General features: G+C 38.6%; 9 protein-coding genes and 1 long non-coding RNA gene across 11 annotated transcripts in view; 4 read left to right on the top strand and 6 right to left on the bottom strand.

Annotated features, from left to right (window-relative positions):
* Positions 1–22055, top strand: part of LOC119782365 (trichohyalin-like) — a 25828-nt gene extending 3773 nt beyond the window's left edge. Inside the window, exons 5-6 of the mRNA XM_038283314.1 lie at positions 19186–19804; positions 19926–22055. Coding sequence (XP_038139242.1) covers positions 19186–19804; positions 19926–21982 — 2676 coding nt within the window. The 3' untranslated portion in view covers positions 21983–22055. The remainder of the gene's footprint in view (positions 1–19185; positions 19805–19925) is intronic.
* Positions 22056–30942: 8887 nt separating this feature from the next.
* On the top strand, positions 30943–32839 carry LOC119782366. The gene is made up of 3 exons (XR_005280659.1): positions 30943–30997; positions 32442–32624; positions 32798–32839. It is a non-coding gene; the product is annotated as an uncharacterized LOC119782366 (long non-coding RNA).
* A 7362-nt stretch (positions 32840–40201) lies between these two features.
* LOC119782357 (actin, cytoplasmic) lies at positions 40202–43469 on the bottom strand. The gene is made up of 9 exons (XM_038283303.1): positions 43313–43469; positions 42666–42790; positions 42465–42593; positions 42119–42229; positions 41946–42030; positions 41708–41869; positions 41426–41617; positions 40956–41137; positions 40202–40649 (listed from the first exon to the last, which is right to left on the bottom strand). Exons 2-9 carry the CDS (start codon positions 42786–42788, stop codon positions 40506–40508), a joined length of 1128 nt encoding a protein of 375 aa, XP_038139231.1. The 5' UTR covers positions 42789–42790; positions 43313–43469; the 3' UTR covers positions 40202–40505.
* Positions 43470–64894: 21425 nt separating this feature from the next.
* Positions 64895–70557, bottom strand: LOC119782358 (actin, cytoplasmic-like). The gene is made up of 9 exons (XM_038283304.1): positions 70402–70557; positions 68890–69014; positions 68682–68810; positions 68462–68572; positions 66219–66303; positions 65936–66097; positions 65653–65844; positions 65297–65478; positions 64895–65213 (listed from the first exon to the last, which is right to left on the bottom strand). Exons 2-9 carry the CDS (start codon positions 69010–69012, stop codon positions 65070–65072), a joined length of 1128 nt encoding a protein of 375 aa, XP_038139232.1. The 5' UTR covers positions 69013–69014; positions 70402–70557; the 3' UTR covers positions 64895–65069.
* A 2504-nt stretch (positions 70558–73061) lies between these two features.
* LOC119782359 (actin-like) lies at positions 73062–77515 on the top strand. The gene is made up of 9 exons (XM_038283305.1): positions 73062–73162; positions 74229–74353; positions 74425–74553; positions 74706–74816; positions 74913–74997; positions 75082–75243; positions 75323–75511; positions 75699–75880; positions 76756–77515. The coding sequence occupies exons 2-9, from the start codon at positions 74231–74233 to the stop codon at positions 76897–76899; spliced, it is 1125 nt and encodes a 374-aa protein (XP_038139233.1). The 5' UTR covers positions 73062–73162; positions 74229–74230; the 3' UTR covers positions 76900–77515.
* Positions 77516–78503: 988 nt separating this feature from the next.
* Positions 78504–85516, bottom strand: LOC119782399 (GTPase IMAP family member 8-like). The gene is made up of 2 exons (XM_038283348.1): positions 83972–85516; positions 78504–79343 (listed from the first exon to the last, which is right to left on the bottom strand). The coding sequence occupies exons 1-2, from the start codon at positions 85419–85421 to the stop codon at positions 78712–78714; spliced, it is 2082 nt and encodes a 693-aa protein (XP_038139276.1). The 5' UTR covers positions 85422–85516; the 3' UTR covers positions 78504–78711.
* A 13-nt stretch (positions 85517–85529) lies between these two features.
* On the bottom strand, positions 85530–89125 carry LOC119782398 (GTPase IMAP family member 8-like; the record flags this gene model as incomplete). Its single annotated transcript, XM_038283347.1, has 2 exons — positions 88113–89125; positions 85530–85726 (listed from the first exon to the last, which is right to left on the bottom strand). Coding segments are annotated over exons 1-2 (795 nt in total), but the record flags the coding sequence as incomplete, so codon positions are not given.
* A 7412-nt stretch (positions 89126–96537) lies between these two features.
* Positions 96538–101663, top strand: LOC119782396 (actin, cytoskeletal 3-like). Its single transcript, XM_038283346.1, has 8 exons — positions 96538–96660; positions 96740–96748; positions 97493–97594; positions 98002–98035; positions 98135–98296; positions 98427–98618; positions 98805–98986; positions 101346–101663. The coding sequence occupies exons 1-8, from the start codon at positions 96538–96540 to the stop codon at positions 101487–101489; spliced, it is 948 nt and encodes a 315-aa protein (XP_038139274.1). The 3' UTR covers positions 101490–101663.
* Positions 101664–104852: 3189 nt separating this feature from the next.
* On the bottom strand, positions 104853–122974 carry LOC119782355 (GTPase IMAP family member 8-like). 2 transcript variants are annotated; one of them, XM_038283300.1, is made up of 4 exons: positions 122952–122974; positions 115946–115999; positions 106482–107174; positions 104853–106386 (listed from the first exon to the last, which is right to left on the bottom strand). In XM_038283300.1, the coding sequence occupies exons 2-4, from the start codon at positions 115983–115985 to the stop codon at positions 105074–105076; spliced, it is 2046 nt and encodes a 681-aa protein (XP_038139228.1). In that variant the 5' UTR covers positions 115986–115999; positions 122952–122974; the 3' UTR covers positions 104853–105073. The 2 variants fall into 2 exon arrangements, with proteins under 2 accessions (XP_038139228.1, XP_038139227.1); XM_038283299.1 differs by lacking the exon at positions 122952–122974 and adding an exon at positions 119601–119634.
* Positions 122975–132138: 9164 nt separating this feature from the next.
* Positions 132139–136815, bottom strand: LOC119782395 (carbohydrate sulfotransferase 3-like). The gene is made up of 3 exons (XM_038283345.1): positions 136472–136815; positions 134285–134308; positions 132139–132826 (listed from the first exon to the last, which is right to left on the bottom strand). The coding sequence occupies exons 1-3, from the start codon at positions 136813–136815 to the stop codon at positions 132139–132141; spliced, it is 1056 nt and encodes a 351-aa protein (XP_038139273.1).
* Between the last annotated feature and the right edge of the window lie 7364 nt (positions 136816–144179).

Below are 144179 nucleotides of genomic sequence, written 5' to 3'. Positions count from 1 at the left end.
AGTGGAAAGAGTGGCAGCAAAAATTTGGTGCTTTACAAAAACAAGTAAGTTTTGAACGAGAACAAAAAGAGGCGACTGAGAAAAGGCTGGAGCAGTGCAGACGAGAGAGGGTCAGGGAGAGGGAAGCTTTTGAGAAAGAAAAGGACAAAATCTGGGAACGAATGCATGAGGAGCTGAAACAGAACCTGCAGGAGGAGAGGATGAGTCACCGAAAACTTCTGGAAGAGTACTATCGGAAAAGAAGGAAATGGACTTATGTGTGGTTTGCTTCACTGGTACTTTTTCTTGTACTACTATATTTGTATCAAAGCCGTTAAGTTATTGATCCTGTAAACTTTTTCAGAGTTTTCCGTTTCACAAATATAGATTCCTCATCCTCGTTTTAAGTCACCGTAGTAACATTCTCTCCAGAGCTAGCCTGGTCGGGAGCAGGCTTTGTTCAGTAAACTCAGAACGTCCTCTGTCACCGCTCTTCTTACAGCCAATCACGCTGTTTTATTACCTGATTTAGTCGGATTTTTGTTGTAGTTTCATGCATAAAAAAGTGAAAAATCCTTCACTCAGTCCGTTACACAACTTATCTTTGAAAACCGTTTGATGAGGATCTTATCAAAGACTTATCAGCATTTTTTTTTTTTTTTTTTTTTTTACAGAGAATTAAATATTTTTAGGACATAAGATTAATTTGTATTTAGTTTTTATAATATCAGTGTTTTGTTTTTGTTTTTTGTTTTTTTTACAATACATAAAAAACTGCTGAAATAATTTTCAGTTTACACATAAAAAGATTAATTAATTCCACCGGGAAAAGAAAGGAATTACCTCAGGGTCAGGATTCATTCAGTGATAACAACCTACTGAGCCTACTGGCACAATCTATGGGACTGATAACCGCTAATAACTGCCATTTATTGGGATGATAACATCTGAAATGGCTGCCAACAGCCACATAGTATTTACTGTGTAAGGAAAGACAGAATCAAACTGAGGATGAACTCCATGAGACGATGAACAGGTTCCATCTATTATAACAATGTTTTTAGACTTCATCCTCACCTGCTACCAGATCATTTCACCTAGATACATTGATCCACTTACATTCAAGAAATAAACACGTAATGTTATCATGGTCACAAAAGGCTGTGGCAATAAATGTTGGTATCTATCAGTTTTCTGAACAAGTATTCATGATTTCTGAAAAAGAATTGTTTCCTTGTCAAAATGACCATTTCAAACAAAATTGCATCCTTGGCATCTAGAATAAACATTCTTAATGTCTAGAAATTAATTTCAGACCTACATAGTCTTATTGATCATCATTGCCTGACAAGCGGCAAAGGACCACAGGCCGGATTGAACCCAGGTTCAAATCCACAGGCCGGATTTGAGCCCAGGTTTGCCACGTTGAGGACCAACACCTAAATACCAAATCATCCGTAACCACTCCGCCCCAATCCATTCCAGACCACCCGGCAAAGCAAACCTTACAGCCTCTGTGGTTTCTCCCGTCTTGGTTCGCTCCGACTACCCTGGAGCTCATATGTAATTCATAGGAGCAAAACGTGGTAATGAATGCTTGATATGGCATCATTAAAAATCACCATCAGCATCAATCACATGTTTCTGCCCAAACATTTTCTTTTCCTTGTGGGTCTTTGTAATAAGAATAATTAGTATCATACAAAGTTGGTTTGTTCTCTACTTCCAAACACTGCATTTCTTCATCCATGCCTGCGATAAGAAGAATCTTTAGAAGTTGTGAGACGCGCTCTTGGAAGTTGTTGTAACTGAATTGTTGAAAGCCTCTCATAAAATAAATATTTTGATCAAGTTAAGAAATTTGCTTCCTGGTGTGTTGAAGTACCAATAGTTTGCATTCAGTAATTTAATTAAGTGGTCTTAGTTTTGGGGACTTATGCTTGTGAAGATTCTCTGTCAAACAGGTCATAGTCCTTCCAAAAAAGTTAAAAATCAATCCACTGGACTTTGTTTCCAAGTTTGAACACATTTTGCTTCCCATCCAGGAAGCTTTTTCAATTCAAAATGTCAGAATTAGCATTGAGTTCGAAGCTTTATCCAGAAAACTTGTTTTGCCTTGAAGCAGAAGAACAGGTGCGCCCCTTAGGCTGGGGAGCAGTTTCGGTTCTTCGTTAGCCTGCAATATCCGATACTAGTCTATGCCTCTGAAAGGGGGGTCGTTAGGGGTAATTGTTGCCCTCGCTGCCCAGGCGAAATGTTTTGTCTCCTGCATGGGGGTGGGGGTTGAAGGAATAAACTCTATCACAGCATTGTAGGTTTTTGAGAGTTAAAACCTGAGTCCACCCCCCTCTGTTTAAGAAAGATTTTCCTTTCCTAACATAAGTGGCTTCCTTCACACCCCTTTCAAACAACCTGTCTTATTTGTCCAAAATAAGAGTCCCTTGTCCTTAAGGTGCAAATGGACAGCAAGGTCTTGTCCCATATTTTTGTGATTGTGATCACAAACTGGTTTTCCAGATGACCGGCTGCTCAGTCAGCTCAAACTTTCAATATTTGTGACTCATAAAACCTTTTCATGCCTATGCAATTTTTTATACTCTAAATAACAGCATAATAGAACCAAATACTAAAAGTACTATAAACACTATGATGAGGCTAAGAATCCCAAAACTAAGATCAACAAAAAAAAAAAAAAATGCAATGGAAAAACTGCAAAAGAAAAAAAAACTGCAGTAGAAAAATCGTAATTTAATCTGTTTCTATGACCTTATATCTATTTAATGTTGGTTGCTGTTTGGTGATAGAGAGGCACTGAGGACAGCGCTTGCCAACTTGAACCATGCCATTAGATCAGCTAAGCAGTAGCACATCCTTAAGATCCAGAATCTCTTCCACAATGCCAGCAACACCTGGAGGATGTGTCAAGGCATACGGGGAATCACAGACTGAAACATACCCTCACCCCCCCATGAATGCAGTTGATGATGACTTCCTAAGTGGACTAAACTTCTTTGGGAGGTTTGAGGCCCTTAATACTGGGTTTGTGACTCAAAGCCGTTCCGCATCAGGGAGAGGAGGCACTCTGTCTTGACACATGTAATGTTTAGAAGACTCTGAGTAGAGTCAACCAAAGAAAGGCCCCAGGCCCTGATAACATACCTGGCGGGTGTTCAGGGAGTGTGCAGGTCAGCTGGCTGGTGTCCTCACGGACATTTTTAACATCTTGCTTGTCCCAGAATGCTTTTAGTCATTCCGTTCCCAAAGAAGCCTCAGGTCACCTCATTCAATGATTACTGGCCTGTCCCACTGACTCCTATCATGATGAAGTGCTTCAAAACGATGGTTAAAGAACGTCTCTAGTCTCCTTCCAACATTCAACCCGTCCCATTTCACCTATCGACGGAACCGCTCCACTGAGAACGCCATCTCCTCTGCTCTCCACCGGGTCTGGCACACCTGTAGGAGAAGAATACCCACATGCGGATGCTGTTCCTGGACTACAGTTGAGCTTTCAACACCATCATCCCACAGCTTCTGATGGGCAAACTGAAACAGCTGGGATTCAACACCCCTCTGCAAGACTTGGCTGCTAGACTTCCTCACCAAGAGACCTCAGTCAGTCTAGGTCGGACAGAACACCTCTGATGTCATCATCCTAAGCACAGGCTCCCCTGAGAGGATCATCTGGGCTCCTCATCCCTCCATGAAAGACATCTCAGCACTGTGTGTCCTATTCTCTATCGTCTTTGGGGGTGTTTCCCACTTTGACCTTGGGGTTTCCAGCTCATACCCTGCACAGATGTTCCTGTACACTATTCCTACCACTTGGTTATGGTGGTACATATAGGCTTTCCCTGCTAGCATCTTATACCGTGCAGTTATGTGCTGGATTGCCTCAGGGGCCTCTTTGCACGGTCTACAGTTGGGGTCTTGTCTGGTGTGGTAGATCTGGGCCTCTATTGCTGTGGTGCTGAGGAAATGTGTGTGTGTGTGTGTGTATATGTATGTATATAAATATATATATATATACATATACATACATACATATGTGTGTGTACATATACGTATATATTCGTAGAGTAGAGGACAGTACAGTGTGTTACAGTTATGCTTGACATGTCTTACAGCTGTAGGACCATGTTTAGGTGTGCTGTGGGTGTGAGAGAGTTTAATGTGAAAGTGGGGCTGCATCAGGGATTGGCTCTGAGCCACAGAGACAGAAACCTCCATGGATAATGATATTTGCAGAAGACATTGTGATCTGTAGGTAAAATCTAGAGAGAGGGTGGATTTCCTTGGAAAGGAGATGATCATGGTTTTGAAAAGACAGATTACATGTGTGTAATTGAGAGGGACCAAAGTAAAACAATGCAGTTACAGGGAGCAGATAAATTCTATATGAAAAATATCACAAGTGCAACTTTATTTGACGTTGGGTTTTTCCAAGCCAGGACTGCTAATCCACTGTTTATTTATTAATATAAAATATATGCAGGAGATCTGGGAAATTAATAGGGAGGAAGAGAAGATATTCATCAATGAGGTGATCAGAGAAACAAGAGAAGCACGGGAGTCAGAAACAAGAGAAAAGAGAAAGAAGAAACATAAGGTATTAAAAGCATAACAGAAACTAAACATGCATGGACCATTAACTAAAACAATATTGGCAAAGAACAGACCAACTGATTGGATTACAAACAAAGAAAAGATGTGTTTGATAAAGTCAAACTTTGTAGGAGAGAAAGAGCAAGAAGAAAGTGCAGAGAACACAGGATGAATTAACAGACTAGACAAACTAAACAGGAAGCCACAAACTAGAGGTTCTGAAACTAACGAGCAGGAAACTTTAAAAGAGACATTGCATGAGAACTGATCAACCTGAGCTTCAGCATTTTCTTACCAAATTGTATTGTTAGTGTGTATATTCCTCAGCAACAAGGCAAATCTTACCACCAGAAAATCAGATTTTTCACTTCTTAAATTAAAATCTTTTTTAACTAAAATTTTTAAAACAGTGTATTTGTAGGTCTAACCAATTTAACCATTGGAGTATGTTGTAAGTACACTCACAAACATATTGCACACAGGTTTTAAATCTTATTTCATTTTATTACATACCAAATTAACTATTTTTTATATTAATGTAGAACTATTAAGATATTCATACTCAAAAGCAATACTATTGAGTGTATTTTTTAAAAATACATTAAAGGAATGTCCCCCTTGAACTTTTCAACATTTTGTCACATTGCAGGCTTCAAACATAAAGATAATGTTAATTCTTTGTGAAGAATAAACAAGTTGGACACAGTCAAAAGTGTTTAATAAAATTATTTGGATATTTTAAACCTTTTTAAATAATCAAAAACGGAAAACGTGTGTGTGCAAAATTATTTAGCACCCTTGATTTACTACTTTGTATTGCCACCTTTTGCTGTGATTACAGCTGAAAGTAGGTTGGGGGTATGTCTCTACCAGTTTTGCACATCAAGAGATTGACATATTTGCCCATTATTGCTGCAAAAGTGCTGGAATCCCATAACTTCATTCTGGTCAACTTCTCGCCTTTCTCACCAACACTCCAGTTGGGCCACTGACTACAGTTCACTTGCTAGCCTGGTTAAGGCAGCAAATATAATAATAATATTTTAAAATGAAGCTCTAGCGGAAGTTCAATTGAAGAAACTCTGACTTACCTCCATCAATCAGAAGCTGATCCGTCTCTGAAGCGAGCCAATCAGCTTCGTACTACTCCACCACGAAGCCCAATCAGCGTCCTGCTTCCACTTTATAAACTCTTTCAAAATCCTCATCCCAGCCCGCTATCCTGCAATCGCCATGTCGGATTTTGATTCAGACGACATTCAATTCTCCCTGCTCACAGAGGCTCCCGTTTGGCTGCTCTCGCATCTCCTTCTTCCGCATTGCGCTCCGAGGGCGTGTTGCCGGGCTCCGGTGGACTCTGCTCGGCTGTCTCGGTTGGCCTCCCTCCTGCCTCCTCGTGGTTCATCTCCATCTCCCTCGCCCTCCGCTCTTCAATCTGCTCCGATACCTGGCCGCAAAGACATGCAAGTCCTCCGCTCCCCCGCCAGCGCAGAGGGCTCCAGATGCGCCCGCTCCTCTCATGGTATCGATGCGGGCTTTGGACCTTCTCCAGCTTCCCGATTTGTGGCGGCTCCCACGTCCGGTCCTCCAGCTGTTTGGCAGCTCCCGGCCTCCCTCCACTCCTCTGGACTCTCTAACTCAATCCGTTTCGACGCTGTCCGCACGCTCCGAACTTGGAAAATCCCCGCACTGCCACGTCATCCCTGCCGCTGCCTGCTGAGACGGACCTCCCCACCCCCCTCCTCCCCTCATTCAACATTAAGGAACGCCCGCGGGCCAGCCCTAGGTAAGATGTATCCAACCATGTTTTCTTCCATATCTTCTATCATTAGATTCGCTTCATGCCTTGTCTGCCCCTTATTTAGGCATACACTTATTCCATGCATGCTATATTTCACTAGCCTAGCTCTAATTATTCTAGGGAAACTTGTAATTTAGTCTCTCTTATTCTTCCCTCCCCTGAAGTCGCATCAGCAGGTGACGTCTCAGCTTTTCTTTATCATTGATCAGCCCGTCATCTTACTACCCCTTATTATTTTCTGATCATCGTCTTGTCTCCTCATCATCTGTCGTCTATAATTATAATAATTATTATAATAATAATAATAATCAATAATAATCATAATAATAATATAAAAATAATAAAATAATTAGATAATTAAAAATATTTTAAAAATAATAAATAATAACAAATAATAAGACGATATTATCAATCTCCTGCATGCTCCAATTTACGGGTGCTGGTTCATCCTTAGGTTTTGGGGGGTCTTCAGGTTAGGTTCGTGGTCCACGGCCTTTATTCTACACCCATCATCTGCCCTGGAGGCTACCCCGTTCCATAGCCTGCCGTCGAGGGGCCGTTGGGAAGATCGCATATCCGCCCACCACGATATTTGCAGTAGTAAACTTTATTAGGTCGCTTCTCCCGTTTCTTATGCCCTCACCAGAGCATCATCCGGCAGCAGTTCTAACATTTCATCATCTAGCACATCACGTTCAGGCATTCTAGCTCTCCATTACACCCGAGGGTTACCCCACGTCACTCGATGGTTCTTCATCACCTCAGGATACTTCAGATTCATGCGGCTTCCCTCAGGGTGTATCCTGGGCATCGTTCCGATTGGAGCAGCTATGTAGTCAGCTACTCACGGGGCTTTTGAGGCTTCCCTCAGTACTGAGCCGATGGTCTTAGCCTATACCTCATCTTCCGCCCAGATCTCATCAATTCTCGCAGCGCAGCACTCTCTGCCTCTAGGTAACTCTAACACAAATACTGGTGGTGGTTCAAACTCTTTCTCATCATTACCTGACCTAACCATGCCCATCCTCTAGCTCGTCTTCTCCTCCTCCTACTCATCAGTTATCAACATTCTTGCTTTGTGCAGCCTTCATGCTGTCTCCCTGCTATACTTATGCTGTCTTAATTCTGGCTTATACGTGCAATCTAACCTTTATGTCAGGCAGCATCATGCCTTCCCTTGTGTGTCTCGTCGTGTCTGGTCTACGTCTCGTCATGCTCTTTACGCCATTTTGATGCATTCCCTAATGCACCAATATGCACCATGTCTGCGTCTCGTCATGCGTCTGTATTTCGTCATGTCTTTTGTTCATATATGTCATCATCCGCAAGAATCATACGCAAGATCATTATCAAACTCATCCGCAAGATCATCATCATGGGTAAGTCATCATCATCATCATGGGTAAGTCATCATCATCATCATGGGTAAGTCATCATCATCATGATGGGTAAGTCATCATCATCATGATGGGTAAGTCATCATCATCATGATGGGTAAGTCATCATCATCATCATGGGTTCATCATCATCACGGGTAAATCATCATCATCATCATCATGGGTTCATCATCATCATGGGATCATCATCATCATCATGGGTTCATCATCATCATGGGTTCATCATCATCATGGGTTCATCATCATCACGGGTAAATCATCATCACGGGTAAATCATCATCATCATGGGTTCATCATCATCATGGGATCATCATCATCATCATGGGTTCATCATCATCATGGGTTCATCATCATCATGGGTTCATCATCATCACGGGTAAATCATCATCATCATGGGTTCATCATCATCATGGGATCATCATCATCATCATCATGGGTTCATCATCATCATCATGGGTTCATCATCATCATCATGGGTTCATCATCATCATCATGGGATCATCATCATCATCATCATGGGATCATCATCATCATGGGATCATCATCATGGGCTCATAATCATCATCATCATCATGGGCTCATAATCATCATCATCATCATGGGCTCATAATCATCATCATCATCATCATCATGGGCTCATAATCATCATCATCATCATGGGCTCATAATCATCATCATCATCATGGGCTCATAATCATCATCATCATCATGGGCTCATAATCATCATCATCATCATGGGCTCATAATCATCATCATCATCATCATCATGGGCTCATAATCATCATCATCATCATCATCATGGGCTCATAATCATCATCATCATCATCATCATCATCATCATGGGCTCATCATCATCATCATCATCATCATCATCATCATGGGCTCATCATCATCATCATCATCATGGGTAAATCATGGGTTCATCATCATCATCATCATGGGTAAATCATCATCATCATCATCATCATGGGTAAATCATGGGTTCATCATCATCATGGGTAAATCATGGGTTCATCATCATCATCATCATCATGGGTAAATCATGGGTTCATCATCATCATCATGGGTTCATCATCATCATGGGTTCATCATCATCATCATCGTCATCATCATCATCGTCATCATCATCATGGGTTCATCATCATCGTCATCATCATCGTTTTTCAGATTGAAATGAAGCTCTAGCGGAAGTTCAATTGAAGAAACTCTGACTTACCTCCATCAATCAGAAGCTGATCCGTCTCTGAAGCGAGCCAATCAGCTTCGTACTACTCCACCACGAAGCCCAATCAGCGTCCTGCTTCCACTTTATAAACTCTTTCAAAATCCTCATCCCAGCCCGCTATCCTGCAATCGCCATGTCGGATGATGGAAATGGTACAAAAACAGATATTAGGAATGGTAGGGAGTCAGCTATTGATTTAACCCTAATGTCAGACCCAATAGCTGCTGTATGTACATAGGAAGTTGAATACGAATCAATAGGAAGTGATCATTATGTTTTAGTGATAGAAGTATATGTTTGAATATGTAAGAGAGTGAAAGTGTGGGGTTAGATAAATGGAAGTTTAGTACTACTGATTGGGATACATTTTGAATGATTACTGAAATACAATTAAAGACAATTAATATGTATGAACATATAGAAGGGCTGAATCATTCAGTTTGTGAAGCCATCTTAGAAGCTCCTAAAGAAAGGAAAGGAGGGAAACATAAAAAGGAAGTTGTATCATGGTGATAGAAGCTGGTGAAAAAATGATTAAATCTTAAAATAAACCATTTAAGTTTTTAAAAAGAACTTAAAATACACAAAATCTTAGTAAATATAGAAGGCTGGAGAGAAAAACAATACAAAATGCAAAGAAGATATTTTGGAGAAAGTTTTGTGATTTTTTTTTAGGAAGAGAAACAAAAATAGATAAAATATGAGGAATAGTTAAAAGAATGAAGGGGATAAAGAAAAAGGAGTTTGGTTATCCAGATTTAATGGATAAAGGAATTATAGCAAAAAAGGATGACGAGAAAGCAGAAATGTTAGCTCAGACTTTTGTTAGTTTATTGATCAAACAAATTTCAGTGAAGAAGGGAGAAGAAGAAGAGAGGAGACTATAGCAGAGAATGTAGAAATATTAAGTCAAGATGAAGACAATACATTTATCAATGTGCAAAAGCAGAGCTACATTCTGATTTAGGGTTACAAAGAGGACAGCTCCTGGAAAAGAACAAATATGTTATATAATGATAAGTAAACTTGTTGAACCATCAAAGGAGATTTTGTTGGAATAATATAATAGAGTTTGGTCGGAGAGAAAGCTGCCAAAGGTTTGGAAGAAGCTGTGATCATACCAACAAGTAAACCAGGAAAATAAAATTATGGGCAAAATAATGGAGAAAATAATCTATGACAGGCTTTAATATTATTTGGAAAGGAATGAATATATATATATATATATATATATATATATATATATATATATATATATATATATATATATATATATATATATACATATAAGGAAAAACTTTGCAAAACTCACACCAAACTTGTCAATTGGTCTAAATGTTGCAAGTTTAAGGGTATTGTTCAACTTTGTTTTTCACTGTTTTCATATTTATGTTCTTGCTAATCTATGATTCTCAACTTAGCTGTGAAATACAGATGTCTGAAATATAATTTTCCCCCTGTTCAAGTATAATAAACTCTCTCACTGTGGACTTTTAGGACATAAGGCATGTTTCAGTTGATTGTTGACCTCTGAGAGAGAAGTCATGGCTGCTGCAGAACCTGGTAAGTTTGACAAGATCTTCCATATAACTTGCATAAAATGTTTCTTTTTTAAGAATTTGTTCATTTTACATTAAAACACAGGCGTTTAACAGAATGTTAAAGGGAAACTCATCTGGTTCTGATCTGCATTGGATGGCGCACATTACATAAGATGAATATTTATAAACCGAAGCCAAGACTAACGAGTAACGTTTGTTTTAAATTTGTAAGGAATAGAAAGTACAGATACTTGTGTGAAAATGTAATGAGTAGAAGTCAGAAGTAGGAAGAAAGATAAGTAATGGAGTAAAGTACAGATACCTAAAAAGTGTACTTAAAGGGGAACGCCATTTTATTTTAAATTGGGCCCTGTGTCTGTCTCATCTCCTGCTCATCCACTGTTCCTCCCCTACTTAGTCATCTGGGTTTTTGGCTCTTTACGTGGGGAGGATCAGTTTTTATTCCAATAAGCCTGGCTCCAAGGAGGGGACCAGTTTGAAGGTCCTGCTTAAGTTCTAATTCGCCGTCCGGTCTCGGCTACCCTCTTCCACTGAGCCTGCCCGTCTGCACCTGATCGTCTCTGCTCCTGTGTGTGTCCGCTTGGTCACGCTTCTGGACTCTGAACCTGCCTGGGAGCTCTAGGATGCCTGGAAGCCTGGATTCTGTCTGTTCCTGCCGGTTCTGAATCCCTGTCCAGAATCGGCTTCCTGCAAGTCCTCTGGAGCTGCAATACCGAGGACACTCTGGGTGACGTGCATCGCGTCAGCTGCCAGCCCAGCAGCTGGATCGCACCCCCTTAAAGGGTGATGGACTGAACTGTTAAACCAGGTAAGTGACTCACTGAAATCATCTTCTATCAGATGATCGTGGTCACTTACCTGTGTTTCTCCCACAGAGTGTCTATTTGTCAGTGCCCTGCCCCCCTCCTGCAGCATCCGCGAGCTGCAATTCCTAGCAGCCCTACTTTCATTTTGTTTATTTTCATTTAATAAACGCTTTGAACTTTCCTACTGGCCGTCTAACCTTGAATACTGGGTCCATCTGTCCCTTTTATGACAACAGTATTGGTCTTTTATTTTCAATTTTCAATACTTTCAGTCTTGTAGCCTTGAACATCTGTTGTGCTTTCATTTTTTCAAAGGACTTCAGCATACAGTGCACGTGCCACGGTGTCATCATTACTCACCATGGCCATTTCTAGATAGGGGCCAAAAGGGGCCAGTGCCCCTGTAGATCATGTCCTGGCCCCTGTTATGGCCCCTGTACGGAAGACATAATACTTAAAAGAAATTCTAATGATGATCTGTGTCCAGTGATGATGCTACGGGTTCAGGACACACATTACGTTGATGAAATGATAATTAGTAGAGGGAAGAGGAGCCCTGATGACCTTCTCTATTGTTCTCACAACTCTTCTCACCTTCTTCCAGTCTGAGGCTCTACAGCCTGCACACCACACAGTAAGACAGCTGGTCAGAACGCTCTCTATGGTGTATCCGTAGAAGGTGGTGAGCATGGGTCGGGGCAGGTGGGCTCTCCTTATCCTATAGGAAGTATATGCTTTTCTATGCCCTTTTGCCCATTGAGGTGGTGTTCTCAGTCTGGGATGATGGTATTAAAAGCTGTACTGTACTGAAGTCCAGGAACAGTATCCAAACGTGGGTGTTCTTCTGCAGGTTTGCCAGGCTCAGGTGGAGAGCAGCAGAGATGGTATCCTCAGTGGAGCGGTTCCGTCGGTAGGCGAACTGGAACTCTCCTCAGAGTTTTCCTCACTTTAGCTACGTCCAGGTTTAGTGTCTCCTCCCCCTGGTGTGGAACAGCTTTCACTGCTGGAGTGCTGTTTAGTGCCTCAAACCTTCCAAAGAAGTTGATTAGTTCATTTAGGAAGTCAGTGTTTGCTGCATCTACCCGGGGGAGGGTGAGTTGTAGTCTGTGATCATCCAAATGCCTTTCCACATCCTTCTGGTTTTGTTGTTGTTGTGGAAAAGGTCCTGGATCTTCTGTCTGTGGTTCTGCTTCTATGATCTGATAGCACGGTTTGGGATGGCAAATGCTGTTCTCAGTGCCTATTTATCACCAAACTTGAAAGCTGAGTTCTGTGCTTTTAGTGATTTCTGTACCTCTCTATTTATCCAGAGTGGTTGGTTGGCCCGGGTGGTGATGTTCTTTTTGATGCTGACATCCTCAATGCATTTGTTGATGTAGGCTGACACAGCCATGGCATACTCATCTTTATATACACTCACCGGCCACTTTATTAGGTACACCTGTCCAACTGCTCGTTAACACTTAATTTCTAAGCAGCCAATCACATGGCGGCAACTCAGTGCATTTAGGCATGTAGACATGGTTAAGACAATCTCCTGCAGTTCAAACCGAGCATCAGTATGGGGAAGAAAGGTGATTTGAGTGACTTTGAACGTGGCATGATTGTTGGTGCCAGAAGGGCTGGTCTGAGTATTTCAGAAACTGCTGATCTACTGGGATTTTCACGCACAACCATCTCTAGGGTTTACAGAGAATGGTCCGAAAAAGAAAAAACATCCAGTGAGCGGCAGTTCTGTGGGCGGAAATGCCTTGTTGATGCCAGAGGTCAGAGGAGAATGGCCAGACTGGTTGGAGCTGATAGAAGGGCAACAGTGACTCAAATAACCACCCGTTACAACCAAGGTGGGCAGAAGAGCATCTCTGTACGCACAGTACGTCGAACTTTGAGGCAGATGGGCTACAGCAGCAGAAGACCACACCGGGTGCCACTCCTTTCAGCTAAGAACAGGAAACTGAGGCTACAATTTGCACAAGCTCATCAAAATTGGACAATAGAAGAATGGAAAAACGTTGCCTGGTCTGATGAGTCTCGATTTCTGCTGCGACATTCGGATGGTAGGGTCAGAATTTGGCGTCTACAACATGAAAGCATGGATCCATCCTGCCTTGTATCAACGGTTCAGGCTGGTGGTGGTGGTGTCATGGTGTGGGGAATATTTTCTTGGCACTCTTTGGGCCCCTTGGTACCAATTGAGCATCGTTGCAACGCCACAGCCTACCTGAGTATTGTTGCTGACCATGTCCATCCCTTTATCACCACAATGTACCCAACTTCTGATGGCTACTTTCAGCAGGATAATGCACCATGTCATAAAGCTGGAATCATCTCAGACTGGTTTCTTGAACATGACAATGAGTTCACTGTACTCAAATGGCCTCCACAGTCACCAGATCTCAATCCAATAGAGCATCTTTGGGATGTGGTGGAATGGGAGATTCGCATCATGGATGTGCAGCCGACAAATCTGTGGCAACTGTGTGATGCCATCATGTCAATATGGACCAAACTCCCTGAGGAATGCTTCCAGCACCTTGTTGAATCTATGCCACGAAGAATTGAGGCAGTTCTGAAGGCAAAAGGGGGTCCAACCCGTTACTAGCATGGGGTACCTATTGCTGCAGCCTTGAAGATGTTCCAGTCAGAGCATTCAAAACAGTCTTGGAGTGTCTCCATGGCGCCCTCAGACCACACCACACTTGGTCCACACTTGGTTCAACCTGTCCGCTGAACTGCTGCTAGTTTTTCTCGCATGCCTGGAAGATGTCTAGTGCTACTACCACAGAGGATCTTGCTCTTGAAATGGAATTGAACAATTCAGATGAGCTAGAATGAATAGAAGGGGTAGGAGTGTAGCCGCCTGTGGCCCGGGCTTTCTGTCATCGTGGATGACGTCATACACACTCCACTTTGTTTTAAAAAATATACATATAAAAAATATAACCTTGGATGTCTGGGGGACAGTGAGTCGCCTACATGTTATGAATGCTGGCGTACCATAAAGAATAAATTATGAACAGTTCAGTTTGTGCCTTCAAGTCGTTGTCCATAGGAAGACGTTACTTGGATATCACCTTACGGAATATCTTCAGAACGGCTCCAGATGACACAAAAATAATATAGGTGAGTAGAACGTGACGTAATAACGTAAAATCAAGGGGCCAATTTAAATAAAAGAAACGGTGTTCCCCTTTAAAATGCAATGATAACACCCTCTGTGTGCAGATTGGAGCTCAGAGATAGCCTGGTATAGAGTCTTCATGGTCTCTTTAGTGTTAGCGCTAGGGGGCAAGTGAACAGCAAGGATGCTAACCACACTGAACTCTCTGGGCAGATAGAACGGCCTGCAGTTGACAGCCAGAAACTTGATGACTGGAGATCAGAAGCTGGCGACCGATCTTGCATTTTTACACCAGCTGTTGTTGATATAAACACAGAGCCCACCACCCCGAGTCTTACCGCTTAGTTCTTTGTTCCTATCGGCGTGGTATAGCGTTAGCCCCTCTAGTTTAATAGCATTGTCCGGTATTGCTGGATGCAGCCAAGACTCCGCCAGAATGATGGCGCAGCAGTTACAGTACTAATCTCCTTCTTTGAAGAGAGTTCCAGTCGAAGATGATCCATTTTGTTTTCCAGCGAGTGGACGTTGTAGAGCAGGATTGATGGAAGCGGAGGTCTGTTGGGATCTCTCTTTAGCTTCACAGTTAGCCCACCCTCTGCAGCCTTGCTTTCTTTGTGTCACGAATCTCTTCCTTCAGCAGTTATGTTCCGTTGTTGTGTTGTTGAGATCCGTCCATAGCACTCTGCATCTTTTTAAACTTTCAAAAATGTCAGTATTTAAAACATTTTGTGACCGTAGCTCCAGCAGGTGTTGGTGATCTTAGATGCAGGTTTGAAGTCTAGTTTGTACCATTTTAAGCGGCATATTCTGGGAAATTGTCAAAAGGAGCTGTTCTTGGCCGCTGCTTTGGAACGCCGCCATGGTAACCCTGGTAAAACTGTGACCTGACTCCATCTTGGAATCTCCTTCAGCACTTAACCGGATCTCTGACCTCCTGGATCTGACAACCCACTATGTCACCAACTCTGGCTTTGGCTTCACCCTCTGGATCATCCTGCCTTCATCTATCTGCCCGGTTCTGATCTCCTGCCTGTCCTTTGACCTCTGATACAAGAGTGTCTGGGGCTCTTTGTGTTGCGACACAAGTCATCATGTATCTCCATTCACTCAAAGTGAAACTGAAAACTCAAAAGAAAACTTAAACATAATCAAAACCAAAAAAAGGTTGTCGGCCAATGGTGTAATGTGTCCATAGTTTTTGTTTTTGGTAATATTTAAGCTTTTAACCTTATAAAAAACATGGTAATTAAATAAGCTTGACTTTTCTTGTTTTCACAGATGCACCTTTGAGGCGATCCAACAGTAATGAAAATCTACCTCCTCTCAGTAAGTTTGACTTAAATTTCTGTGTGTGTCTGTGCAGGGGGTGAGGGAAAATAAATTATTGACTCTAAAACGATCATCTTTTAGCAGTGAAAGCTTACCAAGCCAACATTTTAGAATATTAGCTCTTCCCCCCTTTAGATATTCTCAGTGGATTGTTTTTGTTAACATTTTTTAGAATGGCTATGACCTAGATGAATGAGAGTCTTCACCAGCATAATATTGTAGGACTTCTGTAATTTCAGGTGACATTCAAGCTTTTTGCAATTCAGGAGTTCTGAATGGAACATATTGACAGACATTTTTCAAAATCTTAAATGAAAAATGTTGATATATTTTTTTTTTATATTCTTGGTATAATTACTGCTCTAAGTGTGTTTCTCTGTCAGCTACAGACATGTTTTAGAGTCTATATTCCAGTTCATGATTAATCGATTACTAAATTAATTGACAATTATTTCAATAATTATTATTTACAAAGAATCCAATTGTTTCAGCCCTAAAAGAAACAAACTACAATCCCTCTTTTTCATTCATGTTTGCTTCTAAAACAGTCAACAGCCCAGTTTCACCCCAATGTACCTCCCAATTCATCATTGTCAATACTGCTTCTGACCTACGTCTGCACAGTGGTTCAGAACATAAATCTTTTACCTGAACTGCATTTTGTCGATGCCCTTCTTAGAATAGTGCTATCTTAAAGTAACAAATATTCAGACTAGTTTTTTTTATCATGAATTCTGTAAAGTATATATCCATTTATTTGTGCTATTCAAGAGGTGAAAGAAGGAATTTCTTGAAACCATTTTGAAATTGGTTGTCAACAACAAATCTTGATATTAAAATAAACACCAAGCATCTTACTCTCTAACCATAGGTCATTTTGATAACTTTCAATTGAAGGGAAATCGTATAGTCGAATGAAAATACAATATGTTTGAAATTCAGAAGGCCCTCATGAGGTGCATTGTCCATCTTCTTCTTCTTTGACTGTACTTCCAAATAGGTCAATCTGCTGCACCATCTCTCTATAGAGCTGAGTCTGATTTGTACATTTTGTTGGTACAGAGTAAGAAGGCAGATTACATCAAAACATTAGGCATACAGTGTTAGAACAGATATTGCTTTTTTTAAATATATATATATATATAATTTTACAACCTTAAAAATTTAAGCCATTCAGATGTACATGCTGTTTAAACATAACTGTAGTCAAACTAGTAAAATAGTTGATAAATAGATTTTGTTTAGTAAAGGTTTGATTGCAGCTGCCCTGAATGCCTGTGGTCCTATTTTTACAGTAAAAGAAAGAATCAAAGAGAGCACGTTGTTTTCATTTGTGTCACTGCAGAGTGCTAAGTATTCAGCCTGTAACATGCTGATTATGTTCTTCAAAAGTCAGAATAAAGAAACTGCTTCTGCAGCAGCTAGTCAAAGGAAGTAGGGCAGGGGTGGGCAATTCCAGTTCCTGGGGGCCGGTATCCTGCAACTTTTGGATGTGCATTTGGTCCAAAACACCTGAATCAAATGGCTGAGTTACCTCCTTAGTATGCAGTCGGTTCCTGCAGAGTCCTCCCAATTATTTGATTACTTGATTCAGGTGTGTTGAACCAAATGCACATCTAAAAGATGCAGAATACCGGCCCCCAGGAACTGGAATTGCCCACCCCTGAAGTAGGGGCTTTGTGTCTCCAGCCTAAAAGTAGAAGCTTAAAGGAATAGTACACCCAAAACATGATTAGCCTTCATTTTCTACTCACCCCCATGCTGAACAACACTCTGGAGTACTTTTTTGATATCTCAAATGCATCTGGAGATCTGGGAGGCTTCTTGCTGTCTGCTGACATTCAAATAATGGAGGTCTATGGCGCCCGAGGCAGAAAGGTCCATAAAAGTCCACAAAAAACGTGTCAATATTCCTCCATACTGCTCGTCCAATGTATTCCAAGTGTCCTGAGTGGGTAGCGTCCATAATTTACTCGAAACGAAGTCATTTAGAATGTTTTTAGAGCATAAACAGAAGTGTATAGGATTTCCTAAAAGCGCGCGCCTGCGAGTTCACGAGTCCGCGGCAGACCAAACCAGATGAAAGTGCGCATTCAGCATCTGCTCTGCCGATAATGCAAGCGTAGAAGAAGAAATGTGCTGTTTACCTGTGCAAAGAAAAAAACAAGGAAAGAAAAATGTCTGAGGACTTCAGTGTTGAGGAAGAGCATGAGTTCTTTGCCGAGCTGAATGCGCACTTTCGTCTGGTTCGGTCTGCCGCGGTTTCCGTAGACTCGTGAACGCGCTTTTAGGAAATCCTATACACTACTGTTCATGCTCTAAAAACATTCTAAATGACTTCGTTTCGAGTAAATTATGGACGCTACCCACTCAGGACACTTGGATTACATTGGACGAGCAGTATGGAGGAATATTGACACGTTTTTTGTGGACTTTTATGGACCTTTCTGCCTCGGGCGCCATAGACCTCCATTATTTGAATGTCAGCAGACAGCAAGAAGCCTCCCAGATCTCCAGATGCATTTGAGATATCAAAAAAGTACTCCAGAGTGTTGTTCAGCATGAGGGTGAGTAGAAAATGAAGGCTAATCATGTTTTGGGTGTACTATTCCTTTAAACAGTTTGTTTCCAGGATACATGGAGTTTGCAGAGATATTAGCTGCTTTTTTCCTGATCCTAGATGTGTGCAAATCCAGGATGAAGTGCTGGTAGTAGAAAGTACAGACTAAAGACAATTATGGCATATGCATTGTATTGATCTATCATATCAGGAATGTCATAATTGTGTTATAAAATCATGTTTTCTTTTGTGTTGCAGTGTCTGATTTGAGGATTGTGCTATTGGGAAAAAGTGAGGAAAAAATGACTAAACTTGGTAACTTGATCACTGGAGAGCAGGACTTTCATCATCAAAAAACTGTCCGAACCAAACACTGTGTGGCCTCCTGTGGAGAGTGGAATAAAAAACAAGTGACTGTAGTAAAAACTCCAGACATGTTAAGTTTGTCTGAGGAGGAAATCAAAAGACAAGTGAAGAACTGTGTGAGACTCTGTTATCCTGGACCAAATGTTTTGCTGCTGTTGGTGAAACCTTCAGAATTTACTGAAAAAGACAGAGAAACAGTGATGTTTATCCTGAATTTGTTTGGTCAAGATGCCTTCAAACATTCATTGGTCATCTTAACGAATGACAGTGAAAAAAATTCATCTATCAATGAGCTCCTCAGGCTGGTGGAACAAAGATGCTACAAGATGAATGATCATCACCGCAGTCTGTTAATGAAGAAGATTGAGAACATCATGCATGTAAACAAAGGGACATCTCTTACCTACAGAGAGGTCAAAACTTCATTAAACGTGGTTCTGTTTGGAAGGAGAGGACCAGTGAAGACCTCAGCAGCCAAGGCCATTCTAGGTCAGACAGATCTTCCTTCAGCGTCCAGCTCATCAGAGTGTGTTAGAAACCAGGGAGAGGTTTGTGGACGTTGGGTTTCTGTGGTGGAGCTGCCTGCCTTGTGTGGAAAAGCTCAGCATGAAGTGATGGAGGAATCATTCAGGTGTATCTCCCTCTGTGAACCTGAGGGTGTCCACGCCTTCATCCTGGTCCTACCTGTGGGTCCCCTCACTGATGAAGACAAGGGAGAGTTACAGACCATCCAGGACACATTCAGCTCTAGAGTCAATGACTTCCCCATGATCCTGTTCACTGTGGACTCAGATCCTACAGCTCCACAAGTGGTTAACTTTGTAAAGGAGAACAAGGACATCCAGGAGCTCCTTCAGAGATATGGAGGAAGACATGTTGTTCTCAACATCAAGGAAGAAAATGAGTTATCCAAACTTTTTGATCGTCTACAAGAAGTAGTTATGCAGAAAACACGGCTCTATTCAACTAAAACATTTATGCACGCCCAAAGTGAAAGGATCACTGAACTAGAGGCCAGGCTCAAAGACCTACAAGTAAAAGAGGTTTCCAGTGGTAAGTATTAAACTGTTTGTACATGCTTTTACTTTACTTTATTATTCATACAGTTTCGAATACATCAATGTCGTACATCAGATACCTGTAAGTCTGACTTAAAAAAATCATCCTTTTTTAGATCATGAAGAGAAACAAAGCTTGGACTGTCTCCGGATTGTTCTGATTGGAAAGACTGGAAGTGGAAAAAGCTCATCAGGAAACACCATCCTGGGAAGACCAGCGTTTAAAGATGATACAAGTCAAACATCAGTCACTACGCAATGTCAAAAAGCCAAGAGTGAGGTGAATGGTCAATATGTTGCCGTTGTTGACACTCCTGGATTGTTTGACACATCCATATCCAATGATGAGGTCAATGATGAGTTGTCAAAATGCATCAGTCTTCTGGCTCCAGGTCCACATGTCTTCCTGCTGGTGTTAAGCATTGGCAGATTCACAGCAGAGGAAAAGGAGACATTAACAATCATTAAGAGGGTTTTTGGGAAAACTTCAGAAAGGTTTGCCATCATTCTTTTTACCAGAGGAGATGATCTAGAACATGCTAACAAATCTATTGAAGATTTTATTGAAAATAACCCTGATCAATCATTGAGGAAACTGATCAGTGATTGTGGGGAAAGATACCATGTGTTTAACAACCGGAATAGTCAAAATAAAACACAAGTAAGTGAGTTGATAACAAAGATCAACAAAATGGTAAAGGAAAATGGAAGAAGCCACTACACCAATGAAAATCTACAGGAGGCGGAAGCAGCCATTCAGAAAGAAATGAACAGAATTCTTAAGGATAAGGATGATAAGATAGAGGAGCTTAAGAGAGAAATAAATGAAATTGAAAGACGAACCAGGGAGGAAAGACTGAAAATTGACGAGGAAAAGGACCAGAGAGAGAAAGAACTGAAAGACCTGCAGGAAAACATTAACAAAGAGCGTAAAAGGAGAGAGAAAGAACAAGAGGCCAGGGAAAAAGAAGACAAGATGAAGGAAGAACAGGAAGTGATGAAAAAGAAAGCACTGCAGCAAAAAATAATAGAACTGGAGAAAAAACTTCAGACAGAGTCAAACCTGAAAGAAACAATTCAAAAAGACTTGGATCGAATCAGAGAGGAGATGAAACATCTGCAAGAAACCTGGGAGAAGGAAAGAAAGGAATTAAGAGACAAACGGAAACGAGAAGATGAAAAGAACGAAGAGAATATTGAGAAGCTTCAGGTGCAATATGAACAGAAAAGGGAAATTTCTGAACATCAAGCAATAGAGGAGGATAGAATCAGAAGAGAGCAGGAAGAGGAGTGGAAGAACTCTGAGGAGAGGTATAAGAAAAAAATCCAGGAGCTGGAGTCAGAAATGGAGAAGTTGGTAGAGGAGGCGAGAGAAAAAGCCGAAGAATGGAATGAATTCAGACAAAGAAAGGACAGAGACTTTGCATCCATGATAGAAAAACACATGGAAGAAGTGAGGAATCTAAAGGAAGACCTGCAGCTGAAGCAGGAGGAATATAAACAATTAAAGGATCTGTCAGAACACAAAGAAACTAGTCTGAAGCAGAAAATGGATGAACTGCAGAACAAACACAAAACAGAAGTGGCTGATTTAGTCCTGGGGCTGCTGACTGAAAGGAAACAAAACAAAGAACAATTACTAAAGATGGATGAAAGGCAGAGAAAAGATGTAGAAAATCTCACCAACCGTCTTGCAAATGAAAATAGAAGACAAGAGTGGGAACAAATTGAAATCTTAAAGAAGAACCAGAAAAAGGAACTGAAGAACCTTGAGAATTTATTCCAAACTAAAGATTTAATGATGGAAAGGAAAAGGCTGTCCATCAAACACGACCAAGAAATCAATGAATTAAAACTCAAACTGCTGAATGACCATCAACAAAACCTAAATACTCAAGTAGAAAAGCTGCAGAGAGAACATGAGGAAAAACTGGAGCAATTCAAGCAACAGCTTCTGAAAGAAAACAAAGATAATGAAAAAACAGAAATGAATAAATTGCAAAAGAAACATGAAAAGGAAATGAATGAACTAAGACAACTTCTTCTGGATGAAGATGAAGTCGAGAAAAGGGAACAATTTGATGCTCTGCAGAAAAAACATGAGAGGGAAATGAATGAGCTGAAAGGAAGGATTCTGTCTCCAAAGGAGCAACAATCCTGCAGCATCTCATGAAAAATCGTTGGTCGTAAAGTGATAGCACCATGAATACTTAAATATCTAAGCAGAATTTAATATCTCTGACATTATTGAGTTCTCTAAGGTTGACCTCCCCTTTTTTTGCTAAACAAAAACAAATACGGTAAATCCAAATGTAAGTAGAAGTAACGGCTCATAATGGACAAAATATGTTCATACCTCTGCAGAAATACTGGCTTGGCTTCAATAAGACTTTTCAATGCAATGAAATTCAAAAGTACTTTATTAATCCCAAAGGGAAATAAAATGGATATTCTCTGTAATGAAATACCAAAAAACCAGAAAAAAAAGAATAAGCTTAAATGAGGAAGTTTTAGAGCAGCGGTTTTGAATTTTCTCCATTACCATTAACGATAGTGTTATCGTCCGTGTTATTTCACCTCTATGAGCAGCTTAAGCCTTGCTCTCTCCTGGGTGGGTCCTGAAAACCATTTGTTTCATTTCTTTGGAATCAGTAACATGTCTGGGTTGGTGTAACTGATTTAGGCCAATTTGTGTAAACCTACAGCCCTTTTTAGGTTCTCTGCATTCTCCCATCTTCAGAGTATTACTGTGAAAGGTAACAGTTTATTGTACTAAGAGATCCAACATTAATCTTTATCACCAACAGGAAATTAAAAGGCCTCAGCTTTGTCAGTTTAGTAGAAACAAGATTTAAAAAATTAAATCTATCCAAACCTCCAACCTTCATGTATGATTTAAACTGGTTGAACTGAGATCATATGATGTAGAATTATCTCAAAATGAACATGATATTCATGGTTTATCAGTACATTTGAATCCTTAAGTGGGTATAAAACATGTCCTTTTCAGGCCATGTATGTGTGTATGTATATGTTGTAGATAAAAAGGAGTTGGGTATTTGCTAGATCACATTGGTTACCTTTACCATCCATCATTGGATGCTGCTTTTCAAAATCCACACGCCTGTTAAAGCCGAATCTCATGTTGAGTTTGCAGATGCTAATTAGCATTAGCTGTTTCATTCATTAAGCTGCTTTGATTTTGAAATATTAAAGCTGGATCGCAGCTCTTTCATTGGAGACTGGAATGTCTTTTATTGATCTGCAGAAAATGGGATCAAATCTGTTGTTTCAGACGGCTTGTGTCTGAAAAGGTGTTTCTTCATTCTGTGGCGTTTTTATGAACAAAATCCATGTGAGATGGTTGTCAGCTCAGTTATAACTGAGGCATCATTATTTGTTTTTCATCTTTAATCTAGCAGAAAATATTTTTACTTTTCTTTTTTTTTTCTAACCACAATCTAAGAGGTGTCATATTTGTTTTGTTTTCTTAAACATGAAAATAAAATAAATTTTTTAACATTTTCTCACATCTGGAACTTTTTTTGTTGCTTTAAGTTTTCTCTCTCAGTATTTTAATGTCTGTGATCTACCAACATGATTGCCTTTATTTCTTCCCATATGATTTGACTTTTTAAACATGATAATCTGCATTAACCTTCAGGTTTCCTTAGTTTCAGTCGGCATCTCTCATGTTGATGCCATGTTCCGAACATCACACCTTTAACTAAAGACTCATGAGCTAATCTATTTCTAGTGCGATTCCATTCATTTCTACCTCTGCTTGAGTTAGAAAATGGTCTGTTACTGATTAACACCATTTTTTTTCACTACATTTATTTTAGTGTTTCCTAAAAACAGAAATTTGCCACTGAGATGACTTTAGTTTTGTGTATTTTTCAACAAAGTTAAACAACTACATGCACATCTTTTGAGACTGAGTCCATCCTTTTTGCCAGGTGTTACAATCTGCCCAAACTTGTTCGGTCTACTGTGACATGAGTACAAGAACATGTCTATTTGACGTGCTAAAGCATTTTATCTGGTCACTAGTAGAGAATGAGACCACAGATATAAAAGCATTTGTCCAGACAGTATATTAGCACAAAGACTAACACCAAAGGTGATGAACAGAACTGTTATTCTAACTAAAGCTGCAGATCTACAAAATAATGGCAGAAAATGCATCCAGATGTTGCAATGGTCTAGTCAAAGTCCAGACCTCATCCTGACTAAGATGGTGTGGTAGGACCTTCAGAGAGAGCTGCGCAGAGTGAATGACTGGAGACGGCAATGAACTGAAGCAATGTTTGAGGGAATAGATGACCTAAACACCTGGATGATGTCAGAGTTCACTGCTGAGGATCTTAGTCATCATGGTTTGATGACAGACTGCTTCTGCATGTTTCATTTAAATACATTTCATTAAATTTAATTTCAGCACCATTTGCTCTTGAGATTAAAATAATTACAGGGAACTCATTCTTTCTAAACATGCCTGATTTTCATGTTTGACAGCTACGCTTGGAAAGTTCAGTTTAGGCAACTGGACATGAAGTTTTCTACAAGACGTTTTGCTTCAGGGAAGCCTTAATAAGCAAAACGTCTTCTAGAAAGCTTCACATCCAGTTGCCTAAACTAAACTTTCCAAGCCTGACCATGACCTGGATGACTGAGAATCTTCACAGATATATTGACAGTTCCCTTTCCTTAGTGATGATTCATGAAGCCCAATGAAGCATTCTGACATACTGGAAAACTGTATTGATCCTGTCACTGAATACTGACACCTGCTGGACATTTAAAATCACTACAGGCAGAATCTGACAGACTAAGATGACATTAGTGGACCTATAATATCATTTAAAGGGTAACGCCGTTTTTTTTTTTTTTTTTTTTTTTTTTTTTTACATTGGGATCTTGATGTCACGTTATGACATCATGTTCTACTCACCCATATGAGTTTTTTGTAATTTGGAGCCCCAAAGATATTCCGTTAGGTTATATCAAAGTAACGTCTTCCTATGGGCAACAAGTTAAAGGCACAAACTAAACTGTTCATAATTTATTCTTTATGCTACGCCAGCATTCATAACATGTAGGCGAATCACGTAAAATCAAGGGCCCTATGTAAAAAAAAATGTTGTTCCCCTTTAAGCCATTGTTTGCTATTATGTATTATTTCTTATCTTCGGTTAAATTAAAATATTTGTGATATTTTTAGATTCGATCCATAAATTTGAAGATATAACGGGACAATTTAACGGAAGACGTGTTTCGTAAGGAATTTGGATTTTTTTTTTTTTTAAATAACTACAGAAAGAAGATCAAAATAAGAGTCAGTTTGGAATTCAGATAAAGTTGAGGGATAACTGAGAGGAACAGGATGACACAAGAAAATTAATGGTTCCAGCTTTTTATTTTTCAATCAAGCTTTTATTGTACAATAATAATTACATCCTGCACGTGGCGCTCATGCTGCAGAATATTTCCTGCACTGTAACAGTTGTTTACTGTCTGCTATTGCTGAAACTGTGTCTGCACATTAGAGTGGTTTTAATGATCCTTTTAATTCATCCATGTTTCACAACCATTAAGCAGAATGTAGGAGATGTTTTCCATGAAACAGCCACTGATGTCTTGATGTGTTGACATTATTCTTCATTAGTTCAGATATTTGGTTACTGAGTTAATTAACGGTAAGAGCAACAATCAAATATCAATTTACATTTAGAATAATGTATAAAAAAATCACAGCTTTCTTTAATTTCATTAAAATTTAAAATGATTTGAACAATTCAGTCATTTGGAGAATATTATTAAAAAGCAAATTTTGGAAGAACGTGAGGAGGGTGGTGAAAACAGCAGAGAAAATCATGGGCACTCATCTTCCCTCCATTAAAGACATTTCATCCCAGCGCTGCGTGTCCTGAAGATGAGCCCCTCAACCTCAACCCCCCGAGAGTTGTACTAAACAGAAATTCTTTTTGTATAAACTCTGTGTACAAAATGCCAGTAAAGTCTGTCTAAGTCTAAGGGCCGGATTTATCAAGATCCAATTTTGCGTGCAGTAATTTGCGCTCGCAAACTGGAATTTTGCGCGAGGGGCTGAACCATGGTTTGCGGGTGATTTAACAAGAGTGATTGCGTAACTGGTGGAAGGTGCAAAACTGTTGGAGACGCCCTATTTAAATGATGGTTTTGCGCGTTTTGTGGTTTGCGGCACAGTAGTTTGTAGTCTGTACAAACTAGTGCATTAAGAAATTTAAATCTTACAGTGACCCCCAACAAAAAAAATAAATAAATATGTTGCACCTGTGGAGCAACATGCCAAATGCTGCGGGGATCTCATCCACAGTCACAGGCCAATACAAAACACCAGTTTTTTTTTTTTGTTTTTTTTTTTTTTTTACTGCAGCACATACCACCTTAGGGAATAAAGGTTGCCAATTTATATATATATATATATATATATATATATATATATATATATATATATATATATATATATATATATATATATATATATATATATAAATTGGCAACCTTTATTCCCTAAGGTGGTATGTGCTGCAGTAAAAAAAAAAAAAAAAAACAGGTGTTTTGTACTGGCCTGTGACTGTGGATGAGATCCCCGCAGCATTTGGCACGTTGCTCCACAGGCGCAGGGGGAGAACCCCGACCCCGTCGCACAGCACTTCTGAAAAAAAGAGATAGGGAGATCCCAGCTCTCGCTGCAACCGTACGCTGGAATGACCCAGATGCAAAAAAGTGCAATGTTGCAAGGAGTTTTGTGATATCTGGTATTGCGTGGATTCTCCTTGTGGCTGGCTCCAAATCCATTCGGAGTTCCCCCAACAGCTCCAAAATGGCAATGCTGGATAAACGATATGTTTTGATGATCGTTTCCTCATTCATTCCAAAAATATTCACACGGAGTGAAAAAATGCGTTCTCTGCGTCTCATTGGGCCGGATTTATCAAAGGTTTGCGTGTATTAAAACGTGAGCTATTTCACTGCGCACGCTAAAAAATGTACAAACTGATCTATCAACAGCGTGCTAAAAGGATTTGGTCTTTAAAACGTGCTAAATAGCGCCTCTTATCCATTTAGTACTTTTTCTGCAATGAATATTCAATATAGGGCGTTTACACGCAAAAGTGCGTCTTGTGGGAGGAGAACATGTAAATATATTAATTTAGCACTCGCAAAGTGATTTATCAAACCTGAAAGCAATTTTGCTAACGGTATCTGACTCTATATTTAACACGTTTCAAAAGAAGGTGCAAATGGTCTGTATGCGTAATTGCGCACACATGGCAGCGGTTATTGTCGCAAGAAGGAGACATCGAAATGAAGCAATGAGACGCAGAGAACGCATTTTTTCACTCCGTGTGAATATTTTTGGAATGAACGAGGAAACGATCATCAAAACATATCGTTTATCCGGCATTGCCATTTTGGAGCTGTTGGGGGAACTCCGAATGGATTTGGAGCCAGCCACAAGGAGGACCCACACAATACCAGATATCACAAAACTCCTCGCAACATTGCACTTTTTTGCATCTGGGATCTCCCAATCTCGTTTTTCAGAAGTGCTGTCCGACGTTCTAAATGCCATGTCGCCCTGACGCCCTATCGGAGAACCCCGACACCCTGCGCCTGTGGAGCAACATGCCAATGCAGTCATCTTATCCACAGTCACTTCTTGTGAGCCATTTGGTATGTGCATTGTTCTACAGGCCGATACAAAACACCTGTTTTTTTTTTTTTGTTTGTGTGTTTTTTTCTTACTGCGGTGAAGTAGAAATTCAGCCACATACCACCTTAGGGAATAAAGGTTGCCAAAGTTTATATATATATATATATATATATATATATATATATATATATATATATATATATATATATATATATATATATATATATATATATATATATATATATATATATATATATATATATATATATATATATTTCTTTTTTTGGAGGGGGTGGTGTCACTGTAAGATTAAAATTTCTTAATGCACTAGTTTGCACAAACTACTTTGCCGCAAACCACAAAACGCGCAAAACCATCATTTAAATAGGGCGTCTCCAACAGTTTTGCGCCTGCCACCAGTTACGCAATCGCTCTTGTTAAATCACCCGCAAACCATGGTTCAGCCCCTCGCGCAAAATTCCACTTTGCGAGCGCAAAATTACTGCACGCAAAATTGGATCTTAATAAATCCGGCCCATTGTTTTATTTCCATGTCTCCTTCTTGCGACAATAACCGCTGCCATGTGTGCGCAATTACGCATACAGACCATTTGCACCTTCTTTTGAAACGTGTTAAATATAGAGTCAGATACCGTCAGCAAAATTGCGTTCAGGTTTGATAAATCACTTTGCGAGTGCTAAATTAATATATTTACATGTTCTCCTCCCACAAGACGCACTTTTGCATGTAAACGCACCATATTGCATATTCATTGCAGAAAAAGTACTAAATGGATAAGAGGCGCTATTTAGCACGTTTTAAAGACCAAATCCTTTTAGCACGCTGTTGATAGATCAGTTTGTACATTTTTTAGCGTGCGCAGTGAAATAGCTCACGTTTTAATACACGCAAACCTTTGATAGATCCGGCCCTAAGTCTTCCTTTAGGAACACATTTTCTAGATTTATTCCACAGAGACTGATGTCTTATTATCATTTTCTTTGTTAGTTCGGATGAATTTCTGCTTTCTCTTGATGTAAGACAACATCACAAGAATAATAAAAAACATTTTTATTACAGAAATATGAGTTGAATGAAAAATACATTCAATACCTGCTTAAAGGTTGTTATTTAAGAAGACACTTTTATTCCAACAGGCCTCATTGGAACCCCATCCTGATCCAGTGGATAAGATTGTAGATCATGGTGGAAATGTCATTAAATATTTATTGAACTGAATTATTTTAATGATTGGATGATGCTTTATGACAACAGACAATTATAATCACCCAGGAATTAAATAAATATTTGGTTTTAAATGATTTCTTAGGAAGCTGAGAATTTATCTTAAACATTTATCAAAAGTATCTTTACTTGTTTCAAAATTATATTTTTATTTATATTTTGATTTGTCAGTTTTTATAACAAAATATTTTTAAATCTAAGAAATACATCTAAAAACCAGAACTGAAGTGGCTGAATTAATCATTAATATTATGAAGAATTAAATGTTGTTTTTTTAACCAATTAACATATCTTAATTAATGCCTCCAGTTTTACCTGATTGTGTTGATTGTAAATCAGTATTTCAGACTTTCTTTATGATTAGATGATTTCATGATAGCTTATCTATTTCTTATAACTATTGCATTTTTTCATGTCTGTAACTGGTATCCAAATTAATAATGTTTATCATTGTTAGTTTTTTTGTAATTTGTTGTTATTGCATTAATACGCAGAACCTGTGTGAATCCCCGCAAGCGCATTGTCTGACCTGTTCATGTCAGTGTTTGGATCCACCAGTATAAAAATCTCAGAGGTGATAAAACACAATACGGAGTCAGCCCTTTATAAACCGTACTGAAACTGGTTTAGTTTTAGGTAAACAGCAACTGAATTAAATAATTTGGGTTTTATGTCTGATATGAAATTAGGATTTAATTTCTTGTTTAACATAAAAAAAAAACACTTTCTGTCCGATTTATATCTGTTCTCATCAGTTTTTTATTCCAATTTGTCAGGACTCCAGTCTGTGTGTTTGTCTTTTTGTGTTGTTCTCCCTTCCACCAGCAGGAGGCGCCTGGTTCTGGTCCGCCTCCTCACACACCAGATGATGGATGCCTCTTTAGCAGAGTGTTCTAAAGCTGCTGACTGTCACTACCTCGAGGTCAGAGTGTTTGCCAGTTTTGGATACTCTAGCCAAGCTGAGGTTTGCTGAGTTAGACTGAGTTCTTGTTCTACCTGAGTTTTAACTTCGTTTTTGTCTTTGCCTCTCGGCAGGAAGTCATCCTGCAAACTGGATCTTTTTGGACCTTCTCCCCCTGAAGGAATCAACTGAGCCTCAAACCGAGCAGGGGATTCAAACAGGAGGTTTGGATCCTTCTTCCTTGAAGAGGACGTTGAGTTTACTCTCTGAGCAAGGGAATCGTCTCCATTACGACCCATTCAAGTACCGCAGGAAATCTGCGTGGCAGTTAGTTTCTCCGTTCACCAACAACCATCCAAGTTCTGGGTAACCCTGTTCCGCCCTCCACCGAATCAGAATAACACTGGAAAACAGCACACAGCTTGGAGTCAAAGATCCTACAACTCCTCTGGAATCGTGAGTCAACCACCAGAGCCTCTTCTCCATATCCACGAATGAAATTTCCCACTGAGCCTGAACTAATCGTTTGTCTTCCCTTCACCTTCCAGTTCTGGTCGAGCTGAGTTCTGAGCAACTCCACACCAAGCCTTACTCTTCAATAAATCTATTAAACTTTTCATCTGTGTCTCTCAGAATTGGTTTCACTGCATGTGGGTCCGAGCTTTAGATTAAATCATGACACAATTAGGAAATCAGAAAATCTGCAGCCAAATCTCAGTTATTATTGAAACATCGGGTTTAAATTTTAAAACAGTCTTTTATTTTTTTTTTGGTCTTCATTTTTTTTCTATACATTTCATAAATTAATATTTTCTATATAATATATATATAGAAAAACTAGGCTTAGCTATTAGGGTGATATTTATAGTCAGATTGATAAATTATGGTTTTAAATTTACATTTAGAAATAGGATTTGAAAATACATTTTTAAAATTCCAGTATTTACTGATGAATTAATAATTTCCAAATCTTCTTTAATAATTCAATTCAAATTTGCAATTAGAAAAAAAATTAAAGTTGGATTTCAAATTGCCTGATTTAAATGTTACATCTTAAATGGCTGGTCTTCTTTTTCAATGACTCTCTGGTTCCTCATAGAAGCAGACCTGAGGGTGAAAATCAGAAAATCCAGAACCAGTCATTCAGTTTCCACTATGTGAATCGGTGGGAAATGTCAGATCAGTCCTGTAGTAAAAAAGACACAGCTTTCAACAACAGGCCTCTGCTGTCAGGTTTGATCTGGCAGTCATAAAGGCACTCCTTTATCTGGTCGAAGGTAAACTAATCTGAACATCAGTGCTTTCTGTTTTCAACCAGTCAGGAAAGAAGGAGCTGACGGTGAGTACAGTAGCTTATTGTTTCTGGAACTTATAGCAGACAGACGGTTAAAGATTCGGGATTCTGTCAGAACTCTAATAAACCCTTAATCAGATGTTCTGACTATCTAGATTAATTAAAGACGTTAAATGACGAGTTGAAGCTGAGCTGCATGGATCCCAGCCTAAGTTTACACAGACACAGCTGTTCAACAGCTGGATGTATGAAACAAAACAGATTTAGTCTTTGACCTTCAGATCAGATGAGTAATTTCTAAAGGATCAGTTAAATGCAGACAAGCAGCAAGAAATCTCCATTAAAAGGAAAAACTGGAGTTTGATTGAACTTTGCAGGAATAAGAAAGGCAGAAAACGTTTCTAATGCAACTTCTAGTTTAGTTTATTGCTGTTTTAAAACAAAACTTTTAAAAATTACAAAAAAGAAAATTAAACATTTATACCAAAAACTTTCCTGTAGCCATTTTAGAACATTATTATTATTACTATATAACATGTTTTCCCCAGACTGTTTGTCACTCGGACTTTGCTCCCTTTTACAACCAGCATCTGATCTGATTGGTTCATTTCTATCAGGCTACAGGGTGCAGTCAGAGCAGGAGGAGAAAGCTAAAGTCACGAGTTAATGTGCAGAGCAATGTGGGTTAAAAATTATTCTATTATATCTGCGGCTTCTATGATTTCCTTTTCTTCAGGTAAATAACCTGAAAAATACAATAATGAATAAAACAAATTTGATCTAATAATTGGTTCCATGATGGTAGAATGATTTTCCATCCATCCATCCATCCATCCATCCATCCATCCATCCATCCATCCATCCATCCATCCATCCATCCATCCATCCATCCATCCATCCATCCATCCATCCATCCATCCATCCATTCTAAATGTTTTGTTTGATTAGTTAATGTTTCTCTTTTGTTTAATAAAGAAAAAAAGCCTTTTTGCACATTTCAAATGAATTCCAATTGACAGAACATAAATAAATAAAAGTTTATACTTATTTATTAATATAAATGTCTGGATGAGAAAAAAAAAATTATCTAATGGAAAAAAATATTTAATGTTTTCCTGCTTTTAGTGGACATCTGTAGATGTTTGTCTTAATTCATGCTGTTTTTATTACCAAATTAGGCAACAGTTTTTGTAAATAAATTATTAATCACAATGAATTGTTTCAGCCCAGAATAAACTACTAATATTAGATTCTCTGTTTACAGCGATAAACATGATTATTCAGGACGAGATGTTTACAATAAATTAGCAAATCTTTTCTGATTTGACCCTGGGGGGTTTCAGCAGTACCTCGATAGTTTAGAACCAGGAAAGAACTGGGTCTCCAGCACCAGCTGTGGCTAATATCTAGAAGCTCCTTGGTGGATCAGCTCCACATGAAACCCAGCAGGATGGAAATGACAGATTAGGTTCTTCCTCTGACCTCTTAGGAGCCGCTGACCTTCAGCTGATGCTGCGATCTGAAACAGAGACTGTTTCCTCCTGGGAGCTGCAGACAGACCTGGAACCACAGAAGATGGAGGGAAAATAAAGATGAAGATAGTTTGATGAGGCTGGAATTTTCTATAGCAGCTGAATAAAGTCCTGAGAATCCCTGAGGACTCGCTGTGCAGGTTGGTGCTGAGAGACGCCTCACAGAACCAGAACCAATCACAAACAAACAATTCAATTTTCAGCTTTTTCTTCTAAAACATTTCCTCTAATAGCTGCAGAGAAACATTTGATCACTGGGTTTTAAACTGTTGGTAAAATGAAGAATTTAAAAACTTTTTCTTCTTTAACTCAGATCGACCAAAGGGAGCAGACAGCATGGCAGCAGCACAGCCTGGTGAGTTACACCTCTGAGCAGCACAGATTTCCTGATGGTTTTTATCCTCATCAATCTAAAGATGCACACAGCCGAGCTCAGCATCAGTGTAGATCATGTTAATCCTGATTAATTCAGATTTTTATTAAAACAAAGATACAAACCTTTAATCCACAGACTTCAGCCCACAGCTTGCTCAGCTTTAACAGACAGAATGATAATCAGAGCTTCTCCTCTGGGTTCATCTGCAGCTTCAGAGCAGATTTTAACCTTTTATCTATAAATAAATCAAACAGACGATCCTGGTCTGACCTCTTAAAGGATGTTTATCTACATTTGGACAGAGGGTCTAATTTCTGTTCTTAGATCCTCATAAAACATCAGCAGAGATGTTAACTGTTGAACCATTTTCATTTCTGTTTTTCTTGCTTGCATCACTTCTATTTATTGTTGATAAGAAGTATTTATTAGCAGTGTGGTTCCTATAAATAAGGGATAATATGTAATATTTTCCCCCCTTGCCAACAGATATCCCTGTGAGGCGCCGTGCTAGCAATGAACTCATTCGTCCCAACTGTAAGTACGGCTGAACTGAGTCCAATATTCTTGTTTTCTGGATCAGTCTGTAGAAATAATGTGTTTGAAGCAAAGAATTTAGTTTTATTTTAAATGTTGGTGATGATCCAACCTGCAGCGATGCAGACACTTAGTGAAGAACAGAGTTAAATTAATTCAGCTAATCAATGATTATACCTGACCAGTTGACCTTTATTTAAAAAATCAAAGTTGATGTTTTGTATCACAATTATATTTTGTAGAAAATCATGACCAAAGAACACGTGGTTCAGATTTAGGTTTTATTTTAGGTTCAGGACACCAGATATTTACAGATATTAAAACATGAAAAATGTTTGACTTTGAGTCAAACTTTTCTCGTTATTGTTCAGTAATGATCACCAATATATTGTATTTTTGGAACTTTTCAAAATAATGAATTGTTTGGAGAACGTTTAAAATATTCTATGATGAGCTAAACTAATGGAACTCCATAACTCTGATATCTTGGCTGTTTTAAGGAACTGCAGTTCCAGGTTTACCTCCATTGGACTAGAATGTTGAGAATTAACTAATCAGAATAAACCGTGACATCTATGGTTTCCCAAACTGCTGAAATAAATAGAAATCTTAGTTTATCTAAATGTCCACTTTAGAATAAAAAAAAAAATGTGTTTTTTTAAAAGTATTTTGTAGACATAATTTTAGCGTTTTATGATCTTAACTGACCTTAAACAAGAACATTTTGGATTAATTTTAATGTGAGAAAAACTGTTGTGTATTTTCAGGTAGTTTTTGTTAATGTTTGGTTGAAGCTTCATCCAAAATCGGGTGAGGAGCTCAGTGTAGAGTTGTTGCTCCTCCACGTTGAAAGGAGCCAGCTGTGGTGGCTCGGGCATCTTTTCGGATGCCTCCTGTTCGCCTCCCTCTTGAGGAGTTCCAGGCCATTGGGAGGAGGCCCCAAGGAAGGCCTAGGACACGCTGGAGGGACTATGTCTCTGAGCTGGCCTGGTGTCATCTCGGGGTTCCCCAAGCAGTTGGAGGAGATGTGTGTGGATCAGTGTGGATCTGTGTCATGATGTGTTTAAGAGGTCTAACCCAAAATGCAGAGAACCACTCAGAGAGCAAGGCAAAAGGTTTAACAGGTTTATTGAGGTAAGGGCTGAGGGGGTTGGATCTGGAACTCAGAGAGCTGGTGAACAGGAACTACAAAGTCTGGAGAGGATATCACAATGATTAGTTCAGGGACCGTGGGAATCTTGGATGCCGTAAAGATAATGCTAGTGAGGGAACTCACGTTTGGGGGGGTTCTTCTCTCATTTAGAATTCAGTCAGTTAGGGTTGATCCAGAGAAGAGGAGACTCGTTGGAGAGTGGACATGTAGACATTCGTCAGACCCGAAGGAGCAATGGAGCGGACTGTCACTTGAAATTCCAGGAGAACTTGAACGGAACATGTGGAGGTTAATCCCCTGCTCAGTGTGACACTCAAACAATCCTTCCAGGGGAAGGAGGCCAAACATCCAGCTTGCAGGATGGCTTACTGCCGAAAGGCAAAGACAAAAACAACGTTAGACTCAGCTAAACTCAGCTTGACTAGAGTACCCAAAACTGGCAAACACTCTGGCGGCGAGGTAGTGACAGTCCACTGCTTAAATACTCGTCCTGATAATGATCCAACGAGTTGCAGGTGTGCAGAGAGGCCCAATGAGGATAGGTCACCACCTGGTGGAGGAGAAAAAGAAACACAAAAACAGACCACACAAACTGGATTCCTGACAGTCTGGGCATCTCTGCTTAGACTGCTGTCTCTGCTGAGTTGATCAGACAGAAAAAAGGTTTCACTTTAAATAGAAACAGAAAAACTTGGACTTGGACTGACTCCAGTGGATGTGTTTAACTTGAGTTCTGATCTGAACTGATTTGTAAGCATCAATCAGCAAAGTGATCTCATAGAGTTTAGTGTAATATCACATAATCAGGCTCCTCTCCTGTGGAACAAACTATCAGTTTTAGTCTGTGATGCAGTCATCCTGTCTACTTTTAAGACTAGGCTTAAACCTTTCTATAAAGCTTATAGTTAGAGTGGCTCAGGTTATCCTGAGCTATCTCTATAGTTATACTGCTATAGGCTTAGACTGCTGGAGGACATAGGGACCCCCATTTCATCATTCTGCTTCATTCTATCTCTATTCTCCCACTCTGCAGAATCTGTTAGTTCAATCTCTAACGTTCTGCTCTCTCTGCTTTTTCTCATAGTAGCTTCATCTGGTCTGTTCCTGTTTGGCTGTGACTCCATCCTGGAGAGAAATATTAGCTGTTCTGCTGCCATCAACACCTTTGTTTATGAATGTTCGAGACTGTCCTCTGGTGGTGTTCGAGAATGACCTAAGGAGTATGTCTCTCCATCCTGGAGAGACAAACCTTAGTTCATAGATGTTGGAGATCGGCCTGTTTTTCAGTGTAGTTCTGTTTCTATGACTGTGACTAACTGGATGTGCTCTCTTCATCCTCTGATATGAGGGCTGGCTCAGAGCTGGTCTGCCTGGCTGTGTGTTTCCTAGATGGGGCCGCCTTTTACAGCTGCTTTTTGTGCCTGTCAACTGGTTTTCCTTAGATAGAAAACTTTGAATCAATTTGACTGAATGATCTTGTGAACTGCAAAGTGCCTTGAGATGACATGTGTTGTAATTGGCGCTATAGAAATAAACTGAATCGAATCAAAATTGAATTAATATTATTGCATCCCAGGTTGGTTTTATCTTCTAACTGCAGCATTTAGGTCAGTTTGTAAACATATATTGTCATAACGGGCTTTAAAGATCTGCAAAGACATGCAGAGAACCACTCAGCGACCAAGGGTAAAAGTTTAACAGGTTTATTGTTGGTTGGCAAACACTGATGTAGAATGATATTCTGTTGGGAAACAATGCTGGAACTCAGCGCACTGATGAACCGGAACCGGAAACTGAAGGGGAGATCACAGTGATCAGTTCAGGGACAGTGGGAAAATGGACTGAGGCTTGATTTTAGCTAGGGAGGCACTAACGTTTGGGGGGGCTCTTGGTTAATCCTTGGATCCAGTTTGTGGAGGTTTAATGCAGAGAAGAGGGAACTCATTGGGGAGCGGCCAGGCAGACATACGTTGGAACCAGAGGATTAAAGGAGCGGACTGTCACTTGGTTTTCCAGGTGTGGACTTGAACGGATAATGTGGAGGTTACCCCTTGCTCAGTGAGACTCAGTAAATCCTTCCAGGGGTAGAAGGTCCAGGTTATCCAGTAACACAGGAAGTCTTCCTGCCGAAGAACAAAGACAAAACAAGTTCAGACTGAGAGAAACAATGCTAAGGTTAGACTCTGCTAATCTCAGTTTGGCTAGAGTACCCAATACTGGCAAACACTCTGGCGTCGAGGTAGTGACAGCCCGCTGCTCAAACACTCCTCCAGTAATGATCCAACGAGCTGCAGGTGTGAAGGGAGGCCCAACGAGGACAGGGCACCACCTGGTGGTGGAGAGAGGAAAACACAAAAACAACCCACACAAACTGGAATCCTATCATATATAAATATACATGTATTTTCTGCGTAAGGTACCCAGCCGGCTATATTAAAACAATGAAAGTATATTGTTTGAGTTGTTAGCTTTGCAGCAATCCCTCAAGCTGAGCATGCATGCCATAACAGTGGGAAGAAAAGTTATTCAGATCATTTCAGCTTTTGTTGTTCCTTGAGTAAAAAAAAAAACTGACTAATTATATTAGAGAAATCAAACTAGTAATGCTACTTTCTAACTACTTAACCAATCAGAGCACAGATCTGGGAATGATGTCACACCCAACATAAGTGTGTTTCAGTTACAAACCTGTGGAATCTACTATTTGTTAACAATGACCTCTGTAGCTGATGCTGATGTATTTAATGCATCATAACAGAACAGCAGCACTTTTAATGACAGATCCATTTGAAATAAAGACTTTACGATTAAACTAATTAAAGCCAATTTTGGTAATTGAGGTATGAGTCGGTAAACATTCTTAGTTTTGTATTTTTCCAACTTTTGAGTAAAACTAGAATCAAACTTTAATTGGTTCTGGTTCTTGATGGACTGTTTTTACACTGACTTTCTTTCCTCTTTTTCTTCCAGTGTCTGAGGAGGGGAATGGAGAAAAGGATGAAGGTTTGACAATGACTTTGAAACCTAAACCTTCACTAAACCTGGTTCTGTTTGGAAGGAGAGGATCAGGGAAGACCTCAGCAGCCAAGGCCATTCTAGGTCAAATAGATCTTCCTTCAGCCTCCAACTCCTCAGAGTGTGTTAGAAACCAGGGAGAAGTTCATGGACGTTTGGTTTCTGTGGTGGAGCTGCCTGCCTTGTATGGAAAAGCTCAGCAGGAAGTGATGGAGGAATCATTCAGGTGTATCTCCCTCTGTGAACCTGAGGGTGTCCACGCCTTCATCCTGGTCCTACCTGTGGGTCCCCTCACTGATGAAGACAAGGGAGAGTTACAGACCATCCAGGACACATTCAGCTCTAGAGTCAATGACTTTACCATGATCCTGTTCACTGTGGACTCAGATCCTACAGATCCTGACTTCATAGAGACTGATAGAAACATCCAGGAGCTCCTTCAGACCTGTGGAGGAAGATATGTTGTTCTCAACATCAAGGACAGTCAGCAGATCCCAGAACTGATGGAGAAGGTAGAAATGATGAGTAATGAACAGTCAAGATCCTTCTCAAAAAATGTGTTCACCAGGATTTTGATTGAGAGAACTTTAAAACTGGAAGCTGAACTGCAGGATGTAGAACCGAAGAGTGAGGAGGAGGGTGAAGATGAACCAAAGTCAATAGAACCACAGAGGAAAGAGACGGATGTAAAGGAAAAGGACGAAGAAAAGAAAAAACACAGAGATGAAATTAAAGCCCTTCAGGCTAAACTTGAACGAGAAAGAAAGCAATTATTGAAGGAGAAAGAATCAATGATAAAGGAGCGTGAAAAGATAAAGAAAGAACTGGAGGAAGGGGAAAGAAAAAGGGCAGAGTTGCAGCGGAAAGAGTGGCAACAAAAAGTTGGTGCCTTGGAAAAACAAGTTAGTTCTGAACGAGAACAAAAAGAGGCAGCTGAGAAGAAGCTGGAGCAGAGCAGACGAGAGAGGGTAAAGGAGAGGGCAGCTTTGGAGAAAGAAAAGGAAAAAATCTGGGAGCAAATGCATGAGGAGCAGAAACAGAACCTGCAGGAGATGAAGATGAAGCTGGAGGAGGAGAGGACGAGTCATCGACAACTTCAGGAGGAGTACTATCGGAAAAGAAGGAAATGGACTTATGTGTGGTTTGCTTCTTTATTAGTCGCACCGATCTTTTATTCTTTACTATTTTATTTGTATCAAAGCCGTTAATTATTGAACCTGGAAATGTTCCAGAGAGAACATGGACCTGCCTGATTCTGGTTTATCAGCTCAACATCCAGAACTTTGCTGAGTGGATCATACGGTGCAGACACTAATAATCAGGGCACCAGTAATGCACTTAAATATGTTCTAATGGGATCTAGAACCATCTGGTTCTACATTAGAAAGATCAGTGTTCAAATCACCTTTAACTCCCATTATACAGAAACATGCAATGCTTTTCAATTTGTAAACTATAACTTTGGTAAATATTTTTGCATTCTGAACCATATATGCTTTTAATCTCTAGAAGTGGTCCTAGTTGTGATGCTGTATCAGTGTTAAAAGTGTACAAATATAATACTTCATGCCATCACCTGTAGAAAGCTTTTCACTAGTGATCAATGCGACATGGACGGTTTTGAATAAGTACATTTTTAAAAACTTTCAGGTGGAAAATCTGAAGACCTGACTTTGTAAAGGGATTTTTCTGATTAAAACTTAGAAATACAACCAGCACTAATTTTCATACCATGATTTGTTTGTTCCCACTGTATGTGTAGATATTTCAGTTCTTAAAACTTGTCATTAATTTTTACCAAAAGTGGCTCAATAGTCTGATTAATTCTACTCTGGCATAGTATGTTCAAGTGATTCAAGATCCAAACTTAACCACAGGATGCGTGTGCCTGTCCAAAAAGGTTTAATGGAAGAAAAATCATTGGGATCTGCCTTTTTTACACTTGTGGAAGGCCAAGGACACTTTGACACTGAATATTACACCAATTCCTTACAATTTCTATCAGGAAAATGTGCCTGTAAAAACTGCAGGTGTTGACCTTTTGGTAAACTCAAGCCAAAGTAATCGACACTCGTTGAAGTCGAGAAGCTTCTAGCCAGTGAAATTAGCTAATTTAACAAAAGTTGGGCATAGCTTTGTTCCCACCTGAATGAAGCAGAGTTTCATTTGCAGCCAAATCAGATTTCAGCATTTAAATATTCTTTTTTACATCCATAAATTTTAGCCTCAATTAAATCAGCAGACTCATCCACAAGAGCAAGGAAAAGTTCACCAATAGATGGCAGCATTTCTTACACTTGGGGATCCCTTGACACAGGCTACATGGCAAGCTCCTACTGAGCAAACCATTTCAGATGCGTCTCAAGACTTACCCTGAAAATGGTTACATACCTAGAGCAATCATACAGTAATGAACAGGAGCTGCCTAAAGTCTAGTTGGGCATATACTCCAGTGAACTAAAGAAAAACTAGCCAATAGCAGGACTACATCTCTGGGGCTTAGAGAACCACCATGGAGTTACATTTGCTAACAGCACTGTTAATTGGAGGTCACTAGTTAAGAGAAACTTTAATACCATAAAGGTTAAATGGCCAAAAAACAAAAACCCACACAAGAGTACAGCATGACTAAACTTTTATTTGAGAATCAGTGTTTTAATGCATTGGAAAGATGCAACAGGATTTTAAAATCCTACCTCCAGTCACTACAGAGATGGATTATCCTGGTGTACAAGGCTCAGCACAGCCATCTAGGGGTGCATCAAACTAAACAGCAAGTTTTAGTAATGAAATTTCAACATTCGGCAGCATCAGACTGAAATGGAACCATTGCTGGTTCAGGTTGCTTGTTTGAGTCCGTTTACACAAGATGAACCAGGCATCCCTTCAGCTGGATGCAGCAGTTGAAACCATGTTGACCACTGGGACAGGAGGGGAAATGCTTTAGAAGCACTTGCGGTGGACAATTGCTGGACCAGATTCATCATACTCCTGCTTGCTGATCCACATCTGCTGGAATGTGGAGAGAGAGGCCAGGATAGAGCCACCAATCCAGACGGAGTACTTCCTCTCAGGTGGAGCAATAATCTGCAGAGAATCGATTTAATTTAGAGCCAATAGCAAAGCTTAATGCAACTGCTTTAAAGGAAAACTCAAATGTCAATTTTGATTTACTATGAAGACTTCAGCTTTTTACAGAAACGCATTTGATTGTTAAATTTTGTGTTCCTTCAAGTTGGGTGACATTTTCTGTCCTCTGTAGGATAATTAAGGTACCACCTTTTGAATAGACACCCAGCTCTTAAAGCATTTGTAACCAGATTTCCCTTCTGTTCAGCCAGTTGTACTGTGAAAGGAAAACCCATGGTGGGCACCAAGAACTGGGTTCCATACCTTGATTTTCATGGTGGGTGGGGCCAGGCCAGTAATTTCCTTCTGCATGCGGTCAGCAATTCCAGGGTACATGGTGGTACCACCAGACAGCACAGTGTTGGCGTACAGATCCTTACGGATGTCCACATCACACTTCATGATGCTGTTGTAGGTGGTCTCATGAATACCAGCAGACTCCATTCCTGAAGATTAAAGTCAGTTAAATGTAGAACCACCAGTAGACAGCTTTCAAAAACAATATACCCACAAACACTAAAGTTTATCCTCTCCATTAAACCCATCCCTGATGGAGCAGAGTGCCACTATGCCAGTCAGCATGCAGAGCAGTTTGTTGCCCGTTCAGTTTGCAAGCTTCCTGCTATATCCACTAGGCCATTACCACCCAAAGCTTCCCGCTACTGCTAGCCCCCCCAGGGGGAGTCAAGGCCATACTTTAAAGGAAACACTTAAGACTTTAAATTAGTACAAACCAAGGAAAGAAGGCTGGAAGAGGGCCTCAGGACAGCGGAACCTCTCGTTGCCGATTGTGATGACTTGTCCATCAGGGAGCTCGTAGCTCTTCTCCAGGGAAGACGATGAAGCTGCAGTCTGCATTTCCTGCTCGAAGTCCAGAGCCACATAGCAGAGCTTCTCCTTGATGTCTCTCACAATCTCACGCTCAGCTGGAAGTCAGTTTAAAGCAAACTTGGTACCAGCGAAGTGGGCCATGTATAGCATTAAAGAAATGTCTTGGGCCAATCATTGAGTCATACCAGTGGTAGTGAAGCTGTAGCCCCTCTCTGTAAGGATCTTCATCAGGTAATCTGTCAGATCTCTGCCAGCCAGATCCAGACGGAGGATGGCGTGAGGAAGAGCGTAGCCTTCGTAGATTGGCACAGTATGGCTGACACCGTCCCCAGAGTCCATCACAATACCTGAGGGATAAAACTGCTCATTACAAGAACTATTAAAGGTAATGATGGAGGGTCGCCTCGTTTGAGTTTCACCCACCTGTAGTACGACCAGAGGCATACAGGGACAGCACAGCCTGAATGGCCACATACATGGCAGGAGAGTTGAATGTCTCAAACATGATCTGGGAAAGAAAAGGATTAGTTTAAATTCTTCTCTGGTGAAGTAGCTTTTTTTTCTCCCCAAACTGGGTTCATAAAGTAAGAACTCACCTGGGTCATCTTCTCCCTGTTGGCTTTGGGGTTGAGTGGAGCTTCTGTCAGCAGGACTGGATGTTCCTCTGGAGCAACACGGAGCTCATTGTAGAAGGTGTGATGCCAGATCTTAACGGAAGAGCAGGAGACAGAAGTTTAGTTATTTTTGGAGACTGTGCCCTAAAAAAAAAACCCTCACACCCCCCCCCCACACACACACACACTTTGCTACAGTTTCCCCAGAGAATCAAAAAAAAAGTAGCCATTTTTGTGTAAATTAGATTTAACTAAAGACAACAGAACTTGGAAAATTTTAATAACCCACCATCAGGCCCATGTTAACACAATTTCAACATCAGTTTACCTTCTCCATGTCATCCCAGTTGGTAACAATGCCGTGCTCAATGGGATACTTCAGGGTCAGGATACCCCTCTTGCTCTGGGCCTCGTCTCCCACATAGCTGTCCTTCTGTCCCATACCCACCATCACACCCTGCAGAAAACATAAGATCAGCTACACCATTCCCCCTCTACACAATACAAATGTAAGCAGTCGGGTTCCCACCTGGTGTCTGGGGCGCCCAACAATGGAGGGGAAAACTGCCCGAGGAGCATCATCCCCAGCAAAACCGGCCTTGCACATACCGGAGCCATTGTCAACAACGAGAGCAGAGATATCGTCTTCCATTTCTGTGAAAAAATAAAATAAAAATTTAAAGAGTTGTTTTCACATAACTCAAGGCAGGCAGGTCAGGACTTAAGAGATGAAACTAGATTAATCTTGGTACAGTCTTGCACCACACCCATGTTCCCAGTCTTCAAATCAGATCTACTGGGTGTGACCAACTAGCCTAAACTCCATTCACTTCTGTTGGATTTCCTCACTTAGGAGCAGTCATTAACTTTAAAAGCAAATTTCATTCCAATTCTTAATTGGAGAACAAAGAGGAATTCAACACATGGAGTCATTTTCAGTGCATTTCATTTAATGATTAAGAAGCATGCTAAATGACCTCTTAAATAGCAAATATACAAATTTAATACAATATACTGTCATAATTGAACCTTAAAAACCAAGATGCAGCTAATGCCACCTAAGGGACTAATTTTAAATTCATATATCAAAACCAAAATTGTCTGGAAAACACCAAAACACAAACATTTAGTGTCTAAGATCAGATTAAGCAGCAGAAGCTCCAGTCTGAATCTTACCTGTTGCAGGTGAGTAGCGGGTGTGTCTGTAGGTGAAGTCCTGCTGCTGTTCCTCTGTCCCAGCTGTGGTCACTTACTGCAGCATCACATCAGCAGCCGCAGCGGCTTTATTTGAGCCGGCACACCGCGCTGTTCTCCATAAAAGGTAAGGTTCTCTCAGCTCGCGCTTTGATTGGTTCAGGTGTGCAGCTCGCGCTGGGATTTTTTTTCCAGCTCCCCTCCCGATTGGCTGGAGGGACTGTCAGTCAATTCTCCCTCATCAGGAATCATCTGGTGGATTTCTCACGAAATTCAAACCGCCGATTGGCCTGAAACACAAAAAGGTAATCTGCGCAAAGGAGAAGCAAAAATGAGCTGATAAACCGAAACTGGAGGCTAAAGCCTAAAAATATGTTTGATAGAAGATATAATGAAAATGTAAAATAACCTAGAGTATCATTAAAACATGGCTGACTGATGCAGCATTAGAGAGTAGGTGCTGCAGCTGTTTAAAATAACCTCACTGCACAGAAATATAGAGAAAGGCATCTGATTGGCTCAGAAAACATTTGTTTGGAAGAATTAAAAACAGTGAGGCTTTGCAGCAATAAAAATAAAACCTTTATGGTTCAGTTTAACAGGAATTATAATAATGCACCTATTGATAATGCACTTTACATTTACAGAAAATCTCAAATAGTCATTGTGAAAAAAATGGAGAACATTGTTCAAAAACACAAAAAAATGTAGTAAATCCATAAATACAAAGGAGACCAAAAATACTACAGAACATTAGAAAATAATTTGGAACAAGTTTTTCAGGCCTGTTTTAAAAGCTTGCTATAGGAGCGCCGGAAAAGGCCTGCAGTGCCAGAGCCACATATGTGGAGGTTTGTGTTAGTGTGAGGACAGTGAGGTTGTCTCCCCTGTAAGATGGCGGTTTGTTGTGCAGAAAGTTTAGAAAGTTACAGGAGGACTTTTTCTACAATCCAACCTTTAATCTGCATCAAACAAAACATTTACAGAACCACAATCAAGTCCTCTAGGAACGGAGTTGTGTGACATTCATTGTGCAGCTCTGCAGGTCGTTGCATGTCAGACGGCCACATGAACTTGATGAAGGACATCCTGAGGCAAAATACAGCAGCAGGCTGACTCACAGCTCACTAAAACTTGAGAGAGGGAACATCTTTAGACCAGATTTACACTCAGGAACTCTCAGATGTAAATCAGGAACAAATACAGAACCAGACTAAAGCCCCTCCTGTGTGCTGATGTTGTTTCTTAATGTTCTTTATAAACCAACACTTCTTTTTTCTCTCTGTTGCAAAAGTGGAATTTTTTTTCCCTCCTTCAAAACTTTCCATGTTTCCAAACCCGGACCTGATGTTTCACAAGAGTGTGACCAGAACCTGACGCTTCATTTCATGGTCGGTTTTTATCTGATAAATCCGACATTCATGCATGAGAAATAAAACATACAGAATAACTAAATGGCCCAGATGAACAGCGGTTCATACTTTCTAGATGTCAGGTGCGAACCTGGAAAGGATCCAGTTTTGAGCTTCCAGCTTCTCTTCATGGGTCCAATCTAACAGTTTGCTTTAAATTGCTCTTTACTGACAGCTGTTGTTAGAGCAGATCTTTATTAATAACATAAGGGAAATACACCTCAAGGCGTAGCTTTACTTCTTTATCACACAGCTACAGTAGAAAATAAAGTCGGTTAGTTTCAGTGTATTTTCCTTATGCTCATCCAGTGAGTCAGACTGACTGATAATATAATCAGACTCCAGGTAGCTGATGAGGCTTTAATCATCAGGCCTTTCTTTTAGGCTAACATCACCCTGGTTTGGATGTAGGGTCTGGATAGAGTGAGAAAAGATTGGAAAGTTTTAGGTTGTAATGTGGTTTCTTCAGAACTATTTGATTTTAATTAAATTGAATCAATGCTGACATTAAATCCCTGGGATATATTTAAATTATGGCTGTTTTTCCTGCCTCATCCCTGATATCTGCAGCCACAGATTTATCAGCTTTTTCCTCTAAGATAAAAAACTCACGGTGGAGAGCTTTCTGGATGAGTCGCTTCCAAACTCCAATTTCAAGGAAATATTCTTGAAATAAAATATTTTGTATATTAAAAAAATACACTTTACAATCCATCCATCCATTGTGTGTGTCTCTATATTTCTGTGTGTTGGACTCATTATTTATTTTAAACCCTTGAACGTTTTCATCATCAGTACCTTGAAGAGCTTTTCACTCTCTGCTCAGAGAAAAGACCTTCTAAGTCTCAGAAGGTCGGACGTCTTCCACGGCAAGATTCCCCCAAAACAAATTTTTACAGATCTGCTTTTGTTTAGTCAGCTCACTTTCCTTAAATTCTTTATTTATCTCTATATCTCAATCAATCTTCTACACTTCTGTTGCATTTTTTTTTCTGTCTTTATCTATGTGAAATACTTTATTACTTAAAAAAAAAACAAAAACAAAAAAAACATGAATTTACAATACGTCATAGGATGTCCCCTTACTTCACTGATTGCTACAGATACAGACTCCCCCCCCTCACCCCTGGACACTGCATGTATAACGGGTTCAACGAATTTCACAGAAACTTCTCACTCTGAAATGTTAGCTTCAGCCTGAAAATGAAGTTATGGATGGAATCTGGTTTCTCTGGAAAACACCAGCTTCCTGTTTTTGTTTTTTTCGTTGCTTCTAAAAATATGTGAATTTTGACAGATCTTTAAACCTCCTTCTTCTGCAAAAACTTTAATTATTCTGTCTTATCTTTTAATTTCTCTTAAAAGGTTGGGAGGGATTTCCCCCTATTCTTTTCTCTGAGGCTTAATACTATTTGGATTTGCAGACATTAGTTTCTGTGGAGCTTTTTGTTCAACCACAGGAAATCAGCTGCTGTGTTTGGGTTCATGGTTCTGTTAATGAAGTTTGGACCTAGTTTCATTGGACTGACGGATTCACATTTAACTATAGAATAATTCATAAACAGAGCAGTTTTTGTTCCCTTCACATGAGGGGAAGGTTCTCAGCAGCAGAGGAAGGCCTCCACCATCATGGTTTAGAAGTTGTTTCTGATAACTTGCTGTATTTGGTCTCATTTGTACAAAGGAAATACCTGCAGAAACACTGAAGTTAATCCAGAGGCAGCTTTGTAAACCTGAGTTGTGCTTTCTTGGCATTTATTAGCATTCCTATCAGAGAGAACAAGCTTCTCCTTCAACCCCTCCAGATGACACATTTATTTAATTCTGTTATGATCCTTTAACATGCTAACTGAGGCGTTGGGTAAATCATAATTGGAAAAATGTTTACGAACACTTTATCCCTAGCAGAAGTGTTTCAGTGGTCACTATGATCAGTGCCATCCGAATAGTGCTGGCAGTTAGAAAGGAGGTAGGAAAAAGAAACAGGATCCTTCCTATTAATACCTTATTTAACTTAAGGCACTCCTTATGTTTTGATCTACTGCTGGTTACCCAGATTCTTTTGTAATACAGGACAAACAGGCACCGCCCACTTTATAGAGTTTGACAAAAATACATCATTTTTTAACGTGCACATTGTGTGACATGCTAATGTACCTCCATTTGGGGTTTTTATGGAGAGTATATGATTTTCACAGTGAGCTGAGATTCTTATTGAATTTCATGCAGTGACATGTGGGGCTGGACCCAGCAGGGGACATAGCTTTGCCTATAAGCCAGTGTTTTTTATATATCTACAAATTTGTGTGTATACTATAAAAATGATTTATTCCCTTTGGATAAATAAATACAAACAGGGATAGCTGAGTAGCTTTTATAGTTTTTTCCTTAAGCAGGTTGTACTCTTAGTTTGGATTGAATCTGGTGGAGATTATCAGCTTATCTTGTTTTTATTCCTGGATATTCTCTCTGAAACTGTGGACGTCTATTAGCTTGGAAGCCATCTTTTCATGCATCCCAGTCAGGCGGAAGGCAATAAATGTAAAAGTTTAGATTTATGTTCTCTCTTGCTGATGTCTGACCACCTCGGTATTGTATTTACAGACACACCGTGCTCCTCAGCTGTACTGTATGTCTGTAAGTATTTAGCTGGGCTCACTGAGGTGTTCAGGTGTTACCTTACAGCTGCTGTCTCCTTATTTCTTATTCATGTCAGTTTATTTCTGTAGTAAAAATTTACAAAACATCATCATCAGGCATTTTTCTGAGACAACTCAGTCAAATCCTGCAGACCGATTGGCTAAAAGTTGTCTATCCAAAGGTAACCAGCTGAGTGCATCCAGTTAATGACTTGGCATTGAATAGTTTATAAGACAGGAATTTTGTTTAGCTTTTCTTTGTGTTATTTTTTTATCAGGATCTGTCTTTTAAATCTCATGTCAAAGAGGTTTCTAGAATTTCCTTCTTTAATCTGCACAATATTGCAAAAATTATAAATATCCTGTCCAGGGGTGATGCTGATAGATACAATGATACAATGACTATTGTAATTTTTTACTATCAGGAAGTCCACAAACTGTAGTTAAAAGCCTTCAGCTGATCCAAAATGCTGCAGCCAGAGTTCTGATGTAAATGAAAAAGAGAGATCATATCTCTCCTATCCTGGCTTCTCTTCATTGGCTTCCTGTTAAATCAAGAATAGAATTTAAAGTCCTCCTTCTCACATATAAAGCCTTAAATGGCCAAGCTCCATCTGATATCAGAGATCTGATTGTTCCTTATGTTCCTAACAGAGCACTTCGCTCTCAATCTGCAGGTTTACTAGTGGTTCCTGGAATTTCTAAAAGTAGAATGGGAGGCAGATCTTTTAGTTATCAGGCTCCTCTCCTGTGGAACCAACTACCAGTTTTAGTCCGTGAGGCAGACACCCTGTCTACTTTTAAGGCTAGGCTTAAAACTTTCCTTTTTGATAAAGCTTATAGTTAGACTGGCTCAGGTTATCCTGAGCTATCTCTATAGTTATGCTGCTATAGGCTTAGAACGCTGGAGGACATAGGGACCCCCATTTCATCATTCTGCTTAATTCTATCTCTATTCTCCCACTCTGCAGAATCTGTTAGTTCAATCTGTAACGTGCTGCTCTCTCTGCTTTTTTTCATAGTAGCTTTGCCTTGTCTCTTCCTGTTTAGCTGTGACGGCATCCTGGATCGAAATGCCTTAGTTTTATAGATTTTGGAGATCGTCCTGTTTTTCAGTGTAGGCCTGTTTCTCTGACTGTGACTGGCTGGATGTGCTCTCTTCCTCCTCTGGCATGGGAGCTGGCTCGGAGCTCGTCTGCCTGGCTGTGTGTTTCCTGGACGGGGCCGCCTTTTAAAGCTGCTTTTTGTTTCTCTGCTTCTGTCTTCTTCACCCTCAGTCGGCCTCGGCAGATGGCTGCTCACACTGAGCCTGGTTCTGCTGGAGGTTTCTTCCTGTTAAAAGGGAGTTTTTCCTCTCCACTGTTGCTACAAGCATGCTTAGTGTGAGGGATTGCTGAAGAGTCGATGAGTCGATGCAATCAACTGGTTTTCCTTAGATAGAAAACTTTGAATCAATTTGACTGTATGATCTGATAAACTGTAGAGTGCCTTAAGATGACATGTGTTGTGAATTGGCGCTATAAAAATAAATTTAATTGAATTGAATTTTCCTCAGGATGAGGGAATCCTGCCAGTGTTTCTCTAAAGCTGAACATTTTAAAAACCAATTAATTTTTATCAAATAAAAATCCAATTTTGTAAGAGGAGGTCATTTGTACAGTTAGAGGCATTAAATCAATGAAATCATTGGATCCACATTAGATCTAGTCAGTCCAGTTTCGCTGCTAATCTTCCTGTTACATATTTGACCGGAAAAATGTTTTGATTGATTGACTTTATCGATCTCACAGTACAGAAATTTACTCCACTTTAAATCTTTTCTGAACTCATATCCCTTTTTTCATGCAGCTCAGATCTTTATCATCTTAAAGCTACAGTGTGTAACTTTTAGCGACATCTAGCGGTCAGACTGCAGCAACATGAACATCTCCCCCCCCACCGCTTCTCCCCCCCAACAGTACGGCGAGCGTTACGGGACAAAATGTCTTCCACGACGTCCGCATCACCTACCTTCTCAAGTGATGAGGTTTGTTTACATAGATAATTTTACAGATAGTATTTCATTAGTCTGTGTAGGGTATAGATTTCATGTAGACTTAAGATAATAAATATACCCGTTATTTTTTCTACATCGTTGTGACGTTTTGGCGATCTCGCAATCGCTAGTTTGTTGGCTCTGCGCTGCCGTAGCGCAAAGATGTCTGCCTCCATGGCTGGGAGACCCGCTCCTATGTAATTATAAATAACGAATTCTAAGGCAACGCAAATATTAAGGTTAAGAGGCTGAGCTCGTAGATGATGATAAATAACATAGTTATGTATAATATATTACATTTCTGACTGTATATCCCTGTAATTATTACACACTGTAGCTTTAACTTTTGTCTTATAAAGTTGTATTTTGTTTGATGCACATCTTTTCACCGGTTCCTTTCTGCAGATGTTAGTTGCTGTGGATTTTATGCCAGTCCAGACCTGTGATTGTGTTTCAGTCTCTATAAAACGAGAAAGGAACTAAAACATCATAGTTTAAATTTGCATGGTTATCAGTTACAATGTTAAAGTGCTTAATAATGCTGAAATAAACCTTTGAAAAACAAACAAACATATAAATCTTCAGGTATCTGGGTTAAACCTTTCCAGGTGAGACTCCGCCCCCTCCAGCATCAGACTGCAGCTTCTTCCTTGTATGGACTTAACTGAAGTTCACCAATCCTGCTTCAGAGAGGAAGTTTAGCTCTCTGTGGTTCTGCTCTACTTCACATTTTTAGAGATTTACAGGTTCAGTTTTAATGTACATCTTCTCATTATGGTGTTATTTACAGAGCGATGGTTAAAGATGATGCTGCTGATTTAAAATGAGTTAATTTGAAATCATATAAATTAGAGAAAGAAGATCTGTTGTTGGATGCAGAACAAAAAAAGAATAAATGCACTCAAACTTGAACTTAAGATTTTAGTGGAAAAAAGAGCAAAGAACTTTAGCTATCATTATGTTTCAGTATAAATTTCCTATGGCACACTTCTGTTCTCCTTATATGGACATAAAAGCTGCCTACCTGCTGTGGAAACATAACTAACTTCATGTACCTGAGTTTCACCATTTATAAAAAACAAATAAACACATCTTATTCTAATTTTCTTTTAAACAACCAAACCTCATCCTAATAATAATGTTGAACTTTTCTACTTCATTTTTCTGAATCCTTTGCAGATTTAAAGATGAATCTATAGATCACTTAAATAAAAAATGGTAAACAGGATGAATCTGTTTCATGACTGATAGCAGGAATGCAGGATCAGATTTAAGGCAAAACCCCAGAAAGTTTTTTGTTTTTTTACTTTGACGGGATGTTTTCTTGAGGCATTTTTTGTTTTTAAAACAGTTTTATTTTAGTATAAAAATTAAGTCTTTGTGGAGCAACTCAGTCCTAAAGTCTTAGAGAATACATTATGAGCAGAGCTTTTTGTTTTTTGAGCTGCAGGTTTTCCTGTCCGGATGTAGCCGTCATGCTGCAGCGGAGTATCAGCGGCGGCTCTGCTCAGCAGGCTGATGCACATCTCTGACCTGTTGCTCTGCAGGCATTGCCTACATTCCCCGACTGGTCTGGACCTGCAGGGTAGGAGTGTCGGCCTCCTAAACCTCCCTCTCCCCTGAAACTGATTAACATGCAGCTACACTCAGACCAAAAAAGGTGAGAATCAGCAGGAGCTTCCAGGACTGGATGTATGTCGCAGCTTCTCTGGGAATCCTCTGCTCAGGTGTGCTCTGCAAAGGCAAACTGCTTTTCCTCAAAACCAACATGTAGCGACCTGAAAGAGATAAAAATCAAGTCTGTGCTTCTGTCAGAGACACAGTTTTGTTTTGTAGAGGAATGCTGAGATATTTCAGGTTTTATGTAACTGAAAACTTGTTGATCCCCAGAGACTTGATGCAGGTTCCACGTCTTTAATAGCTCATTTTCATTTTAATGAGCAACAACAAAAGAATGAATGAAAGCAAAGGACTGTAGCTTTAAGCGTGAAAATCAGGACGAATTGAAAAGTCCATATGCAAAATTCTTTAGTTTTACTGTTGCATGTGGAAAGAAGAGGGAAAATGAGTTTCCATCTAATTTAAAAGCTAGAAAACAGGTTTTACACTCACAAAAGTTTTTTTTTTTTTTTTTAAAAGCTCCAACATGAGTTTCATACCAGAGAAAATTGTCACTTGATCACAATTAACCTAAAATTGGAATACAAAATGAATAAGGTGATTTCATGGAGGTTAAGTTTTTCCATAAGAAAAGTAGTTTTGATATGCCAGAAAAAAATTAAAAATTCAAAGAGAATGAGTAATTAGAAATTCAAAATGGCTCCAACAATAACCATGTTAGATAGAATAATTTTCTTTAAGGCTAAAATTAAAATAAAGTGTATTTCAGTTTATTCACATAGCTCCATTTCACCACACACCATCTCAAAGCACTATAGAGAGACAATCAACTAGATCATCCAGTCAGATTGGTTCAAAGTTTCTATCTAAGGAAAACACGCTGATTGCATCAACTCATTGGCTGAATCCAAAACTGCTTCCTAACCACTAACCCTTAACTATCAAGTGTCACTCGCAATAAAGTCACACTCAAAGCTGTGGAAGGCTTCTGGATTGAAAGTGGTGGTGGGGGTGGGGGGTGGGGGGGGGGGGGGGGGGGGTATAAAGGTGAACCGGCCGGCTTCTTCCCTCCAACGCAAAAAAGTTGTTCTTATAGCAATGACGCAGCATGTGCATGGCTCGACCTCTGTGCAGCATCAAACATTACCACTTTTTTAAAAAGAGGACCAACCAGTCTAATAAACTAATTTAAAGAGGACCTTCCCTTTAGGGATTAAAGGCATCTTTTTTGTTTTTTTCTAACTTGTAATTTTCTGTCACTGTGTCACTTGCAAAACAGCTGAACTTACATTTGAATGCACTTGTTTCCTGCATCACTAGTTCTCCGTTACACCTGCTATCAAATTCCAGCAAGCCTGCACTGATGCAGACTCGCTATTTAAGGGAGGAACAGTCCCCTGGCCCTATCCACAATTTGGTTTGGGACAGCTCTTAATATGGCGGTTCCATGCCAAACGGAGGATGATTAGTGCTTAGGGGCCGGTTTGGGATTCAGCCATTGAATCAACAGCAAATTCTCACACAGAGCATGTTATAGCGACAGTGGAGAGGAAAACTCCCTTTTAACAGGAAGAGACCTCCAGCAGAACCAGGCTCAGTGTGAGTGGCCATCTGCTGAGACCAACTGGGGATTTTAAGTATAAGCTTTATCAAAAAGGAAATGTTTAAGCCAGCAGTCTAAGCCTATAGCAGCATAACTATAGAGATAGCTCAGGATAACCTGAGCCACTCTAACTATAAGCTTTATAAAAAAGGAAAGCTTTAAGCCTAGCTTTAAAAGTAGACAGGGTGTCTGCCTCAAGGATTTAAACTGGTTCCACAGGAGAGGAGCCTGATAACTAAAAGATCTGCCTCCCATTCTACTTTTAGAAATTGTAGGAACCACTAGTAAACCTGCAGATTGAGAGCGAAGTGCTCTGTTAGGAACATAAGGAACAATCAGATCTCTGATATCAGATGGAGCTTGGTCATTTAAGGCTTTATATGTGAGAAGGAGGATTTCAAATTATATTCTGGATTTAACAGGAAGCCAATGAAGAGAAGCCAGGATAGGAGAGATATGATCTCTCTTTTTCATTTTCATCAGAACTCTGGCTGCAGCATTTTGGATCAGCTGAAGGCTTTTAACTACAGTTAGTGGACTTCCTGATAAAGCTTTCTATAAAAGTTGGCTCACTATGTCCAAAGCAACATGCATTGAGGAAGTAAATTCAAAAGAGAACAGATAATTGCTCAGTACTCAAATAGCCATTACCTTTTTTACTCTAACTTGAATAAAACCTGGGATGAATACTTTTTATTTTTACTAAAGGAAAAAAGTAGCTCTACTGTTACCTCAGTAAAATCTTTGGGTGCTCTAGCCATTTCACTAATGAAGCCATTAAAGCTGTTTTCTAGAAAAATCCTGAAGATCACAATGTTTAATTCAAACTTACATTGGTTTTAAAGCAAGAAAATGAAACAAATATCAGTAATAATGCAAAGAAGAATTAACTTAGGCTTAGACAGACTTATACAGACTTATACACATTTCAATTTCAAGTGCAGCAGTGATTAATGTAAAAAGTGTGGGAGAAAAAAACATGGTGGAAAAAAAACCTAATTGATATGGAACATCAGAACATTATTATATATGGTGCAATTTTGCAGTGTTTTTGGTTCAGTGTTATCAGGTTGATGCAGAGTCTGTGACATGATTTAGAGTTTTTGAACAGTTCAGCAGTCTGATGGCAGTGGGGAAGAAGCTGTTCCTGAATCTGCTGGTCCTGCATTGAATGCTGTGAAGCCTCTTCCCAGAGGGCAGCAGGGAGAATAGTCCATGTTGGGGGTGTGAGGGGTCATTGATGATGTTACGGGCTCGGGACACGCAGCGCTCGGATGAAATGTCTTCAATGGAGGGAAGAGGGGCCCCTATGATCCTCTCTGCTGTTCTCACCTTCTTCAAGTCTGAGGCGCTGCAGCCTCCACACCACACAGTGAGAAAAGCTGCTCAGAACGCTCTCTATGGTGCTTCTGGAGAAGGTGGTGAGGATAGGTGGGGGCAGGTGGGCTCTCCTCATCCTCCACAGGAAGTCCAAGCGTTTCTGGGCCTTTTTGACCAGTGAGGTGGTGTTTCCAGTCCCGGTGAGGGTGTCTGTTGTGCTGTTGATCACCTCTACAGCTGCGCTGTTGATGACCAGTGGAGCGTGGTTGGGGTCGGTTCTTCCTCAAGTCGTCGATGATCTCCTTCGTTTTCTCCACATTCAGGATCAAGTTGTTGTCTCTGGATCTCAGTTGCTTGGGAACAACCTGGTCAACATCTGCATCTGAACATAAGTCTGATTTAGATGCTGAGCTATGACCATAAACAGGCTGTTTATACTGGAAAACCAGAATGTCTGAATTAAAACAATCCTGCATTCTTCCTTCACAGGGATGTAAAGATTAAATGTCAGCAGAAACACCTATTGGAAGCTGTTTCTGCTTTTGGAAGGAGTAATGAGATCAGAAGCTCTGAATATAATGAAGCCTTTCTAAAAGTTTTATGATCATCAGTGAAGATTGGACTTTCATTCCTTCAGAGATGCTTCAGTAACTGACTCACTGATTATTATGTAAACACTGCAGTAACAATTGCAATAAGTCCAACTTTAGAGAAATGAATTAATGACCTTCAGGGTCAGAACAAACCCAGCAGTTGTTTTAAGTCTTGTTGACAGAGTGAGAGAAAGAAAAAAAATTCGGACTACTTTGCTGAAATAAAAGTCATCCTCCATCAAACACTGTGAATCTTCAAAGGCCAGAATATAAGATTCTTGATTCAGAATTAAGGCCCGATCTAGTCGCCATCTGCTGGCTGGCTTTAGAACAACACATGCCTGATCATTTTGGAGCCTCCTTTTAAGTCCTGTCTGCAGTTTCTAAAACCTGGAGAATTTGACTCCTGATGTTATCAGATTAATATCAGCATCAACAATGAGACAACAGATCCATATTTATCAGAAACATCTTTCATTATTCATTACAACATGTTTCATCAATATGTACTGTAGGTATACCTTATATATATTTTTTATATGGATCGCCAGGATATTATTTATCTCAGCTTTTATTTTCACAGGTACATTTTTGTATCTTAAAACATCTGCTTATGTTTTGCTAAATTGAATATAATGACAGATAGTCCACAGACTAGCAGGGAACCTCATGAATGGCTGCTGACATTTGTCATCCTTTGTTCTTTTTTTCTTTCTAGCTTTAGAGAGAGACAAATGCACATCCGACCAAGTTACCAACAAGAAAGTTTCCTCAGTACTTCTTTGGAAGTTTTAGTTGGACTATAATCCGATTAATATGTTCACATTAATAAATAATTAATATGCATTTTGAAGATTTATTCCAGCATAAATAAGTTTGATAGCTCTTAGAAACACCTCCCATCCTAAAATATAGACCTTAATTAAACCATAACTCTAAAACCATAGCTGTACAGTTATAAAGAAACGTGGTTGTACCTTTGCAAAGTTAAGAAATTAAGTGACAGTTTTCCAGCTGAAGCACAATTCTATTCATTAATATGTGTGTTTTTGAATCACACATAATTAATACGTAATATTAAAATGTTGGCGTATCGGTAAGCAGAGACATCAGTTGGTCAAGGGCTCACAACCTTTTAGGGGCCCCATCGTTGACACCTGGTAGACCACCTACGCAATTGTAGACTAGGACAGCTCTTTGCAGATGTAATGCTGTAAAATATTCCTCTTAAACCCATTGGACGTTCGATCAAATGACCGGATTTGTACTGCAACACATGCCAGATTTCAACAGGATGGTGAGCCGTTTAAAGACGACACCAATAGCAAAGCAGACAGTGGTACTTTTAATTACTATTTTAAAAGCTGTGTATAGTTCGTTAGACGGTTGGTAAAAAATACACTCATATAATATGTTTCAAACTGCAATAAAGATCTTAAAAGAACGATATATTTGAGTATTTTTTTTATTACACTACAACTTGGAATTATACCCAGAGCGTAGATTGAAACCATAACTGTTACGTACAATGTGTTAGCGACGATGGATACCAACAAGAGGTACTTAAGCGGATTCCAGAATAGAAAAAGGAAAAAAGAGCTGCTGGAAGAACAGAAAAACTTCCCGAAATTAACACGTTCTTTCAAAGAAGAGAAGAGGGAGAGGTGGAGGTTGCTGCTACAGTGAATAAAGATTGCTGGGGGGGCACCAAAGGACATTCAAGCTGGTCATTTCTCCCTGAAATGAGGTTTTGGAACAAAGGATGTCTGTAACATGTGGTTCCAATCAAGGTGCACAGTCACTATTTTTCCGTGTGTGATCATATACTACTGAGAATTGCATAATTGTGTCTTCTTGGCTGATTTATGGAAGTATTGACATATCCCGAACCTTTATCACATGCTGTACTTCATATGGGGCCCACCCAGATAATGTTGCGCACAGTCCTATTGTTTTGTCGTTACACCAGTGGTGATTTATTTTACTTTTTTGACAAACAAACAAAAAACATTTGGAATATAAAAATGACATCAAGCAAAACTTTCTGTCAGAATGAGTAGATGTTTTTTGCTGGACCCAAAATGCAGCAGTGGAGGCAGAGAGGATTTCTTGTAGGTTTAATGATGCATCGACTCAACCCTAAACCGTTTCCTAACCACCAAGCCTCAGCCCGTATAATAAATCCAAAAGTAATCAGGCAAGGAACACAGGAGGAGACAGACAGGAACTGATATGGACATGAAATACAGACAATAAACCAGCAAAGACAAGCTAAAGAGGAGAGGTATATAAACACTGGAGAGGAGAACAGGACAAAGGTTGGAGTAATGATCTGAGTGGCAACAGGTGTGCAGAGAAAGAACAAGAAAGCCAATGGAAGGAAGATGACACTAGGGGGCAATGGAGAGCAACTGGGAAATATAAACTTAAGATACTTGTAAACAATGAATGACTGCATAAAACTAGAGCAAGGACTAAGGAATGCTGAATAGGAGATAACTCAGACACCATCAATCAGTAGAAGTAGTAATTAAAAAAAGATATAACTCTGAACAGTAAAAAACAGAACATAAATCCAAGCCTAACTGAAAACTAAACAGAACCAAAGATCCCAGAATGGCAGATAATAACAAAAACACAATTAAGAGACAATTTATGGTCAAATTTATTTGTGATTGAACAAAGAAAACAAATGTTTGTATTTTTTTAGCCTCGGCTAAATTTCTTTCACAATAAACCAACTTAGAAGCAGCCTCAGCATTGGATCAGGACTGCCTCTACTGATGGAACCTTCTGAGCTCTTCGTGTCACCAAGTCCGTTTCACTTCCACTTCAAACGCTTTGCCATTATTTCATTTGATCTTCTTGTCCTGCATTCTGTGGCTGTTTTGTTTCTTCCTCTTTAAAATGTTAACTAGGCCGACCAGAAGCAGAACAAATGTTTTGGTTTGTGTTCCGGGTGCAGTTTGTTGCATTGTTACCTCACAGCAAGAAGGTTTAGGGTTCAATTCCTGGCTCAGGGACTTTCTTCATAGAGTTTGCATGATCTCCCTGTGCATGGGTGGATTCTCTCTGGATACTCCAGCTTCCTCCTACAGTCCAAAAAACAAAACAAAAACATGACTGTTAGGTTAATTCACTAAATTGTCCTTAGGTGTGTGTGTCTGCATGTCTCTGTGTTGCTGCTATAAACTCTCCAGGGTGTATTCTGCCTTTCACCCACATACTCCTGGAGATAAGCAACAGCCCCACGGTGATCCTGACATGAACTGAAGATTGATGGATGTCACATTATTTATATGTCTTCATGTCCAGCAGGTGGAGCTGTAACCTAGAGTCTGGCGTTAATCTGGTACAGGCTGTCAAACTCTTTATCATCAGGTCTGTGAAGCACCAATGAAAAATGAAACATTTGATTTAATCCTTTCATTTACATTACAAAGAGCAATTATTTGCTCCCATTTATTTTACAGAGTTAGCCTCTTTGCCTACTTTAAAAGAACAGATGTCCTTCTTGGCTCTTGGGGGCCGGAAATTGCTGTGGTCGACCAACCAAATTCAGTTTTGAGTTCACAGACATAGCCTAGTGGCTTTCTCAGGGTGTCTAATCACATAGCTGCAAGTTCCTCGCCGAGAAACCCACCCTCTCATAGTCTGGGCCCCTGATGATGATCCTTGGCACCAGAATACTCCCTGAACGGTGTAGAGTGGCTGCCAACTGCTCCCTAAAGAGAACACTCAATGCAGAAGACAGGGTTTATTACAAGAACTGAAGATTATTAATATTAGATATTAGCACTTGCTTCTATCCTGTTGTGTTTGAAGCTAAATTAGTGCAGTAGTCATTTAAATTCTATTCAGTTTAGGTTTATAGAGCCAATTTATAACAAAACAACAACTTAATCAGATCATCCAGTCAGATTAGATTAGTTTATTTATCTGAGGAAAACCAGCTGATCGACTCGTTGACTTTGCAAGATAAGCTCTTCCTGGCTGACCATGAGTAGTAGTGGATATTCGCTTGCAGTGGTTGTTGACTCTACAGCAATCCCTCACACCAAGCATGTTTGTAGCGACAGTGGAGAGGAAAAACTCGCTTTTAACAGGAAGAAACCTCCAGCAGAACCAGACTCAGTGTGAGCGGCAATCTGGGGTTCAAAGAGACAGAAGCAGACAGAAAAAGGAACATAGAGGCACTGATCTATAATTACTTTCTATTAGTACATTCTATTATGTTTGTAAAATTGCTTGTAGACAGTATTATTGACATGACCGAGGGGGTCATTTTGGGCCACATACAGAAGAAACAGGATTCGATGGAGGATAAAAGGTTTATCAGAGCAGTAAGGTGAGTTACAAACACGCTTGAATGTTTGCATGGAGCCATGGACATGAGACAGCATCTGGGGATGAGATGGAAGTCAGATGAGTCCGAGGTGGTTTTACACTGGGAGGATGAAGGACGCGTATTTGAGATCTGTGGGAGTTGGAGGATGGCATCCAAAAGGGATTCAAGGAAAGAGAGCCAGATCAGGCAACGTTTGTCTGGACCCAGAGAGAGCTTGGATGATTGCTGGTAGAGAGCAGGCAGGCAGGAGGATCAAAATGACTGCAGAGATCTTCAACCTTGGTTGGAGCGGAAACAGAGACAGGAGTTAACTCGAGGAGATCAAGCAAAGATTCGCTAAGTTCTTGCAGAGGAAGATACATGCATTCAATGTAGAACAGTCACCATCTGGCAAGGAGATGTGGTCGATCTGCTCTTTAAATCTCCAGCAGCTAATAAGCAGATCAGGATCAGGTGGACCAGCTGCTAGCACACATCTTCTCCTCCTAAAGCACTCCTGCAAAAAAACAAACACTACTCTCCCCCAGATGATGACAATTATTTGGCAATACTATTTAACATTCAAGCCTATCAGACGCATTAACAATCTGAGTCACAGGGAAATCCTCACAGGATTCTTTAACTGTTTGCTATCCTAGAGATTCTGATAAACAGGGACACTTGGTGGTTTTGTGATGTGATCTAAGTTGAACATTACAGATCTGCTCCTGAACACTCAGGAACAGTTCTTCACTGAGCAACCTTAGGTTAAATTTGCAGCTACTCTGTAGATGTCTGTCTCATTAATCCTAATGTCTATTATTGTGGGACTGTTAGTGACTTGCAGATTAATAACGCTATCTTAAATTTGAGTGACAGGCTGTTTTTTTTTTTCATATTAATCTTGTGGTAATTACAATTTTTATGGTTTAATGAAGCAGTGATAAAGAGGGAAGTTAGCACCTCGTGCCGCACACGATCCAGTTCTTATGCTTCATATCATTTGGACTTTAAGAAGGATGTTTAGTTAATACGTGTTGCTGTGGTTTGGTGTACGGTTACATAAAGGCAAATTATTTCATGAACGTATACAAAAATAGCTGCTTCATCCTTTCATTTCTTCCCAGGAAACCTTCAATACTTACCCAGGCTGAAAGAGCTAAAAACAGGAAATAGAGACTTCCTGAATATGCAACACTTCTCATTCCCCTGGACATGGAGATTCAGTTGCTCTTTGAGGACCTTTGCAAAATTGGAGGTGGAGTTCTTTTCACAACCTTTCAAAAATAAATGCATCTGGTCACATTCAGATTGATCTAATTGAGTTTCTGTGATTCTAATAAATCAATTTGAGCAACTCAAGTATTTCTACTCACATATCTCATCATAAGGTGCCACAGCATTAGAAACATGCAGATGATTACTGTTATCTTTGTTTGATAAAAACCTCCATCTGTGAACAGATGTAATGAACTTCATCAGGTCCAGGCTCTGCGGCTCTCTGACTGACTGCAGCCTGATGTTATGAGACTTATACACAATATTTTCACTAAAATACTGAAAATTAGATATTTGTTTTAAATGCATATGTATGTCTTGTTATTTGTGCTCTCTAATGTTGTTGTGTTCTGTTTGTTCCTGACCTGGGGTTTATATTATCTGGTATCATGTAGTGCCCCACCCTCACCATTACCCACACATACCTAACCCTAAACCTACTGTAACCTTAACTCAGTTCACACCTTAGTCCTTAACTAAACCGTCATTCCAAGAAGAGAACTTCTCCTCATGGGGATGAGTCATTGGTCCTCATAAGTACTTATAAGTCATCAAAATGTAGCACGTTCCTCTGAAATTGTCTCCATCAGTTAACACAAACATGGCCACACATACACACGCAAACACACAAACCTATCTTACTATCTTTGCAGGGCCTTTCCACTGACCTTCATTAATTTCTATGTACTAACTCAAAACCCTTACAATTATGGGGTTCATATCTAACCATAACCCCAAATTAAATTAAATTCACATCTTAGTCCTAAACATGACCCCTGACAAAAAAAAAAAAGAAACAATTCCCCACATTGGGTCCAGGCACTGGCCCCACAAGGGGCAGCTAGTCCCCACAACGGGCTATTTTCCCTGAAAATGGGCCCCACAATGTATTAAAAACAAGAGCACACACTCTCTCACACACAGCTATTGTAAAACGATAGCTTCCAATAGATAAAGCTATAAAACCTTCATTTTATGCATAGCTAACAGTTTAATACCTACTCACTGGAATCTGTGAAGCAGACACCTTGAGGCTTAATTTTTTTCCTTTTTGATAAAGCTTATAGTTAGAGTGGCTCAAGTCATCCTGAACTATCTCTATAGTTATGCTGCTGTAAGCTTAGAGTTCTGGAGGACATAGAAACCACTTCTCCTCATTCTGCTCCATTCTATCTACAGTATATTCTCCAATTCTGCAATATTTGCAATCTCAAACATTGTGCTCTCTATGCCTTTTCTCTTCATTGTAGCTTTTTCTGGTCTGGTCCTGTTGGCCTGCAATGCCATCCCAGATGGAACCATCAAGTGCAGTTAACAAACTCTGCTATACATAATAGATTAGGGCCTTTTTTTGTGCTTAGTCCAACTTCTTTCCTAGATATAGCTATTGGCTCAGCTTTTACTGTATATGTGTTTCTTTCCTAGACACAACCACCTTTGAAGCTAATTTGCTGCTACCTTGTTGAACATACAGAGATTTCTTGGATAGGCGCTTCTAACACAATGCAAGCAACTGCATGTTCTCACTGCATACTCCTCCTGGAGGAGCAAATTTTCCGAAGTCATTGACTGGATGCAATCGGTTGGTTTTCATTAGATAGAAAACTGAATTGAAAAGGAGGTTGCATGAAAATCTGTTGGATAAACAGATGAACTGAGAAGATATATGTTCTAATCTAGATTTAATCCTGGATATATGAAACTAGAAGGAGACAAAGCTCAGAGTGGACACCAGTGACTCCTGCCCTTCTCATAACTGAACCCACAGAAAGCAGCAATAATATCTGTGTGATAAAGAAAACAGGTTATACGCTTGTGCATCAATAAGCCTTGCTTGAGATAAGCTTATGCTGCTGGTATGCAAATACAAAATATTTTTTTTTTTTCCATTTATCTGTATTTATAAGTATGTATCTTTGGTTTATAATATGATTATCATTACAGTAGAGTTCTGGGGGGCAATACCCTGGGTAATGATGTTAAAGTTTATCTTGATCTAACAGCAAATAACAGTTAAAATTGCTCCATTAGGAGAAATGATTAACAGTTTAATCTACAGAAATACATTTACTGGAAGAACTTTCTCCATTTTCGCTATCTAATCTGGTGTAGAAAGGAGCACATGGCTTACTATAGGTTTGATACGAAGCCTTGAAGCAAAGCCAAGAGAACATACAGAGACCTTGATCACTCTATAAACATAAGATAAAGTCTTTACTTTAAAATCTACAGCTGCTGCAAAAGGCTGATGCTTGTCTATTAAGAGGTTCATCATAAAAGAGAGCATGTCACTCCGGTCCTGGACTTCCCTCATTGGGTGCTAAGTTACTATGGCTCATTTTCAAATCCTTTTGTTTGTCTTCAGGTTTTTGCCCAGCGTTACATAATAGTGCTTATCCACCGTTATGTTCCTGCTCAGCAACTCACGTCCTCTGACCCGCTGCTCCTGGTCCTCTCAGTTTAAAAAGAGAGTTTAGAGGCCTATAATAATAAAACACGTCTGAAAACATTTTTACACATTGGCCTTCAAATCAACCTACTGAGACTTCATTTTTTTTTTTATACAGTGTCCTGTCTGGCAATGTGGTTATAAGAATAATTGTCTTGATGCCAAAAAGAGCCCAACAGATTTTACTTTCACAAGTGGAGCAATACGGCAATTGCCATATTGCTCCACTTGTTTCATACATATAAATTGCTTTATTATAATTATGCAGGGAGTTTTACAGTTTATATGGACACTGCAATGTAAGTAGAGCAGAAAAACAGAAGAAGAAAAGGGAAAAAAGAGAAGAAAAAAGAGAGAAGATGAAAGAAAGAAGAGATAGAAAGGAAACAATGACAAAACATTTTCAGTCTGCTTCATCACCTGTAACGAGATGAAAAAAGAACAGCACAACCGAAAGACATGGTACGAGATATACAATAAAGCAACACCTTGAAACTATCGCTGAAGTAATATTATTAAGTCTGACATGTACTCTGTGTTACCTGAAGATATGAATGTAGGGTTTCTGTATGGAAGTGAGACTTCATTTTTTTTATTATTTCCCTTATTTTTGGTTTATTTTCTTTTATTGCTATTGATTTCATCTGTTTTATTGCCATTTTTTTATTCCACTCATATTTTGCATACTCAGCTTTATTACCTAATTTTAATGCTTTCTTGTTGTTCATTACTATCCATTACTGTAAAAATGTCGATAGCTGTAAATTGGTTATTTATTCTCGAGGTTCACAGTATTTATATTGTCAAAATACTTTACAGTACAGTATTTCATCTGCTTATTTTTTAATTCTTTACTACTATTTTATTCTTATACACTTTCCTAATGTCCACATTTTTGTGACCATTTTTTAATAATCTTTTTTCTATAAACACCAGAATTAAAGGTAAAGTAAAGGTATTTTCTATTCTATTCTATTCTGTTCTATTCCATTGTTTTATCTTTGATGAACAGCACTTTGTCTGTTTTGGCTGGCGTTAAAGCTCTTTATGAATAAACTTGTTCTCAATGATAATTAAATATTATTTTGAACATAACTTGCATCGTATTTCAGATGATCAGTGACTCTGACTCCATCTTCAGCAACATGAAGGCACATGGATCTGGCTTAGTCCATGACTCCAGAACCTGGTTTACAGCTGAAATAGGTCTCAGTTTGTTAAGAGCCAATTCTGGGGATAACAGAACACTTTAACAATGAATGTGAGAAATCATAACTTCTGTTTGACCAATTTCTTAAACCAAAATATCATTGGTGATTGGTGGATTTTATTTTTTTAATCCCAAGTCGAACCAAGTTGGAAACGAAGACTTAAAGAAGCATAGCAACATTTTCTAATGATAGTAATGATACAAGGCTATAAGGCTACAGCATACAGTTGCATCAACAATAAACTAGTGAGGTGTCACTCTGCTCATAATACAATGGTTTAGATATAAAGGGTCAAATAAAAGGCTATTTTAAAGATAATTTTCAGCTTAAATGTACAACAATTCTCTTTAAACCAATATTAAAGAGAGACTGAATCCCAGGATAAAAAGTAATCTAAATCAATTAACTGTAAGTTAAGAGAAGTTAAGAGAAGTGCTTAGAAAATGTTGATTAGAGGCTGTTTAGGGATTTAGTTGATCTGCTTTTGTCTGCTAAATCAGTGATTCTATGATCAACCTCATTTCCTCTTGAAGAAAACTGCAGACCTGCATTTAGCCTGATTCGATATGCCTGGCTTGGCATAGCAGCCCCTGTTGAGCCTGGCTTGGTCTTTGTGAAATGGATGAGGCAATAATTCACTGTTCATGCAAAGTCACACCAGCCTTATCTCTTATCCTGGGTTTTCTGAATATAGGTTTTTGTGAAATAGGCCTCTAAATGGAAAGAAGATGGACTCTCATGTGCTGAAGAGAAATGACACAAAATACCACAAGAATTCAGCTTGCGGGCATGTTTAGGAGAGCGTCTCTACTCCAATGATGGGAGGATGGTGACCAGCAAAGGAAAAGTCAGGGTTTGACTTTTACTTTTCAGTGTTTTTTTAATTTTCATTTTTTCACCTTATTCTGATTGTACTTCAGACACAACTACAGTGGGAGCAATGGAGATGATCAAAATGTATTTATTTCCTTTCTAAATATTTAAAAGTACAGCAATTCAAAATAAATAATGTCAGAAATGAAACAGAATCCAAAGACTCCAGTCATGAAGTTATTCTGTGAATCACTGATTGTTATATGTTATTAGCTATATTGTTTTAACCTGATTATAATGATTTTGGCACAAAAGTACAACAGCACAAAGCTCTTTTATTGAGGATCTAATGACTCTTTTTAAGGATGAAGAAGAGACATTATGGTTTAATGCTGCATTGAGTTCATGTCTGCCACCCAGACTCAGGAAAACTGGCTGTTCAGAAGCACTTGCGGTGGACGATGCTCGGACCGGACTCGTCATACTCCTGCTTGGTGATCCACATGTTCTGGAATGTGGACAGGGAAGCCAGGATGGAGCCACCGATCCAAACAGAGTACTTCCTCTCTGGGGGAGCAGCAACCTGGAAAACAGGTGATGACATGTTTTCACAAGAGGCGTAATTAAGTGTAATACAGAATCAAATAATATAAATAAGTTGTGTACCTTGATTTTTACTGAGTGTGGGCTCAGGGAAACCATCTCCTTTTGCATTCTGTCTGCCAAACCAGGAAACATGGTGGTTCCTCCAGACAGGACGATGTTTGCGTACAGACTCGTACGGATGTCGATGTCACACCTCAAGATGCTGCTGTAGGTTGTGGTATGAATCCCTTCTGACTCCATCCCTGAAACAGAGGAGTACATTTAAAGCTGCCATCAGGGTTTATTGACACAAACATGCAGAGGTCTGAGTTCAGGAGAATAGGAAGGTGATTCAGGACGATCAGCAGAAAAACCACATTTGGTTTTGTTTATTCAGAAATGTGTTTAGATCAACGATTCCAGAGTTTATCACCAACCGATGAGAGCGGGCTGGAAGAGGGCCTCAGGGCAGCGGAACCTCTCGTTACCGATGGTGATGATTTGACCATCAGGAAGCTCATAAGTTTTCTCCAGAGCAGAAGACCACACTGCCGTCTTCATCTCTTGGTCATAGTCCAAGGCCACATAGCAGAGCTTCTCCTTCAAATCTCGAGCGATTTCCTTCTCCGCTGAAGTTTAGAAACATCCATAGAAAACAGGAGGATCAGGAGATGCATCGCTACAAATATTGGCAGAGATGAAGCTCCCTTTATGACTCACCTGTTGTGTTACAATGATGACCCCTTTCTGTGAGGAGCGTGACCAGGTAATCTGTCAGATCCCGTCCAGCCAGATTTAGTCGGAACATCCCATGGGGCAGAGCGTAGCCCTCGTAGATCGGTACAGCGTGAGAGACGCCGTCACCAGAGTCAAGAACAATGCCTGAATAGAGAAAACAGGAAGCTGTGGGAACCTTCCAGATTCAGACCTTCTGACCATGAAAGCACTGAAACTTCACAGCAGAACTAAGTGTTTCTGGCTTTGATGGTTTGCCGTCACAGACCTGTAGTACGACCTGAAGAGTAGAGAGACAGGACAGCCTGAATGGACACATACATGGCTGGAGTGTTGAACGTCTCAAACATGATCTGGAGCAAGGAGAAAGGATAAAGTCTAAATTAAAATCCCTCCCCATCTTTAAAGGGGCCAGGTTATGTACCACTATAAAATAGACCAAAAACCAGATTATCATATTGAAACAGAGCAAGGCTTTTGTCCTGTTTTGTTTATTTATTCGGTTTTGAGCCTTATCATTTTTGCAAAAGGTGAAATCATCAAACATCACTATTGTATAGCATCTTCATCTGCTGGCAGTACTTTTTCTCTTTTTTCCCTGCCTCCTTTGGGGAAAGTACTTCCTGGTTTACCATTATTCTCAATATCGTACTTCTGGTCATGTCATCTTATTAGACTAGACTCTACGGAAACCGCGGCAGACCAAACCAGATGAAAGTGTGCATTCAGCTCGGCAAAGAACTCATGTTCTTCCTCAACAATGAAGTCCTCAGACATTTTTCTTTCGTTGTTTCTTTTTTTGCACAGGTAAACAGCACATTTCTTCTTCTATGCTTGCATTATCAAGAGCAGACGCTGAATGCGCACTTTCATCTGGTTTGGTCTGCTGCAGTTTCCGTAGAGTCGTGAACTCGCATGCGCGCGCTTTTAGGAAATCCTATACACTACTGTTTATGCTCTAAAAACATTCTAAATGACTTCGTTTCGAGTAAATTATGGACGCTACCCACTCAGGACACTTGGAATACATTGGACGAGCCGTATGGAGGAATATTGACACGTTTTTTGTGGACTTTTATGGACCTTTCTGCCTCGGGCGCCATAGACCTCCATTATTTGAATGTCAGCAGACAGCAAGAAGCCTCCCAGATCTCCAGATGCATTTGAGATATCAAAAAAGTACTCCAGAGTGTTGTTCAGCATGGGGGTGAGTAGAAAATGAAGGCTAATCATGTTTTGGGTGTACTATTCCTTTAAGTGCACAAACACTGGAGAAAAACAAGGCATAAGATAAAGAAAACATTTTTATAGTTGAACAGAGAGATTTAATTTATTTCAAAAAGTCTTTAAATGTTACCAGGGGGAGCTGTTGATGTAGACATTCGCAAAGTCATAATACATGAATAGGCCATTACAAATGTAGTTTTTCAAACATGTTCTTTGTTTGTTTTTTTCTTTCAAAAACATCAGTAAGTTTTCTCAGCATCAGGTTAGCATCAGTTTTCTCTAAATGTAATTTTCTTCCAGTTGTTTTAAGGGAGAGAGAACAGACAGTGGACAATGGCAAGCACTTATCTTCATGTCTTTCTTACTTTGACGCTTGGGCCAAGGCTGGTTAAATGGATTCCTTTGTTAAAGGTACACAATCACATTGTTTGGCATTTTTTGAATGTATATATTCCTAACTCCCTTTGATTTTTCAGAAAAGTTACGGGATCCTGCTGGTGTAGTGTTTGTTTTTTTAGTCTTTTTAGGTAATTTGTTCGTAAATGTGTGACATGCGACCGGGAATATATCACGGCAAAAGTGTTGAACTCCCAAAAAAAGAAACGCCCAAGATCAGGTGGTAAAAAGGCACTAAGAGATGTTTGATTTCAACAGGGATAAAATTAGAGTTGTGCTTATATTGCTGCTAAGTTGACACATTAGTACATGTTCTTACTAATAGTGGTACTGGTGTTAGCAATGCCTTCAAAGCCTATAATCCAAGCAGTTTTTTTTTTCTGCTAGGCATTACAGCACAGTCAGCATGGTTGGCCACCATCTGGATTTCTGGTAGTTCAGCAGTACTTCCAATAGGTGGCGCCACATCTGTTTATTTAAGCTCATTGTACCCCACGCAGGAAAAGGCGGATCAAAGCATCATCAGGATGGATAATTTGAGTTTATGGCCTTATTTGATCATAAATCAGCTGGATTCTGGTCTTTATGGTGCTGGCTTTATACCTTTAAGGTGACTATGCATCTTGAAGGAATAAAGGGATATTTATATTGTGTCAGGTTATATTGAGATTATATTTAATAATGTAAAACAGCAAATATGATTTAGCTGAACCTCCTTCAGATGATGTTAATTGGTTCTTGGTAAATAAATTGAACCAAAATCTCACAGTGCAGAGAAGCTTGTGTTATTGGATTAATCACACAAGTCCTGTTTTGAGTGGAGAGACCCAGAGCAGCTAGAGATGTCGGTTAGATCCTTAGGATGAGGTCTAGAGGGTCAGAACTCACCCTGGCCATCTGCTCCCTGTTAAGATTGGGGTTAAATGGAGCCTCAGTCAGCAGGACCGGATGTTCCTCAGGAGCAACACGGAGCTCATTGTAGAAGGTGTGGTGCCAGATCTGAAAAAGTTTAACAAACACTTAGTTTGAATAGATGAATCAGGTTCTAGAAAGAGATAATCTGTAAAGCTATGAGTTTTTGTTAAAGGCTTTCTCCACACAGACATACCCTCTCCATGTCGTCCCAGTTGTTAATGATCCCATGCTCGATTGGGTACCTCAGGGTCAGGAGGCCTCTCTTCACCTGGGCCTCGTCTCCCACGTAGCATTCTTTCTGTCCCATGCCCACCATCACTCCCTGCAGAAACCACAGCCTCAGATTGTCTGTCCAGCCCTCAGTGCTGACAGGAGCCTTTCATTCATCTCTGTGTTCCTACTTGGTGTCTGGGTCGGCCAACGATGGATGGGAAGACAGCCCGAGGAGCATCGTCCCCAGCGAATCCGGCCTTGCACATTCCAGAGCCATTGTCAATAACAAGTCCAGCAATGTCGTCATCCATTTCTGGGGGGGAAATTTACCAAAACTCCATATTTTATCCTTAAGAGCAATGATTTTAACTGCATTTCCGAATTGTTTGATAGTTATAGAATAAGTTAAAATAAGTTTATAGCACTACTGGTTAATTCTCAGCTTTATTGTACAATAATGTTCTGCAATACCTTTTACAGACTTGGATGTTTGAGAAAATATTGTCATCAAATATTACTTAAAAAGAATATTAAGGCACCAATATAATTCAGATTTTAATGCCTCTATCTACCTTCAGGCTCAGAAATAAATATGTTCTTTTTTTGAAATTTCACCATGTAATAATTGCTAGAATTATGGATATCCAGTATTTTAAGGTAAAGTTTTATTATGAAACTGGGCCTCTGCAGAAATATCATATTTATTATCTGGCCCTGTTTCCTTAACCAGGCTTTAACAAATAGGAAACAAGTATCAACTAATTTCAGTGCATCAGAATTAAAGTGGTTTCTTTGGAATGGAAACTGAAATCTTTATGAGCAACTAAGAAATAGACAGTCTAGATTTAAAGGCAGTTTGTTGATTTTGTTTTGTATTTAAAACAAATCCATCCAAAAATATCTGTAATGTTTGTGTTTTACACAACATGCAGGCAGGAGTCATTACTAGTTAAATATACCAGATACCCAGCGCTAAACCTAAACTAAATGCACATCTTTGTCCAGTGGTTGGTCCCCACATGTACCTATAAGTCCCCAAAATCTAGTATATCTGCATAATTGTCCTCACATAGTAACAAAAACATAGCTGCACACACACTCACACACTTTCCCATCTTGCTGTAATTAGTGAGGACCAAATGTTGACTCCCACTCACTTCCAATGATTGTTTACCAAAGCTATTACCAGCATAGCCCTTATAGATGGATACCAGAGCATACCTGACCCTGACCCTAATCTAAATCCAATTCACACCTTAGCCCTTAATCTAACTGTTAGCAAAATCATGAAGACCAGGAAGATGTCCTCCTTTAGAGATAACTGGACCTCACTTTCCAGGTAAATTAATAAAAATGGAAACAAAAACCTGCCTCAAACCTTAATGTAAACCTTCAACTGTCCTCATAAAAACTGAACAAAACTGGGATTCCATGAAGGATTCAGCGCTTCGTCATACTTTATAAATCAAGAAAAAATGCTGTCAGCTTATATAAATTCAAAGTTTATGTTTTACTTTTTCACATACTTGCATAACTTTCTGTTATGACTAATTGAGCAGATAGTGTAAAATAGTGAATTTAAATAACTCCTTTACATTCCTAAATATTAAAGTTGAACACAGAGATAAGACAACAATATTACAATAATAATGATCATTATTAACAAATAAACCTACAGTAAAGGCAGGTAAGTGTCTTACCTGCTGCAGGTGAGCTCTGAGTGGCTGAAGTCCTTCAGTCTGACCTGTTTTTATGTTACCTGCTGACCTTCAGAAACCCTGCAGGACGATGGGGCTTCACTAACACTGAAGTCCTGATTTGGTCTTTGCAGCATGCTGCGGGATTAAAAAGGATATATATGGGCATCAATGTTGTAGTGGAGAAACGTATCAGGAAAGAAAAAAAGCTGATACAAGTTAGACTTTAACCTGTGGACAGGTAACTGCAGGTCAGATCATCATCTGGTGCTGATTTATATTCATTCACTCCTGAGATAAGGCAATCTTATCTTATCGCTGTGTTATTATGTCGATTAATGCAACAGTTTTATAATAAAACATTCATCGAGAGAACTGATATGTTAATAAATGATTTCTTGTTTACCATAAATGGTCAAATATCTCAAGGTTAAACATCATGGAGTCAGAAATCACTGCTCGTAAACAGTGATCATAAACATCTTATCTGAGAAGCTGTGATTATCAACATGAAGTTGAAGCTGAGACGTGAAATTATGTCTTAGGAAAAAAAAACCTAACTATGGGACACATCACAGGGGAAGCGCAATTGGAAAGATATTACAGTTATTGCTAAAATCAAGCACCATCACACATTAGGCTTGTAACAAAGTGTTTATTCACCTCCCGTTACTTTGATGCCCCTCGATAAAATCCAGCTGTTTTCAGTGGTTATTGGATTGAGAACATAGAAGTAAAAAGAGTCCAGCTCAGTAAGTTTATTCCGAGTAATAATGTAGATGTTCTGTTTTCATCCTTAGAGGTTTTTAGAGAACAAAAAGCAGAATTAAGTCTTTATTTTTACATCTCTTATATAAGCCATTATTACCTTGATTTTAATTGGTTTTATTCACTGAATATTTAATTATTATTTTCTTATCTCTGTGACTAATTCTTGATTCTGTATTTTGTGCGACTTGTTAGGACTCCAGTCTGTGTGGTCTGTGTTTTTGTGTGTTTGTCTTCCGTTCTCCACCATGCGGCGCCTGGTTCTGATTCTCCTCCTCACACACCTGCAAGGGGTAACCAGAGGTTTGGATCCACTTTTTTCCGAGGAAACGTTTGAGCTTCACACTGAGCAAGGGATTCATCTGCACAACAGTCCGTTCAAGTACCGCAGAAAATCTGAGTGGCAGTCAGTCTTTCTCCTTTCATCTACAAGCAACCGCATTCTGGGTGACCCTGTCCGTCCTCCACTGTGTGAGACAAACACCGGAACACATTCCTCACCTACTGGACTCTAAGAGTCAACCACTTTTCTGGAAACGTGAGTCTGCAAACCATTTCTCCTCTTCAAGTTCGAGAATCAATTTTCCCACTGAACCTGAACTAACCGCAGTGTCTTCCCCTCACCTTTCAGTTCCGGTTGAGCAGTGTTCAGAGCAACACTGGAATTTCCACAAGCTTCTCAATGAACCTGTAAAACTTTTTCTCTGGTCTCTCTGTAATGGTTTCTCTGCATTTGGGTCTGATTTTTAGTTAAATCATGACACCACTTGCTTTGATTTATGGAGTCTCTCAGTTCTCATGTTCAAGTTTTTCTGCTCTGGTCAGAATAAGTCAATCTTTTGTTCCCCTAAGTAACACAGCACATTACCCTTTACTGTAGCATGATGGTGGCAGCATCATGCTTTGGAGATTCTTTTCTTCAGCATTGATAGGGAAGCTGCTCAGAGTTTATTGGGTGCTAAATCCAGACCAGTCCAGGAAGCCAACCTGACAAATAGGAGGCTCACCTTCCAGCAGGAAAACCACTCTGAGATCCAAATGTCCACCACACCATACAGACAAGAGAATATACATGTAATACATATTTATGTTGAAATAATGTACTGTGGTTGTTTTTATGCCCTTATAATATTAATATTCTGCTGGTAGGCGAAGCTGAAGGAAATGCTGCAGCAGGAAGGAGAGTCTGTAAGAAATGATCAGTTTGGCTTTTTAAACTCAGCAGGTTTACTGCTGTCTGATAAGCTCCTTCTGAGGAATATAAATGTGATATAGCATATTAAAATAAACAACCATTCATACAAATATATGAATAGCAATATTTTATTTTATTTCCTTTTTTTTTTACAGTGTCCTGTCTGGCAATGTGGCAATAAGAATAATTGTCTTGATGCCAAAAAGAGCCCAACAGATTTTACTTTCACAAGTGTAGCAGTATGGCAATTGCCATATTGCTCCACTTGTTTCATGCATATAAATTGCTTTATTATAATTATGCAGGGAGCTTTACAGTTTATATGGACACTGCAATGTAAATAGAGCAGAAAAACAGAAGAAAAGGAAAAAAGAGAAAAAAAGAGAAAAGATGAAAAAAAGAAGAGATAGAAAGGAGACAATGACAAAACATTGTCAGTCTGCTTCATCACCTGTAACGAGATGAAAAAAGAACAGCACAACCAAGAGACATGGTACAAGACATACAATAAAGCAACACCTTGAAACTATCGCTAAAGTAATATTATTAAGTCTGACATGTACTCTGTGTTACCTGAAGATACGGATGTGGGGTTTCTGTATGGAAGTGAATCTCTGAGTACCTGGAACCAAGCACCTGTAATTTTTATTTTATTTTATTTCCATATTTAAACCAAGCCCTGGATGCAGAGACACACTCTGACCAGCAGGAGGATTAATGTTCACCCTCTGAGTCCAGCAGAGACTGAGAAACTGAACAAAGGTCTTTCCTTATCAACTCACCTACAGGAACCTGCAGCAGGTAAGAGTCAGAATGGATCCTCTTATGTTTTTGATTTTTGACAACAGTTTTAACATTTATACAGGAGATTCATTTAGTAAAGACTGGATCCTCTTTCTGGTCGCGTTTCCGGTTAAATGGAGGCTCTAAGAACTTATCGTTAATTAGTTTATTTTCCTATTGTTGTTAATAGACAACCTATTCATGGGTATACTGTAGATACCGTCGTGCCCCTAAACAAGATTTCAAAAAGGAAAGAGCTTTTCATTTAATTATCTTTCTCATTAACATGATTTAAAAACTGAATCATTACTTGACCTGGGTGGGCTCTGAAGATAAATCAAGAAATAGTTTTAGACTAACTTGCTCCTCTCTAAAACTGTTCTTTATAACTGTTCTTGGACCCAGGACAGCTTTAATCATAGCTTCCATGGCTGTAACTTAAACTTCAGGTGTTATTGATCACACACACACACACACACACCCACACACATATCCGTGCTATAGAACTAGCTGTTAGCTTTAATGCCCTGATCCTAAAGGAGCCACTCAGCCTGCTGTTCACTCCGATTAAAATGTGTTAGTTAACCAGTTGTGCCTTTGATTAGCCGACTGCTCTTGGCGTGTCTAGAATGGACATATTGCCAATCAGTACCTGGAGATTATTAAGGCACATCCCATCTTAAAGAACAGGGGTCTTCAATTATGGTCCTCTAGGTCCAGTGTCATTTAGATATGTCTCTGCTCAATAAAGAGGCCAAATAACCTCCTCAGTATGAAGTCAAGTTACCCAGCGTCCTGGTAATGACCTGATTATTAGACTCTGGTGTGATAAAAAAGAGATACGTCAAAAAAGGTTCATAATACTGGAACTCAAGAACTGCAATCAAAGATCCTTAAAATAGAGATTTGAATGATTATTTCTGACCACCCTCATAGGACTGTTAATCCCATCTGGGTTAGAACATCGTGGTAATAAAATAGTTCAGTGATCAGAGACAGATGTCAGGCTTCAAATCCTACGTTTTTGGGTTGGTATTAACGACAAACAAGTGTTCGAAAAGAATGAATAAATATTTCATTTCAGGAATGGAGAAAGAAACGGCTCCACTTATCATAGACAACGGCTCCGGTTTTACCAAAGCTGGATTTTCTGGAGATGATTTCCCCTGTGCCGTCTTCCCATCAGCTGTAGGCCGGCCCAGGAACCAGGTCTGAACAGAAGTTTTTATTATCTCAGGCATTAATTAGTGAAAGCAGATAAATTAGGTGTTTGTGTTCAGATTCTGGCAGTGGGAGGTGGACAGAGGGAAAACTTTGTGGGAAATGAAGCCCTCAGTCACAGAGGAATTCTGAGCATAAAGAATCCCATAGAGCGCGGCATCGTCACCAACTGGGACGACATGGAGAAGGTGAGGCTGTGAAACCTTTTCTAGTGAAACTGATCTATGATCCATCCCGTGTCAAACCTCTCAATGCTCCAACATTTGGTAACACCATGAATTTCAACTTCAGCAAAAGTTATCTTGGTTCCAATGAGAAGCTTCTATGTTGTGTTTTCCAGATCTGGCATCACACCTTCAACCATGAGCTTCATGTTGATCCCTCAAAGCATCCAGTCCTGCTGACTGAGGCTCCTCTCAACCCTAAACCAAACAGGGAAAAGATGACACAAGTAATAAAACCACAGTTTGAATTCGCCCTGCAGAAAATCTGCTCCTACAGCAGATAAAAAAGCTTCTTAACCTGAAACCTGTTTTATGTGGTCCAGATCCTGTTTGAGACCTTCAACTCTCCTGCCATGTATGTGGCCATTCAGCCTGTCCTGTCAATGTATTCCTCTGGTCGTACCACGGGTGAGTAAAGTTACCCTACAGAAACTCTACTTTTCCTTTAAATAAAACCCTTCCAGGGTTTGTGACCATCTTTTTGCCCTAAAGGTATCGTGATGGATTCAGGTGAGGGTGTCAGTCATGCTGTGCCAATCTATGAAGGCTACGCTCTGCCCCAAGCCATCCTCCGCCTCAGTCTGGGTGGTGCAGATCTGACGGATTATCTGACGAAGATCCTGAATAACAGAGGCTACAGCTTAAGTGCCGCTGGTTGGTTAGAAAATATCAGACTAATCAGAGAACAAGGTCATCTAATTAGATGAGAGGATGATGACTCTGAACATTTCAGGTCAGCGTGACATCATGAATGACATCAAGAAGAAGCTCTGCTACGTGGCGTTAGACTTTGAGCAGGAGATGCAGACGGCAACTTCTTCTTCGCTGGAGAAGAGCTACGAGCTTCCTGATGGACAAGTTGTTTCCATTGGTGACGAGAGGTTCCGTTGTCCAGAGGCACTTTTCAAGCCTAATTTAATTGGTTTGTAAGATTTATAACATAATCATAATTTCTACATTGATCCATCTCTTTCACCTTCAAGGATTGGTCTCAGTTGACCTCATCTTTTTCCTTTATCTTCATCTGTCTTGTGTCTCTGAACTCTAAAGTTTGATCTAGCTTCTCCACATTTGTTAGTGACACTGACTGAGATTGTTGTTGTTTTCAGAAATGGAGTCAGCTGGTGTTCATAAAATCATCTACAACAGTGTCATGAAGTGTGACATTGATGTACGTAAGGACCTTTACGGCAGCATCGTGCTGTCTGGAGGTTCCACCTTGTTCCCTGGAATCACTGACCGCCTGCAGAAGGAGATCTCTCACCTTGCCACACCTTCCATGAATATCCAGGTATGTCACTTTATTTTAGCTTTTTAATCACTGATCAATAAAATGAAGCATGGAAAAAGATTAAAACCAAAAACATCAGAAATTCACAGAATTCATTTGGGGATGTAAAAGTATCATGAGTGACACCCATGCAGTACTGTGTTTGGGATGCCGTCTTTGTTAAAAGACCCTCATGTGTAGCTTGTGCTTTTAGGCAATCACCAATCCTTTGCCACATAATTTTCCATTTCTTTCATGCCACCACCATGTTTGACTTTTCATTGAGATTGTTTTTTCTCTCTGTATTTTTGTAAAATGATTATTTTTTTATTTTTTTATTTTTTTGGAGAAGGGGTAGTTTTTATGTTCCTTTTAACACTTAATCATTGCATAATAAAGGCGTTTCTTATCTTATTTCATTTATTTTCAGTTCAAGCCTTTGGCCAAGTCCAGGCTGCAAAAAAATTAAAAAGTAAAGTTATGAGTTTAAATCAATTGCTGGAAGCTTGGTCCTCCCTGTTCAACAATCTGTTGCAATGCTTTAGACTAAAGGGAATCTGGACTGGAGGTATCAGGATTGGAAAAATGAATTAGTAGAGATAAAGGCAAGGCAAATCAATTTTCTGACAAAACTAAACTCACATCAACTGAGCAACTCACATCAAATGCAGCAGTTGTTCTAGTTCTAGTAGGATTATTAATTACTTATCATCACCAAAGCCAAAATGCCCAAAACTTCTCATGTACTTAAATTAAAACGGATTATCTGTAAAGTGATGGTTTTGGTAAAATACGATTTCTATTACTCTACCAGTTTTAACATTGGTTGTCTCTGTTAATGAGACTATCACTGAATCATAGTTGTAGCTTCATGTTTTCCATCTATTCTGTTCTAGATCATCGCTCCCCCTGAGAGACAGTACTCTGTTTGGATCGGTGGCTCCATCCTGGCCTCCCTCTCCTCCTTCCAGCAGATGTGGATCAGCAAACAGGATTATCATGAATCTGGTCCTGCTGTTGTTCACCGCAAATGCTTCTAACCTGTTTCTTTATGCTGGACAATCAACATAGATGCTCTTAATCTCATGAGGACAGACAGAAACAACAAAACTAACAGTTTAAAATATTTCACTTAGCTGTTGTAAACTAAGAGATGATTTCCAAAGGATCCCTAAATCCAGCTATAGATGACGTGCAGCTGACATCAGTGAATCATGTGACAACCGTAACTCCTCCTCCTCAGACGGCAAAACAAACCACTCATATATATCATAGCTGAAAAACGTGGGGAAAAATGTGCTGCAACGTATTTACTGTACATTAGGTGAACAACTGCAGGCTCTTAGTAAATGTATTTTTAAAATGATATATAACTATTTCATTAAAAATGTTGAATTTAGAGTGAAGGAAAACCAGGAGGATAATATTCTCTTTCTCAGTGAGAAGCAGCCAATCACGCTTCAGGGTCTCTATGAAAGCAGCCATAGCCCCGCCCTCTGAGATGGATGTGAGAAGATAGGATTTATAAAAATGTCATGAGTCTGCTCCTCAGGCGACTGTTTAGTTTTTAATTCAATAAATTATTGATAAATTACATTTATTTAATAAAATATTAAATAAACAAATGGAACATTTAAATATTTTTGGCACTTTTAAACAGACTTTTTTTTATTTAGACATTTAGATCTATTTATTTAATGTTATATTTAGTTATTTAATTTAATTTCCCTTTAACCTACTGTAATTGGGGGGTGAAGCTATTAAATGATTTACAGCCTAACATAATTATTTTTAAATCCATTCTTAAAGATACGGGAAGCAAACAACCATGAGATCATAATGAGCCATTATAACTTTCCCTCACACTGGACTGATTCAACCAGAAATAAAGCTTTATATTAGAGGAAAAAACATTTACAAAAATCACACTGGGAGAAAGGAAACAAAAATAAGTAATTAAATTAAATTAAAACAAAAAACACTAAAACGGTGACGGATGGGAGCTTTTTTTTGCAGGTTGGCAGGGACATATAACTAGGCCCAAAATAATTGATACATTCAACACATTTAAATTTCAAACATTTTATTTTATACAATGTATTGTATAAAGTTTTACTTACAGAAAAAAATAATACAGAAATCAGTGAAATCATCATACAATAAAGTGTCATGAACAGACTGTCCAGTATCATCCTGCAATCAGCTTCCATATATAGGAATTATTAGACGCATAAATTTAGAGCTTTAGAGCTAAATAAACCTTTGAGCTCAGCTCTGTATAATCACAGCGTTGGTCTGAATCAGTTTGATTTACCAACTCAACAGTAACTGATCTCGTTATCTGGTTCTACTATCAGCAGTTCTACCTGATCTTCTACAATGTTCAGGTAGATGTTCCAGGAAAGCACTGAAAACACACCTGACCACATATTTAAAGGAAAGATAACATCCTTGTTTTTACTAAAACCTGTTGGTTCACTAGTTCTGAGGATAAAAAAATGATAAATATCAATGCTAATTCAACATGGATTTGGACATGGTTGAGTTTTTCTTCTATGCCCATTTTCTTAGATCTGAGAATGAATACCTTCCTAGTGAAACATGGTATAGAATAACAGATAAAAGAGTGAGACATACGTACACACAATAAACAAGTTCCCTACAAAAGATGAGACTTTCTGAACTAAATAAAAATAAGGAAAACTGATTGAGAACACCTATTGTTAGTTCAAACAAACAAACAACAAAAAAAAGATATATAAAATTTTTCTGTAATCAAAGATTTCAGAAATGTCTATGCTATCTTTACTATTAACCAGTTACCCTTTAAGCAGGCCACAGTTGTAGCAGATTCATTTATCGTTCAGCAGGTCTCTAGTGTAGCAGTTGTCTCGATTGACCTTTATCAAGTCATCAATCTTTTGGATCAGCTCAGTAACTTGTGAGCGGTTCTTTTTATCATAGTTTTCAAACACATGGTATCTTCCTACACAGTCAGAGATCAGCTTCTTACAGGAATCATCACATGCATCTTTAATATAATCTTCAATGGACATGTCATCTTGTTTTAGTTTGTCTCCTTGGGTGAACAGGATGATTGTAAACTTTTTATAATTTTCTCCCAAAACTCTCTCAATAAGTGTGAATGTCTCTCTGTCCTCTGGTGATAATCTGCCGATCGGTATCACCAGCAGGAAGACATGTGGACCTGGATCCAGAAGATCAATGCATTTCATCAGCTCCTCATTGACCTGCTCAGGTGACAAATTGTTGTCAAACAGACCAGGAGTGTCGACAACAGCAAGACGACGACCGTCTACTTCAGTTTCAGCTTTTTGACACTTCATAGTAACTGACTGTGGAGATACTTCAGTTTTAAACTCTCTTCTTCCCAGGATGGTGTTTCCTGATGAGCTCTTACCACTGCCAGTCTTCCCAATCAGAACAATCCGAAGACAATCAGGGCTGCAGGATTCCATAGGACCTGGAAAATTATACCAATAATGAGGATAAGAAACTGAGAACATTTTAATATTTTTTATCATCTAAAAAAATTAATCATCCTTAACCTAAAGCTACAATAACTGCTCTAAAGCGGAGAAAGTGGTCACTGCATTGTAAAGTTTGCCAATGTGGAGCCAAAGTCGAAACTTTGACAATTTTCAAGTGTCATGATTGGGATGGGGGGGGGGGGGGGGGGGGGGGGGGGGTTGTAACTTAAATATATATATATATTAAAGTTACGAACAACCTTTATTTATTTACACTGCAAAAACAAATCTAAAAGTATTTTTGAAGAAAAAAAATAATTAAATGTATTAAAGTATATTGGTCTTCAGTTTATGCAGGTAAATAATAGGATCTGCCAATGGGATGAGTATTTTTATATATTTTGCACAGGGAATGAGATAATGAGTTTTGTTTTTCTTATTCTAAACATCAATCATTTTAATCCATTTGTAAATTGTCTTTTTCTGCTTAAATCAAGGAAACTACATTGAATTCAAGGAAGCTTCAATCAATCCTCTTTACCTCTAACTTTCAAAAAAACACAGAAAAATTTAAAATAGAATCATAAAATGCTAAAGAAGATGTAAAAAAATGCAGGAACTCGCCTCAAACCGTACTTCTGAGCAGGATATAATTTTGGTGTAAATGTTAACTTCTGCTTGCAGTGATCAGTGATTTTCTAAAGTAAATAGAGATTATTGTTGTTAGGGGTGAATGAAATCTGTCCATTTACTATTTTCAGTTAGCTTTCAGGCACCATATGTAAATTACTCAGAAGATAAACATTGATTATTATTGCTCCTCTGAGCTTTGTTACTAATGGTAAATCCCTGACCCACCATGGTTAAGAGAGTCTAGAGTGAGATGATCTTTGTCCAGCAGGAGGTTTGGACATAGGATTGCTTTTAATTATCAAGCAGTGCTTGGGTGGCTGCTTTCCTATATATATATATATATATATATATATATATATATATATATATATATATATATATATATATATATATATATATATATATAAAAACTGTTTTCTCACCCCTCGTGGGGTGGTATGTGTCATCCTCAAGCTCGGGTCCTCTACCAGAGGCCTGGGAGTTTGAGGGTTCTGCGCAGTATCTTAGCTGTTCCTAGGACTGCCCTCTTCTGGACAGAGACTTCTGATGTTTTACCTGGAATCTGCTGTAGCCACTCTCCCAGATTGGGGGTCACAGCCCCCAGTGCTCCAATTACCACTGGCACCACTGCTGCTCTTACTTTCCACATCTTTTCTAGCTCCTCTTTGAGCCCTTGGTATTTCTCAAGCTTCTCGTGTTCTTTCTTCTTGATGTTGCTGTCGCTTGGGATTGCCACATCTATCACTACTGCCTTCTTCTGCTGTTTGTCGATCAACACGATGTCTGGTTGGTTAGCCATCACCTGTTTGTCAGTCTGGATCTTGAAGTCCCATAGGATCTTAGCTCGGTCATTCTCAACTACCTTAGGAGGTGTCTTCCATTTTGACCTTGGGACTTCCAGCCCATACTCATGGCAGATGTTCCTGTACACTATGACAGCTACCTGGTTGTGGCGTTCCATGTATGCACTTCCTGCCTGCATTTTACACCCTGCTGTTATGTGCTGTATTGTTTCAGAGGCATCTTTGCACAGTCTGCATCGGGGGTCCTGCCTGGTGTGGTAGACCCTGGCCTCTATTGATCTTGTACTGAGTGCCTGTTCTTGTGCTGCCATGATTAGTGCCTCTGTGCTGTCATTCAGTCCAGCCTTTTCCAGCCACTGGTAGGATTTTTTTATATCAGCCACTTCTTCTATTTGTCTGTGGTATATGCCGTGCAGTGGCTTGTCCCTCCATGATGGTTCTCCTTCCTCTTTCTTGTCCTCACTTTCGGTTTTCTCCTGCCTGAGGTATTCGCCAAGCCATTTGTCTTTGGGGGCCATCTTTCTGATGTACTCCTGGATCTTAGTTGTTTCATCCTGGACAGTGGTCTTGACACTCACTAGCCCTCGGCCTCCCTCGCTACGCTTGGTATACAGTCTCAGGGTGCTGGATTTGGGGTGGAACCCTCCATGCATTGTGAGGAGCTTTCTCGTCTTGATGGTATATCCTGGTATATCCTGATCATATATATATATATATATATATATATATATATATATATATATATATATATATATATATATATATATATATATATATATATATATATACATATATATATATATATATATATATATATATATATATATATATATATATATATATATATAGGTATATATATAAGGTTTACTCATAACTGTTTAACCAAAGTGTCTGTAATTTGTTTTGACTCTGAGTATTTTCCCATTATTGTAAGTAAGGGGGAACGGACGCTGCCCAGGCAGAACAGGGCAGAATGCTGTGCCATTAGGGCTGTATGATGAACTGTTCTCTCTTTGCAAAGATATGAATAAATGTGATGCCGACTGAGTGAAATCCATCGATCTCTGTTTATTTAACTAGGATGAATAGTTCGTCTACATGAAAAACTCTCTTAACTCTTAACTTAAGTAAGAGTGTTAAGAGTTACAGTGTTTTAGGATCACATTCCAGAAAAGAAGGAGATGGTTTATTTATTCATCATTTTATTTGACAGGGACGCTGCAAAACAATGTGCTGCGCAAACCAGATTTAGCTACAAGCTCATTTCCATGTGCTGTCTCTGGGCACACCAAGAAACAGCAGGATTACATTATACAAAATACTGCAATTAACAAACAAGTTGATTCTCCTTATGATTTTATCAATCATAAATAATATTTGTTTTCAAATGGATGTTAACATGAATTTTAATCATGTAAATTTTATATATTTTATAGCCATCTCATTATTTAATGGTGCATTTTACTATCTTATGATATATTATATCACTGAGTAATGTATTAGATAAACAGATAATTACATTTTACAGCTATGTGTTTCATAAGACATGAATTTATATCTTGGGACATTCGCAATAATGTATTTCATGATATTATCACAATAATTGTGAAAACTATCTTGTGACTCCAAAAATAGGTGTCTGATTTCTGCTGATCTAGAACAATCACTCTCACATGAAAGATGTATAAACCTGCAGCAGCAGGTTTATACAAGTTCAGATAAACATTTTTCTGTCTGCTTCTACACATTATTCCCCCTCTTTATAAGTAGTTTCATTACAAAATCGGACCCTAAGAATAACTTAATGATCCAGGAAGAAGAAAATATGATTGACGAATAGACAGCTCCATCATTTGTTTATAGTTATATAAACAAATAAAGAGACAATCCAGTTTCTGAATCCACCCGTTTCAAAAGTGATCAATCATTAAATGAAACGGCTGCTGAATCAGCCAGTGCGGTTGGTTAACCGGGTCTCAAACTTCACTGCATCTGTAATCAACATGAGCCTTATTCACTTTCTGAAGCGTAAAGAAACTGGACACGCTACAAATAGTCTTAATAATTTGAGGTACATTATTTTAGCTTTCTTTCCACCTGTTCCTGAATTACATATTTATACAGAGCAAACATGATCTAACTAAAGATTAAGTTGTCTCTTCTTTCATGTGGAAGTCTAAACCTTCAGGATAAAACAGACTTTATAACATTTAATCTACCTTAAATTTTTAAATAAAAATACTTTATTGTATAAGCTGAGAAGTCAGAGACTTTCATGCCAAATGCTAATGAAGCAGCTTATGATACATATGTTTCTGTTGTTTTTAGTTTGCTTGAATCATTCAGGAATCTGTACCTTATTAAATTCTGGACTATAAGTTAAAAATGTCAAAAACTGAGCTGTAACTGTTGTTTGTTTTGTTTAAACTTGGCTTTGAGTTAAACCTGAGTTAAATGATTGTTTTCAGTAATTTAACTTATGGAGAAGCAGAATTTAGTTCCTATGCTCCACTGATATGGAACAAACTCCCAGAAGACTGGAAAAGAGCTGAAAGCCTGAGTTATTTAAAGTCAGTGTTAAAAACCCATTACTTTAATGATGACTTTGACTGTTGATTTGTTTGACTTATGTTTTATGTATTTATTTGCTTTTATTCTGCTCTTATTTCTCTTCTATTTGATTATTTAATTCATGTAAAGGACTTTAAATTGTCAATGTACTGAATTATGCTATACAATAAACTTGTTTTGCCTAATTTTCTTAATCTAATTATAATCTTAACCTAATTATCTGTAATCTGTTAGTGCTTGGTATGAAAACAAAGCTTACTGCAATGTTTAAACGATGATTGAAAATGTAATTAAATGTTGATGCAATTCTCTGTCATGATTTTCCTCTTGGCAATATGCTGATAATGTCATGGTTTAAACTCATTCAGTCTCACCTTGAAACCTGCCTTGATTTACAGACTCCAGTGGTTCTGGTCTGTTATGAACCTCTTGTCCTCGTTCACTAGTATGACCTGACTTAGTGCCCTTATCTCCGTCTTTATTATGATAGAAAGAAAAAATACTTATTAATACATTATTGATGTAACAAATCAGTAAAATTTACATTAAGAAAGTAAATATAGCTGAACAGATCACTTTTTAAAATATATAACTTTGCCTAAAAAGTGAGTTACCTGTGTCAGTGGTCTTCATTTCCAGCTGTTTCCCTTCAGCCTGTAGCTGTGAAAGGTTTGCTGTTTGGCCAAATGCTAAAGCTTTAGCTGTATATTTTTCCATCAGTGCTTTGATTGGTTCATCTTCTGGGTTCATTTTCATCTCCTGCAGGTTCTCTTTCAGCTCTTCATGCATTCGCTCCCAGATTTTGTCCTTTTCTTTCTCCAAAGCTTCCCTCTCCCTGACCCTCTCTCGTCTGCACTGCTCCAGCTTCTTCTCAGCCGCCTCTTTTTGTTCTTGTTCAAAACTAACTTGTTTCTGCAAATCATCAACTTTTTGCCGCCAATCTTTCTGCTGTGATTCTTCCTTTCTTTTCCATTTCTTTTCCTCTTCATCCAGTTCTTTCTTAATCTTTTCAAACTCCTTCTTCAATTTGTCTTTCTCCTTGAGCAGTTGAGCTTTCTCCTTCAATTCCTGTTCAAATTTAGATTGAAGGGCTTTAATTTCTTCACTATATTTTTTATTCTGCTTTTCTTCCCTTTTCTCCAGTTCTTCTGTCTCTTTCCCGAGTTTTTCTCTTGACTCTAAATCATATTTAACCTTCATCCCACTTTTCTGTTTTAGATTCTCCAGTTTCGGTATTAAAGTTCTGTCCATCAAAGCCCTGGTGAACATGTTTGTTGAGAAGGAGCTGGACCCCTTATCACTTATTGTTTCCACCATCTCCATCAGTTCTGATATCTCCTTCTTGTCCTTGATGTTGAGAACAACATATCTATGTTCACAGCTCTGAAGGAGCTCCTGGATGTTTCTATCAGTCTCAATGAACTTAACATCTCCAGCTGTAGGATCTGAGTCCACGGTGAACAGGATCATGGTGAAGTCATTGACTCTAGAGCTGAATGTCTCCTGGATGGTCTTTAACTCTCCCTTGTCTTCATCAGTGAGGGGACCCACAGGTAGGACCAGGATGAAGGCGTGGACACCCTCAGGATCACAGAGGGAGATACACCTGAATGATTCCTCCATCACTTTCTGCTGAGCTTTTCCATACAAGGCAGGCAGCTCCACCAGAGAAACCCAACGTCCACTAACCTCTCCCTGGTTTCTAACACACTCTGATGAGCTGGAGGCTGAATGAAGATCTATCTGACCTAGAATGGCCTTGGCTGCTGAGGTCTTTCCTGATCCTCTCCTCCCAAACAGAACCAGGTTTATTGAGGTTTCAGTAAGTCCATGTTTGAATCTGATGGTGTCTTCTGTGTAGGTCAGACATGTCCCTTTGTTTACATGAACAATATTCTCAATCTCCTTCATCAACAGACTGTGGTCTTCGTCATTCATGTTGTAGCATCTTACTTGAACCAGCCTGAGGAGCTCATTGACAGAAGAACTTATTTCAGTGTCATGTGTTAAAATGACTATTGAATGTCTGAAGGCTTCTTGACCAAACAGACTCAGGATGGACATCAGTGTTTCTCTTTCCTTTTCAGCAAATTCTGAAGGTTTCACCAACAGCAGTAGAACATTTGGTCCAGAAGGACAGAGACTCACACATTTCTTCACATCTTGGATTTTCTCCTTAGACATTTTGGACATGTCGGGAGTTTTTACCACAGTGAATGGTTTTCCGCTCCACTCTCCACAGCAGACCACACAAAGTTTGGCTGGGAAACATTTTTGATAATGAAATTCCTGCCCTCCAAGGATGAAGTTTCCAAGTTTTGCTTTATTTTTCTCACTTTTCCCCAAAAGCACAATTCCAAAACCAGATGCTGGAAAATTAGAGAAAATTAACCAATAAAACAGTCAATCATCATGTTTTTTGTCACTTGTTGGCTACAGGTAACAATAGTCACAGATAGTCACAGGATATTATAAATGATTATAGGCTGACTGTTTCTCAGCATCATAGTTGTTAGGTCTGAATACCACAGTATTGGTTTAATAATATTCATTAATTGTTGTTGTTTTTTTTGTTTTTTACCAGTAATACTGTTAGACGTTGTATGGCAACATCTAGGGGTCAGAGTGGGACATAATCATGGTTTAGAGGAAGTGTTCAATGAGCAGACTGCACCACACCGAGACTACGGTAAAACTGTGTTCTAAGCTCTATCTGAAAAACTGCTCTACAAAAGCAAAGGGAATAGGAGCCTCAGAGGATGTGTAGCTCTATTTGATTACATATAATAAAAAGGAGATAGTTGTTCAAAACATTGAAGTTCATTTCAAATTCTATTTTTTTGGAGATTTTTTTTTTACAAATTTGAATAGGAGCACTGTCATAATTAAGTACTTTTAATTTCCTTCAACCCTTTTCCTTCCTGCTTCTTTTATGGTTGTTGAGCTATGTGGAGACTGGCTTTTTCTGGGGGATGTTGCTTGTTATGTGTGGGCTTTGTCTGGGAGCTTTAGCTTCTACCCAGTGAAAACAAAAAACAAAATGTATAAACTATCCTAAACTGTCAGCCTAGCATTAATAGAAGTGACCTCTAGGCTGTCTTCCAATAGAGTATCATCAATAACTCTAAAATAACTTTTCCTCATAACTATCCCAGGTATTTTTGAGCTCTGAAACCTTTAAAGACAATGAATGCCTTTTTAAGTTCTCAGTCCTCTGAGTCATGGCAACCACAAAACAGGTTTAAATTGGAGGCCAACTGGACTTATAAAAAAATAAATTGCAAAACATTTTGCAATAATTTTGGCTCCATTGGTTTGAACACTCCACACGTCATACAAAACTCCACATACTTTATTTCAAAGTCTGGCATTTGAGTGAAACATTTGTTTCTTTGGATGTAACCTCTTGCAATCCCACATTAAAGGCAGTGAACACAGTCAGGTAATAACAAACACGATGAAACCCTGAAATACAGAAACGCTTTAACACCTAACTAGATTTGTGACCTGTTGGACCTCTGCCTGACAACCACATACTTCAAATACAGTGATAACTTTCACCAGCAGAAACATGGCTGCGCTACGGACTCCCCAGTTTCACCCATGGTTGCCAATCTATATGGACGAAATGGAGAGCAGAGCCCTCAGCACATACAAGGGAACACAACCATCCATGTTGAGATACATGGATGTCACCTGGCTCAAAATCCAAACTCAGGAAATTGGGGCATTCACCAGTCGCATCAACTTAATGGACAGAAACATCAAATGCACTAGGAGACCAAAATATAAAATGCCCCCCTTCCTGGACTGTGCTGCACATTGAGAACACTGGAAGTCTTAATACTGAGGTTTACCAAAAACTTGCATATACAGACCAGTATCTTCACTTTGACTCACGTCACTCACTGGAACATAAACTTTCTGTAATCAGAACTCTGAGAAGCCAGGCCGACAATATTCCCTCAATTACAGAGGAAAAATCAAAGGAAAAAAAAACCTGTCAGGAAATGACTTGAAGCATATCCAAACTGTGCATTTGTTAAGTAAGCCAAAACAAATAGCAGAAAGATCCTCTGCTACATCTTCATACTCTTCATAGCTTACATGCTCTCCGTTGTTCTGTTTTACGATTTTTAGTAACTCAGCAGCTCTGACTGCTTGATGTCCATCCTCTTTAAGTATCTGTTACCAGATTTTTCCATTATCTCCTTTATTGGAAGCTTTGCCCATGAACTCATCCATGTGGATTTTAAAATCAATATAAATAAATGATCAAATGACTGATCATTAAACGTTTCTAGGATCATGCAGATCCTGTTCTTCTCTTTCATGGTAAAGTCTTCGGGTTTTACAACCAACAGGAACACATGAGGTCCAGGAGCAGAAACCCTCGCAAAGTCTTTAATAAACTCTGTCATTTTGTTTGCTGTGGGAGACTGAAGATCTGGAGTACGCAAAAACAAATAGCAGAAAGAAAAAAACTACTGGAAACACAGAAAAAAATTCCTTCGTTCAATATGTCAGGAATTTCTTATAAAGTTAGAGGGATTTTCTCCAAACCCAACATACCAGTGAATTTTAAACCCAACAGCACAGAACCGATGAACACTCCTGGATAGGAGTCGAAATGTTTTCAGTAATCAGAGCTAAAGTCTGGTTGCCTTCCAATTTAAGCCTGTTTTGTAACATTACAGATATGAATGAAGCAATATCTTTGTCAAGGTTTTTGTTATTTCATGTTTCTGCACTTACCAGTAGCTGCATCATCAGATCCTGTCGCTGCCTTTTCTTTCTCACTCTGAAATTCTGCATCTTCATACTCTTCATAGCTCACATGCTCCCCGTTGTTCTGTTTTACGATTTTTCGTAAGTAAGTCAGCAGCTCTGACTGCTTGATGTCCTCCATCTTTAAGTATCTGTTGCTACATTTTGCCAATATCTCCTTTATTTGAAGCGTTAGCCCTGAAATGTTCTGTCTGGGTTTTAAAATCAATAGAAGTAAATGATCAAATGACTGTTCATTAAACGTTTCTAGGATTATGCAGATCCTGTTCTTCTCTTTCATGGTAAAGTCTTCGGGTTTTACAACCAACAGGAACACATGAGGTCCAGGAGCAGAAACCCTCGAAAAGTCTTTAATGAACTCTGTCATTTTGTTTGCTGTTGGAAACTGAAGATCTGGAGTATTGATCACAGTTATTGTCATGTTGTTCACTTTTCTACTGATTTTCAAACAGCACTGAGCTTCATCTTTAAAACAATCCTCTCCCAGTATGAGGCGTGCAACTGAGCTCCTCTGGGACCAGCTGCTTCCCAGCAGAACCACCCTGAGCTCAGACACTGGAAACATAGAAACAGAAAGTTAACAGAAACATCACTGAAGTCTCTGATTCTGGAAAATTCAGGAAGGAAGTTAGTTTTATTAATAACTAGAAAAAAACGATGAGGGCAGATTTAACATCAAATTTTCAACATATCTGATTTTTCTTTATGAGGAAAGTGACTAACTCTTAACTTCAATTATAGATATTAAATATTAATCAAGTTTATTTTTCTGTTTATCTATTAGCTATATTTCCTTTAGAAAATGCATTTTAATTTGAAAACACTTTTTCTGTCTTCTCATCCTTAAATCTCCCAAATCAAAATCTCCTGCTTGCTAGCAAATGTTTCTTCTCCCTCAGGACTGTTTCTGAGCTTTGATTGAATGATTCTCCCACAAAACTCCTTCCCTCTTGTCTGGATCTTCACCATGACAGGATTTTCCTCCCTTTAAAGGTTAAGTTGTTATCCTGTTCATTTAGGTCTGTCTTCTCTCCTTTAGGACTCTTATTAATCCTTAAGATCAAATCTGTGCCTTAGAAGCATTTCTAGTTAGGAATGATGTGTGTGAAACCATTGCTTTTTTGAGGTGTAAAGTTTCTTTATAGAGTTCTTACATCCTGTGTGTTTTATTGAGGGACTGCTGATGGTAAAACATTTTGTTCTCTTAACAGACTGTGTCAGAAAAGTGGATGAATCTCCATAATCAGGGTAGTTATTTGTAACACATGACTGTAAGTGAGAGCTAATTAACATAAGGAGAAGAGAATCTATGAAAATAGATTTGGGTCTTTACTGTTCAATTGAAAAAAGTCTTATTAAATAAAAAAATATATTTTCAGTAAAAACAAAAAACAAGACGTCAGTTCAATAAAAAACCTTTAAAACTTTTAAATCAAATAAAAATGTATTTAAATGTGGTCTAAATGTGGTTGAGATAAAAAGTATATAAATTGAACATAGTTTTTCTTTGATTGAAAAGCTGGAAAGGTTCAGTCTAGGATACTGGATGTGACGTTTTCTACGTAGAAGATGTTTCTCCTCTCTTCTTCAGTTCTAACTGATGATGTGGGTCACTGAGATTAATATACTGTAGGTGGAACTAAGAATGACCAATCCAGTAGGAGGGATCAGAGCCACAATATGTTTAATCTTCCTAATCCTTTGTTCCACCTACAGGATACTGTAGCTCCTCCTTGCCTACCATGGTGGCAAGACATCCATAAACCTACAAACCTACTAAATATGGGGCACCCTGAGTTCCTATCATTAAAATGTGATAAAATTGCAGTCGTTCTTATTGGTTTGGTTATGAGCACCCTTGTAAAAATTCTGTAAATAAATACCTTTTTTAACCCAATAAGAATATCACAATTAAATAATGAATTGTAAGATTTTATGTCTTTTTACTAAAAAATAATGGTTAAATGAAATTACAGGATTTAAATTGAATGCAGAATACACTTTGCGGTGTGGCTCAATAAATCATAACATTCACTAAAAAGAGTGACAGGACAAACAACCATTCATGCACACACTCACACCTAAGGACAATTTAGAAAAGCCAATCAACCTAACAGTCATGTTTTTGGACTGTGGGAGGAAGCCGGAGTACCCGGAGAGAACCCACGCATGCTCAGGTAGAACATGCAAACTCCATGCAGAAAGACTTATGTTCAAATAACTATTTTAAATAAAATAATAGCATTTTTGTCTTTATAATTCAATCAAAAAAGAAGCTGCTTGAAAAAATAGATAGAAAAGCCACTCCAATGAAAAGAAAACATTTTCAACATTGCAAAAATAACTAGATTCCAACAATTGCATTTGAACACTTTATTTGAAAATGTTTTCTTTGATTGATGTAATGATTATTGTTTCTATTTTCAACTATCTACTATAGATCTACATAGATGATATACAGACAGACAGACAGACAGACAGACAGACAGACAGACAGACAGACGGATAAAACCTATTCTTAATACACACATACCAATATGTTTCTTTAACTGTTTAAACAGCACATATTAGTATCTTACACTTAAATATGACTAATTTTGCAAATGAATGTCAAATGAAGACAAAATGTAGTAAAAAAGTATTTCGGATGATCTGTACTCACAGCACGGAGGAAGAAATTCATAGCTACTCCTTCGTTTTAGTTGAGCCCAGCCTGTAGATTGATAAGATATAAAACTTAGGAGACAAAAAATTTACTCTACTTTATACCCGTTAACCAGGTTCTGGGGTTCCATAGGTAATTATTCACCAAAACATAAAAAAAATATGATAAAATAAATAAATTCAAACAAATTAAACAGTTAAGGAAAGCCCTCTGGCTACACCTTGAAGCTTTCTCTCTCTGTTTCTTTTTCCTGAAAAGAGATCTCTCGGGACAAACTCTTTAAATAACACTTCATAATGTATGTGTTTTAAATAACCATGAGATATGGCAACAGATTTTAGTTGAAATTGTAATCTTACTCAAACAGAGACATTTTTTAGAGTAGCAGATGGAAGTGCTTACCAACTGCGCCCACATCTATAAGAAGTGGCCACGAATCGCAGTTAAAGAAGCATTTTATACAACTGCAGTCTGCCACATCATCACATCATTACATCATATATGTAGGTCAATGAGGAGACATCCATGCCTCCAGCCTTACCGATATATAACACTTTGCTCTTAGATCAAGGAGAGCACTCTCATACATTCCCAAAAAATAGTATTTTTTTAAAGGGAGGGTAAAACCAGTTCTGTATTCTCATAGCATTCACCGACAAAGCTGAAAATGCTGCTCATTTTTTCTCAAGTCTTTATAAATCAATGGATGCCTGGATTTTCAGGGAAATGGGAATAGCTGTGTGACAAATTCCCTGGGATTCATATTATCTGGGTAAAACAAATCCTGGGCTTTAAATCTCGGGGCTTACAATGGAAATAATTGTTATTCAGTTATTAATGGTGCAGATATCAACCAAGGTACAAGTTAATACAGTTGTTATGGAAAGTTATCAAAGCAATCATTTAAAAAGTAAAACTCACACAATAAAAAAAAAAATCATAACTTAATAAACAATATATATATATATATACATATATACATTAATTACGACAACATATTTCTCAATATGTTCCTATGCTTTATTTAATTTTCATTGGACGTTACAGAGGGGAGAAAACTATTAAGATTTTAGTAACACTTGAACCCCAGCATACTGACCCTATAAGAACTACTGCAGGAAAAACTGATATAAAATAATGAATCTACGCCATATTTTGATTACTGAAGTCAGACAAATAGCTGAATAAAATAAGAGAAACTCACTTGATGCTACAGCCATGGTAGCTTTTTACCCTGCAGACACAGTCAAAGAGAGATTGCAGCTACATTGGTATAAATTATATTGCACATATAAAAATGAAAATATATGAATGCATGAGCTCATTGTTTATTTTTATGTTCAAATCAAGTAACATGTATTTATATCATCATCAAGGCAAGGCAAGAGTACTGATACAGCTCAGTTTAGTAGCAAGACAATTCAAAATGCTGTACATGCGAAAGGCAGATTTTAAAAATAAAACTTTGTTGCTGTGGAATAAAGGTAACAGGAACAATGAGACAAAAGTTCAAATAATCATTTTTTTTTTATAAAAAATTACTAATTAATAATTTTATAAAAGGAGAGAAAAATGATTGACAAAGCTTGGGGTCCTGAGTCTGGTTTTGACTCTCTTCTGCCTTGCTTCCTTTTTATATAAGTTGAGACTGGATTTGTTTTACTGCTGTCCTACTGCAGTTTGTTTCTGTCACACCCAGTAACTGAATATGGTGATGTACATACTGTTTTTCTTTGAGAAAACCTTAAGTCTACAATAAATTCCATACATGATCCTTTTCCTGAAAACCTGCCTTAACTGGGGAAAAAAAGACAGGCTACTGTCAATAAAATGAGAATTTTTGGTAAAAAAACAACAAAAACATTACAACATATTAAATCAAAGCACAGAACAAAAGCTATGAGACAGGGAAAAAAATAAATTACAAGAAGGAAAAAAAAAAAAAAATATATATATATATATATATATATATATATATATATATATATATATTAGGGCTGGGCGATATAGAAAAAAAGCTTATCGATAAAAAAAAATGCATATTGATCGATATCAATAGTTATTGAAAAGATTTGAAACCATATTTTATGTGCAGCTCTGCCTGGACTTTTTATAATATTGCTAAATGATTTAATTTTAATAAAGAACACAAACACAGACTTTGAATTAAATCTTTATTTAACCAACTTTTCTAACCATAACAGAATTGTTTTAAAGAAAAATAACTTAAGAGACCTGGGTTATGTTATTAAATACTGACAAAGAATAAAATAAAGTGACCAGAAAAGTGACCAAAATGAATATAACAAATACCCATTCTTCTAAGCTTAACCTGGTTCAGCTTAGTTTCCTGCTTTAACCTGAGTTATTACTTTGAAGTTTCTGGCCCCTCTGTATTTTTCTCTCAATCGTTAGTACTATGTGGGAAACTGCCCAGAACTGAAAATATATATATATTTTTCCCGAAATTCCCGAAGATTCCTCGGAGGAGAGCCGCGCCGGGGCCTACACAGCTCGTACTCCTGTGGGTGTGAGCGGCTGAGATGATTAAAAAAAGTTGGTTGTGTTATCAGACTTCATTTTCACTGGTTCCCGACACATTTTACAGATGACTGTGGTTTGTTTTTTGTCCGACTTGCCATGACCGAAATACTGCCAAACTGGCGAACTACAAAAACCCTTCTTTGAAACAATTTCCTCCGACTCTCCTTGCTGCGACATCTTCATGTGCTCTGTGTTGTGGTTTGAGAGGGCGGCACTTGGTGACGGCGTGCCTGGGTCCGTGATTGTGATTGGTTGGGAGGGAGTAGTGACTAGCATAAACATACATGATAGGCTACAACGAGAAGAAAGGAAAACTGCGTTTCTTTTTTATCGAACTTTTATCGACCCTCTTTTTTTCTATTGCGCCACAAGTCTATCGATCGATATATATCGTTATTGAATTATCGCCCAGCCCTAATAACTGTATATATTTGTGTATATATTGAGTTAAATTTTTTGGATCTGAATAAATATGTGTAATCTAACTGAAAGGTAATTATAGAATTTGTTTTGGTCATTTATGAGGCTGTGACATGTAAGGTATTATTATGATATTATCTTTGATGTGATTAAAATGAGATGGAAGGGACCTCCTATTCATTCTGATAGCAGCTGTCTGAACTGTGTTCTGACCTAAGGTGGCCGCCCTTTAGGCAAATCGACCTTGCTGCTGACAGCGTCCAATAAGGCGTCTACATATATAATGTCTATGGTTGCATCACTCGTCTCTCTTCCATATGGCTGAGTTACAGTATTTGCTTCTTGCTGCTGTATCAAACTCTCCAAGCATTAAAAGGGTGACTAGATTTGGGTTTCTGAAAAGAAGGAAATATTTTCTTTTGGGTGGGTGGGTGGGGTCCTGCTGGGCAGGACCGGACACTTGAACCGAGCCGTCAGCTCCGGGGCTGGTCCAGGAACCCCGGCGGACAGGGAGCCACCTGGGGATGGAGTGAACGAATCTGACCTGGCAACGGTATGCTTCCACCCGCCTGCCTTACCATGCTTCCTCCCGCTCGCGTGCTAAGGCAGGCGGAAGCACAGGGCTGCCAGTGTCAAGGCTACCATCACTGCCAGAGTATTACTTTGTGATGAAAGTTGGTGGGCACACTTGGGTGGTGGCTCATGGACCTCATGGACCCCTCTCAACTGCATATAGCATACTACACATCTCATTAACATCAAGTTTTGTATATTTTTTTATGTTAAGTGGGCCAAATCGCCTATATTAAAAGTAAACTATTGCAAATTATTGCTGCAATCTGAGTATTTTATCAGTCATGTGACTTGATTAATAACAGGTGTAATATTAGTGCGAGGCCACGGTGTGCACATGTGATGTTGCTCAGTGGTCCTCTCTATTCAGGAAGCTGGTGTGTATGCACAGACATAAAATATTGCTTATAATAAATATCTGTAAGCATAATAGTTTTTACATATGATGGAAATGGCTTTCTATGTTTGTAGTAATAACTCTAATTTTCAAGTATTTAGTTTTTTAGTTTGGATCCTTCCAGGGGTCCTTACAAAGATTCATAAAAGACATAAAGGAAAAGAACACGAATGGAGTAACACAAAAATACATAAGATAAAATATATATCTATATACATACTTATATACACATACACACACCAATACTTCAACACACAGATACACATACACAACATTACATGTAAGTACATAATACATATACACATATATATAACATATATGCATGATAGATTAATAAAATACAGTGGACAGTTGTTTAAATTCTTCTTATAGTTGTAGGTTATAAAAAAGTCAGATCTCATCATGTGAAATGTCTTATTGTATTTGATAATTTTGTGTGTATAATGTAAAGAAAATCCCACAGGAAGTTATAGCTAAAAGCAAAGATTTAATTTATTAATTTATTATTCAAATGAATCTTAAACTGCACTTGATTACCTGCTGGTTCCCCATGGGGTGTCCATTATAAAGATACCTATATTATACATTATATTTGCAGTAATAATTGGGCTTATTTAGCTTAAAATATGAGAAAAAAAATGCTGGTTAAAATTTCAAGGTAATATAATCACTCTATCATTTATAAATTTTTTTAGCAAGTTAAATGTTAAAGTATTTGATTTGCTTTTATTAATATTTATTCAGCAAGTTCAATATTTAGTGTGGAACCAAAATATTTAGATTCAAATGAAATATTTACTTGACAAACAATATTTTTCTTGAAATTAAATATGTAGTTGACAAACCTTAACATTTAGTTTGTGATTGAGTATTTAGATCCTATCTAAATGGTTTAGCTCTGGCCTAACATTAATTTTGCAATTGAAATATTTAGCTGTGACCCAGCAACCCCTCCTCTCTAAGATATAATTTTGTTTAGATCAGATTCTTAGTTATTATTTTAAGAGTGAATATTGACTATATAAAAGTTAATCCAGGGCCCTTGAGCAGGAGGATTTTATATGTGCCTTTTGATTTATATGAGCACCCGCCCCTTTAGTACCCTGAGGGGGTTGATGAACTGCCCGGCCATATTTCCTAAATACTTTGGGATGGGGTTCAGATTCCCTGGAAGTTTTGACAGTTATTGGTGTTAGCTTTCAGTTCAGGTTTTAGACTGAGTTCAGATCTTTAATTTTAACTATCCACACCCAGAGAGCCACTCTAAAACAGTTCAGCGCTGAGTCCATGGTCATTTCCATGAGCACCGCTCATTTCAGATTAAAGGTTAATGCTTCATTAGGGCAGATTTGTGCAGAAAAAAACGATAAACTGCTGAAAATGTATACAGATAAAAAGTTCAAACAGGTGCCATCACGAGGTTATTGTGTGGAGAACAGAAGAGCTTCTGAAAGAATAATTTCCAAAAGTTTGTGAGGTTCAGACATCTTCGTTGTTTGTGGGTGACAAAATACTTATTTTCCATCATAGTTTAAAAACAAATCCTGGAATGTGGTTTCCTGGATTTTCTTTCTCATTTCGTCGCTCATAGCTGAAATATCCCTATAATGAAAATCGCAGACATATATCATCCTTCAAAGTAGGAGAACTTGCACAATCACTGCTTGACTAAATATTTTGTTGCTCTACTGTTTTTCTAAAAAGTATTATTTTAAAGGGCACAAGTAAAGAGGTTCCATGTTTTTATGTTGTCTTTTAAAATTTAACAGTTTTTTCTTCACTTCCTTTCAGAAATGGATGATGAAATTCCTACTGTTGTTATTGATAATGGGTCTGGGACGGTCAAGGCTGGTTTTGCTGGAAATGACGCCCCCTCCCATGTCTTGCAATCTATTTATGGCTACCACAAATACACGGTAAAGTTTCCATGTAAAAATGTATTTTAAAGTCAAATATGTTTAAGTGTGAAACATTATTTTGTCCTTTTTTTTACAGGATGCATCAGTGAGTATGGGACACTGCCAGACGTGGCTGCTTGGGACAAAACTTTAAGTTAACATAGATACAGACCTATAAAACTAAACTCTCAACGGACATTTCTTCATATATACAACAGTACGGTTGTGGAAGCAGGACAAGTCTTAAATCTAAAAGACACATCATGAGGCTCACAAGAAATTAAGCTGCAGTGTAAAATGAGACATTCATACTTTTCACCGTCACCCTTTCTGTTTGCCATATCCAGTTTTCCTTCACAATTTTATTCTGTATAAAATGCATTTTCTATGTTTTATTCTAGAATAATTTATTTTTATCGGTTATTTCATTTCCTTTAATATAAAATATTTTTTTGGTCTGGGAGTGAAACATTTAACTCTACATAAACAAGTAAAAACATTAGAGCCATACACTGTTGTCTACATATACACAACCTGTCAGTTAGGCTACATACAGCTTATAAAATAAGTATTAGATGTATTGAAAATGCCACCCTTTTCTCAGTAAATATATTTCTAGAGGTTTTTTGGACATGAGATTTTCACCAGATGTCAGTAACAATCCATGCCATCCACACATACAAACAAATCAAACCATAGATGCCCAGAAATGATGTTATGTGTAAATCGCACAGGGAAAATGTAATCAAATGCAGGAGGTTTTCAGGAATGCTTTTCAGAGCATTCGGCTTTGCAAATATTTCTACACACTGCCTCTGAAGGATGTCTCTAATTCTCCCTTTTACTGAAGACCAGCTTTGTTGGAAACGAAGCCCAGGAGAAGAGGGGCATCTTGGCCATGAAATACATCACTGACAACAACTTTGAAACTGACTGGGAGGAACTGGAAAACGTAAGGCTATAGTGATAAAACTATGTATGTGACTGGATATGTGACCAGTTATAGGCAAAAAAAAAAAAAAAAGGATAGCATAAAGATCTTCTCTTTTCTTATCAAAATGTTTGACACTAATCACCAATGTTCATTCCAAACAGGAATGTTGTGATGATATGTTTGACTATACCTTAGCTTATTTAGCTTTTGGGTATTTTTTTTTTTTTTACCTTAATGCTCATATTTATTATTGCTGTAGATTAACTCTCACTACCAGAGGGAATTTCTCATTGAATAAAAGGGTCACTAAACCACCACTGTAAATTTTATAAAATAACTGGTCAAAAATACATTGTTAAACTTCATAAATGTTGTTACTAAACTAAATTCAATATTCTTTTAAATGCACTGATTGATTTCAAAAGTATGTTCCCGTCAAAGCCCCAGACCCCACATCCAGTGGGACTTTGGACTGAAGGCCCCCCTCTTTTTTTTGACTAAACACCAAGTCATTTTTGCTTCTTAGCTGTACAACTGGGTTGTTTATTTATCTTTCAGGGCTTGTTGTGGACTGTGGTGATGGTAACAGTCACACAGTCCCAGTATATCAGGGCCACGGTATGCCCCATTCCTTTGTTTGCACACCAGTATCTGGAAGAGGTCTGACGGAGTACCTGGTCAGGATTCTAACAGAAAGAGGCAACTATTTCAGAACAACTGGTAAGAGGCCCACTGAATGTTTATTTTATTATTATTTTTTAAATTTTATATCTAATAGTAAGTATAGAGCAGAAAATATAAATTAGTTGAGGCTGGTTGTTTAATGTGTGACACTCTTGCTCTAAAACAGCTGAGCATGACATTGTGCGAGACATGAAGGAGAAGCTCTGCTATGTGGCTTTGGACTTTGAAAAAGAAATGCAGACGGCAGCTTCCTCCTCCTCTCTGGAGAAGATCTATGAGCTTCCTGATGGACAACAGGTTCAGATCACCAGTGAAAGGTTCAGATGTCCGGAGGTTTTCTTCCAACCTTCTTTTATCGGTTTGTAGTAAAATGAAATTAAAGTCCATCCTCAGGTATTTAAATTTATAATCTTATGCCATCTCTATCTATTTCATTCTTATAAATTGATTACTATGTTTCCTAAAATCCTGAGACTGCCTAAGATTATTTAAGATACATTTTTGATATATATATATATATTTTTTTTTTTTTGGTGTTGTTCAGGAGAAGAATCACCTGGTATTCATGAGAACGCTTACAACAGCATCATGAAGAGTGATATAGAGATTAGAAAAGATCTGTATTCCAACATTCTGCTTGCTGGAGGATCAACCATGTTCCCTGGATTCGCTGAGCGCTTGCAAAAAGAGATGAATGCTTTGGCCCCACCTACTATGAGAACAAAGGTGCAGAAGTTTGTTCTTTTATTGCACATGTGTGAGGAGCTTTAACACATTTTATTCATCCAGAAAATAAATCTGCTGTGAGGATTTAAAGACTGTAAACATTTAAGCCACATACCATATGTTCTTCTAGATAAGAGATGAAAGCTTTGAAAATATTAAAACCACTATGATTGCCAAACATTATTTCAGTTTAAGGTTTTATCTTTTTGTTGACAGGCTAGATCAGGAGAGCTTTTAATGGCAGTTTTGATGGTTAGTGTCAATTAAGAGCTGTGGAGGCTGCTGACAAACCCCCTCAAACATCAAAAGGGGTGTTGAAATCCTGATGATGCAGATTTAAAGTATCATAGTTGCATCACGGATGCATAGTTATAGCAATCATTATAGCTATCATTCACATTCCGTCACAGCAGCTGCTGAAATATGCATGCCCCCTTAAAATAATAGAGACTTGCAGTTGATTTCACATTTTCCTCATGATCACAAAGGTCCTCTAAGCAATTAGTATGAATTTCATAAAAAATAAAAAAAATATTAAGGGTTAAAACAGGGAGTATGCATGGCTCCCTTAATCTAGCATAGTAAACAATTATCCATCCATCCATTTTCCATAGTAAAAAACTATGGAGGATAACGTATATACATTTTTTAATCACAAGTATGGGTTTTAGTTATGTGAGTGGTGTCACCATTTTTGGGTTTGGAACAGGGGGGTGTTTTTCAGCAGCGTTCATAGCTGCTATGTCAGAAAAGGCATCCCCTGGTATCAAAGAGGAATAAACAGTTTTAATGAATTTCACATGTTCTTAATATTGAAACATGTATTCTAAGCTACTTGTTTCATGGGTGCATGATAATTTTGGGGGTTAAAACACATTGCGATACATTTCTTTGCAGCCTTAAAATCAGTGCTGCCAGAAAGATGCTTGTGTGTCTTTATGCTAATGTTGTCCAAGATTAGCTTTTTCTTCAGGGTCTATGACTTTAAAACATTTGACTCAAACAGGTTAAAAAAGGGTTATTAAAGCCGTTATTTTTAATGGTCTTCCTTAATATGAGGCTGTACTGAGAAATGTGTGCTCCCATGACAGGGAATGCAAATCTCAGCAGGCATGCCCCTCAAATAATTTGTCCAAATAGAGGAAAATGTCCATGAAAATTATTGATTGTGGTTGATTGAATCCCAGTTGCTATATGAACATGTCTGATCATGTCTAAGATATAAAGAAAATTATAACTCGCAGGCTGCAGCACACAAGGCTTCTACACTGGATTTGAAATTACAAAGAACTTCTGGAAATTTCACTTTAGTCCCTCCCACTGATACAACTTATAGCATTAATCAACTGGAATGCATATTGAGCGTTATCTCACATGAAGGAACAAAAAGAAATTGTATATAATATTAGTGCACTAGTACAGAGTTGCACCCACCTCAAGGATAAATGCAGGGGAAGCAATGTAACCAAGTAGAGTTTTAAAACACAGATTATTTTTATTAAACCTATAAAAACAGCAAACAGTAAAACAAAAATCTTAACCAAAGTATTTATTAATAAAGAGTCCCAAAAAAGGATACAATTAACAAGGGAGGTGGAGTTCACTCCACTCAGCTCCATGTAGGTCGTTGGTTCTCTCCTCTTGCTGGCCTGATCATTATGAAAGAACTACCTCAGGACAGGCAGTTGCACAAATCTTCTTCACACATCCTCAATGACATGGACAAAGATCAATCAGTCAGAGTATCGAAGCGCTACGTACACACACAGGTAGAGAAGCTCTGCCCAGCTGCCATGACAGCTGTCTTGCTGCCTTCCCCTGATCACTGTCCTTATTGATGCTCCTCCTATGCTGCTGACAGCAGGTCTTGCTGCTGGTCCTAAAGCTTTCATCAGCTTTCAGTCTTTAGTTTCCTCTCCTTCCATTTAAATACTGTCCTTTCAAGCCACCAACAGCCAGCTAACAAAGGTCGACATAAGTGAGATATCTTATGGTAATTAAAACTATAACCAAAACATAAAGAATAAAATAAAAAATAAATAAAAGCACACATTACAAACCAAGATAAAAAATAAATTAAACTTTAAAACATGAGATTTAAACAATATACACACCAGGCCATGGTCACCCTGTAACATTAGCCAGAAAATGTGACTTATTTCTGAGCAACAACAATTTAACTGAGAAATGCTTCATACAAATCCAACACATCCTTTCTAGCTGATTGCTTTTATTATGTCTTTCAATTTGATCAAATGCACCAAAAACAAGCTATTTATCTAAGCTCGTTTAATAATATAAATTATAAAGTAATGAAATTAAACCTTGCTGCTCTGTGTTGTTTCTTTTCCTTCTCCAGATTTTTGCTCCACCAGAAAGAAAATACTCTGCATGGATAGGTGGCTCCGTCCTGGGGTCCCTCTCCACTTTCCAGCGGATGTGGGTCACCAAACAGGAGTATAATGAGTCTGGCCCCACTATTGTCCACCACAAATGCTTTTAAACCGTTTCTCATTGTAACCCTTTCCCTAAACTTCCATTTTTTTTCTTTTTGCACCAAGCTGAGAAGAGTCTGTTGTGTCTTTTGCAATCCAATATATTATGGTTTTCACTGGAATCTCAAGTACAAAAAAACTTCTGTTCAATTGTCTTCAATTATATGTTGAGAGTTCTATTTTTTTTTAAAATGAGTGCACTTAATAAATCTTTTCCTCATACATGTGACTACAGGTATTTGAATAATTGTAAGATGTTTAAAATATAACATCTCTGTGGAGGTCTGTGGAGTTTCACCCTAATACAGAGATGAAGAGGCAGAGATGATTTCTTACAGGTAGCCAATAATGAAGAGGTAGAAAGTACAGAAGCAATAATTCAGAAACTATCAGCAAGGAACTCAGGAATCAGAAACAAACATAAGGAATGAAGAGAATCTAGCAACCAGTAACTGCAGATTAGGTGTATATATGCCAAGCGGAACAATGAATCGAGTAATCAACTGATTGGGAGCAGGTGTGGACAGAAGGATCAAGAAGGGAGCTACAGAAAAGGAGACTGGCAGAAGGGGCCGACAGAGAGTAAGTCGGAAAAAAAATAATGCCTAAATTTAACTAGAAAATAGCTCATATGACATTAAATGGAATTGAAACTGATGACATGAAACTCACGATGACATGAATGAAGAAGTGTACCTGAAAACCCTAAGTGAAACTTGCAACAGAACCTAAAATCATAATCAGGAGATCATGACAATCAAAGATTTAAGGAAACTCAAATTATTAGCTTGGTACTAGCAGCCAAGTGGAAAAAAGATTCATGTTTCTTTATATATTGAATAGCATGCACATGTTTTGGTTAAGTAATAATTTGCAAAGAAAATAATCATTGTAACCGTTGCATACCTTACAATTACTACAATTTATGCAATTAGAGTAAAGCAGCTCTTATCAGATTGACAGTTTCCTCCATGTCTGTAAAGAGCTGAAGCATAAACTGAAAACAAAACTGGTCAAATTAAAGAATCAAAGTAACAGAAAAGATAATATTGTTTTTTTTTTCCATGATGATTGTTGGAAAATTTTTATCACTGCTGCACCTAGTTTTCCTTTATGTCATACAAATTCAGCCCTGAAGCCTCTGAAAAATGATGTCTGACAGAGAGCATAAAGTTGCCAAGGGAATGTGAAGGTCAAACATAGACTGGATAGTGATTTCATGGCTCTTTGAGGTTGACCATTAACTTTAGACATGACTGACATGAATGATAGTATCAAGGGAATTAGGGACACATGGTCCTACACTGCAAACAGGGTGTAGAACCATGGCATTCTCCCTCACACACTCCTACTCTCAACATGAAGGCACTTCAGATAGAATTTTCAATCAAATCCTCCTGATTGGTAAAAAGGTGTTTAATATTTAAGGAAACCCAGCTGATTGCATCAAGTTATTGACTTTGTTTTATTGGCTCCTTTTGAATGATTATGTAGCAACAGTACATACCCTCCACTGTTGCTGCATAAATGCAGCAACAGTGGAGGGTAAAAACTAATCAGAAACCTGCATCAGATTTTTTTCTGAAGTATCCACAAATAAACCTTTTTTCATCGCTTTTTATTGTCATTACAGTGTCACAAGTACGGAGCAATTAAATAAACTCTTGGTGTGGGAGTTAAGGGTCTTGCTCGGGGACCCAGAGTGGCAGTCCGTGGGAGTGGGGCTTGAAAGCAGAACCTCCAAGCACAATGCCCTAACTACTAGGCCACCAACTCCCTGCAGTGAAAATCGCAGCTTTTACTATGATCTTAAATTTTATTATGTTCAAGCAGAAATTGATGGAGTCAATCTGTATTATTGATTATAGATTATTGGGATACATTCCAAGACATGAAAGCCTTTTAAAATTAATGCTTCCATGTACTGGATAGTGATTTTCATGGCTCATTGAGGTTGATCACAATCTATAAAATCATTACTCTACACCTTAGCTTATGTGTAGCAGACAAATGTCTGTCTTTTTGTGTCCACAGACTTGGTTTATGTAGTCGATGAATAATTTAATTGTCTAAAGCTTTCTTACATCATGGAGCTGACAGTGTGCAATATAGAGAATTTTTAATTTTCATGTACACAAATGGGGGCAATGCATTTGTTTTTTTTCTCCAGTATCATAAAAAAGTTTGCAGTCAGAGCCTGGAAGAAGCATTCTGATTAGGGTTAAGAGGTTGGGACAGACCGGAGTACCATATTCCCTGCTCTTCTCTGACACTAAATGAAAATGTTACCCTTTTCTCTGTGATAAATACACTAATGGCAAAGCAATAATTCAGAAGCACAGAGGCTTAAAAAAGCAAAAACAGGAAATAACTTCTTACAGCACTTATTTTCATGTCTTTATTTAAAAGCAGTTAATATAAAACAAACCAAATTAAGCAATTCAACCATGAAACATTTATTTTTATATACATACATTTCTGCTTTGAGTTACCATAATTACATTTATAATATACTTTCATTGATGCTTTTAATAGTTTCCATACAGTGCATGTGCTTTGAGTGTTTAATCACATCGGACTTTTTTAAGAAATCCAGTTTAAAAAAAAAAAAAGCACAGCAAAACTTTTATTGCAACAATAAATGTTACAGAATAACTGGCAGAAGAAAAGATAAAAAAACAGTCACAGAATGGAAAACATTTATTTCAGTCCTTTGTGTATTTTGATATTTCCTTTGTGTAAATTATTTCTTAAAAACAAAAGAAAAATGTACAGATTTTCTCATTGACTAATAGTTTTTTTTTTTCTTGCATCGATTAATGTTTCACTCCATGAGCAGTTTTTGATGAAATACAAAGTTTCAGAAATACATTCAAAATTCAGTAGCAGATGCTTGATTTGAAAAAAAAATAAATAAAAAATAACAAAACAAAACACACTAATCTATGTCTTACAAATAAAATTATATTTGTATACATACAGTTCTCAGTAAGATGGCAAGGAATAAAAAAAGGACATCAACGTATATAATTATAACCTCTTGGAGGTTTGCCTCTGTGTTTTTTTGGACAAATTCAAACATATAAAAATAAAGCTGAACTAAAGCTTCCAGATATTTACATCAGAATGAGTATTCACCAGACACATGTGGCCCCCATACAGCTAACAACTACAGCATCATCAGCACCATGCAGACCCAGATTAACCCAGATGCTGATTCTGCTATAGTGTGTGGTATGTTTGAGGCATGTTCTGTATCTTCTGATTCGGGAGGAGTGAATGCTGGGAGTCAATGACTCAGTGTAACCAGCTGGATCTCCTTGTAGTTAGAAAACTGTCTGGATGATTTGATTAACTGAGTGTAAAAATCCTTTTTTTATTAATTAGTTTGAGTTGAATTGACACATACTGCCTGTTCAGAGTGTTGGATCCTCCTGGAAGAGCTTGTGAGTCTGGCTTAATATCGATCAAATAGGGGGATATTAAGTCTGTCCACATCTTATTTTTGATGGAGTTTTAATCTTTTTTTGGAACATTGATTTTTTTCCAGCAATTCTTAGTTTTATATCACCATCACATTTCTTTTTTTATTTTAAGGATCTGCTGTTGTATTCATATAAAATTTCTTAGAGCTGGATTCTTCAGCCTGTTTTCTGGCCTGCTTTAGAAACTTCTTCTTCATTTCCTCCAATTGTTTGCAATATTTTTCCTCTAATTCTTTTTCCATTCTCTCCTGATCATATTTTTTTATTTTATTTTCATATTTTTCTCTTTCTTTGTCGAACTTCTCTTGAAGCCTCTTCAGTTCTTCTCTTCTCTCCTCATCCTCTCGATGTCGTTTTTCCCACCACTCCTTCCTTTCCTTTTCCCAGGCGTCTCGTTTTTCTTCCATCTGTTTTTTCATCTCTTCCATTTTTCTGTCAGTTGTCTCCTTTCCTTCTGACTCTATCTTAATCTTTTTCTCTAAAGTTTGTCGTTCTGTTTCCCACTGTTGTTGTTGTTGTTCCTCCTCCTCTTTTCTCTTCTTCTCTTCTTCTTCTCTTATCTGCTGTTTTTTCATCTTCCGCTCTTTTTTCTTGTTGATGTTTTCTTCCATCTCTTTAAGTTGCTCAGCTAATTCTTTTCTCTCTTTCTCTATTTCTTCTCTCTGTTCCACCATTTTTCTTCTCATTGCTTCTTTTTCTTCTTCAATGTTTCTTTTCAGCTCCTCCTTCAGTTTTTTTATATCTTCTTCTTTTTCCTTCAGGATTTTCTCTATTCTCTTTTGTATCTCAGCTTCGGTCTCATGCAGCATCTCGTTTGTGTAATAGCGGCCTCCATTTTCCCTCACCATGATGTCGATCTTTCTGATCAGCTCTCTGACTTGTGATCGATTCCATCTCCCATGGTTATTAAACACATGATATCTCCCTCCACAGTCTCTGATCAGCTTCTTGCAGGGTTCCTCACAATCCTTTTCCACATATTCTTCAATAGACTTCTCCTCATACTCCAGATCATCTCCTCTAGTAAAAAGGATGATGGTGAAATTTTCTGAATTTTTACCAAACACCTCATGGATGCGTTTTAAAGTCTCGTTCTCCTCTTCTGTAAATCTGCCAATTGGAATCACCACCAGGAAGACATGTGGACCTGGAGCCAGAAGACTGGTGCATCTCACCAGCTCTTCACTGACTGCTTCATGGGACAAACTGTTTCCAAATAAACCAGGAGTGTCCACAACCACAACAGGGCGACCGTCGACTAAACCTTGCTCTTTCTGACAGCGTTTAGTTACTGATCTTTGACTTGATCCAAATGTGAACACTTTTTTCCCCAGAATGGTGTTTCCTGATGAACTCTTTCCATTCCCAGTTTTCCCAATCAGGACAATCCTTAGACACTCTGGGTTTTTTTTCTTATCACCTGTAATATTAAAGCATTTTGCAGCATGTTAAAAGCAGGTTCAAAGACAGAAGCAGTGGTCAGGAGGTCAAAAAAAATGAAGAACTGATACTTACTTGCCATCTTTTCTGTCTTCAGTTCTTCTAGTTCTTTCTGTTGTTTCTGTAGTCTTTCGTTTTGGGCATTTGCAAACATTACTGTTGTGTAACTTTGTGTTTTAGTATCAGATGTCCTTGTCATTCCCACAATTCCCAAAAGTTGGGGTATCTGTTGTGTATCGTTAACGTTGAAAACAACATATCTTCCTTCACAGCTCTGAAGGAGCTCCTGGATGTTTCTATCAGTCTCTATGAAGTTAACATCTTCAGCTGTTGGATCTGAGTCCACAGTGAACAGGATCATGGTGAAGTCATTTACTCTAGAGCTGAATGTGTCCTGGATGGTCTGTAACTCTCCCTTGTCTTCATCAGTGAGGGGACCCACAGGTAGGACCAGGATGAAGGCGTGGACACCCTCAGGATCACAGAGGGAGATACACCTGAATGATTCCTCCATCACTTCCTGCTGAGCTTTTCCACACAACGCAGGCAGCTCCACCACAGAAACCCAACGTCCATGAACCTCTCCCTGGTTTCTAACACACTCTGATGAGTTGGAGGCTGAAGGAAGATCTATTTGACCTAGAATGGCCTTCCCTGATGAGGTCTTCTCTGCCTCTTTTCTTCCAAAGAGAACCAGATTTAAAAAATCTTTAGGTTTTACAGTCATGACTAAACCTTCATCCTTGTCTTCATCAATTTCCTCGGACACTGCAAGGAAGGGGGAAAAGGGTAAAAATTCTCCTTTGGGAACCAGAAAACATAATTACTGGATTTCAGTTTTACTCCAAAGTTATAGGAAAACCAAAAACAGAAAAACGACATTGGTAAAATGTATTCATATGCATTTTGAAATCAGAAGGTTGTCATTAAAACAGTTATCAAATCAATGGGCCAAGCAATTTATTTGAAATGTACTCGTAGCCATGAAATGGAAAATGGATGGTTGACGTTGGTAAATTCAAATAAAACTTCACGGGGGGGAGGGCAAACTAACATCTAAATCAATAGTTAACTAAAACCTGCTGTGAAGAGTTGTGTTTATTACATTACCTGATAAATCCCTCAAAGTGGATATGGTTGTGAACTGAGACTCATGAATAAAGAGGAAATGGTTTTAACCTTTTAATTCTGCCAAATCGTCTAAACTTTTTTTGCTGGAATAACTAATTTTTGAAAAGTAATAAGCTTTTTTTTTTCAAAGATCCCCCTTGCACACACACACATGGAATATAATAACACACATATACAGACACACACACAAAAATACACATATGGTATATATATATATATATATATATATATATATATATATATATATATATATCGATTAGTTCGATTAGTCTTTCACCCCTATACCCAGGTCGGACGACCGATTTGCACGTCAGGGCCGCTACGGGCCTCCACCAGAGTTTCCCCTGGCTTCGCCCTGCCCAGGCATAGTTCACCATCTTTCGGGTCCTATCACACACGCTCATGCTCCACCTCCCCAACGGGGGGGGCGAGATGGGCTGGTGGTGCGCCCGGAGCCACGGGGGGGCCCGGCATCCCACCTCAGCCGGCGCGCCCCGGCTAGCAATTGGATAGCTCAGTAGGTAACACGACGACTCTGGCACAGGTGACTGGGGTTCGATTCCCAGGTGGACACTTAGGCAAGGTCCTTTGTGCTTAGTGGCCTACCTCAGGCATGAGTAAAACCGCAAATACATACTGGCTCGGACGTCGCCCGGGTTAACAAGGTCTGCTAGGGAACCAGGGCAACTTGATGACAAAATGGCTACTGGAACAAGACATAGATGGACTAGAGCAGAAAACTTGGTACTGATGAAATGCTACTATACAAGCATCCCCAGTGAGAGAGGTTACATGCAGAGACTATGGGAATTATGGCAGCTCCAACAACCATCATCGACACTGACAAAGAAACAACTACTCTAACTCAGTGTTGTAACATCCGCAAATGGCAGCTCCTATCACAACTAGAAATTGATGAGGTACAACTGACATGCAGCAAGGGGGAGTCAGGACAACAGGTCAGTAGGGAGATATCATCATCCCAACACATAGAGATTGGGTCCCCAGCCCCAACATATACAAGCCCACTAAACGTAAGGGCGGCTGACCTACGACAGCAGATCATAACTAAACTGGATTCCCTCGTACAACAACCAAGACTTCCAAGGCTAAGTGACAGAGATGTACATACTATCCCTACTAAAGACATAACTGAGACCAACGAGCTGACCTACGCCACAGCTACAGTGATCCTAGAGATGCTTGGCTATAAGATAAACACCACAGGCCACAAAGCAGAGCCCCCATGGAGGAGAAGGTTGGAAGCCAAGATCAAGGCAACACAAAGAGAAGTTAGTCAGCTCTCAGACCTGCAGAAAGGTGTAGGGAAGAGGTTACCTAAGTACAACAAGCTGTCGATTCCTGATGCTCTAGAAACTGCCAAACAAAGACTCGCCGCCCTGGCCACCCGCCTAAAGAGATACAAGGGAGAAGCAGAAGCCAGGAGAATAAACCAGGTGTTCTCCACCAACCCATCCAAAGTGTACTCACAGTGGCAGGGTAATTCAAGATCAGATCCACCCAGGGCTGAGACTGAACAGTACTGGAGAAACATATGGGAGAAGGAGGCATCCCACAACACCAATGCTCAGTGGCTAGAAGATCTAAGAACAGATTACAGCAATCTCCCAGAACAAGAACCAGTAACCGTTACAATGGCAGATGTCCAAGAAAGAGCGGCAGGTATGAAGAGCTGGACAGCACCAGGCCCTGACATGATCCACACCTACTGGCTGAAAAAACTAACCGCACTTCATGCACGCCTCGCAGCACAAATGAACCAACTGCTGATGGATGGGACCCACCCAGAATGGTTAACCCAAGGATGGACAATCCTGATCATGAAGGATCCCCAGAAGGGAACAACCCCATCCAACTACCGGCCAATAACTTGCCTATGTACAACATGGAAGCTCCTGTCAGGCATCATAGCGGCTAAGATGAATAGGCACATGGCTCAATACATGCACCCTTCCCAGAAGGGAATAGGCAGTAACACCAGAGGAGCCAAGCACCAGCTACTAGTGGATAGAGCAGTCACTCGTGACTGTAAGACCAGACAGACAAATCTGTGCACTGCCTGGATTGACTATAAGGAAGCCTATGATTCAATGCCACATACATGGATACTGGAATGCTTGGAAATGTACAAGATCAACAGGACTCTAATAGCCTTCATCAAGAACTCAATGAAGCTGTGGAAAACAAGTCTGGAAGCCAATGCAAAGCCAATAGCACAAGTCACCATCAAGTGCGGCATATACCAGGGTGAGGCACTATCCCCGCTGCTGTTCTGCATAGGCCTGAACCCCCTCAGCCAGATCATCACAAAGACTGGCTACGGATACCAATTCTGAAGCGGAACAATCATCAGTCACCTCCTCTACATGGATGACATCAAGCTGTATGCCAGGAGTGAGCGAGACATCGACTCACTGATCCACACTACCAGGATCTACAGCAACAACATTGGGATGTCATTCGGACTGGACAAGTGCGGTCGCATGGTCTCAAAGAGAGGAAGATGATCAAAACCGAGGGGGTTGAACTACCAGAAGGCCACATTACAGATGTGCAGGACAGCTACAAATACCTTGGGGTGCCACAGGCTAACGGAAACCATGAGGAGATGGCACGAAAGACTGCCACAGCTAAATACCTACAAAGAGTAAGGCAGGTCCTGAAAAGTCAGCTGAATGGGAAAAACAAGATCCAAGCCATCAACACATATGCCCTACCAGTCATCAGATACCCCGCTGGTATAATAAACTGGCCAAAGGAGGAGATAGAGGCTACTGACATCAAGACGAGAAAGCTTCGCACAATGCATGGAGGGTTCCACCCGAAATCCAGCACTCTGAGACTGTATACCAAGCGTAGCGAGGGAGGCCGAGGGCTAGTGAGTGTCAAGACCACTGTCCAGGATGAAAGAACTAAGATCCAGGAGTACATCAGAAAGATGCCCCCCAAAGACAAATGGCTTGGCGAATACCTCAGGCAGGAGAAAACCGAAAGTGAGAACAAGAAAGAGGAAGGAGAACCATCATGGAGGGACAAGCCGCTGCACGGCGTATACCACAGACAAATAGAAGAAGTGGCTGATATCAAAAAATCCTACCAGTGGATGGAAAAGGGTGGACTGAAGGACAGCACAGAGGCACTAATCATGGCAGCACAAGAACATGCACTCAGTACAAGATCAATAGAGGCCAGGGTCTACCACACCAGGCAGGACCCCCGATGCAGACTGTGCAAAGATGCCTCTGAAACAATACAGCACATAACAGCAGGGTGTAAAATGGAGGCAGGAAGTGCATACATGGAACGCCACAACCAGGTAGCTGTCATAGTATACAGGAACATCTGCCATGAGCATGGGCTGGAAGTCCCAAGGTCAAAATGGAAGACACCTCCTAAGGTAGTTGAGAATGACCGAGCTAAGATCCTATGGGACTTCAAGATCCAGACTGACAAACAGGTGATGGCTAACCAACCAGACATCGTGTTGATCGACAAACAGCAGAAGAAGGCAGTAGTGATAGATGTGGCAATCCCAAGCGACAGCAACATCAAGAAGAAAGAACACGAAAAGCTTCAGAAATACCAAGGGCTGAAGGAGGAGCTACAAAAGATGTGGAAAGTAAGAGCAGCAGTGGTGCCAGTAGTAATTGGAGCACTGGGGGCTGTGACCCCCAAACTGGGAGAGTGTCTACAGCAGATTCCAGGTAAAACATCAGAGGTCTCTGTCCAGAAGAGCGCAGTCCTAGGAACAGCTAAGATACTGCGCAGAACTCCCAGGCCTCTGGTAGAGGACCCGAGCTTGAGGATGACACATACCACCCCACGAGGTGTGAGAAAACAGTTTTTTGTTTATATATATATATATATATATATATATATATATATATATATATATATATATCTGACATCATAAATGTCTCTTTCGACTGCTACCAGCACAGTCCAGCAGGTGTAGCCATTTTTCTATCTCATTCATACTGTTTTTCAATGTAGTTCTTTAGGCAAACTGTGTACACAGCACAACATATTACAGCATTGACTGCCTCTCCCTTCTGATGAAGTGGTGTCGGCTTTTCTTTGAACTTCAGCAGTCTGACCTCAACATCTCACGCTGTCTCCCATTTGGAATACACTGTTGCTCCCTTGCTCTGATCACTTCCATCAAAGAATATTTCATTCCATTTGATCCAGCTGACTGGTGTGAAGCTCTCATGAAAGGTGATATGGCTAATTTGTATGTACTCTTCGAACAGCTGGGAGGCCTGTTCCCTCAATTTTGCAGACAGTGTTTTTCCCATGTGTCACACTACTTCAAAATTCTTTAAATGCACTTCTGACTAGAATGGCAAAATTTTGTTTAACAGGTATCACAAGATCTATTTGGTCATACAGGCTGGCTACTTAACTCTGCATTTGTCTTCTAGTCATGGGGTCAGGAATGTTGTCTCTCACATCTTCCACAATGAGATTGGGGCCAATACTCATCTGCTTGGGGAGCTTCTTTGCTGCTCTCCTTTCCACCATTTCATGAAATTGAGCTCCATAAGCCATTCTCCATGGTGGTTATTTCTTGAGTTGCCTCTCTGTTCTTAGAGAAGTTGCCTCCACTCCTGTTGTTGGGTAGAGAGATTGGATCTTCAATCCATGGGCACTTTGTGTCCCAGTATGGTTTGCCACTGTGAGCATCTGCATTGACAGAGGCAAAAAACTTTCTGATGCTTTCTGTCTCTTTTTCTTTGCCTAATGTCATTACCTTGCCTCTAGGCTGTCAGTAACCAAACCTGTATCCTTCATGCTTAGTTCACAGGCTTCTCCAATGCTATCCCATTTCCACCAGTCAAGAAATGATCTGAGCTTTATCACAGGCTGTCTCTGTTCCCTGAAGTGCAGACTTAACCCGATCTTTCCCATACCTGGACCAGAGTTTTTGCCTATTTTTCTGACATTTTCTGGTCATTTATTACATTCCTGTTTTTTATGGTCTTCCTGCACCTGCCTGTTTAGTTTTGCTTTCTCCTCCTCTCCAGCTTCTTCAATATCTGCCAGTAGGCCAGTATGAAAATCATTATTTGTGTCACTGAAACCCCTCGCATAAGAAGTGAGTATCTTCAATTGCTCTTGTAACTCACTCTTGCTCATATTCTCCATGGTCCAGCTCAGGCTTGTTTGGTGGAGGCACACATAGTTCTAGTTATTTGTGATTTTGATGTTTTACTCCCTTCCCAAGAGCTTCTTCCACCATTGTTGCCACTTACATAATACAGCCTCCTTGAGTTCAGGCCTTTAATCCTCATCTCCACTGCAACTGGTTTTCAACTGTTATGTGTAGTTTGATGCTTCAGCTCCAGGCCAAACTTGAAAACTGGCTAGTCATCACCAAGAAAGATGCTAGGAACAAACTCAAATAATTTTTCATTGTGTTTTATTTGTTGAAAATTTTAGTTTAGGTTTGTCAGAGGATTTAGGATTGGGATTTTGGGTTAAAAACCTTTTAAGATTAAATTCAGAAACAGAAATTGAATTAGTTCCATACAAATATTTTTTTTAGCAAATATGCTGGTGGAGATTCTGGTCATAGTCATTCAGTAAAATAAATGTAAGTTTCTGATGACTGAGAGTTTGTGTTCTAGTGGGTGGTGTGAGTCAAAAAGAAGATACTGGTCTGTGTGAGTAGGTTTCCTGTATACTTAAATGTTTAGGCTTCCATCTCCTTCCATGCTCACCAAACAGTCCAGAAAAGGTACTTTGTTGTTGACGAGGGAGCTTTAGACACTTTCAAAGGTAAGTAAGAAGATGCAACCAGTATATTCTTACCAATCATAACAGGCCATGATGCACCATCCCAATTGTCTGTCCTAAATGGTCTGTTGTTGTCATGCAATGTCACAAGGACCAACGTGCTGAGCCTTCAAACCCACAAGACATGTACATCCTCTTTAATGAATGTGGTGAATGTTACCATGGTGACTGGACTATCCCTTCAACTGAAAACATGATGCATTTGGTTTCACTTCCTCTAAACCTCAACAGCTTGAGAGCCAGTTTACTGTTGCTGCTACTTCCCTTTTTCCAGGGAAGTGCAACTCTCATTCAAGTGAAAAGATTTTACCTTTTATCTAACATTATAACATTATAACAAGCATATAAAGTCTTTACATTTAATCAGTTCCCTTTGGATATACTTTTAACATGTGAAAACAGTCATCTCTAGTTCTAGGCTTTCTGAAATAGAGACCAAATTATTATTGCTGATTACAAACTTTAAAACTGTGAAATTCATGTTTGTTTAATAAATGAAGGCGACTTTAAACAGAAATTAGCTCCTTTAATCTCCAGGTCTAATCACAGCCACTAACTCGTGTACCTTCATCTTTCTTGCTCCAAACCACAATGCTCATTCCAAACAGTATTCAAATTCATTACAAGATGATGACATACAAGAATGATTTTTGTAAAATCTGGGACTACATATTTACAAAAGAGACCAGACTTTGCTTATATTTCAAAAAAACATTTATTATAGGATTCCCAATAGCACCTGTGAGAGACACTGCAATCTCCCTATGTTGAAGAACCTATGATGTGTAGCATCCAGTCTCTTCTTCCTATCTCATTCCTTACTGCCAGCACTATTCTGACACCCCTTCTCATGACAAACAGTGACACACAACTGCTTTGGCTAAAGAGTCCTTACCAATTTGAGAGTCACAGACAGAGGCCATGGCCAGTATTTATACTTGTGTGTTCTCATGTGCTTGTGAAACATCATCAGCATCAGCCCAGCCACTGTTCCAATTCACAAGAACGCAAGACAGAGAATGGACGAAGTCCCAGGATGTGGTTCTCGCCCCTCTTTCTTAACTGAGCATGCATCAGAGCAGACTTGTCCATTCTCCAGACTGACAGCTGTTCCAGCATGCACCACGACAGCAGCAACTTCCAGTGGAATGCTCACAGAGCACAGAATATTAACTTAAAAGTTCACTTATCTGCTGCTGCTGTTCTACAAAAACACCAAAAATATGTTTTAAGATAATTTGAGGTGAGATCAGTATACTTTTAAGGTTTACTGATTTAGAGCATAATTCAAAAGAGAGTTTGTTAAGAGGACTGCGGACCTCCGAGGCTAACCACAGCCAGGGCTAACGTTAGCCCATTTGCAGCAGCCCTCTCTCTGCATAGCCGTTTGTGAAGTACAGCTGGCTCTGATGAATTTTTTCAAAAGGGCAGAAAATGGGTTGTACTTCCTGCAGAGGATAAGGAGAGCCCACCTGCCCCCACCCATCCTCCCCACCTTCTCCAGAAGCACCATAGAGAGCGTTCTGACCAGCTGTCTCACTGTGTGGTGTGGAGGCTGCAGCGCCTCAGACTGGAGGAACGTAAGAAGATTGGTGAGAACAGCAGAGAGGATCATCAAGGCTCCACACCCCTCCGTGAAAGACATTACAAATCGAGACTCACCACCACAGTATAAACATCATACTTGTACTTCATGGTGAATCTACAAAATATAACTTAACTTAGTGTTTCTTCTGAATTTTGCACCATATCTATTTATTTTTTCACTGCTCTGAACCCTCCACATTTTGATCACTCCTCCACTTTGACAAAGTGGAGAGATTATTCTGCGTGCTCCCTTTCTCCACGAATCCATACTTTTCGAATGTTCTTGTCAAGAACGTACTTAGTGAGAACACAAGAACATACTCGCATTCTTGTGAATTGAGAAATGGCGAATGACTCGATCTGATGGGTTTCCTTCCAAAGAAAACTTTTAGCTAATCTTTCTGTAGGATTTGATTATTTTGCTCTGTAGAGTTTTTTGTGATGTTAATTTGTGAAATACTAAATTAATAAATAACCGGCTTGAAAAAAAAATAATAACCAGTCTAGTTTTTAGAGAAAGAAGTGTGGACCTGGTTTAACCTTTGGCATGCAAAAAGTTCTTTAAAGAATTACCTCCAACATAATTCTGAATTTTTTTCAAGAATACCTTACGTTGGTGATGCTAACTGACCCAGAACGGGAAGGGTTTGATTTAAAGTCTTTTATCTGTAAATATATCATTTCTGATTTATATGAACAAGTTTTTGAACTAAAGACCATCAGCGGAATATGAACGATGTGTTCTTTATGGTTTTTGATGTACGCAAGTATACTTCAATCAGTTAAAGCTGTTTATGAGTCATAGTCATAATCAACACTGATCCATTAGAATAGTTGGTTCTGGAAATAGTCTAAGTAGTCTGCATTATTGCAGGTTGTATATAAAAGAAAAAAACACATTCTAAACATGTAGACTACAACCAAATTCCATTTTTAAAACATACTAATTATACAGATTAAATTTAGAAAGCATTATTTGGACTCTGTTCAGTAATACTTACAGTTTGGACGAACAAATTCAAAACTCCCACTGTGCTTCATTGGCTGTACAACGTCTGTAAGTGTAGAGGTAAAAATATGAATTATTCTCAAGTTTCCCCAGTTTGAAGAACCCATGCAGAGTATAAAACTAAATCATCTTAATTTTAATTTTGAGACCATAATAAAATGTTATGCAGGCTTTCAGCATATGATGCACATATTGGACACAAATAGAAATTATGAATACTTACAGAATACATTTAATAAAGGAGATCCAAGAAAGGCAAAATTTGAAGTAACAAGGTTTGTTTCGTGTGAAGAACTGAGGACTAAGGACTGAATTTAGCCCCAACAAGTTTGTTAAAGGCCAGACCTTACATTATGTATGTATATATGTAACTCTAGCAAAATTATGCCGAAATACTGCAGATTACACCTGAGGAGCACCAAAGCATTCTTTTTTTTTTCATGAACAATAGGGAATAATTTACAACTTAAGGTTGTCTACATTAAAATATGAGTTCAGGAATGTGCATTTTTATCTTGGTGAGGATAAAATCAATCAAGAATCAGTTTCAAAATACCTTTATTTGTCATTGTTCAAAAAACCATTCAATTTGTTCCAGAACAACCCATCGAAGGGACACAATTCAAGCCCAAACATGGAGAGACAGGTGTCTGGGGCTGCATCCATTGAAAGGTGCTGCCCTTGTTTATAGACAATAAATTACAAACACAGGAGGTAGATAGTAATAAAACATGTAACCTTACACTGTGTGCTTGACAAGTCACATTGTAAGGTTGCCAAGGCAACTTTTGGAAAACCCAGGTCAACCTAGTAATGTTGGAGAAATCCTGCAAGTTATTTCACTCCAAGTTGAACAATGTTTATCATATGACAGATTACCAATAACCATGTGTAAATCTGAAATCAATTTTCTTTTTATTTTATGAAAAATCTTTTTTTAACTGTGTTCACATGTTCCACTAACAAAAATAATTATGTATAATTAAATGTTTCTTGGCTGCTCAGTGTCGCAGTGGGTAGCACTGCTGCCTTGCAACAAGAAGGTTCTGGGTTCGATTCCTGGCCCAGGGTCTCTCTGCATGGAGTTTGCATGTTCTCCCTGGGTACTCTGGGTTCCTCCCACAGTCCAAAAACATGACTGTTAGGTTAATTGGCTTTTCTACAGTCCCCTTGGGTGTGAGTGCGTGTGTGAATGGTTGTTTGTCTCTGTGTTGCTCTGCGATGGACTGGTGACCTGTCAAGGATGGACCCCACCTCTCACCCACTGACAGCTGGAGATAAGCATCAGCACCCCTCGCAACCCCACTTGGGATAAGCGTGCTAGACAATGGATGGATAAATGTTTCTTAGCCCATCAAGTTTTTTAAATTGGTGTAAACTGCTATAACAATATTGAAGTGTGTTAGGGCAGCAGAGGCTAGTTTTCCCAGCATGCACTGGGCAGCATGTTCAGTTTTTGAAGCTGCCAGTCAATGTTATCAATCTTTTCCAGGTTATGAAGTTACATGTTTTATTTGTTACTGTTATGTCTGTTGTATCATTAGTTTCTGTTATAATCTGAAGTGCTTGTTGTCCCACCATGAGTCTGGAAGGTATGTCCGCTAATGACATCTCCTGGTTGTACAGAAAGTGTGTGTGTGTGGTTCAATAAAAGAGAAAGCCTTCCAGAGTCGTGCGGTGTATGGGGCACGGAAGCTACCGCTAAACTGAAGTCTTCTCTGGATAGTTATTGCTGTAGCAACCCATTAATGCTACATTGGTGTCAGAAGTGGGATTCAAGATTGCTGCCACTGTGAGAGAGATTGATGAGCTCATTCAGCAGATAAAAGACATGGAAGGAACATGGCCCAAGAGGAGTTCTGTTTCACATTAATGCTACAATATTAAAATATTCTAACAGAGATACCAAATCATTTGAATCCTATATCCTAATGAAGTCAAAATGTAGAGTTTTGATGTAAAATTTTAAATCCCCATGGACCTTAAGCATCCTTATGTCCTTTGATCTTGGAGGCAGTGATGCAGTCTTCCTCATGCATACTGGAGTGTTTTTACACACCTTTAGGACTGGCTGTTTGCAGCCTTGGCCCACCTCCCCCATGATACACATTCATTGAATTGACTTTGGAACACTGGGCAAATCACTTATGCTGAACCAACACCTGATCCTACAAAGGGATCAACCCGTGGGTCAGCTCTGATCGGGTGTTGGATGATCAACACTCATTGAGAAACTGTGTATTTTCCAGACCTTGGTCTTTTATGTTTTAGTTAAGTGCTTACTTTGTAGTATTTTTTGAAAATCCTGAGTCCAAGAGAGAGAATAGTCATTGTAAACCTTGTATTTTATTTTAAACATGATGGGGCTTCTGCTTTTGTATCTTGTTTATAGAGGATTAGATCAGTTCAGTGAGGCTTTTTGTTGTTGTTGTTTTACTTTCTGTAAGTTAGAATAGTCTCTTCAACATTATGAAATATTTCTGTTTGTATTAATCAGGTCTTGATTCTAGTTGCATATTCTGCAGCTGTTGGCATCTGGAGATGTACCACCTTTCTCCAGCAGAGTGCGCTGTGGGTCTCCTGGGCTGGAGCCCTCCAGCACACCTGATGTTCATCAACCCATCAGGAGACCTGCCTTCTTAAGCAGCAACCAGACCTTCCTTCGACGCCGCAGTGTTGACCTAGTTTGGTTAGCGAACCTGAGCCTCTGTTACCTGAAAGAATCTTTGTTATCTCAAGTGAGAAACCTGATTCTAATCTGCCTCTGTCTTTGCTCACAGGAAACCTGTCTCAAGTCTGAAGCTCTGGATGAGCTTAACCTGCCTGCCAACCCTGGTGAGCCAAACCTGAAGATTCCAATCTGGATTTCTCCTGCTGTTCTCAGAGAAGAGCTGGAAACTCTGATCAAGGTCTGCCATTCAAAGTCAGAAGCTAGACGATGCTGCTGCTTGTGCACTCTGCTGAAACAACAGTCTCTGGACCCAACGTTTCCCTCTCTCACAAGTAAAGCCTGGACTTCTTCAAGGTAGACTCTGAATTATCTAAAGACTCAATTAATCATCTGACTGCCTGGCTAATCAAACTGTCCGTCTCTGCAGACATCAGTGAACCCAACCCGGACCAGTACCTGAACCAGTTCATGTCTTTGTGTGAAAACCTTTTTCAATAAACTCTGTTAAACTTTTACTCAGCCTCCGTTTGTGTTCTGCATGTGGGTTTAGCTTTAAACCAATCATGACAGCAGCTTTCTAAAGTTTACTTTTATAAACCCTCTTAACCAAAAACCTACAAGCTCAAAATATGTATGACTCCTTTATACCTTCCTTTCAAGTAGGGTGTAAAAGTGTCTTTATTTTAAAATAAAGCTAAGTAGAATTGTTTTATTTCAACACTAAGGTCTGATGCTGGTGTGCAACTCTGCTACAGATGCCCGAATAAGAGAAACTGAGCTAAGTTGTTTAATCTCATGTCTGCAGATTGTATCTATTCCTAATCAAATTAAAGTTATGAATAAAATAGAATTAAACGTTTTGTTCAGTTGTGGGGATTAACTAGTTTAAAGAACATTCTTAAAAATGTGTTTTTCAAAATGTATTAATGAACATCATCCTTGCACTCAGAACAGTGGAGAAAGAGTCTTAACTCACCAGGCTCTGCATCTGCCATGCTGTCACCTTGCTTTGGTCACCAGTGGATCCTTTTGAGCTGAAAAGAAAAACTGTAAAGATATTTCTAAACTTGTCAAAGGTGATCAATATTTTAAAGAAAAAAGGCTGCAACTATATGAAGAACTTGCTGAGTTGATGTTTGTGATCAATTATGTCCCGCAGAAAAATCTAATGGAAATCAAACACTTGCGTATTTTACTTCAAAATTCTGAGAACATGTTGTTTCATGTCAGTTACTGTCACCTACATTCTAATGAGTCTCCCAACTCAAATCCTTTAAAGAAAACTCTTTTCCACACACCAAAACAATTAGGAATGTCCCATTTAAGTTATTCTTTTTCATTTCTGATACCAATATTGCATCTTTGAGAATTCAGCAATACCAATATTGACCATATAAAATACTAGCACAAATTATAAATGCTTTATTCTAGATTAAATATTTCTTTATTTCTAAAGTTTATAGAAAATAGTTCTTCCATCTGCAGAATATTGCAAAAATTTGAAATCTCTTGTCCAGGGGTGATGCTGAGAAACTAGTCCATGCATTTGTTACTTCAAGGCTGGACTATTGTAATTCTTTGCTATCAGGAAGTCCACAAGCTGTAGTTAAAAGCCTTCAGCTGATCCAAAATGCTGCAGCCAGAGTTTTGAGGAAAATTAGAAAGAGAAATCCTATCCGTCATATCCTAGCCTCCCTTCATTGTACTCCTGTTAAAGCCAGAATATATTTTAAATTTCTCCTTCTTACATATAAAGGCTTACATGACCAAGCTCCATCTTATATATTTGTCGATTTCCTGATAGTAAAGAATTACAATAGTCCAGCCTTGAAGTAACAAATGCACAGACTAGTTTCTCAGCATCACCCCTGGACAGGAAATTTCTAATTTTTGCAATATTCCTCAGATGAAAGAAGGAAATTCTAGAAACCTCTTTGATATGGGATTAAAATGACAGGTCCTGATCAAAAAACAACAGGATTTTTTACTTTATTATCTGAAATCAGTTTGATCCCATCCAAATGAATGACTGGCTAATCAGCTTCTTTTTCAAAGACTCTGGTCCAAATACTAAGCAGAAAGTTAAGTCCAGGTTTTTTATGTCTTCAAGACATGCCTGTAATCTATGTTAGCTTAATCTGGATTATAGACAGATATATCTGGGTATCATCAGCATAACAGTGGAAATTAATCCCATGCTGTCTGACAACTCTAGCGATTGGAAGCATATATATAGTAAAGAGAATTGGTCCTAGCAATGATCCCTATGGTACTCCACAGGTAACCTTTGAGCACGAGGAAGATTTGTCATTAAGGTGAACAAACTGAAACTGATTAGATAGATAAGATTTAAACCAGTCTAGTGCTGTTCCTTTAATTACAACAAAATATTCAAGTCTTTCTAAAAGAATATTATGATCAACTGTACCAAATGCAGCACTAAGATCCAACAGGACGAGCACAGATACAAATCCATTATCTGAGTCCATGAAAATATCATTAGTGACTTTCACCAGAGCTGTTTCAGTGCTATGATGAGCTCTAAAGCCAGACTGAAACTCTTCAAAAAGTTCATATGGCGTAAGTGATCGCACACTTGTTTTGCAACTACTTTCTCAAGAATTTTAGATAAGAAAGGAAGATTGGATATAGGTCTATAATTGACCAAGTCATCTGGGTCAAGAGACGGTTTCTGAATTAAAGGTTTAATTACAGCAACCTTAAAAGCCTTTGGTACATCAGAATAAGAATCAGAATCAGAAATACTTGAATAATCCCAGAGGGAAATTACTTTACATGTACATATCCCTTTAACAGAGATAGATTAATCACATCTAAAATAACCTGGTTTGAACTGGATCTAACATACAGTACAAGTTGAAGGCTTAGATCAGGCAACCCCAAAGTCGGTACTCGAGGGCCGCTGTCCTGCATATTTTAGAGGTTTCCCTGCTTTAGCACAGCTGATTATGATGATTGCCGTTGAGCAAAAGCCTGTTAATCAGCTTTCAATTAAAACCAGCTGTGCTGGAGCAGGAAAACCTCTAAAACCTCCAGGACAGCGGCCCTCGAGGACCGACTTTAGGGATGCCTGGCTTAGATGAAGACAATAGTTTTGCCAGCTCTAAAAGTTCAACTGGATCAAAGCAGTCTAAATCCAGTTAAGATTCCATGACTACCTCAGATGCTGCCTCACCTTCCAGAGATAAGCCAATCATAGTTAGAAGAGTGCTAAGGATCTTATTTTTAATAAGATCAATTTTATTTTTAAAGAGTCGCATAAAATCTGCTAAGATTTTATGGGATGCTCTTAGCAGAATTACTGTTAAGAGTAGGTGGGATGGACGGTTCAACAGAGCTATTGCTCCGGGTGAGTTTGGCAACTGTATTAAAAAGATATCTAGGATTATTTTTATTCTACTCTATTAATGACAATTGAATTAGAATCTTGAGTTCCAATGGGGTAAAATGATAATGGCTTTTCATATTTGTTACACACATGCTCAACTCTGAATGGACCTACTTAGAATTGATTAAATCAACTCAAAGAAGTCTTTGTAAAATAAAATAAAAACTCTTGAGTCTGAGTTTCTTAAACCTCCTTTGTGAAATGTGTCTCCAACTACTCACTGTGATAACCAAAATACATAAATTCTTAAATATTTGTAATCATTGCTTTGTATCTTTTTCTGTTGAACAGGTGTTTTATGAAAGATTGTTTTATGGACCTTGTCTCCCTCTGGTTTGGTTAATTAATCTGTAAAACCCCTCTTAGCTGATTTGTTGTATTAAAAATAGAATGTTGATCAACTGATTTACTATCTGACAATTTTTTTTGTACTCAAAATGTAATTTACATTTATTGAATGTAAAAACATGTTTAATTGCTGATAATAGTCATACATTTATTTTTATTGGTTTCTATTTTAAGTAGTTTTCTCTTCAAAGCTGAACTGGTTCAGATGGAATTTTTTTGCACGTACTGCTCAGGAATCAAGTTACAGGAATGTCTTTTAGGGTGTGGCTTGACTGATAAACTCATTAGTTTGCTGATATTAAATAAGAATCCTAAAAAAGACTGTGATAGTTTCACTCTGAATTTTCAAACAGGTAGAATAAAAGATTAAACCATTTTGCTATCAAAACAACATTCCGCTTTTTTTGTCTACTTTAAGTAGCCCTAACTTGTTTGTCCTCTAATAAAAAAAGCACATTAAGATCCATTTCTACCCACAGTCTGGGTTTACATAAATTCTGAAGATGTTTCTAATTTTGGAGGAAAATACATTCTGATGTTTAATGACAACAAAATATAAAAAAGACTCACCTTTATCTTTGCTCAGTCGACAACAGGTTCAAAGCTTACTGAGCCACTGGATCGACACATACCTGAAAATGAAAGTATTTCATGCTCCCTCAGATGAAACAAAAAAAGAGAAACAGGATAATCCTGATCTGGTGAAGCAGAGAAGGAGGAGTTTTTCTCTGTAACAGAAGAGGAAGCTTTCACTGTTAAGATAAATAAGAGAAGAGAATAATAAAAGTCCTAAATGTCTGTGTGCTTTGGGATTCTACATCAATGGTGTAACAACACAACAGTAGGCCCGTAGGCAACATTATCTTGGTGGGCCCCATATGAAGTACAACACCCCACCTCGTCGCCGCTGCTGCCATAGACAACCGACCCGAAATGTGCCCCATACATACACATTTAATCATTTCATCATTCTTCACCTTCACTCGACATGGATATACTTTAGTATATTCTGCTGTAATATGAGTCTTATCGGGCTACCTTGAGTTTCACAGCCCTCCTTCTCACCCACACTCTCTCCATTCGTCCCCTGTCACAATCTTCACTCAATGTAGCAGCAATGTCTACCATTCTCTCTTTGGTTCTTTGAAAGAACATTTTTATTTTGGGAAGTTTTTTCCATTCTTCCAGCAGCTCTTCTTTCCTTTTTCTTTTCTGGAGTACCTCTTTTTGGTATCTATTGTCGCTAACACATTGAATGTAACGGTTATGGTTTTAATCAACGCACTAGGTTACTCATAATTCCAAGTCTTACTGTAAAAATAAAATACTGAAATTCATTGTTCTTTTAAGATCTTTATTGCGGTTTGAAACGGCTCACCATCATGTTGAAATTTGCCATGTGTTGGGGTATAAAAAAGGTCTGATCAGGTAACGTAGTATCAGGTGGGTTTAAGAGGAATTTTCGGCACCGTTACATCTGCGGACAAGAGACGTCCTAGTCTACAATTGCGTAGGGGGCCTATCAGGTCTCAGTGACGGGGCCCCTAAGAGGTCGGGGGGCCATAAGCAACTGCATACTCTGCTTACCCATAGCGAAGTGAGGGAGACAGGAGACAGGTTAGAATCAGGAATCAAAAACATCAGGTACAGAGATCTGTCGAAAGGATGGAGGCCTAAGCGTACCACAACGGTTTAACACTGTGGCATCCTTCAGCTGACTGAACACTCCTCTGAAGCTGCGTTCACATCGAACGCAGCAGGAGCCGCCGGAGCAGCTAGTTTACAAGCAAAGTCAATGGTTGACGCTCATCAAGGCTCAGTAAATGGTCCCGTCCCATGGTTCATGCGGCGCGTCGAGCAGAAAAAGTTAAATTTTTCCATCTCGAGATGGAAAAATTTTACTTTTGCTGCTCGACACGCCGCATGAACCAATCAGAGAAGTTGATCTTGTCATGGTTGGTTTTCGAATCAAACCCACATGCAGAACACCACTTGGAGACTGATAAAAAAGTTCAACAGAGTTTATTAAAAGTTGCACAAAGATAACATGAACTGGATTCAGGTAAACTGGTCCGGGCAGGATTCTCAGGCATCTGCAGAGACGGATAGTTTGATTAGCCAGGTTAACAGATGATTCGTTGCTTTTCAGAAGTTTCTGAGAATACCTTGAAGAGGTCCAGGCTTTCCTTTCTGAGAGGGGGAACCGGTTGGGTCCAGAGACTGTTGGTTCAGCAGAGTGCTCAGCAGCAGCAGCGTCTAGCTTCTGACTTTCCAGTGACAGACCTTGGTTGGAGTGATTATCTCTTTCCCTAAGAGCAGCAGGTGGATTCCAGAGTGAGATCTTCAGGTTTGGCTCTCTAGGGCAGGCAGGCAGGTAACAGGCTAAGCTCATCCAGAGCTTCAGACAAGAGACAAGTTTCCAAACTTGGTCAACACTGCGGCGTTGAAGGAAGGTCTGGCTGCTGATTATAAAGGCAGGTCTCCTGATGGGCTGATGAACGTCAGCTGTGCTGGAGGGCTCCAGCCCAGGAGATCCACAGCGCACTCTGCTGGAGAAGGGTGGTGAATCTCCAGATCCCAACAGATCTTGGAGCTGGCAGGGAGACAGACAAATCGCTATTGATGCAGAGCGCTATGATCACTCCTCTGAAACAGTTTATTAACGCCTAAATTAACATAAAATGTAGAAACCTGCCGGCAAAACATGTTTGCTTTTATTATCCTGGTGCCTGAAGTTCGGATTATGTACATGAAAACCGCTTCCAGCTGCTGCAGCAAACCACATGGAGGGGACTGGGCCAGAGGCTGCTGTTGAATGGGATTCCTAGGGTGTCATTTTTATTATTAGCCCCAGTTCAAGATTTCTGCTGTGCTGTCTCTGAAGATATTGTTCACTAATCCTCAATGGGAACAGAGATCCTCCCTTGATGGTTTTTCTTTTACACTCAGGGGCAATTATGCTGCATCTTTGCATATGATCCAGCTGCTGATGTTTTCCTCCTAGGGAGCTGGACCTGTTTTTCTTATTGATATACTATTAAAGTTTGAAACCATAGTTGTTCTTGTTCACAGCAATAAGTCAGTCATAACAGCCTTCCCTGACCAAAGAACAAAGCCTATACAAACAATAAAACAATAAAAAGCCTGTGGGGACAGATCCAAGATTGCTAACCGGTAGAGTTCAAAAAGCAGTCAGAATACAGAAAACAGGCAGAAACAGACCAGAACAGGGGCAAGCCACAACTCAGGAATACAGAGGCAGAAAAAGAGTGAGGTTCAGGCAGTAAAAAGACACTACAGGTGCGCTGCAATCTTCTCACACTCGGCTTGAATAATCTGGCACTGATGGCTGGAAACAGGCAGCATAAATAGAAACAGGAAACTTGGATCAGATGAGGGATGATGAAAACTGGGCAGAGATAAGCAGGTGGAATGAATGAAACTAATGATCCAGTCATCTGTGCCAAGATCATGGCTCTTTTTTTGGGTTTTCCGGTTCGTCCAGCTTTGCAATTAATAGATCTCCTTACCTTTTTATAACACAGATTTCTTCTCAGCCTATTAACCATAAATGGCATCAAAAGTGCGTGGAGTGACCTGGGATGATGGGATGAGCCAAGACAGAGACTCTCATTGAAATTTGGGTGGGGGACGCTATCTAGGAACATAATTTCCAGAAGGTTATGGGCGCCATCCTTTTTGTGAGCATAATTCGTGCTGCAGAGCTGCAGTATCATGAGCCGCCTATAGTACGTGAGGAGCTGTGCTAGCATGATGTGTAAATGGTCATGAGAACCAAGCTCGGCACGGTAAACTGATCCAAGCTCAGTCTGAACTTGCCTGGGGTCTGTTTCAGAGGGGTAGTGTAAATGGGGCAATAGAATCTGTTGTTGCAGTATGTGACCAGCATTTTCTGCTGTAATCAGAGCCTTTGATTCGAGTCATTTGGTAATCCACTTACCAGTCAAGTTTATAATAAGTGTATACATTAATATTTAAAAAACAAGACAAAAATAGACTCTACTGAAACTACTTTCCTCACTTTCCACCTGGGGTTGAATGGTGGAAATAGAAATTGCCTCCATTGACTGACATACAAAAATTCTTAATGGCTAAAGGTGAGATGTTTTGTTATGTGTAGAGTTGGAGTACAAAACAAAAGTCATCCATCATCAGCTATCAGTTGCCATCTTCAGTTCCCTGTAAACAGGTGTTTCCAAGGGCTTGACAAGCAGTATAAATAAGAGGAATTGATCAAAACCAAAAATATTTTTTGAAAAACTCCTTTTTTTAAATAAAGTCTTCCATTTTGCTTATCATTGTTCCAGTTACCATCATATCCAGCTATCTTCCAACTTTAACCAGCACTTTCCCTGTCTGTCTGCTTGAGCCCCTGCCATTTCATTAAAGTGACAGAAAACACAGAGCCTGCCGTACAAAAGTGTTTTTTTCTTCGGAAATTTACACACAGAACTGTTCAAAATATTTCTTTACATACACATAGAACAATCATAAAAGAAACTAATAGCTATTACTTATTAATAACAATATTTAAAGACCCTTAAATGTGTTAAGTATTAAAGATTATATTGCTGACTGTGATTCTGCATTTGGCCAGCAGATAGTTTCATGAGCACATGAAGCTCCATGAAATGATCCCTTTGCTGAAGCGATTGGCTCAGGAGCAGGAAAGGAATGGTCCAATCAAGATAGATGTTTAAGCTTGATGTCCTGTAGGGAGGAGTCAGGAGAGGCCAGCCAATCCAAGATAGCGAGCTGACAGCTGGGAGCCAATCAACGACCTGGAACTGCACAGCAGTACATCACCAATATGGCCTCTGGCCATAAATATTTGTGATTGTGAAACTTTGCTCTACTAGATACACTGGAGGAAACCAGAGGCCTTCAGTAACAGCTGTATTGTTCAAACGAATAAAGGGCTGTTTTCCAACAATCAACACCCCCCCTTCTAAATGAGATTGATAAAGTAAAATTAACTTCAGTTAAAGCCCATATTTCTTACCCATTGTTATCATGTTAAGCACGTGTTTCCCTCCATGACTGTTTATTGGGGGACTATCATTATACCTTCAAAAGGGACTTTAAACTTCCTCTCATTACTTGCTTTTCATAATTTGTAAGATTAAATAACAAAAAGGATATAAAAAAAATCACCAGGAAAAAGTTGAAAATATAAGCTCTTTTATCATTTGTATGGCTTTATATGTTTCTTAGTTTATTTATAATTTAGTGACACAAGTTGTATAAAATTCTTTTGGAAGAGAAAAAAACATTTCTGTCTAAGTTAAACAAACAGGGACAAAACCTTGGTTCAATATATCAAGTAAATATGTATACATACACATATTTATTTTTTGTAAGTTTTTTTTTTTTCCTTTATCAGCCAGAAAATGCATGTAAAATGGGGCAATAACAGCTCTACTTCCTATGTCTGAGTAATGGTGTCTGTCAGGATGGGCTTCTTTTACCTGCCTTGTTTAATTTGTACATGGATGACCTGTTAAAAGAAACGAACCTCTGTAAAACTGGATGCATGATTGGAGATACTTTGATCAATCACTTTCTGTATGCTGATGACCTGGCTTTCCTCTCACCCAGCAGTGCTGCTTTTCAGCAGTTACTGAATCTCTGCAATGATTATTGGTTGAGATTTTTATATGCAGTATAATGCCAGAAAAACTGTGGTACTAATACTAATATGTAGGACTGCTCAGTGTGCTAAAATAACAGTCGGCTTTGTGTATGCAAGTGTTTAAGATGTTTTTTATTGTTTGTGTCGTGTTGTGTATTGTCTCTTAGTGGACCATGAGTCTGTTGAATAAAGAAATCACTGAACAAATGGAAATGTGCAAAGTGAATTCAAAGACTGACTGGAACTGTGGTTGTAATGTTATTTGAGGCTTATTTGTGGTTCAGTAAAAAGGCCTTCTCTATACTTGGTAGTACACGCAGCAGAGCATGCACACAGCACCTCTTACAGCTCCAAATGAGCAGCACCTGCAGGAGGAGCCACCTACAGCTGATAAGCCCCAACCAGCAGCAGCTCTTTGTGATGCTCTCCAGTGGACAGACTGAAAACAACTAAACTCCCTCCCTGATGTTCAGCTTCTACAAAAAAATAAAAAAATGAGTTAATGATAGAAGATAGAACAGATAGAAAGACATTTGTTGTTGACTGAATTTAAAAACCTGGTAAAAGTATAAAGATGAGTTTCTAAATAAAAACAGTTCAATATCTGGAGAAACCTAAGTGTACATTTGTTTGCCATACTTTGATCAAGCGCCTGCAGTGGCTGATTTAGGTGCCTCCATGTGGGGATCTGCTTACTACACAAGCTGAATGCTTGTTATTTAAACAAATATCCAACATATTTTTCTTTTAACTAAATGGACAAGATTAAAAAAGCAATTAAGTAAAATCCTTACATCAAATTTTACTCCATTGAATGTAAAAGTACTGCCTGTAGGGGATGGGTCAAAAGCAAAGAGTGAATTTCCCCCATTGTGGGACAATGTGAGGGACTGAGGTAAGAAGCATGGGGAGTCACAGGGATTAATACAAAAAGTGGGTTTTTATTTTTGACCCCAAAAAAAGAAACTTACAAAAAATACATGGGTTCAAGTCATAAAAGAGCTCAACCAAAAGGAGAAAATTTAACTCGAGAAAACTGTGCCTAACTGACTAACTGACTGACTGCATAACCAAGCATAACAAATCCTAAGTGAAAATGCAATAATTGGAAAAATATGGAAAATTCAACCCCCCAAGTCCAATTTCCCCTCCTGCATTTAGCCGATCTGAGCCCTCTGCTGCCATCTTTTGTCCGGCCAAACTACTAGGCACCATTGAAGATAGCAGACAGATTGGTGACAAAAACAGAAATATGAACGAGCGGATACAAGTACAGTGAACTAAATGTGAGCGCTTACAATTAGAACACGACTTTGAACTAAGAATAAAGTTTTACTGCAAAATAAAGTACGTGTATGGATTAAATAAATAAAGGTGCATTTATAGTACAGACTTAACGTGTGGCCCTGGGTTTGGCCTTTACAGACAATAAAGAAATGTACATTTTTAGCTACTTAAAAAGGTTCAAACTACACATAATACTTAATTACAGTAAGTAATTACATCAAGTTGTAACTCAATCAAGAGTAACTGAAAAATAATGCTTTTGATAATTGGTTGCCTTTGCTTTTTTTTTTCTTTTTTTTTTTGTCAAGTACCTTGTGATGACTTTATTGTAACAAAACAGCAAAAAGCTAAATACTTCAGCCTGAATGACCTGCCCAAGGTAGCAACAATAGCTACTGTTACTTTTTGATTTCTTTTTATTTTAGGGTTTCAAGTTTAACTTCTCCTTATTTGACTATGCATGTTTCCTTTACTTTTTGACATTTGTTGTGATGAAGTATTTTTTTTGATTTCCTAAAAAGCAAAGAGGAGAGACAAGGAAGCAGTTTATTTTAATAAAAGGTCATAATGTCAATGTCAAATATTTGGCAAGCCAGTTTGATGTTAATGTATGACTCATTCTACTGACACTTTCTCTCTGAATCAATGTTTATTGATTTACTGTAGAAATCTTGGACTCTGTGCTGTTAAAAGAAATATTGTTGAGTGTTGTTGGACAGTAATTGTGACAAAATGTTGCTTTTCTTGATTTTCAAACTGCTTCACCTCCTATGTGTCTGATAAAATTCATTATAACACGTCAATTATAATTGGACACATTCCTATAAGCTTTAAATTCTGCTCATATCAAAGTAAGAATGGTACAAATTTGGTGATTGAATGCAGATGGACATTCTTTACACTGTAGAGTTAATAAACTCAAACAACAAATTATAATCTTTCTTTATTGAAGAAACATAAGCACAACTCAAACAATATTTTCTCATTAACCAAACCTTTAGTTTGTATTAGCAGTAAATAGGAGCAGAAATATTCAGTACTTATAGCTCAAAAGCAAACAGTTCTTCACTGATGTATTAAATTGTTGCCAAAGGTAGCAACAGTTTTAAACATAGAATACCAATATTACTCTTTCGTTGCAGAGACAAAGTTTAATTTCAAGACCATAAGAGAAAAGAGCTGAGCCCAACTGTGCAAGAAACTTGTTATCTTTCAGGTCTATAATGATTTAAAGATGTTGTTTTGAAGGTTTAGACAATTGAAAACCAAAAAAAAATCAAATTAATAATCTCGAAGTATCTCGAAGTGAAAGATTTAAACTGGGAAATGGTTGAAAGCATGATGGGAAAATGAGTAGGACCATCAGAAACTGGCTCAGTGACCATAATTTAAACATAAATTAGAAATTATAAGGATGAATTTGATTATTATGTTGGGTTAAATTAAACAGTTCAGAAAAATATTATTAATTTATTTTATTTTTATTTTTTTTTCTGGGGGGTGAATCTTGTTTCCTGTTTCCTGGCAGTAATGCACTTTAATTAGTTTGCCAACCGCCATAAAACCTTACGAGAAGAAGAAGGTTTAGACAATTATTTTTCACAAAAATGCATTTTGTTTAGCACAGAAAAGCAGTTTCAGTTAAATTATTTCTGCAGTGATTTTCGGCGAGAATATTGGAATGCACTCAACACTGAAATATCTGACAATGGAATATGTTTGGAGATGATATTACTATGGAACCAACTTCAGGCCACTCCACAAGGATTTCAGCTTTAGGACATTTAGGAAATATTTATTTGTAGTAAGATCCCAAAGCGTAACATGTTCGAAACTGTCTTCTTCCACGTTGTGATGCTTTTAACACAAACACAAAATATATCTTTATTACAGAAACAAGAGAATCATGATTAATGGCATCTGAAACTTGTGTTTTTCATCTCATACAGAAATATTACATATTAATAATAATAATAATAATAATAGTTGAACTTTATTAATCTCACCCTGGAGAAATTTACCACTGCATTTAACCCATCCCCTAAGCAGTGGGCTGCCATTTTGCGGCGCCCATTGAGCAGTGTGGCGTTAAGGGTCTTGCTCAGGGTCCTAGACTGCAGGCTGCGGGGATCGAACCGAATACTTGCATATTACCATCAATCGATTCTAATCTAAACTCATAATCAAATCCTTCAGTGTCTACAGTTGTTTCATTTAAAATAAAAGTATTGGTTTATTAAATGGAGAATCCTCCCAAATATAGAGCAAACAGAAACATTACTGTGTTAAGACTTCATCCTGTCACAGTAAGGACCAGCTGTTAATAAACACAGTAAACAGGATTCCTTCACTGTCTGGATAGGTATTAACTGAGAATGTAAATAACTGTATTTCCTAGTATCTCTTCCTATCCCATTGTCTGAATTATGTCTTTTTTTCTGTCCTTCCATTTTAAATTCCTTTGAGACTGCTGTAGATCGTTGATGTGATGATAACTAAAACTATCAGCTTTTAACTGTCAAATGTAAGGAGGAAACTCCCAAAATATAAAAAATAGTCAAAAAAATCTCACCAGTGTTATTTTTCCAGCCTCCCTCCCTTCTTTTCTTTTAAAAGTAACATATTGCCATTTGAAAAGAAAATCTACTATAAGCTCTTTGTAAACTGAACTGTTTTATATTTCAAAACAAAAATCAAGCACAGAAAGATCTGGAAAGGAAAGTCTGGAAAAGTTCAAATTTGTACAAAAAGATATTCTGAGTACATTATTCAGTCTGGCTCTAATCTGTTGATGGGGACATTTTCTCCCTACCTGAATTACTTAAACATCTTTTCTTCAGTTAAACTAATAGATAAATTGGCTAATGTTTCTTCGTTACTCACTAATTTATATCCAAACAGCTTCATAGCAGGTTCACAGACTTGCTGCACTACCTGAGCCAGTTTAAAAGGAAACTTCTTTCTCCATTTATCTGCTTGTTCTGATGAATTCCTCTGACTGGAATAAATATTGTTATCTGACTTTTGTGTGTTATTTAAGATCCATTCCCTGACTTGGGAGTTGAATGCTATTCCTGTAAAGTTGTACATTTCCTCAGCCTTCTTTAATGGTTGCTGAGTAATATCCTCATAACGCACCAACATATAGTGACTCTTTAGCCAAGTCGGTCGGCTAAGTCCCAGTTTTGCATTAAACTGTAAATGACTGCAATATTCTCTGATGCCCTTCATCCCCTCGTCATCCTCAGGTACCTTACCATGCTGTGCCCAGTATTTCCATTTATTATAAGTAGAGAAAGCCACCATGCGGGAAGCAACGATTGCTCTCGGGTCTCGAACCAGCTGAATAATTTTTAACTTCAGGTCAGGGTCCTCTATCAGAGGCTGCAGGAGGTCCAGCTGTTGCAGACGGACGGTCTTGATAACATGATGTTTTCTGGAGAGGCAGGACTCCGATGCAAGCGTCAAATTCAGTGGGCCACAGTGGGGGCTATTACAATGATACAAGATACAAAATTATATAATTCAATGAGGAAAAACAAAAACTAAAAATTATACAATTAAAAGATTACAGTAATAAAAAAACATCTTAAAGCAGCCTGTGTATGGACATATTGAAATCAACAGTTGTACAATAACAAATCAGTTCTTATAACTAAAGAAATCCATTTTGAATTGTATGTAAACATAACTTACTGTTCTTGTGAGGAATAAATGAAATCACCCTCATATTTTTCCACCTAAAGTTATTTTCAGATAGACATCATATGTATTATTCATGACACCATTGTTATTTTGCTTTTTGAAGGAGATTTAACCAGATTTTGAGTTAACTTTGATCCTTACTACTGTAGATGTGTGAATCAACACCATGAGAGGAGATCAAGAGCTGTTTAAAACTTTCAGAAAGAAGATTGTAGCAGCTTATAAGTTTAATGAAAGATTTTAAGTCTTTAGAAAAGAATCTGAAATCAACCATTCTGCTGGTGGATTTTAGACAACTGTTCACATCTGGAAGTTTACCCACATATCAGACCGAAAGACGATTAAATACGTTTTCAAAATTATAATATGCTTTCAGTGGTTGTTCAGGGTCATAAGGGAGCTGCTGCCCACTGCGTAACTATTGAGTAAATAGAAGCGCTAAACTTCTGAAGAACTAAGAAGAAAGACTTTTTGTAAAGCTACTTCACATATTCGGTGACTTTCATTTTTAATTCAGCTTTTCATTTTAAGCTCTTTTTATTTTGAGTTCTTATATTTAAATGAGTGGCCAGAGTTTTATTTTTCGGGTGGTGGTGGTAAGCCTTCAGTGACTCAGGGGTAGAGGTGGGTGGTTATTAGTTACGTCTGGGGGGAGTGGCGGCCTAGTGGTTAGGGCATAGAGCTTAGAATCCTGAGATTCTGAGTTTGAGCCCCACTACCACAGAGCAAGACCCTTAACCCCCAACTACTCCCTAGGCGCCACACAATGGCAGCTCACTGCTCACCAAGGGGATTGCTTAAATGCAGAGGCAAATTTCTCCAATATGAAACTAATAAAGTGCAATTATTATTAATATTATTATTATATTTACTTGAATAGCGATTAGAAAAACAAGTAATGTTAGGAGTAGGTTTACTGTACTGTACTACTTACTATAACTTGAGTAATATTCTTGTACAGTATCGCTAATTCTACTTGAGTAAAGTGTGTCCCTGTCCTAACATATATACAATTCTCATTGTAAGGATAGGTTTTCAAAGTTATATTCTGAAAAAATGCACAAGCATAGTTTATAAACATTAAAGCTGATTTCATTATCCAACAGCAACTCAATACTCAAGTAGATTTTCCATCAAATAATTTTTTACTTTTAACTAAACTTTTGGGTACTCTCCCCACCTCTGCTGAGAAGTGAAACAGGAACTAGCTTGCAAAATAGTATCCAACTGGCTCAGAAAAGTCATTAAATACGTTTATTTTTTAAATATCTTGTTAAGCGTTCTTTGGTGATTTAGGTATAGAAATAAGTACTTATAGAACAAATATTACAATATTAATATGTTTATTTAGATATTTATTTATTTAATGGCATACTTCTTGACCTCCACCTGCAGTAGAGATAATTGAGGAATGTGAGTGAACAATGTGGCATTTTTACCTTTAAGTTGTCAAAACAAATATTTTTTATATATTTTACACAAAATTTCAAGAAAAACAGTTCACCAGCATTCCAAATTTCCAAACTGTACCAAAATGGCCCAGTCAGAGTTTGCCTGGCTTCTATTCAATCTTAAAAAACATCTTTAACTTCTCAGTAGCTCTTTGGAGAGACACATGGGCGTAGGTTTGCATAGGGACCATAGGGACATGTCCCTACCAAAATTTTGAACCGACCTAATTGTCCCTACCAATAATTGGATGTGAGCAACATGTTTATCATTTCCAGCAGTAGTTGTTGCAGCAGTGGCTTCTTTTCCTCTCGCAGCTCCTCTGCCTGCTCTCTCCTGTCCCTTTCACGTAGCAGCGCATGGAACTGCTGCGCTGTTTAACTCTACTCTCATTGGTTGTTCTGCCTTAAGTTCCGCCTTCTCTCTCTCTGATTGGCTGTTTACTAGTCCGCGTGTGCTTGGAGCACAACATTGAAAATTTATTCACAATAGAATGCAGCGGTTACAACAATTAATATTAGGCTACAAAACTAGTCCCAATAAAAAAATGAATATCATGTACACTAAAAAACAAAAACCTTTTTTTTTCTTTTATAAAACGAAATATTCTGAGTCAGCCAGGAGTTCTGAAGACTGCTGGAAAAATGGGCAAATAAAGGCTGTAAGCCATCAACATTTCTGATTCTTAGCCACAGCCAATTAAGAAAGAAAATGTGAGGGTTTCCTTTTTACTGATATTTAGTTGATATTACTGTTTTCATTTTTTTGTTTTTATTTTTACAATTTTGCTTCATTACCAGTAAAGAGCGAGTATCCTATCAAATGTGTTGTGGAGTGGGAGCTGAGAGATAAAGACAACAAAGACCTGTTCTGCATCCGATTCCCAGTTCAGATTGTGAGCTAAACCACCATAATAGAAGAACCTCAGATGAGCTGCTTTTAAGAAGGGATTCAGCTTTGAGTAAAAAAAATAAAAAATCTAATATCCCTGGTTCTTGAGACTTTTATCTAAGTGGGTTGCTCTGTGGGGAAAGGCACATTTTACATTTATATTACTGTATGTTTTAAAGTCTCTATACTCCAGTTAATGATGAATCACTTACTAAATTAGTTGACGATTATTGAAATAATCAATTAATATGATTAATTTTTTTCAGCCCCAGATGAAATACATGAAATTGGCTACACAGAGTAACTACAGCCCAGATGTTCAACTTTTATAGTGAAGTTAATATTTTAATGAATGTATTATTTTGCTTGATACAGAGAGAGAATAGTAGGTACAAATATAAGAGTGGGGTTTAACTCTGCACAATTCTATATCTTCAAAAGAAAATACTGTATTTACCTTCTCTCTTAGTCGTTCAAATGAAACCGTTTTCAAAGTGGAAAACAGTCCTAATTCCACATTCATCAGAGCCGGTGATACTTCAAACATTGATAAACAGCATCTAATGAGTGTAGAGCTTATAACATTTTTATTAATGGAGCAAAATGTTGCTTTTCTCTTTTAACAATGAATTCCTCTTATCAGTACGGATGCTCACATCGAGCATAAAAAAGGGCATGCATATTGCATAGCACCAATGACACCAGACCAATAGTGTCCCTACCAAAGTTCAAATCAAACCTACGCCCTTGGAGAGACACTAAACTTGCTATATATGTTATGTTATTACGATATACGATAAGTTTATTTCCTTCATTAGAGGAAAAATAAGGCATTTTGTATGTAAACATGTGGGTTGTTTTAGGTTGACATTCATTTTAGGCCATTGAAATCTTATTTACTCAGAATAAATGCGTTTCAAATTTTCAATTCCACTTCATCCCCCGGGACCTTTATGTCAGTTGCCAACAAGATTAGCAGTTAAAGCAGTGCACAATTTGAGAATTGAATATAAAGTATGATAATGCCTTTTTCGGAAAATTGACCTACAGTTTTAAATTATTTTTACTGATTTAGAACCATAAAATGAAAAAATATATACAATACCTTGTGCAGACAGGAGTTTCACAAAGTGCTCGACTAGAATCTCTGTGGTACAGAGAAGAGGTGACATGTTTCTTTGGTGGAGGATCGATGAAGAGCTCAAGAACAGAGAAATCACATCGAAAGAGTGCCCAGAGTACATTCCGATAGAGTTCTTCTAAGAGTGTCCTGTTAGCTTTTCTTGATTTGCTAACATGCCACAGAGGCTCAAACAAATAGAACATTGTCTGTCCATGGTGGTTGAAAATGTTCCCCACAAATGAAGAGCCTGTTCGTGTGCTGGTCATGATCAAAACATTTTTATAACTGCTGTTGTTTCCTCGGTTGGCAGGCTGGCTGGAGATCATCATTTCAAGAAGGTTCATTTGCTCTTTAGGTAATGAAGTATTGTTGTAAAGAGGAGAGAACGGTGGCTGCCACTGGAGCCCCTTATATACGACCCTACTGAGAGAGAAAAAACTGATTATCAACTATATCAACATAAGAAAGTTTATAAAAATAAACTGAAAAGAACTGTATTTTGTTTTACAATCATCTGTCAAAATTTGCTACTTTAAGGTGTGTGTATCTCAGGTAGCACATTCAGAATGCCGTTACTTATTACTAAAAGTTTCCACAGATTCAGTGATTTATTATAAACTAGTTTTCTTTATTTTTGGGGTGCTGCAATGTACTAGTCTTTCAAAATGCAGAGAACAAGTCTGCAAAAGTAAACAACAGAACCCAATGTAATTCCCTTGTACATAATCCTGACTCATAAAACCATGTGCACACACAGAACTAGGGAACTTTCATTCATAAGTCACATACTATACAACAAAAGTTTGCAACCAATACATAATAGCATTCATCCTGTTCCGTGAAAAAAACAGGATGAATGCTATTATGTATTTAAATAGTAACTGCAGTGTGGAGAATGGAAGAAAGTAGCAGTTTAATCAACATATTCTCATTATCAGGCATATGAAATCGTACGAAAAGTTATGCACACTATTTCGTACGTTTTGGACGTTTTTCCTCAAAAAACCACATCAGAGCACATGCGCTGGCAGACAGAAAAAAAAGCAGATCCGTGGACGGACGTAAAATTGGGTAAAACAGTGCAATCAGCACTTATTCATGTCTCTAACTATGTTGCTTGCTGTTTTATATCTTAGGGTTAGGGTCAGGGTTAGGGCTAATTGTAATTTATATTCTATATTCGTGAATGGTGCGTCAAATGCGCATGCGCATACGACGAAAAAAACGTCCAAAATCGTACGAAAAGTTATGCACCATAATTTTGTACGATTTCATAATGAAAATAGGTTGGTTTAATAAAGGTTTAACTAAGAGTTGGACATAGATACAAGCGCAATGCTTGATGGAATATGATCGGCTGATAACCAGTGTTCATGCTTGGTCAAGAAAAAAAATTGATGCCTGAACTTGCATTCCCTTCTAATTCTCCAATTTACAAAGTATCCAACATAGTCACATTGTGCACCATTACACAGGGGTGATTCTGCAGTTTTTAACCTTTTAAGGCTTACCGTGTGAATATCTCACACCTTGCTTTATCTGCGGTATGGATCACACCATTAACCACCAGAGAGAGGAATTTGATGGTGAGGAAAAATTTAAATGTGTACTGTTTTGATCTTGATTTTAAGCCTTGTATAAGCATTGTTCTATTTTTGTGGATCTGACTAAGGTCAGTCTATGAGTAAAGTTTCATAGGAAGTGACAACAAATGTCTGAGAGAAATTATGATGCATTCTGACTTCAGTTCCCCTCAGTCACTATCTGTTAACAAGTTCTTCTCTTCCAAAATGTGCATACACTGTACACATGGGTGAACACATGCCACCTCAAGTGGTAAGTCTCCTGTTCTGCAAACAGAATGCAAATTATGATGCAAGCAAATTATCTGAAGACCCTTATCGCCTGCTTTGGGGAGAAGCGGCCTAGCGCTTGGAATCCTGAGGTACTGAGTTCAGTCTATTAGCCTGAGGTTCAGTGTATCCTGAGGTTCTGTTGTAAGTCTATTAGCAGACCCACTCCCACTGTGGGTCCCTTAGCTGGAACCTTGACCCTCACACTTCCTGGATGCCCCACAATGGCAGCCCACTGCTCCCCAAGAGGATGAAGATAGATCATTTTGTTGCTCTGTACTTGTGACAATGTTCTGACAATAAAGCGCTGGAAAAGAAAACGTTGATGTGAGGGGCCACACATTTTTAATAAAATTTTCTTAAATATAAATTGTTTTATGAAACAGCGGCTCAGCTGCTGAAGACAGTTAACTAGAACATTAACAGATAATTAACTGAATATGTGCATGTCACAGATGGGAAATATTTAAACAAGCTGTTATCTGTCTTACAGATAACATTCACTGATCACTCTCCTCTGTAAACAAGACGTGTGTTTAACCAGCTCTTTCAGGCTGTGTCTCTGCGGATCTATAAGCTGTTTCAAACATTTTCCTGACCTAATTTTAATCATTCCTTTTCCCTGTGGCGGTAGAAGGAGCGAAGTACTGTAATCTCTAAGCATCTTCATCTGGTTTGAGATTTATTTTTTGTTTGATAGTGATTTTTGGGAATGAAAGCTCCACAGTTTAAGCACCTTCCATGCAAAGCTGATTTGATGAAAACGACACAACCTTTGTATGAGAGTCAGAATATGTGAATTTCAATTGCCCTGTTTTTTTGCATTTGAAGGCTTTGTTAATCAATCCCTTGGTCTTTCGAAGGTGTGAGAGGGTTAAAGGAATAGTACACCCAAAACATGATTAGCCTTCATTTTCTACTCACCCCAATGCTGAACAAAACTCTGGAGTACTTTTTTGATATCTCAAATGCATCTGGAGATCTGGGAGGCTTCTTGCTGTCTGCTGACATTCAAATAATGGAGGTCTATGGCGCCCGAGACAGAAAGGTCCACAAAAGTCCACAAAAACTTGTCAATATTCCTCCATACTGCTCGTCCAATGTAATCCAAGTGTCCTGAGTGGGTAGCATCCAGAATTTACTCGAAACGAAGTCATTTAGAACGTTTTAGAGCCTAAACAGTAGTGTATAGGATTTCCTAATAGCGCCCCCATGCGCGCTCACGATTCTACGGAAGCCGGCAGACCAAACCAGCGCATTCAGCTCGGCAAAGAACTCATGCTCTTCCTCAACACTGAAGTCCTCAGACATTTTTCTTTCGTTGTTTCTTTCTTTGCACAGGTAAACAGCACATTTCTTCTTCTACGCTTGCATTATCGGCAGACCAGACGCTGAATGCGCACTTTCTTCCGGTTTGGTCTGCCGGCTTCCGTAGAATCGTGAGCGCGCATGGGGGCGCTATTAGGAAATCCTATACACTACTGTTTATGCTCTAAAAACATTCTAAATGACTTCGTTTCGAGTAAATTCTGGATGCTACCCACTCAGGCCACTTGGATTACATTGGACGAGCAGTATGGAGGAATATTGACACGTTTTTTGTGGACTTTTATGGACCTTTCTGTCTCGGGCGCCATAGACCTCCATTATTTGAATGTCAGCAGACAGCAAGAAGCCTCCCAGATCTCCAGATGCATTTGAGATATCAAAAAAGTACTCCAGAGTGTTGTTCAGCATGGAGGTGAGTAGAAAATGAAGGCTAATCATGTTTTGGGTGTACTATTCCTTTAATGTATGACAATTGCTTTGTCAAAAATGAACTTCAATAATATTAGATTTGTACAAAGGATTTCTTCTCTTTAATTATGTATTGTAACTAAAGTCAAACAGGTGTTTTTTTTTTTCACTTACCTTGAGAAGATAATGACAAATGCCAAAATACCTATGAAGATGAATTTGGACTTGGTAACACCAACGATGAATTTGGATGTTATACATGTCTTCTGGTTATCCATGGTATAAAGTTTGTGTTGGTTGTAGCCTGTCATGAAAAACCAAAGGATTAAGGGTTCTGCAAGAAGAAAACTTAAAATCAATTTGTTGTCAAGAAATTATTAATTTTTGTTCACGATTAAGCTTAGCAACATTAAAATCCCAAGTGAAAAGTGTACAGAAAGAAACAAACTTTAAAGTTAAAGCTGGGATGATCTTAAATATATGAAGGCTTTGCTCCTAAGGTCACATATCATATACATCTTTAAGCCTTTACTGGCTACTGAGAAATTGTTTTACCTCATTTGTGGTCCACAGCATACACAGTAAAAAACAAAGTCTCAATTTAACACCTACAGAGTTGAATTTAACTCCGTTTCAGATAACATTTGGTCCCACTCAAAAATAGAGTAAAATGTACTCTATAGCCAGTGTCAAATTTTCAGAGTTAATTTTACTCATTTTAGTGTCAAAATCAACAAGTCAGTGAGTCAAATTATTTAATACTATTGTTGTTTTACACTCTTCAGAGTAATACTGTTATTTTTATGGAGTTAATTTTACACTAAATGTACTTAAATATGTACACTTTATTGTGGTGTTTTTTTCCTTTCTCCAGTTTTTTTTCTTTTTACACATAAACCATATAATGCTAAATTTGAGCATTATATGGCTTTTATAAAATCTACCAATCACAATAATCACAAAGTTATACGTTGACAGTGACAAAATTTATTCAACTTAATCACTTTAACAGTGTCATTTTAATCATCTTCAAAAGAATGTTCACCAAAGATAGCAATATGGGACAACAAAGAGAGCAGTGTCATTTGCTTCATATGACATTTGTATGTCAAAGGGCTTTGGATAACATAGATGGTTGACATCAAACACAACAAAATCTTGCACCATTTTAGTAACTTCATAAGCATGAAAATGTTCATGAAAAGTTACTGTACATAAAGGCAATGTAAGCAGCAATAATTTGTCTTTAACTATGAACACAGACTTGATCTGGTAAAAGACAGGCGTCTCAGATTCAACTTTGCCACAAATAACCAGATGAGGACGGTAAATAAACCCACTGTTTTTTGCCCAGCTCACTTTCATAACTTGAGCCTCATGAGACACTTGCACTGCCTCAGAAATGTCAGAACCTCCTTTTACCATGTTTAAAGATACCATTTTCCCTGGTCCAATGTCCAATCAATTAAAAGTTGAAGAAGCTTGCCAAACATGTGCCATATAATTTTGATGTTTTTTAGCGAGTGTTTTGGTAATGTTTTGAAATGACTTTAACTGTTTCTTAAAAAAATTATGTTTACCTTCATAGCGCATGCACCAGCTATGAAGTACAGGGCCAATTTTCTGAATGCACCTAGGATAATGGATGAGAAAATGGTGAAAGTTTTGGTAAAAGTTTTTTCTGTGGATACAACTTTTTAAACAGTTTGTGATGATCCACAATCAAATGTTTTAAATATACACACAGACCTTGGGTTAACATTGGAGAAAGAACAATATTTACAATTTGTAGTAGTAAAAGGAGGAGGTGCCAGTGTGGATTGTCAGATGTTACCAGATCTCCAAACATGAGAGGAACATTCTTCAGCAAGCACCATGATTGAACTGCATTTAGTCCCAGATCATTCAATTCCCCACATAAATTGACAGCCACTGGCCTGTTGTTCCTCTCCATGAATCCATAGTCAAAAGTTTGTATTCTCAAATTCAGTTCTTCCAATGTAATATGTTCTTTAAAATACTCAAACTAAATTTTCAACTCGTACTGGCCAATACCTTCGAAAATGTCGTGCATCACATCAACTGAGAAGTTTTCAGTTGTGTGAAAAAACTCAAGTGAATTTAAAATACATGAACGTTTCACACCAAAAACATAAGGAAGAGAGGGATTGTAAGCCATTTCTTGGCAGTGAGCAGTGTGTAGTTCTTTGGTGCACAGCACTATTTTGGAAGAATCTTCGGAGAATTCTGTTTGAAAGTCATCTTTTTCAGCCAAACAGAACCTGCAACAATACCTTGCACTGAAAGACTCAACCAGACCAAAAAAGCTATGTAGGCCTAAATTATCCCCAGTAACCTGCACAATACTCCCATGAACCTGGCAACCGTACAGTGGAATAAAAATTCCATCAGTTTCCAAAACTCTAATGTCTCTAACAATAGGTGCAAGAATTTCACTGAAGCCATACCGTTTAACATCTTGTGCATGAAACAAGGCACAAAGGTATATGTTAGCCAAAAGAGAATTCCATTTTGGAGAGAAGTTATGTAATGTAAAATATATTGCACCCAATTTGTAAATACCTCGTTTGGAACCAAGAGGGTTTGCTACCTCAAAATCATCATAAAACATCTGGATTTGCAAAGTGCGCATTCAGCGTCTGCTCTGCCGATAATGCAAGCGTAGAAGAAGAAATGTGCTGTTTGCCTGTGCAAAGAAAGAAACAACGAAAGAAAAATGTCTGAGGACTTCAGTGTTGAGGAAGAGCATGAGTTCTTTGCTGAGCTGAATGAGCACTTTCATCTGGTTTGGTCTGCCGCGGTTTCCGTAGACTCGTGAACGCGCTTTTAGGAAATCCTATACACTACTGTTTATGCTCTAAAAACATTCTAAATGACTTAGTTTTGAGTAAATTATGGACGCTACCCACTCAGGACACTTGGAATACATTGGACGAGCAGTATGGAGGAATATTGACACGTTTTTTGTGGACTTTTATGGACCTTTCTGCTTCGGGAGCCATAGACCTCCTTTATTTGAATGTCAGCAGACAGTAAGAAGCCTCCCAGATCTCCAGATGCATTTGAGATATCAAAAAAGTACTCCAGAGTGTTGTTCAGCATGGGGGTGAGTAGAAAATGAAGGCTGATCATGTTTTGGGTGTACTATTCCTTTAAGATCTTTTGCTGCATCAACCTTTACACAATTCAGGTTAGAGACAGAAAGATATTAAAAGGGAGAGATTTTTATATCTCTCTTCAACAAGGCATATTCTTCACAAAGGATACAAAAGTGAACAATAAGGATCCTGAAAATATTCATCACCTTTATACAGGTGACGAAACTACCTTGATAGAAAACTTTGTTAAAGTGTTCAAATATGGGTAATGACTATTAGTGGAAAAGTACTAAAGCAGCCTATGTTAACCACGTAATGTTCACTGACCACATGCAGTTGTTTGTTATGATTTATTTCTTAAATGGATTTATTCTAAAAACAACCATAAAAAGTGGATTGCAGCAAATATAGTTTGCATGTTTTGCAGAATATAAAACGATTTTATAAAGAAATCATTTTTCACTTTCTGTTTCATCTTTTGCTTTATTTAGTATCTTGAAGACCCATAAATCCAATGAAAATTATCTTTATCATTGCCTCCTTACCTATCAATTTAAATAAAAGACACAGAGAAATACCACCTAATTGGCTTGACCAAACTGGAAAAATGTCTGATGAAATTATAGGATTACATTTAAAGTATTTTTCACACACTTATATTATCACAACACCCAGACACACTAGCATTTTGGAAAATAGTATTTGTTTTCATGAAAAAAAAAATACAAAAATTAACAAACCTTTTGGTGCTTTTGAATAATTAGTCCCTGCGTTGTGGGAAAAAAAAAAAGCCCAGAAGGAGATCGATGGTCTTCACACAGGCAGTTTTTATTGATCCATGCGACAGAGAACAGATACACTGTTCAGTCTGTTCTAACTAGACCAAGTTAAACACTGTGTTTTATGACAGTGTTATCAGTGAAGGATGTCTTATAGGACTTAAAACAGGAGGCCTGGGAATCTTCGGCCTGGCTCTGATAA

Source organism: Cyprinodon tularosa, unplaced genomic scaffold, assembly GCF_016077235.1.
Source record: "Cyprinodon tularosa strain WSP-4 unplaced genomic scaffold, ASM1607723v1 ctg192, whole genome shotgun sequence".
NCBI lineage: Eukaryota > Metazoa > Chordata > Actinopteri > Cyprinodontiformes > Cyprinodontidae > Cyprinodon > Cyprinodon tularosa.
This window is presented reverse-complemented; position numbering and strand designations above follow the sequence as displayed.

What these genes read in the sequence shown, in the direction of transcription:
- LOC119782399 (XM_038283348.1), bottom strand. Translation starts at nt 85,421, where the DNA reads ATGTCCATCCTGAGTCTGTTTGGTCAAGAAGCCTTCAGACATTCAATA. An exon ending in AATGAAGACCACTGACACAG is followed by an intron (nt 79,344 to 83,971) that starts GTAACTCACTTT and finishes ATAATTTTCCAG; the next exon opens with GTCCTATGGAATCCTGCAGC.
- LOC119782359 (XM_038283305.1), top strand. Translation starts at nt 74,231, where the DNA reads ATGGAGAAAGAAACGGCTCCACTTATCATAGACAACGGCTCCGGTTTT. An exon ending in TAGGCCGGCCCAGGAACCAG is followed by an intron (nt 74,354 to 74,424) that starts GTCTGAACAGAA and finishes GTTTGTGTTCAG; the next exon opens with ATTCTGGCAGTGGGAGGTGG. An exon ending in CACCTTCCATGAATATCCAG is followed by an intron (nt 75,881 to 76,755) that starts GTATGTCACTTT and finishes ATTCTGTTCTAG; the next exon opens with ATCATCGCTCCCCCTGAGAG.
- LOC119782395 (XM_038283345.1), bottom strand. Translation starts at nt 136,815, where the DNA reads ATGATCTCCAGCCAGCCTGCCAACCGAGGAAACAACAGCAGTTATAAA. An exon ending in GAAACTCCTGTCTGCACAAG is followed by an intron (nt 134,309 to 136,471) that starts GTATTGTATATA and finishes AAATCACCAAAG; the next exon opens with AACGCTTAACAAGATATTTA. An exon ending in CTTAACAAGATATTTAAAAA is followed by an intron (nt 132,827 to 134,284) that starts ATAAACGTATTT and finishes ATTTTGTATCTT; the next exon opens with GTATCATTGTAATAGCCCCC.
- LOC119782396 (XM_038283346.1), top strand. Translation starts at nt 96,538, where the DNA reads ATGGATGATGAAATTCCTACTGTTGTTATTGATAATGGGTCTGGGACG. An exon ending in ACTGGGAGGAACTGGAAAAC is followed by an intron (nt 97,595 to 98,001) that starts GTAAGGCTATAG and finishes TGATTTCAAAAG; the next exon opens with TATGTTCCCGTCAAAGCCCC. An exon ending in AGCCCCAGACCCCACATCCA is followed by an intron (nt 98,036 to 98,134) that starts GTGGGACTTTGG and finishes TTTATCTTTCAG; the next exon opens with GGCTTGTTGTGGACTGTGGT.
- LOC119782355 (XM_038283299.1), bottom strand. An exon ending in TGAATTTGTTCGTCCAAACT is followed by an intron (nt 107,175 to 115,945) that starts GTAAGTATTACT and finishes CCTTCCTTGCAG; the next exon opens with TGTCCGAGGAAATTGATGAA. An exon ending in GAAGACAGAAAAGATGGCAA is followed by an intron (nt 106,387 to 106,481) that starts GTAAGTATCAGT and finishes TTAATATTACAG; the next exon opens with GTGATAAGAAAAAAAACCCA.
- LOC119782357 (XM_038283303.1), bottom strand. Translation starts at nt 42,788, where the DNA reads ATGGAAGACGATATCTCTGCTCTCGTTGTTGACAATGGCTCCGGTATG. An exon ending in CTACAGCTTCACTACCACTG is followed by an intron (nt 41,618 to 41,707) that starts GTATGACTCAAT and finishes ACTGACTTCCAG; the next exon opens with CTGAGCGTGAGATTGTGAGA. An exon ending in CACCCACCATGAAAATCAAG is followed by an intron (nt 40,650 to 40,955) that starts GTATGGAACCCA and finishes GATTCTCTGCAG; the next exon opens with ATTATTGCTCCACCTGAGAG.
- LOC119782358 (XM_038283304.1), bottom strand. Translation starts at nt 69,012, where the DNA reads ATGGATGACGACATTGCTGGACTTGTTATTGACAATGGCTCTGGAATG. An exon ending in TTGGCCGACCCAGACACCAA is followed by an intron (nt 68,811 to 68,889) that starts GTAGGAACACAG and finishes TGGTTTCTGCAG; the next exon opens with GGAGTGATGGTGGGCATGGG. An exon ending in ACAGGGAGCAGATGGCCAGG is followed by an intron (nt 66,304 to 68,461) that starts GTGAGTTCTGAC and finishes TCCTTGCTCCAG; the next exon opens with ATCATGTTTGAGACGTTCAA.